The 144,179-nt window shown below is 36.8% G+C and overlaps 7 protein-coding genes and 1 long non-coding RNA gene across 12 annotated transcripts; 4 read left to right on the top strand and 4 right to left on the bottom strand.

The window, feature by feature from the left end:
* Window positions 1-45,627: 45,627 nt before the first annotated feature.
* On the top strand, window positions 45,628-57,089 carry LOC131941964 (putative inactive serine/threonine-protein kinase slob2). The gene is made up of 15 exons (XM_059301599.1): window positions 45,628-45,832; window positions 46,229-46,279; window positions 48,939-49,015; window positions 50,364-50,464; window positions 51,388-51,465; window positions 51,901-52,052; window positions 53,007-53,117; window positions 53,870-53,965; window positions 54,289-54,374; window positions 54,485-54,594; window positions 55,015-55,112; window positions 55,257-55,310; window positions 55,514-55,579; window positions 55,729-55,814; window positions 56,424-57,089. The coding sequence occupies exons 2-15, from the start codon at window positions 46,238-46,240 to the stop codon at window positions 56,722-56,724; spliced, it is 1,458 nt and encodes a 485-aa protein (XP_059157582.1). The 5' UTR covers window positions 45,628-45,832; window positions 46,229-46,237; the 3' UTR covers window positions 56,725-57,089.
* A 3,483-nt stretch (window positions 57,090-60,572) lies between these two features.
* LOC131941957 (trichohyalin) lies at window positions 60,573-77,034 on the top strand. Its single transcript, XM_059301592.1, has 22 exons — window positions 60,573-60,789; window positions 62,370-62,440; window positions 62,610-62,629; window positions 62,786-62,931; window positions 63,078-63,238; window positions 63,645-63,801; window positions 64,391-64,557; window positions 64,738-64,884; window positions 65,485-65,672; window positions 66,185-66,302; window positions 66,521-66,653; window positions 67,020-67,116; window positions 67,595-67,667; window positions 68,870-69,221; window positions 69,692-69,782; window positions 70,092-70,253; window positions 70,457-70,601; window positions 71,529-71,567; window positions 72,110-72,367; window positions 72,914-73,806; window positions 74,412-74,507; window positions 76,364-77,034. The coding sequence occupies exons 1-22, from the start codon at window positions 60,776-60,778 to the stop codon at window positions 76,436-76,438; spliced, it is 3,603 nt and encodes a 1,200-aa protein (XP_059157575.1). The 5' UTR covers window positions 60,573-60,775; the 3' UTR covers window positions 76,439-77,034.
* A 3,905-nt stretch (window positions 77,035-80,939) lies between these two features.
* Window positions 80,940-97,064, top strand: LOC131941933 (coadhesin-like). Of its 3 annotated transcripts, none has more exons than XM_059301560.1 (13): window positions 80,940-81,112; window positions 81,703-81,822; window positions 84,165-84,289; window positions 90,657-90,843; window positions 91,836-92,021; window positions 92,537-92,707; window positions 93,244-93,414; window positions 93,727-93,900; window positions 94,833-95,012; window positions 95,774-95,902; window positions 96,162-96,209; window positions 96,434-96,474; window positions 96,557-97,064. In XM_059301560.1, the coding sequence occupies exons 2-13, from the start codon at window positions 81,762-81,764 to the stop codon at window positions 96,635-96,637; spliced, it is 1,554 nt and encodes a 517-aa protein (XP_059157543.1). In that variant the 5' UTR covers window positions 80,940-81,112; window positions 81,703-81,761; the 3' UTR covers window positions 96,638-97,064. The 3 variants fall into 3 exon arrangements, with proteins under 3 accessions (XP_059157543.1, XP_059157542.1, XP_059157544.1); XM_059301559.1 differs by having other exon boundaries at window positions 81,700-81,822; XM_059301561.1 differs by lacking the exon at window positions 80,940-81,112 and adding an exon at window positions 81,370-81,509.
* A 516-nt stretch (window positions 97,065-97,580) lies between these two features.
* On the bottom strand, window positions 97,581-118,361 carry LOC131941932 (uncharacterized). Of its 3 annotated transcripts, none has more exons than XM_059301556.1 (13): window positions 118,315-118,361; window positions 106,880-107,094; window positions 106,584-106,732; window positions 105,964-106,059; window positions 105,659-105,731; window positions 104,905-104,993; window positions 104,571-104,708; window positions 104,249-104,370; window positions 103,870-104,064; window positions 103,331-103,529; window positions 102,863-102,935; window positions 102,556-102,636; window positions 97,581-101,935 (listed from the first exon to the last, which is right to left on the bottom strand). In XM_059301556.1, exons 2-13 carry the CDS (start codon window positions 107,013-107,015, stop codon window positions 100,026-100,028), a joined length of 3,261 nt encoding a protein of 1,086 aa, XP_059157539.1. In that variant the 5' UTR covers window positions 107,016-107,094; window positions 118,315-118,361; the 3' UTR covers window positions 97,581-100,025. The 3 variants fall into 3 exon arrangements, with proteins under 3 accessions (XP_059157539.1, XP_059157540.1, XP_059157538.1); XM_059301557.1 differs by lacking the exon at window positions 118,315-118,361 and adding an exon at window positions 118,169-118,206; XM_059301555.1 differs by lacking the exon at window positions 118,315-118,361 and adding an exon at window positions 118,008-118,155.
* LOC131941934 (uncharacterized) lies at window positions 114,021-115,218 on the bottom strand. The gene is made up of 2 exons (XM_059301562.1): window positions 115,088-115,218; window positions 114,021-115,001 (listed from the first exon to the last, which is right to left on the bottom strand). Exons 1-2 carry the CDS (start codon window positions 115,133-115,135, stop codon window positions 114,081-114,083), a joined length of 969 nt encoding a protein of 322 aa, XP_059157545.1. The 5' UTR covers window positions 115,136-115,218; the 3' UTR covers window positions 114,021-114,080.
* On the bottom strand, window positions 115,147-116,626 carry LOC131941956 (uncharacterized). The gene is made up of 3 exons (XM_059301591.1): window positions 115,497-116,626; window positions 115,278-115,415; window positions 115,147-115,180 (listed from the first exon to the last, which is right to left on the bottom strand). Exons 1-3 carry the CDS (start codon window positions 116,624-116,626, stop codon window positions 115,147-115,149), a joined length of 1,302 nt encoding a protein of 433 aa, XP_059157574.1.
* Window positions 118,362-119,754: 1,393 nt separating the features above from the next.
* LOC131941945 (prostaglandin reductase 1-like) lies at window positions 119,755-125,722 on the top strand. The gene is made up of 10 exons (XM_059301579.1): window positions 119,755-119,830; window positions 119,994-120,107; window positions 121,467-121,512; window positions 121,632-121,679; window positions 122,491-122,673; window positions 123,304-123,421; window positions 124,046-124,198; window positions 124,794-124,896; window positions 125,181-125,305; window positions 125,463-125,722. The coding sequence occupies exons 2-10, from the start codon at window positions 120,002-120,004 to the stop codon at window positions 125,571-125,573; spliced, it is 993 nt and encodes a 330-aa protein (XP_059157562.1). The 5' UTR covers window positions 119,755-119,830; window positions 119,994-120,001; the 3' UTR covers window positions 125,574-125,722.
* A 4,663-nt stretch (window positions 125,723-130,385) lies between these two features.
* On the bottom strand, window positions 130,386-133,538 carry LOC131941935 (uncharacterized). The gene is made up of 2 exons (XR_009386695.1): window positions 133,191-133,538; window positions 130,386-130,645 (listed from the first exon to the last, which is right to left on the bottom strand). It is a non-coding gene; the product is annotated as an uncharacterized LOC131941935 (long non-coding RNA).
* Between the last annotated feature and the right edge of the window lie 10,641 nt (window positions 133,539-144,179).

Below are 144,179 nucleotides of genomic sequence, written 5' to 3'. Positions count from 1 at the left end.
CACTGGTCCACAAAGTTGGTCAAGCTGTGGTCCCCCTGGTCCACATGAGTTGGTCAAGCTGTGGTCCCACTGGTCCACAAAGTTGGTCAAGCTGTGGTCCCACTGGTCCACAAAGTTGGTCAAGCTGTGGTCCCCCTGGTCCACATGAGTTGGTCAAGCTGTGGTCCCACTGGTCCACAAAGTTGGTCAAACTGTGGTCCCACTGGTCCACAAAGTTGGTCAAGCTGTGGTCCCCCTGGTCCACATGAGTTGGTCAAGCTGTGGTCCCACTGGTCCACAAAGTTGGTCAAGCTGTGGTCCCACTGGTCCACAAAGTTGGTCAAGCTGTGGTCCCACTGGTCCACAAAGTTGGTCAAGCTGTGGTCCCCCTGGTCCACATGAGTTGGTCAAGCTGTGGTCCCACTGGTCCACAAAGTTGGTCAAGCTGTGGTCCCATTGGTCCACAAAGTTGGTCAAGCTGTGGTCCCACTAGTCCAGGCATGACACAAGTGAAGCTCTGCCCTCTAGTGAAGACTCCTGTAGCGTCATTAGCGGTGTTTATCTCCACGCTACAGAATGTCGGGGAGTGCCAATTCTGATCAAGTCGAAATCCCTGTTTATCCCCCATCATTTGGTTCCACTGGGTATAGTAAGGATGTACTGTTATGTTATTTTTATGGAGCTTTCGATTCCCCGGGTAAGTCTCTTTCTGTTTTGTTGGAAAATGTGACGTCAATTAGATCGTCAAGAGCAATATTAAACACTTTTTTTTTTAGAAATTCTTGTTCAATGTCCTGTTGGTCCTATCTAATGGTCATTTTAGTCCTAGAACTAATTGTCCTGCTATTCCAATATTTAATATTTGTCACGTAATTCCTAGATTCATAAATCTGTTTGTTCTATAGTCCCAATTATGATCAGAACTTCGGCATCTGAAGTTGGAAATCTGATGCTGGTCATCTGATGCTTGTCTTCTTCTTCGTTCTTAATTTTTAGTACTGGAAGGGATCGAGCCTTATCTGCCAGAGGGTTTGAACTCGAGACTTTTTCGAATTTATCAACGATGAGCTTTTTGTCGACTCGACCACGTCGACCCCGCTGGTCTTCTGAAGCTGGCCACCTGCAGATGGCCTAAATAAAGGTGGCCCTACTATAATCACAAGCCGTACCACCAGCCTTGGCAAGCGGTAACACAATTTAATTTTACTTTCGAGTAGTTCATAAAACAACACGCCGCACAACATATTTACAACGTAAAAACTGAAAATCTGGCTATTAGCTAAAGTTCGCTTCCATTTGTCTCCCCTCCTTCGTAACTGCTGCCCCGGGGGACGTCTTTCGCGCTAGCCACAGACCAGCTGACCCAGAGTTCCAGTTAATCGGGATCATACATTCAAGACAAGAACAAGACCGGTAAAGCTTTCTCGGTTAAACCCTGGCCAAACAATAAACAGGGGACTTAACTCTGGAATTAAAGGGCGAGAAATCAAGAATTGCTAATGTTGAAATTTTTTTTTGTCAGGGAAATATCCCGCGGTATTTTGTTGATTTTGATGTTCTTATTTTTTTTTAAACAAACGCACGCACGCATGCACATGTGTACGCACAACTTCGGCGTGAGCAGAATTTTTCCTCCAAGAAATACAGGGCACACTAAACTTAGATAAATGCCATAGCAGCGTGACATTTCCACCTGTCACGTTACGTTGACGTGATCATCCCAAGTGACCATTGCCATACGTACGCATGGACTAAAGCCACTGGAACTTACATTACACTCCACCAGACGTGACCTAACGTGAACAACAACCCATCAGACGTGACCTAACGTGAACAACAACCCACCAGACAAGACCTAACGTGAACAACAACCCACCAGACGTGACCTAACGTGACGCCACGCACGTGTCAGCGTAAAAGAAAAGATAATAGCAGGCGATAATTGCACACGACGTAAAATGCGTCTGCTGCTCATGGAATGCACAGCGCTGCACCGTTTTGGCGCTTGTTGCTAGCTATTTATTTCTCGAGGGTAAATTCCTAATCCAAGTCACGTAGCAACTGAATGTTGATATCAGTTCTCAGATTCAAGTTGAAACATACATCAAGTCCAAAGCGAGTTTAAAGTTGTTAAAAAAAAAACTCCAATTAATACTCTGTCAAGTCTACACGTTTTATTCCGTCTGGAATAAAGTGTGCATTTTCGGACCTCTCTTTATATGCTGACAGAATCAAGCCAAAAACATATTGTTAATTATTTATGATTTTGTTACATACATCTAAGAAAATCATATTTTTTTAAACAAAGGTTATTCCCCTTCTTCCTCCTATTTTGAGTACACTTCAATTACACGAAAACCACTTCACCAGTTCATATTTTGTCCTGAACGATCCCTCTACTCTACTCCAAATCACTTCATCAATTTTTTTTTCTAATTACCACCAACCTAAGACCGGCTGCTCCTAAAGACAGTGGTCAAGACCGGCTACTCCTAAAGACAGTGGTCATTATTTAAAGACTTGGATTGGCCCCCCTTCATCACTCAGAGCCTTCCCTATGACGCAAGGCTGACACAGAAAGCTGTATCTGGGGTGAAATGAAGAGTTCTACAAGCCGCTAGAGTGACTTGCCCCTGGATTGAATTGTGAAGCTAAGGGGGCTCTTGCCAAAATTAAAAGGAATACATTTTATCCCACACAAAAAAAAAGTTTGCCTCAGATGTAAATTTTTTCATTGGGTGCCGCGTCTGTCATGTGGCACACTGTCCAATAGGGTTATGCCAGGCGGAGATGAAATTTAAAATTCTCGCCCAAAAAGAACGTGCCGGTCCTTTGATAATAAAAAAAAAAAAAAATGTTTGAAAAACTTCAGGGACATCTTTTAAAAAAAAAAATTGCCGGGTCGACTTTCATGAAGAAAACGTGTTTAAAATATTGTAACGATGGCTGATATTTTTTAATGTGTTATATATTACAATGTTTTATAAAATAAATGTAAAGTACATCAACGTGAGCTACTTGTTGCGTGTAAAACACATCTGTGCTAGTTTCTGGTGGTGTGTAGCCATATGTGTGTTTCTGGCAAATGACAACACAGTTGTGCTAGTTTCTAGTGGTGTGTAGCCATATGTGTGTTTCTGGCAAATGACAACACAGTTGTGCTAGTTTCTGGTGGGGTGTGTAGTTAGGTGTGCGGCATTATGTGTGTCACAGGCTAATGACAACGCTGTAAAGGCTAATTTCACTTGACAACATCGATAACTATATAGAACATTCGATTGACCAATAAATAACTAGAACATTCGATTGACCTATCAACATTATATTACCCTATCAACATCACATTATCCAATCAACATCACATTACTCTATCAACATGAAATTACCCAATCAACATCACATGACCCTATCAACATGACATTACCCTATCAACATGACATTACCCTATCAACATGACATTACCCTATCAACATCACATTACCCTATCAACATCACATTACACTATCAACATCACATGACCCTATCAACATCACATTACCCTATCAACATCACATTACCCTATCAACATCACATGACACTATCAACACATTACCCTATCAACACCACATTACCCTATCAACATCACATGACACTATCAACACATTACCCTATCAACATCACATGACACTATCAACACATTACCCTATCAACACCACATTACCCTATCAACACCACATTACCCTATCAACATCACAAAACCCTATCAACATCACACTACCCTATCAAAATCAGCTAACTAAACGACAACAAATTTACGACCGTTTGTCCTTAAAAGGTGATTACTGAGGGGGGGGGGGGGGGGCGGGGCGATTGGAAATCAATCCTTAAAACTGTCGTAAAAGTGGTAGCAGAGAGTACTTTTAGTTGGATGACGTCACTTCCCGTCGCGTGTTGGGTTCTACTAAAATTGCTGATCCTCGAGTTGAAAACAAAATAATTTAGACGGTTATCGTTTAAAAGCTTGCAGTGATCGATGTTATGTCAAACTGGTATCATTTAAGTTGCTGTTACTGTTGTTTTTTTTTTAATTATGGAAGCCCAACATAAATTTACTTGATGCATAGTATGGCCTTGTATCAGAAATTTTAAAGTCCAACTTGATATTGTAATTGAATGATTATCGGGGTAGCATGAATAGAATGCCACAAAAGTAGTTCAAAATGAAGAAAAAATTAAAAGAAGAAAATAGTTATAGCATAAACATAAGAAGAGATAATATGCATAGGTTTATGGGACTTAATAAAAAAATTAATTAAAAATAATTCGTGAAAGCAACCCTTGAAAACTAAGCACTGAAACATAATCCAACTTTTGGAACCAACACCAACATTTAGAATCAAACCACTAAACATAATCCAACTTTTGGAACCAACACCAACATTTAGAATCAAACCACTAAACATAATCCAACTTTTGGAACCAACACCAACATTTAGAATCAAACCACTAAACATAATCCAACTTTTGGAACCAACACCAACATTTAGAATCAAACCACTAAACATAATCCAACTTTTGGAACCAACACCAACATTTAGAATCAAACCACTAAACATAATCCAACTTTTGGAACCAAGACCTGGAAGCATGTCAATAAAAACAAGGTATGCCGTCACGTCTTGATGATTGGAGATACACCGTTGCCAAAAAAATCGAATGAACCTATTGATGAGATCTGTCAATTGGTATTGATTTCAGGGAACAGCGGTATTCATTGCTTACAGGGAACAGCGGTATTCATTGCTTACATGGAACAGCGGTATTCATTGCTTACATGGAACAGCGGTATTCATTACTTACAGGGAACAGCGGTATTCATTGCTTACACGGAACAGCGGTATTCATTGCTTACATGGAACAGCGGTATTCATTACTTACAGGGAACAGCGGTATTCATTGCTTACACGGAACAGCGGTATGCATTGCTTACACGGAACAGCGGTATTCATTACTTACAGGGAACAGCGGTATTCATTGCTTACACGCAACAGCGGTATTCATTGCTTACACGGAACAGCGGTATTCATTGCTTACACGGAACAGCGGTATTCATTGCTTACATGGAACAGCGGTATTCATTACTTACAGGGAACAGCGGTATTCATTACTTACATGAAAATAGCGGTATTCATTACTTACATGGAACAGTGGTATTCATTACTTACATGAAAATAGCGGTATTCATTACTTACATGGAACAGTGGTATTCATTACTTACATAAAAACAGCGGTATTCATTACTTACATGGAACATTGGTATTCATTACTTACATGGGAACAGCGGTATTCATTGCTTACAGGGAACAGCGGTATTCATTACTTACATGGGAACAGCGGTATTCATTACTTACATGGGAACAGCGGTATTCATTACTTACAAGGGAACAGCGGTATCCATTACTTACAGGGAACAGCGGTATCCATTACTTACAGGGAACAGCGGTATTCATTACTTGCATGGAAACAGAGATATTCATTGATTGCTGCGAGATTCCTTGTTCATTAGAATCAGATAATTTTAGTGTTCACGGCAATCGACGAAATCCATTGTTTGCGGTGTCAGAGAAATTCATTGGTAATCTTTAGACGTGTATCGCTTACAACAACAAGGTCTGTGCCTGGGAACACGGGGACTAGAGGTGGAGACAGCCAGGTGAGCTAACCCTCAGACAGCCAGGTGAGCTAACCCTCAGACAGTCACGTGAGCTAACCTTCAGACAGTCACGTGAGCTAACCCTCAGACAGTCACGTTAGCTAACCATCAGACAGTCACGTGAGCTAACCGTTAGACAGGCACGTGAGCTAACCTTCAGACAGTCACGTGAGCTAAGACAGTCAGGTGAGCTAACCCTCAGACAGTCACGTGAGCTTAACCTCAGACAGTCACGTGAGCGTAACCTCAGACAGTCACGTGAGCTTAGCCTCAGACATTCACGTGAGCTAACCCTCAGACAGTCAGGTGAGCTAAGACAGTCACGTGATCTAACCCTAACACTAACTGACCAAACGGAGATCGATCATCGATCGGTTGCTGCACTAAAACAACGGCCGCTGAGTCGGGTGGATTTATAATTCATGGACTGATGTTGTTCGAGACACGTACCGGTTATCACGTGATGGGCGGGTGATGGTGGAGGGCTGGGGGAGGCAGGACCGTCCTTATAGTACCTGTTGTTGTTTATAAAGGTGTTTCATCAAGGTGTGTGATAAAAGTGGGTACACAAGGTGTTTTGTCTAAGCGAATTACAATAGTAGGTGTAAAGTTTGGGCTATCAAGGTGTGTGACAAAGGTAAAAATAAAAGTTGTTGTAACAAGGTGAATTAGAAAATTAGAATTAAAGGTGTTCACCAAAGCGAGTTTAATAAGCACACAAAGGGTGTTAGGTGTAAATATCCACCAGAGAAGGTGTTACAGATTTGTAGTAAAATGGTGTCTGATACCTGAGCCTAATGAAAAGGTGTCTTGTAGGCAGCTGGAAGTGTTGTATAAAACGTGTTAAGGTGTTCTAGTGTGAAGGTGTTTTAGTGTGAAGGTGTTCTAGTGTTAAGGTGTTCTAGTGTGAAGGTGTTTTAGTGTGAAGGTGTGTATGTGAAGATGTTCTACATATGTGGAAAGAACAGATGTCAATGACAGAATTTAACTGGTATCATTTTTAGTTTCGCATCTTGCTCAACAGAATATGAATCAGTATGGTGGAAGCGAAAGGAGAGGGGAGAATGGGGTGGGGGGGGGGGGGGGGGGGGGGAAGGTTAGCCAACCTGTGTTATTAAATTGACTGTCACGAAATATGACACTTCAAATATACAAAAAATAAATCACCAGAGGAAATTGAGGAAAAATGAGAGAGAAAAAAAGCAGATAAATAAATAAAATGGAAAGATACAGAGGTAGTGTAAATCAACGAGAAAAAAATATAAGTTTCAGACAAGCATAATTTGTTGGCACATCAACACATATACGTGGACCATAATTTGTTGGAACATCAACACATATACGTAGACCATAATTTGTTGGCACATCAACACATATACGTGGACCAAAATTTATTGGCATATCAACACATATACGTGGATCATAATTTGTTGGCACATCAACCTTTATACATGGACCATAATATATTGGTACTACGAGCTGCTTATAGTGGCTATACGTGAGAACAACAGCAACATAAAAAACGAATGTGTAAACACCCAAAGACAAAACATTTCGTAACAATCCAACCTTCCGCACATCAAACAGAATCAGAGCATTAAGTCTGACAAAACACATAGGACAGCAAATCCTGATTTAACACCGCATTAAAAAAAATCTTACCTCCCTGTTTCTGTAGGAACAAGAGAAATGTCAACGTTGTTTTGATGGCAAATACAAAGCTATCACTTACTTCCCTTTAATGGGAAAAGTCTAAAACATATTTGTTATTTTTATGTGTGAACAATAGTGTATACTAGGTTAAATCTATGTTATTATTTTCAAGTGAGGACTGTGGTGTTTAATGGGTTAAATCTAAGTCATCCATGTTATTATTTTCAATGGTGTATAAGAGGTTAAAGATAAGTCACCTATGTTACTAATGTCAAATGTCAGCACTAGTGTATAATGGGTTAAGTCTAATTCATCTATTTTATTGTCAAGTAAGAACGTTGGTGTATAATGGGTTAAATCGGGTCTATAATGGGTTTAAATGGTGTATAAACAAAAGGTTAAATATGGTGTATAATGGGTTAAACCTGGTGATAGAGGGTTAAACCTGGTATATAATGGGTTAAATCTGAGTTATCTATGTTAACATTTTCAAGTGCGGACACTAATACATGGATGTATCCAAAGTGCCTATGGACATCACAAAAAACGGCTTGACCAGACATACGTTTTCAATTGTCTCTTCCAAGAAATGGTGAATAGTCAGATGCTTGACACAGACACAAAATAATAATTAATTTTCTCTTAATGGATCATCATTACTCAGAGATCTAGTTGAGTAGATTAAATATATTGGAAAAAATTAACAGGTAAATCTAATTAACTGTGAAATGCATATCAAACGATTTTTATCGCTTTTTGTTTTTACCTAAGAAACATCCCAATATTTTTGTTTTTGAAATCGTAATACTCCAACAAAATTATGTTCTGCAGCTGTCATTTGCTAAATAACATACGACACGTTTGTGAATATTTAAAAGAACTTTGAACCGTGGGTACGTGTTTTTAAAATAGGCAGAAATATCCCCTAAAACATAGCCTGTAAATATTTTATCTTTAAGGTGGCAGCTGTTACTCGCCTTTAATAGTCTATTTTTTTTTAAATTGTAGACATAATGGTAGATCTTTAAAACAGCAGATAAAAGAAATACTACAACGCTAGAGAAGAATATGTAATTTTGGTCATCAATGTTATTTTGTTCAATCGAGAGTGTAACACAGACGGCACTGTAATACCCATTAATGGAACAGCGTCACTTTGATGGAACAGCCAGACGGTAAGGCGTTAAAGAACTTACTCTCTACAAATGCAAAGTATTAGATTCAGCTGAAATAAAAGAAACAAGAATGTCAGTCTGACCTTTTGATGGCAGATGGTCATCAATGGACAGATGGTCAGCTGTGCTGTGAGGGTGGAGTCACACGGAAGGTGGGGGAGGTCAGTGGGTAGTTGCAGGTTGTGGGAGATCGGAGGTGGGGAAATCCAAGTGTGGGGAAAAAGGGGGGGGGGATGTGTGGGGAGGGAGGGTTGAGGTAGGGGAGAGACTTGGTGAGAAGAGGGTTGAGGATGAGGGAAGAAGTTTGGGGGAGGGGGGGGGGGTTAGGAGAGGGTTGCGTGAAAGGTTAGAAAATGGGGAGGGGGAGACGAAATGGTTCAGAAAAAACATAAAAAGGAGAGTAGTGTTGGGGGTGGGGTGGAGAGAATGGAGGCAGGGGAGGGGAGTAGTGGTTTGCTGGGGAATGGGGAGGGGGCAAGATAAAGAATATGTGCTATCCTAGTGTACTGCACCGTTTAAATATCTACCGCGGGGGAGGTAAGCGGTGAAATTGACCTTGACGTGGGTGGATGAGGTGTTAGCTGATAGCGACCGACATGTAATATTGGCATCAAAGGGAGGAAAAAATAGCAGCGTGAGTAAGAGATAAGGTAACTACAAGGTTAAGTATCGAGGGACGATGCTTAGTATCGATAGCCTTTGTTTCGAATCGAAAAATATAGACTCAGTGGCGAAATAACAATAGTGCTTGAAACTGAGTGCGATTACAGTGGTATCGACGTGGGGTGAGTACGATTACATAGGTATCGGCGTGAAGTGAGTACGATTACATTGTTATCGAGGTGATGTTTAGCCAGACTAAAAGAGAAATCTTGTGAATGAAGATCACTTTCAGTCAACTATAGCACGTAGGACATTCACGGACTCAATCAATGCATTTAGTTCACCTTAAGTTTGACTCAGTTGACCTGTACATTAACTCAGTGAGATGACCTGTACATTAACTCAGTGAGTTAAAATGTACATTAACTCAGTGAGTTGACCTGTACATTAACTCAGTGAGTTGACCGGTTAATTAACTCAGTGACCTGACCTGTACATTAACTCAGTGAGTTGACCTGTACATTAACTCAGTGAGCTGACCTGTACATTAACTCATTGAGCTGACCTGCACATTAACTCAGTGAGCTGACCTGTACATTAACTCGATGAGCTGACCTGTTCATTAACCCAGTAAGCTGACCTGTACATCACTATCAAGTTTCAAACAAAACACATATCTGCAAGACAAATTACTTGAAGCTGGGTGCATTAAAACGTCGCGCATGCGTATCAAAGAAAAACAAACAGGAAATTCGTTGTTCAGGATCTTTGAAGGAACAAGAGATTAGCATCTCAGAAGGGAAAAGAGACCCCCCCTTTTATAAGATAATTATTTATATACAAAGGTGAGTGGGAGGTGGGGGAGAGGTGATAAGAAAGTTTTCCATCAACGAGAACATTCTCTGATTACATTTTAGCTGACGTAACGATATATTAATGGCGTGGCTAATGTTGGAGGCTGGGGCGACCGACTCATGGAGAAAAAGTTGATATACACATATATATATATATATATATATATATATATATATATATATATATATATATATATATATATATATATATATATATATATATATATATACATTTATACATATATATAGATAGAATTGTTCCTGAAAGTGGTGTCAGGGGTCATATGACGCAGACCACTCCATCTATAAGACTGAACCACTAATCCCTCGGGTATAGACGATCAGAGAGCAAGCTATTTCACAAAACAATGGAGGATTCCATTCTGTGGGTGGTGGAGGGGACGGGGGTGGAGGGGACGGTGGTGGAGGGGACGGGGGACTTGGTCTCCGCTAGATGGAGAAACTAGCCAGTCATGTAATCTGCTCACGTTGGATACGCAATCAGATTTAAAGTGTTATTTACCTTCACTGTCAGGTCAGGCAGAGCCCAGGATTACCTACTGTAGCGTCACAGGTAAAATACGGTATTACCTACTGTGGTGGGGGGAGGGGGGTTGAATGGAAGATCTTCCGCCAGTTGTGAGGGGGGGGGGGCATGCAACACCACCAAATGTGAAAGTGGGGGTGGTAAAGATGATGAGAATCCAACACACAAGTTCAAGTCAAAATATAATGTTCTTTATTAAAAGTGTACACAATCAACTTCCTACCTAACTAGCCTATTTTATACGATCTACTACTACTAACTACGCACTCCGACGACCAATCCTAACACTCTGTCTGTCTTTAACTCTCTACATCTTTCTGTCCGTTCTCCTACCCTACCTAACTATCTACTGTCTACGTAGCTCTACATTTATCCGACCGTCTTTAACCGATACCTATCACCAACTCTGGCCTAACTGCATACCCACGCTTCAGTGGTCAGCTGACCGTCCCACGTGACCGGTCAGCTCCTGTATTTTCATTTGTCTCTCTAACCAACTAGCTATAGCCTGTTTCTATTAACTTCTTCTACTTTGCCTATCCGACCTAAACTAGCGTCATCACACCTACCCCATAAATACCAATACAAACATTCCCTACCGAAGCATCACAGGTAAAATAAGGAATTACCTACCCAATCAATACCAATCCAAAAAAAAAACATTCCATACTGAAGCATCACAGGTAAAATAAGGAATTACCTACCCATTCAATACCAATCCGAACATTCCCTACCCAAACATTAATTCCACAAGCACTATCAACCAAGGCTGTGTGTAGTCTCCCCTTTTCTCAGCCAGTGAAGGTCAAAATTAAATCCATTTTTTATCCCGGCAAGACTTGATCGAAATTTCTCCCCCTCACCCCCCCCCCCCTTTTTTTTCCCTCTTATATTTTTCACTCAACCTCGCCCGCCCAACCATTTTTATATTTCTATACACACGGACCAATCATTACCACCATTTTGCTAAAAAAAAGACTGACGAATCACCTCCTTTTTTTGTTCCAAGCAAATTGTGGAAGATTACCTTCCCCTTATCCCAAATATTAACTCCCATTAGTTCCAACGGAAGTGCCAGTCTTTACCTCCCTTTGCTACCGCGAGTCAAGGGGTGAAACAATTGGCTCCACAACAAGTCAAGTAATATTTGTCTCCCCTTTTTAATTACGACCAAGTCTGAGTGGGGCTCTTGGTTCTTAAGTCACAATGGGCAAACATCTCTTTTGGTGCTTATTAAAACACCGGCAATTTTACAATGGGCAAACATCTCTGTGCTTATTAAAAAAAAACATCAAGTTCACAATGGGCAAACATCTCTTTTGGTGCTTATTAATACGTCGGCAGGACATTTTGGTACTAGATAACAATGTAAAAATATTTTTTTTTTTAAAACGTCGAAAGGGCGCATTCGATACAGCTTTGTAGCGAGTATAATTAGCCTATCCCAAATCCTAACGCTAGCCGTGACGATAATCTTAACTCTTAACCTGATCAAAACAGCTGCCGTAACCTTAACAGCGATACAGAAAGAAACACCTACATACAATGGTGTATTTTATAAACAGATCGACCCATACACACATTTTTTTCCTGCCACAATAAGAAACTGTTCCGTATCCATACAAAAACTGGCATATCTTGCATGAACGTAAATCAGATCAGCCAAAAACTATTTCTTACAAGGAAGATAAACCCAATTCTACTCCTGCAGGAAAGTACTTACGTGAAAAAAAAATATTTAAAAATGCAACATTACATTTTAAACCATTTTTTTTAAACCCGGTGGGTTAAATTTCATTTATACTTTAAGATCAGGAAATATTTTTTTAAAGTTATTTTAAAAAAAAAAATTTGAAACACCAGAAAAAGAACTCTTGAAGCCGACATTCGTCCCAACTCGTTCACGTACTTTTGATGATCAGAAATGTGAAGACGCATTGATTTCACGTCCTAACATTGAGACTACTTAACAGGGAGCCTGGGGTAAGTGAACACCCCACACCTTCCCCGCCACTTTTGTCTGGCGTGTGGTCAGCAACAATCTAATTCTAGACCAGAATAAAACATACAGCTTTTAATGTCGGTTAAAGTTCGTTTGTTTGAGCGAGAGTACAGTTTTATTGCGGTCAGACAGGTGAGATCAAAATGTAATGGAGTCGGTAGGATTTTTAAAATATTGGCCAAGTTCATCTACACTTGGTGAAGGGTATATTTATTTCTTCAGGTTTGCTATGTGAAAAGATAAAAGCTTTGTGAAGTCGTTAAACTGACTGGACAGGACTTTGGACAGGTCAGTACAGTGGACAGCCGAAGATAAATGGACAGTACAGTGGGCAGGACAAGCTAACAGGACAGTATAGTGGACAGGACAAGTTAACTGGACAGTAAAGTGGACAGCAAAAGCTAACTGGTCAGTACAGTGGACAGCACAAGATAACTGGTCAGTAGAGTGGACAGCACAAGCTAACTGGACAATACAGTAGAGTGGACAGCAAAAGCTAACTGGACAGTAGAGTGGACAGGACAAGCTAACTGGACAGTAGAGTGGACAGCAAAAGATAACTGGACAGTAGGGTGGACAGGACAAGCTAACTGGAGAGTAGAGTGGACAGCAAAAGCTAACTGGACAGTAGAGTGGACAGCAAAAGCTAACTGGATAGGCCAAGCTAACTGGACAGTGTAGTGGACAGGCAAAGCTAACTGGACAGTAGAGTGGACAGCAAAAGCTAACAGGACAGTAGAGTGGACAGGACAAGCTAACAGGACAGTAGAGTGGGCAGGACAAGCTAACTGGAAAGTACAGTGGGCAGGACAAGCTAACAGGACAGTAGAGTGGACAGGACAAGCTAACTGGACAGTACAGTGGACAGCAAAAGCTAACTGGACAGTAGAGTGGACAGCACAAGCTAACTGGATAGGCCAAGCTAACTGGACAGTGTAGTGGACAGGACAAGCTAACTGGAAAGTACAGTGGGCAGGACAAGCTAACTGGAAAGTACAGTGGGCAGGACAAGCTAACTGGAAAGTACAGTGGGCAGGACAAGCTAACTGGTCAGTACAGTGCACAACGTAAGGTAGTTCAGGATCAAACAGTGCAGACATAAGACCTCCAAACTCCAAACGTCTATTATATCCAAACCCAGCTTACAAACCGGCTAACGGCTGCCCAAAAACGCAGACGATCTGTGACGTCAGGAAAATGTATTCACCAAGACAAGGCTCCAGGGACAGGAAGTGTGACGTGGCACGACAAGGGACGTAATCTCCGTGGATTTAAGAATACAACGCTTTGTTTTTCAATCATTTAAGCCAGGGCCTGTATTTTTTTCAACACATTTTTATGGCTTTAGTAAACAGCTTCCACGATACGAGGAGGGAATGAGAGATTGGCAGCAACAAATAGGGGAGGTAAACGGTAATGGGGTTATTGTTCAGACATGTTTTAATATCACAGGTATTTATTTGTGAAAAAAACAAAAACAAAAACTAAAAAACTTTTTAAAATATATTCTGTTCATCGCTGTACATGTTAAAACACCAATAATGACCTAACTAGTCTGCGTCGTAGAAAAGATTCAATCTTCATAAATCAAGTTTTACTTCCGGGGTGTGATGGAAGGGAAATAACTTGTATAGTTTGACATTTAAGGGGAACTCACAATTTAAAAACAAACTGAACTCAAGGCTGCGGAGTATCTTTATACTAACTACTCTTTACTAACGTACGAACCAATCGATTAAATCAATAACGTCCCATACGGCTCTTTGAAAAAAAAAAACCGCTAAATCCCTAATTATCAAAAGCTACTAGGAGTTTGTGGGGTTTAAAGGCGATTAAAAGCTTCTTAAGGCACCACTTAGTTTGTTCTGTATTAAATGAACTAGTAGGAGACGAGGTCTAAATATTTTTTTTAAAATAAGGTGTGACAAACTATAGCAAAATTAATTTGATTTAAAAACCCACACCTCTCAACAAAATACAACCCCCAGACATAATCATCAATAATAACAGCAAAAATCACCAATAATTATCAGCAGACATAATTACAAATAATAACCAGCAGACAAAATTACCAATAATGACCACCAGACCTCATCATCAATAATCATCAGCAAAAATCAACAATAATCATCAGCAGAACCAATCACGATCGCACACAAGACCTCATTACCTCAACCCAATCTTGCATTCCACGATCAACACCACACTGCGGACATACGAGAAGACAGGGGAGCGAAAAACGAGAAACTCTCGATGACAGTGATCCCTAGTTCAAACAACGCTGACTGGTGTTGGGAACCCGATCTCAATGAACTGCAAAACATGCAGTAATGGTCGCGCACAATGTCCTATAAATGTATTGTGTTGGTTGAGGTCGTTGGTTGCCAGAACAATTTTTATCGTTTCTCGGCCAAATTTAAATAATTTAATTCTCTTGGTGGTTGTGGTGAGTGTGAACTGCGTTTAGGATTGATGGAGTGTGTCGAGAGATTTTATGGAACAGCTCAATCAACTTTCATGCATATTTTGTGTGGGGGAGGGGGCGTGGTGAGGTAAGTGTGTGTGTGTGTGGTGTGGGGGGGGGGGTTAGTCAGGCACCCACATCGCATGTGAGAGGTAATTTAGTCCGGACTGAACAATAAATGTGTATGGTAAATAGGCGCAGTCCACGCGATAAAATGTGTTGGGATGTGGCACAGTCTGTAACATAAAATACGTGAGAAGATTTTGCCTTGTTCGCAAGATTACATTATGGTCTAGCTCAGACCACAAGATTACATTATAGTCTAGCTCAGACCACAATATTACATTATAGTCTAGCTCAGACCACAAGATTACATTATGGTCTAGCTCAGACCCCAAGATTACATTATGGTCTAGCTCAGACCACAAGATTACATTATAGTCTAGCTAAGACCCCAAGATTACACTATAGTCTAGCTCAGACCACAAGATTACATTATAGTCTAGCTCAGACCCCAAGATTACATTATAGTCTAGCTCAGACCCCAAGATTACATTATGGTCTAGCTCAGACCCCAAGATTACATTATAGTCTAGCTCAGACCCCAAGATTACATTATGGTCTAGCTCAGACCCCAAGATTACATTATGGTCTAGCTCAGACCCCAAGATTACATTATGGTCTAGCTCAGACCCCAAGATTACATTATGGTCTAGCTCAGACCCCAAGATTACATTATGGTCTAGCTCAGACCCCAAGATTACATTATGGTCTAGCTCAGACCCCAAGATTACATTATAGTATAGCTCAGACCCCAAGATTACATTATGGTCTAGCTTAGACCCCAAGATTACATTACAATAGATTGACTAGTTCACATTAGGCCCGCAAGATTACATTACAATACGTTATCTAGGCCCACAAGATTACATTACAATACGTTATCTAGGACCGTTATCTAGGCCCGCAAGATTACATTACAATACGTTATCTAGGACCGTTATCTAGGCCCGCAAGATTACATTACAATACGTTATCTAGGCCCACAAGATTACATTACAATACGTTATCTAGGACCGTTATCTAGGCCCGCAAGATTACATTACAATACGTTATCTAGGCCCACAAGATTACATTACAATACGTTATCTAGGACCGTTATCTAGGCCCGCAAGATTACATTACTATACGTTATCTAGGCCCACAATACAATTGACATCAGGCCCTCAAGATTTCATTACAATACGTTATCTAGGCCCGCAAGATTACATTACAATATGCTGTCTCGCTATGGATGGAAATTGAGAAAGAAAAGCGGGCTGAAGCCGAAGTCAACGGACCATAGATCTATATGGCGCATAACACTTGCTACACAATTGTGTTGGAAGTAATCCTCTTCAAAATTACAATAAAGAAAAATGTCTTGCTTTCGCGATTACAATATTTTTACTAATCTCCACGATTACTATACTTTGTCTAACGTCAACGATTACAATACTTTAACTCTATGATTAAGACACTCTAACCTCCACGATTACGATATTCTGTCTAGCCGATTACAATACGTTGTCTAACGTCCACGATTACAACACTTTATCTAACCTCCACGATTACAATACTCTGTCTAGCCTCCACGATTACGATATTCTGTCTAGCTTCCACGATTACGATACTGTCTAACGTCCACGATTACAATACTTTGTCTAACCTGCACGATTACGATACTGTGTCTAACCTCCACGATTATGATACTGTGTCTAGCCTCTACGATTACGATACTATGTCTAACCTCCACGATTACGATACTGTCTAACCTCCACGATTATCAGGAATGCGAGTCTCGACATTGAGATGGAATGTGTTTTATACGCGTGCACCCAACTCCGTCAAAGCCAGCCGGATTACAGACAGGTCTAAAAACGCCAAAAGTTCAACGTGCAAAAATAACTCTGGTGGCCTTCGTCGCTTGGTTAGTTTACAAAATCTGCATGTGGTAGTTACACAGGACAACCTCCACCCACATGTGGTAGAAGCACATCAACTACATTCACACGTACAAAATCATGAGCCTACACCCACATGTAGCAGTAACATGAATCTACACCCACATGTGGTAGTGGCAGATGAGAAAGAATAACAAAGACTCATGGGACGTCCTGCCCTAGTGGTAGAGCGCTGGACCGCTAACCCGAAAGTCTTGAGTTCGAATCCGGGTTCAACTCAGAAGAGTTCCTAACTCACGTTAGGAAAAGTAAAGGCGGCTAGTCATACTGCTGATCACATTATCCCTTCATATGCCGATGTCAAAAACATATGAAATCTACTTCATCTGCCCAATGAATCGCTAGGTCTAAAAAGGAATCTTTACTTTTTTATTTTATTACGACTCAAAACTCACGAGCAAATAGAAATCATGGTCTATGTTAATAAATAATGAGCTAATAAAATGGTATTAATGTTTACATTTGATCTACGGACTGCGATCGATATAAAAATGGGAACAACTTTGTTTTGAATGTTCTAATCAAATTAATTGAACTTTTCCAGTTAACAAAAACACCTTCAGAAGTTGCGTCATAGCTAGCTGGTTACGTTAGAGTTTATGGCTATTTCTGGACGGGCATCAAGGGTGATGACTTAATCAGACAGATTAATGGCCGAACCTGACAGGTTTTCTTGATTGAACTTGTTAATTACAAGCGACCCGCTCGCCGTGACACGCTAATTAGCGTTGGCATGTCAGTCTAGCACTGTGTGGGGTCAGAACGTCTTAAAATAGAACCTGGTTTAAGGGAACTGTCAACACATGACGTCACCAAATTTATGCACACCCCCACCCCCCGAACTTTAAAATCACTCCACCACTAAAATAACCTTAATCACAAACAAATCATTACTAGTTTATTTAAAAGAAGAAATCAGAAACGTAGCAAACCCATATATCTGCTAGATCCCCCCCCCCCTCCCCCCCCCCCCCTCCCCCCGAGCCGGTGAAATCATAGATAGACGGCCGAATAATTTGATTTTAGTTTTTCTCCTGTAAAGAAATACATAACGAATCCTCAACCAATTGAATCGTCAAGTCAGAATAACGTAATGCTGACGACGTGGAATTAAGTCAGTTTACGTAAGTGTAGCCACAAAAGCAAGACATTGATAAGACCTGAATTCCCTCCCCCCCCCCCCCCCACACACACACAGCCCCACACAAAAAAGTATTGTTTTGCCGTCACTTATGTAGGGAAAAAATCACGCCGTAATCAAGAAGTCCTGAGACGTTTGTCCTGCTGAATTAGGCTGACGTGGCATATATTTGGATTTTACTTAGGATAACTTTTGTGTGTCTTACTTAGGATAACTTGAGTGCATAACTTTACTGTGACTTACTTAAGATAAATTTACTGTGACTTAAGATAACTTGTGTGTGTGTCTTACGTAAGATAACTTTACTGTGACTTACTTAAGATAAATTTACTGTGACTTAAGATAACTTGTGTGTGTGTCTTACGTAAGATAACTTTACTGTGACTTACTTGAGATAACTTTACTGTGACTTACTTAAGATAACTTTTATGTCTTACTTTAGATAACTTTACTATCTTACTTTAGATAACTTTACTTGTCTTCCTTAAGATAACTTTTGTCTTACTTAAGATAACTTTTGTGTGGATTACTTAAGATAATATTTGTGTCTTACTTAAGATACCGTTTGTGTGTCTCACTTAAGTTATCTTTTGCGTGGAGTACTTAAGATAACATTGTGTATGTCTTACTTAAGAAAAATCTCGTGTCTTACTTAGGATAACTATTGTGTTTCTTACGATAACTTTTGTGTCTTACTAAAGATAACTTTACTGTGTCTTACAAAAGCCAGCAACACCAACAAAGTAAATTCACCATACGGTGCCCTCACCCTCATAACAAACACATCCATCCCCCGCCTATCCTTGTCTATTACCTCCCTGCTAGACAAGCCTCTAATCAACAAACTCAGCCAGCATTACCTCCCCTTTTTTTTTTTTTTTTTTTTGCTTATTGGCAAACCTGTTATATCATCGGAAATTCCCGGTCCAGGAAATATGTTTTCATCAAAAAGCTACTTATTGGATCGTCTAGTAACGTATGATTGACAGCCGGGCACACTGTCCCTTCAGCGGAGGGTGACACGGGAGCTAACTGATCACTCACTAACAGTTAAGGAGTGAGTTTCTAGGTCTCCATTTTCAGTTCTTCGTTTTCCCACGAGCGTCGGAAAATTGAATATCTGTTCTAGAATGCAGAGAAAAGCAGTCAGCTTTGACAGTTATAGGATAACGTGTGTATCCAACAAAACAAAGTGACTTGAAGCTGCCCCTTGGTTTGCTGATACAGCTAGGGGATGAGGGTGAGGATAGACTGACATTATGCAGCCAGGCCGCGGAGGGTAAACACATTATTCAAAGTGGGAAGATGGGACATCATTGAGCCAGGCTGGAGACGTTCCAAGAAGACTTGGCTGCAATGTTTTAAATGACAGGGCGTCAGGGGCGGGTTAGAGCAATATTTGACATGTGGGGGTGGGGCGAAGGGGGCGTGGTTTATCCAAATTTGGCATACGGGTGTGAATCGAAAGGGGCATGGTTAAAGCAAATCTGACTGGTGGGGGTGGGGGGGGGGAGTTTATCCAAATTTGGCATACGGGAGTGAATGGAAGGGGGTGTGGTTAAAGCAAATCTGACTGTTGGGAGTGGGGCGAAGGGGGCGGAGTTTATCCGATTCAGATTTGTGGGGTGGGGCGAAGGGGGCGTGGTTTAACCAAATCTGACTTCAAAGGGGGACGGGGCGGATAGAGACGGGTTCTGTACTTTTCCATGATTGCAAAGCCATACTTGTACCGATGTGGTGTTTCAATAGTAGTAGGCTGCTATGCTAACTTAGTGTGGGGAAACGGAACAAAATGATATTTTCTTCATTACATAGCCATGCCAGCCCTACAAGGGATGATAGCGTGCACAGGCTGGAACTCATTCCCTCCAAGAGGATGTTGTCAGAGACGGTTGAGTGGACACGGCAGCGGGCAACCGGACGCCGCCCCTGGGTGTACGGCATCTACAACCACCACAGTCAACAGCAACAAACTTCCATTTAATACTGCATCTACAACCACCACAGTCAACAGCAACAAACTTCCATTTAATACTGCATCTACAACCACCACAGTCAACAGCAACAAACTTCCATTTAATACGGCATCTACATCCACCACAGTCAACAGCAACAAACTTCCATTTAATACTGCATCTACAACCACCACAGTCAACAGCAACAAACTTCCATTTAATACGGCATCTACATCCACCACAGTCAACAGCAACAAACTTCCATTTAATACGGCATCTACATCCACCACAGTCAACAGCAACAAACTTCCATTTAATACTGCATCTACAACCACCACAGTCAACAGCAACAAACTTCCATTTAATACTGCATCTACAACCACCACAGTCAACAGCAACAAACTTCCATTTAATACTGCATCTACAACCACCACAGTCAACAGCAACAAACTTCCATTTAATACGGCATCTACATCCACCACAGTCAACAGCAACAAACTTCCATTTAATACGGCATCTACATCCACCACAGTCAACAGCAACAAACTTCCATTTAATACGGCATCTACATCCACCACAGTCAACAGCAACAAACTTCCATTTAATACTGCATCTACAACCACCACAGTCAACAGCAACAAACTTCCATTTAATACTGCATCTACAACCACCACAGTCAACAGCAACAAACTTCCATTTAATACTGCATCTACAACCACCACAGTCAACAGCAACAAACTTCCATTTAATACGGCATCTACATCCACCACAGTCAACAGCAACAAACTTCCATTTAATACGGCATCTACATCCACCACAGTCAACAGCAACAAACTTCCATTTAATACGGCATCTACATCCACCACAGTCAACAGCAACAAACTTCCATTTAATACTGCATCTACAACCACCACAGTCAACAGCAACAAACTTCCATTTAATACGGCATCTACATCCACCACTGTCAACACCAATCAAACTTCCATTTAATACGGCATCTACAACCACCACAGTCAACAGCAACAAACTTCCATTTAATACGGCATCTACATCCACCACAGTCAACAGCAACAAACTTCCATTTAATACGGCATCTACAACCACCACAGTCAACAGCAACAAACTTCCATTTAATACTGCATCTACAACCACCACAGTCAACAGCAACAAACTTCCATTTAATACGGCATCTACATCCACCACAGTCAACAGCAACAAACTTCCATTTAATACTGCATCTACAACCACCACAGTCAACAGCAACAAACTTCCATTTAATACGGCATCTACATCCACCACTGTCAACACCAATCAAACTTTCATTTATGTTTTCTTGGCAGAATCGACTATATAAGTACTAAGCACGATTCAGAATTCAGCAAGTCGTAAATAAATATCTACTAAATAAGCAGGGTATTTTATCAACAGGAAGTTGATTAAGTTGTCGACTATATAAGCAGAATTTTTGATCAACAAGAAGTTGATTGAGATTCGAAATAACGTCGACTATATAAGCAGGATATTTGATCAACAGGAAGTTGATTGGAGTCGGTAATAAACATCGATTATATAAGCAGAATACTTAATCATCATAAAGATGATTGACATTGACTATATAAGCAAGATTTTTAATGAACAGAAATTTGATTAGCGTCGGAAATAAACATTGACTATTTAAGCAAGGTACTTGTTAAGTGAAGAGTGTATTGGGGAATGGTGGAGCACTTCGACACGTTCTAAATAAAAATCGACTATATAAGCAGGATAGTTCATTGGTAATTGGTGGAATCGATATGCAGGCGACGCTCAAGCCAAAAACTTTCAACGTATATGGAATATAAAGCTTTCTAAAACGTCTTTAAAAAATAATAAAAAAAAACACGATTAGTTTTATAACGTTTTTTGATTGTTTTTTTTTAATGTTTTTTATTGATTATCTGACGAAGATCAAATGTGAAAACTTAATTCTCTTGAATTATTTTAAGAACGTGTATTTTTTGCCGTATATTTTAATCACACGAACAAAAATAATTAATGACGATGACGCTAGAGAGAATATAATCAACACTCCTCGCCCCTCCCACTTCTCCACAGCACTCGTGTTTTTATATATTAAGGAAGATGATTCATACTCCACTCCCACCTTCTATATACACACTCTCTCTTTCCTTCATCCCCACCGTCCCCACCACCCCATTGATTTAAATTTTGGCGATATTGAATTAACAAAATATAATTCAGAATAAGAAAAACTTCTGAGAAACTTATGTGGTTATAACCCACACCCCGTCATGTCCCTAAAGATTACCCAGACCCCTATATTTCATGTAAAGTTGGCCCAGACCCCGATATGTCCAATCCCTAAACATGAATCTGACCCGACATACAATCTCCCTACAGATGACCCAGACCCCAATACCCCTACAGATGACCCAGACCCCAATATCCCATGCCTTACAAATGACCCAGACCCCAATTCCCCCCCCCCCCTCAACAAATGACCCAGTCCCCAATATCCCATGACCCAGACCCCAATATCCCATGACCCAGTCCCCAATATCCCATGATCCAGACCCCAATATCCCATGATCCAGACCCCAATATCCCATGCCCCTATAAATAACCCAGACCCCAATATCCCATGCCCCTACAAATGACCCAGACCCCAATATCCCATGCCCCTACAAATGACCCAGACCCCAATATCCCATGCCCCTACAAATAACCCAGACCCCAATATCCCATGCCCCTACAAATGACCCAGACCCCAATATCCCATGCCCCTACAAATGACCCAGACCCCAATATCCCATGCCCCTACAAATGACCCAGACCCCAATATCCCATGCCCCTACAAATGACCCAGACCCCAATATCCCATGCCCCTACAAATGACCCAGACCCCAATATCCCGTGACCCAGACCCCAATATCCCATGACCCAGACCCCAATATCCCATGACCCAGACCCCAATATCCCTGCCCCTACAAATGACCGAGACCCCAATATCCCATGACCCAGACCCCAATATCCCATGACCCAGACCCCAATATCCCATGACCCTACAAATGACCCAGACCCCAATATCCCATGACCCAGACCCCAATATCCCTGCCCCTACAAATGACCCAGACCCCAATATCCCATGACCCAGACCCCAATATCCCATGACCCAGACCCCAATATCCCATGACCCAGACCCCAATATCCCATGACCCTACAAATGACCCAGACCCCAATATCCCATGACCCTACAAATGACCCAGACCCCAATATCCCATGACCCAGACCCCAATATCCCATGACCCAGACCCCAATATCCCATGACCCAGACCCCAATATCCCATGACCCAGACCCCAATATCCCATGACCCAGACCCCAATATCCCATGACCCAGACCCCAATATCCCATGACCCAGACCCCAATATCCCATGACCCAGACCCCAATATCCCATGACCCAGACCCCAATATCCCATGACCCAGACCCCAATATCCCATGACCCAGACCCCAATATCCCATGACCCAGACCCCAATATCCCTGCCCCTACAAATGGCCCAGACCCCAATATCCCATGACCCAGACCCCAATATCCCTGCCCCTACAAATGACCCAGACCCCAATATCCCATGATCCAGACCCCAATATCCCATGCCCCTACAAATAACCCAGACCCCAATATCCCATGCCCCTACAAATAACCCAGACCCCAATATCCCATGCCCCTATAAATAACCCAGACCCCAATATCCCATGACCCAGACCCCAATATCCCATGACCCAGACCCCAATATCCCTGTCCCTACAAATGACCCAGACCCCAATATCCCATATCCCTACAAATGACCCAGACCCCTATATCCCCCACACAAATGACCCAGACCCCCCCCCCCCCCATACCCCTGTAGATGTTCTCGTGTAACTGCTAATGATAGACCAACCAAGCGTGATACAAAAAAAACGGAAGCCTCAAACAAAGCAGAACAAGTTTAAGATTTACCTCTAGAGCTGAAGACGGTTATCCCAGGTGTGAGAAAAGTTCCAGACACATAACACAGGTAAAACGTACACCGGTGAGGGCAAAGGGGGACAGGCTAGGTTGGGCTACCCCAGGCCCGAAACACACGATGATGCGGTCCAAAAAAAAAACGAATTCAAAAAGTTGTGGGATAGTAATTAATGTTGATAATTATTCCTACACACAAACTCAACTTGAACCCAAATTTCTAAACACCCCCAATGTTTTGTCTCACAGCTAGTCAAATCTAAACACAACTGAAGATAATTAAACACAACTGAACATAATTAAACACAACTGAACATAATTAAACACAACTGTTTAAAACCAATTGTCTAACTTTGTAACAGCTTTTTTTACGTAAGCCTTACTAAACGAAGTGATATATTTAAAATTAAAATAATTACTTTATCATTCTAATTACCTGTTAATAGTTATAAATCCAAGATGTATCTCCCAATTTTAGTTTTGTATATTTAACAGGAACAATGTTATAAAGAAAGTCACTTTTATCATAAAAATAAAGTTACTTATTGTAACTTTTATAAACAGTTTTCACATCAGGCTGAATATTGTGTTGAAAACAAAAACACTATAAACACAAAGCAGTACTCCAATAGTTTTAAGTAAGTTTCGGCAGTTAGATGAACCGGCAAGAGTGGTGGGAAAAAAACAGCACCAGATTCAATGTGGATGTGCCGGCAGTTTAAGCGTGTCCATGTGTTGGGGATATCCTGCGCGTGAGTTGACTGGTCCAACAATTCAAGGCGCTCACGCTGAGCTAGCAGCCGACACAAAAAAAAAAAATATTCGCGGTCCCACCAGGCGCCGACTCAACAGGGGGAAAAACTCGGTTTCTATGGCAGCCCATTCAACTGTTGCAGAGTTTAGTTACCGGTGAAAAGTATGGAATCACAACTTGGTCAAAAAAGTCTGATTGGCGATGATGCTTTGCTGCTGTGTTTTGTCTTATATTTAAAATTAAAACATAATTTAAAAATGTGCACCGACGTAGAGATTCGCCATCTTATAGAAATGTTTAAAATAGTTTAATTTTACCATTTTGATCTTGAAAATATCTAACGTATGTACAGCAATTAACAATGTGGAACTATTTAAGATGAAATGTATGATACATTTATCGATATCGGATTATTTATAACAATGTAAAGATGTTTTCGCAGTAAACGGAGTCACTGTAAACAGAAACGTTAGACTTTTCACAGCTAAGTGCCAAACAGTAAATCAATTTTAAGCTTATCATTGAAGGTCCTATAGTTTATCCGCTAAACTTTTCCACAGCAAAATGACCAATAGTATATCAATTTTAAGCTTATCACTAAAGGTCCTATAGTTTATCCGTTAAACTTTTCACAGCTAAGTGCCAAATGGTATATCAGTTTTAAGCTTATTCTTGAAGGTCCGATAGTTTATCCGTTAAACTTCTCACAGCAAAATGCCAAATAGTAAAATAGTATATCAATTTTAAGCTTCTCCTCGTAGGTCTTATAGTTAATCCGTTAAAATTTTCATAGCAACATAACGAATGGTTATTTAATTTTAACTTTTTTCTTGAAGGTCTTGTAGTTAATCCATTAGACTTCATATCAAAGTGACAAATATTTATTCAATTTTAAGCTTTTAATAGAAGGCCTTATAGTTAATCTGCAAAATACCAATGGTCAATCCATTTTCAGCCTTCCCTTGATCAAGTGTAGACCTATGACAAAGAGTTGAGTGGTACCAATTGTTGGGGGCCTCAAGTTCCTGTGTTTATAGATTCTTTATCTCCCAGACTGCTTAGACATGTGGTCTCCGCTTCCGTGGTCTCTACACCACTGGTTGTGATGGGTTGGAGTTGTGTTTCTTTCAGACTTTTTTCTGGTAGAGAGGTTGTGGGGGGGGTGACTTGAAACATTCAGAGGGGGGGTAATTTTTTTCTATACCTATAGAAGAGAGATAGACGTGTTTCTGGGGGGGGGGGGGGATAGTTGGAGCTAAATCAAGGGAAGTTTTGGAGTTAATTTACAAGGAGCTAACAATGGTGTATGGTGGGAGCTAAATCAAGAGAAGTATCGGAGCCAAATATACTGGGGAGGGTTGTTGAGGCGTAGCGAGGGGTGGCAGGATATATTTTAGTAAAGGTTAATACAGAGGATGGTTGGAGCTTAGTACTTAAGTTATTTGGCGGTTAAGCTGTTTGAAGCTTAATGAGCTGTGCGAGTTAATTACATGGATGAGGAATAGGAACCAATAAGGGAACTGTTTAAACACTACCATTTCTGTACTCTATGTTTAACAGAGGTATAGCACGTACATGTGTAAGTTGTATATGAACTAGTACAAAGATGTAGACAAAGCCACCGGTTGTGCCAGGGGGGAGGGAGGAGGGGGGGCGCACGTGCGCACGGGACGGGTAGCTTTACAATGAGTTCACAAGTTCACACGTGTGACCTCATTAGTTGAATAGAGTTGGCTGGGAAACAAGGGAAAGAACTCTTCCCCGTTCAATGATTTAGTCAGAACGTAAATGCACCGGACACACGCCGAACGGGTGGGGGTGGGGGGAGGGAGGGGTGGAGCTGTTTGCACACTGGGTACATTTATAGCCGGTTTACACGATCCCGGCTGATCTCTAACAGTGGCGCCACGTAAAACTTGAATCGTTGCTGAAATCGAAATCCGTGTTTTTAATTTGCTTTACTGCGTAAACATTTTACCGAAAACCTTAAACATCCGGTTAGTCTGACGTGTTTTTGTTTTTTACTATTTAGTTTGAGAGAGTAGGTCAACTATTTATACTGGGTTAAACTCTCGTCTCGTTTATAAACCGGTAAATGAGTTTGATTTTATGCAGATTTGAGTATGCTCCGTGTCAAAAAAATTCACCGGAAGTAGAGGCGAGGTCATTGTTTGTGATTCCATTATTCCCTGAACTGGTTCACGCCTGCGCAATGGTCGTCATATCGCGTTACCCGCCGGCCGAGCCTCCCACATTTAGCAGCAGATTGTGACTTGGTAATCAGCTGAGTCACGTGACCGATGGTGCCAAGTTCAAGCCCTAGTTTTACATCCCAACGTTAAATATAGAAACACCACAGCAAGCCCTAGTTTTACATCCCAACGTTAAATATAGAAACACCACAGGAAGCCCTAGTTTTACATCCCAGTGTTAAATTTAGAAACGCCACAGCAAGCCCTAGTTTTACATCCCAACGTTAAATAAAGAAACACCACAGCAAGCCCTAGCTTTACATCCCGAAGTTAAATATAGAAACACCACAGCAAGCCCTAGTTTTACATCCCGACGTTAAATATAGAAACACCACAGCAAGCCCTAGTTTTACATCCCGACGTTAAATATAGAAACACCACAGCAAGCCTTAGTTTTACATCCCAACGTTAAATATAGAAACACCACAGCAAGCCCTAGTTTAACATCCCAACGTTAAATATAGAAACACCACAGCAAGCCCTAGTTTAACATCCCAACGTTAAAGATAGAAACACCACAGCAAGCCCTAGTTTAACATCCCAACGTTAAAGATAAAAACACCACAGCAAGCCCTAGTTTAACATCCCAACGTTAAAGATAGAAACACCACAGCAAGCCCTAGTTTAACATCCCAACGTTAAAGATAGAAACACCACAGCAAGCCCTAGTTTAACATCCCGAAGTTAAATATAGAAACACCACAGCAAGCCCTAGTTTAACATCCCAACGTTAAATATAGAAACATCACAGCAAGCCCTAGTTTTACATCCCAACGTTAAATATAGAAACACCACAGCAAGCCCTAGTTTAACATCCCAACGTTAAAGATAGAAACACCACAGCAAGCCCTAGTTTAACATCCCAACGTTAAAGATAGAAACACTACAGCAAGCCCTAGTTTAACATCCCAACGTTAAAGATAGAAACACCACTGCAAGCCCTAGTTTTACATCCCAACGTTAAATATAGAAACACCACAGCAAGCCCTAGTTTAACATCCCAACGTTAAATATAGAAACACCACAGCAAGCCCTAGTTTTGCATCCCAACGTAAAATATAGAAACACCACAGCAAGCCCTAGTTTAACATCCCAACGTTAAATATAGAAACACAACATCAAGCCCTAGTTTTACATCCCAACGTAAAATATAGAAACACCACAGCAAGCCCTAGTTTAACATCCCAACGTAAAATATAGAAACACCACAGCAAGCCCTAGTTTAACATCCCAACGTTTAATATAGAAACACCACATCAAGCCCTAGTTTTACAACCCAACGTAAAATATAGAAACACCACAGCAAGCCCTAGTTTTACATCCCAACGTAAAATATAGAAACACCACAGCAAGCCCTAGTTTAACATCCCAACGTTAAATATAGAAACACCACATCAAGCCCTAGTTTTACAACCCAACGTAAAATATAGAAACACCACAGCAAGCCCTAGTTTTACGTCCCAGCGTTAAATATAGAAACACCACAGCAAGCCCTAGTGTTACATCCCAGCGTTAAATATAGAAACACCACAGCAAGCCCTAGTTTTACATCCCAACGTTAAATATAGAAACACCACAGCATGCTAAAAACGCAAGGCCCAAAACTAATTATTAAAAAAAAGAACATTTTTTGTTAAATCTATAAAATACTGCATTTCAATTTTTTTTAAAATTATTTTTGTCGATGGTTGGGGGGCAGAATTTCTTCCAGGCATCTCTTCGGAGCCCACCCCCCCCCCTCCCCCGAAGAAAGTCTAACGCCCCACGAAATGGAATGTATAAAGAAAATATATACTTTTAGCAGTGTCCGCCACCCCGGAAATTTTAGCCCCCCCCCCCCCCTCCCCCCGTCGAAAAAAGTCTGGAAGAAACACTGGTTGGAGGTAGATCTAAAATGTGTATTAAAATTCAGAAAACAAACTGCTTACAAATTATGATTCATTATAATTGTAATTGTTTTTGTTTTTTTTTAATTCTTCTTTAACACTGACGGTAATTGATTTTTCCTAATTACAAAACCTTCCCAGCCCCACCACCCACCCACCTACACACACAAAATAAACAGGAATACACATCCTGGAAAAGTTTTATTCGAAACAAAAAGAAAATGCTGGTCTAAAAATTACTATTCTAGACCCGGGAACAGTGGCGGAACTAGAAATAAAGGGCCACCCCGCAAAATTTTTTTTAGCCCCCCCCCCCCCTATATATATATATATATGTATATATGTATATATATATGTATTTATGGTCGGCCGTTGGGCCCCTAAATGGCGTGGCCCCCCCCCCCCCCGCATTGCGGGGTCTGGCGGCACTGTAGTTCCGCCCCTGCCCGGGAACAAGAGTCGATCTCATACCGTACAAGTAGAGCCTCAATCGCCAGCCGCTAATGTAATCGCTGGCCAGAAACTATAAAAGAAAATGGAGGGTCGCCTGACCGCGAATTGATGGTTCGATCTCTCACCATAAAACTGCCCCTGCGAATCTAAATGGACATGATCGCATGGAGGCGGATAGGAGGGATTGCCCGGTACTGGATGTGTGAGGCGATTGACTCGAAATGGTCGAAAGCCGGCTAAAATATTCGAGATTTCTAGGGTAGAGTTCAATGGTTGGATGTTCTGCTATTTCGAAATCGAATTTAATTACACTGAATATGCTCAATATATAGGCCTATATATATATATATATATATATATATATATATATATATATATATATATATATATATATATATATATATATGTATATATATATATATATATATATATATATATATGTATATATATATATGTATATATATATATATATATATATATATATATATATATATATATATATATATATATATATATATATATATATATATATATATAAAGCAATGTATGTTTGTGTGTCTGTCTGTCTGTTTGTCCTTTATGCATTACTACACCTCTCATCACATCGCCGTGAAACTTTGGGAAGTTGTTGAGAATATTCCTGGGGAGGTTTCTGCGAAAAAAAAAAATTCAAATTCGCAGGGGTGGCGCCCCGACAGGGCGCGATTTGTTTTTTTCTATATACGGTATATACAAATAAAAGTCGATTTTGGTTTGGCATCGTTCATCCGATAGCCATGAGATTTTGGGGAGTTTATTATATCACTCTAGGGAAGGGTTCTGTAAAAAAATCATTTTTAATTTCGCAAGGGCGGCGCCACGGGAGGCTCCGATTTTTCTCTGTATACGGTATATAAAAATAATAAAAGTGAATTGCAGTGACACCGTTCATCCGATAGGCATGAAACTTTGGGGAGTTCATTATAAAACTCTAGGGAAGGGTTCTGTGAAAAATCATTTTTAATTACGCAAGGGCGGCGCCACGGGAGGGTGCGATTTTTCGCTATATACGGTATATATAAATAAATGTCGATTTTGGTGCGACACCGTTATCCGATAGCCATGAGACTTTGGGGGTGTTAATTAGAACAATTCAGGGAAGAGTTCTGTAAAAAAATCCCTTTTTAATTTCGCAAGGGCGGCGCCACGGAAGGCTGCGATTTTTCTCTATATACGGTTTATAAAATTTCGGTTTCACACCGTTCATCCGTGTACCATGAAACTTTGGGGAGATGATTAGATCACTCAATGGTAGGGTTTGCAAAAAAAATATTGTTTAATATTGCAAGGGCGGCGTCCCCGGGGTGGGGGGTGGGAGCGATTTTTTTTCTCTATACACGGTTTATAAAAAATAAAACTCGGATGCGGTTCATCCGAGTACCATGAAACTTTAGGGAGTAGATGAGAATACTCCCGAGAATATTTCTGCGAAAAAAAAAACTAAAGTTTCTTATGGGCGGCGCCATATAGGGTACAACTTTCGTCAATACACGGTTTGGCGCCCAGAGTTTTAGAGCGACTATGTTGGCACTTGGCATCCGTTAATCGAGCGTCCTGTATAGCGAGTAAGGAGTACTACTATATTCAGCGGTAAAACTACAACAGGCTTATAAAAATAACTTTGTAACGCGAGGAAATCCTTCTGTACAGTTTCGTCACCTTGCGAAAGATGAAAAAATAACTGTTTGAATATGAGGAGCCTACTGTAGAGTTTCGTCACTTTGCGAATGATGTAATAAGCATCTATTATTAGACAATCCAGGCCGAAATTGAGACCGAGCATCTAATAATAGACCATTAGTAACGCTAGCAAATTGCATCAGTCACACTGATATTTAAAACACGTCAAATAATTTTTTTACGTGTTAAAGAAAAAAATCCTGATCATTTGTGTCACATTAGCGAATGACGAAATCTGCATCATTATTAACAGGATGCTATTTGGCCGATGGCGCCTGTTAGTTTTAAGGAGCCAGGGGTAGTACGCCGCGCCTATGCGGTAGTGTCATCGGGGGGAGGGTGGGGGCCCTGAGAGCGCCCCTCTACGTTCTGACACAGAGGCGGTCACCGAAGTGTGTTCTACCATATTATTTCGGTGAGTGATTAATGTACACTCAATGTTTTCATGCGGTAGTGTAGGTAAACCCGTGTCCCGATATTTATGATAGAAGCGCAGGCATTGTTTTTTTTTAAATAACTCACTTTTAGAAAAAACGGCCACGCGTCTAAGAACATATGACTGGTAACGCGTTGGTGAAATCCTTCTAATACATTTCGTCAAACTTTCTTCTATCCCCGCGGCAACGCGCGGGGGACGGGTACGCTAGTATCTATATATATAAAAAGCAATGTATGTTTGTGTGTGTGTGTGTGTGTGTCTGTGTGTCCTTTATGCATTACAACACCTCTCATCACATCGCCGTGAAACTTTGGGAAGTTGTTGAGAATATTCCTGGGGAGGTTTCTGCGAAAAAAAATATTTCAAATTCGCAGGGGTGGCGCCCCCACAGGGCGCGCTTTGTATTTTTCTATATACGGAATATAAAAATAAAAGTCGATTTTGGTTTGGCATCGTTCATCCTATAGCCATGAGACTTTGGGGAGTTCATTATACCACTCTAGGGAAGGGTTCTGTAAAAAAAATAATTTTTAATTTCGCAAGGGCGGCGCCACGGGAGGGTCCGATTTTTCACAATATACGGTATATAAAAATAATAAAAGTGAATTGCAGTGACACTATTCGTCCTATAGGCATGAAACTTTGGGGGTGTTGATTGGGACACTCTGGGGAAGGGTTCTGTAAAAAAATCATATTTAATTTCGCAAGGGCGGCGCCACAGTAGGGTTCGATTTTTCTCTATATACATTATATAAAAAAAAGTGAATTGCGGTGACACCGTTCACATGATCGCCATGAAACTTTGGGAACATGTAGAGAATATTACTGGGGAGATTTCTGCGCTAAAAACATTTTCAAATTTGCAGGGGTGGTGCCCCGGCAGGGCGCGATTTGTTTTTTCTCTTTATGCGGTATATAAAAATAATAAAAGTGAATTGAGGTGACACCGTTCACACGATCGCCATGAAACTTTGGGGAGTTCATTATAAAACTCTAGGAAAGGGTTCTGTAAAAATCATTTTTAATTTTGCAAGGGCGGCGCCACGGCAGGGTGCGATTTTTCTCTATATACGGTGTATAAAAATAAAAGTCGATTTTGGTATGACACCGTTATCCGATAGCCATGAGACTTTGAGGGAGATGATTAGAACAATTCAGGGAAGGTTTCTGTAAAAGAATAATTTTTAATTTCGCAAGGGCGGCGCCAGGGGAGGGTCCAATTTCTCTCTTTTTACGGTATATAAAAAAATAAAAGTGAATTGCAGTGACACCGTTTATCCGATAGGCATGAAACTTTGGGGAGTTCGTTATAACCCTCTAGGAAAGGGTTATGTAAAAAAATAATTTTTAATTTCGCAAGGGCGGCGCCACGGGAGGGTGCGATTTTTCTCTATATACGGTATATAAAATTTCGTTTTCACACCGTTCATCCGTGTACCATGAAACTTTGGGGAGATGATTAGATCACTCAATGGTAGGGTTCTGCAAAAAATATTGTTTTATATTGCAAGGGCGGCGCACCACCGGGGGGGGGGCGATTTTTTTTCTCTATACACGGTATATAAAAAATAAAACTCGGATGCGGTACATCCGAGTGCCATGAAACTTTAGGGAGTAGATGAGAATACTCCCGAGAATATTTCTGCGAAAAAGAAAACTAAAATTTCTTACGGGCGGCGCCATATAGGGTACAACTTTCGTCAAAACACGGTTTGGCGCCGAGTTTTTGAGCGACTAAGTTGGCACTTGGCATCCGTTAATCGAGCGTCCTGCATAGCGAGTAAGGGGTACTACTATATTCAGCGGTAAAACTACAACAGGCTTCTAAAAATAACTTTGTAACGCGAGGAAATCCTGTACAGTTTCATCACCTTGCGAAAGATGAAAAAATAACGGTTTGAATATGAGGAACCTACTTTAGAGTTTCGTCACTTTGCGAATGATGCAATAAGCATCTATTCTAAAAATAACTTTGTAACGCGAGGAAATCCTGTACAGTTTCGTCACCTTGCGAAAGATGAAAAAATAACGGTTTGAATATGAGGAACCTACTTTAGAGTTTCGTCACTTTGCGAATGATGCAATAAGCATCTATTATTAGACGATCCAGGCCGAAATTGAGACCGAGCATCTAATAATAGACCATTAGTAACGCTAGCATATTGCATCAGTCAAACTGATGTTGAAAACACGTCAAATAATTTTTGTATGTGTTAAAGAAAAAAATCCTGTTCATTTGTGTCACTTAAGCGAATGACGAAATCGGCATCATTGTTTACAGGATGCTATTTGGCACGCTGGGTTATCCTATGAGCACGATGGCGCCTGTTAGTTTTAAGGAGCCAGGGGCCTTACGCTGCGTAATCGGGGGGTGGGGGGGTGGGGGGCTCCTGAGAGCGCCCCTCTACGTCCCTGACATATGGGTGGTCACTGAAGTGTGTTCTACCTAATTATTTCGGTGAGTGATTAATATACACTCAAGATTTTCATGCGGTAGTGTAGGAAAACCCGTGTCCCGATAATTATTATCCAAGCGCAGGCAATGTTGACATTTAAATAACACAGTTTTAGAAAACAAGGTGATGCGTCTAAGAACATATGATTGGTAATGCATTGGTGATATCCTTCTAAATTATTTCGTCAGACTTTATTCTATCCCCGCGGCAACGCGCGGGGGACGGGTACGCTAGTATATATATATAGTATTGATTTCCAAGATGATGGTTACAGTCTCCAAAAACGTACGCACATAAGGAACTACAGCGGGTAACAAATTAGAGCTTTATCTGTTGGCTGGTGAGCATGTTGTTTATGTGAGAAGGTTGAACTGAAACCTACGGGGTACACCTGCAGGGTGGGGGAGGGGGGGGAGGGGGGGCTGGTTTGGTAAGACGTGGGTTACCCACAATGTGATAGGAAGTAATAGAGTTGATGGTATACTGCTAGCACCCAGTACTACACGGTGCTTGATGTTGTGATGGGATGTGTTAAAGTTGATGGTGTATTGCTATCCCAATGATGATGTTCCTTGATGTTCAACACCGGACACACCAAACAATGTAAACCATGGAAAGTAAAATACGAACCTAACTGCACATGTACAATGCGAATCAAAGCATATTGGTTAAAGTGCGAACCTACCCTATACGTTAAAATGCGAACCTAAACTATCGGTTAAAATGCGAAACTAACCTGCCGGTGCACAGAGCGGGAAACGTGGAATAAAACCTATCATCTAGCGAAGAACCTAAAACCATTAAAAATTATGTACTATGGCAACGGAAAAATCAACTGCCAGCTGAAGAAGAGATCCTCCAGAGAAAATGAAAATGTATTGGCCACACACTCAGGAAGCCTGTATCCAGCATAACAAGACAGGCCAGGATGAGGAGAGGCAGACCAAGAAAGACCTGGAGACGTGACCTGGAAGAAGACACCAAGAAGATTGGATACACCTGGAGACAGTTGGAGAGACTAGCCCAGGACAGAGACGCATGGAAAGCTCTTGTCAGCGGCCTATGTCACAGGAGGGGCAACAGGCAAACCTAACCTAACCTAGCAAAGAACAGCAGGGCTAAGGACTTACATATAGAATAACAGATGCACAAAATATTCAAGCGAAAAAGAGATACTTTAGAAGACAAACAAAACCAATAATACACATTTTGAAATGCCAGGAATATTTTGAATTCGGATTAAAAAAAAGAAATAAGATTTGATATTTGACTCGCAAGGCGTCCGCAGAAATTGTAACCCAACGCCCCGGGTGGTAAAAAAACAAGCAACATAATTACAGCGGAGAAATATTATATGCTCTAAAAGTGCTTCACGAATAAATATTTCTTAAACATTCAACAGTCGAATTAGATTTTATATAGACGAAAAAGCATTTTAATATAAGCCACATCTTTAACCGGTAAAAATTAGAATTCGATTTTAAATTAAAACTGATTTATTTTTTAACATATGAAAATTTCTGTTAAAGAACATGCAGCCTTCTAATAAAACTGTCTATCACGTCGGACGCTGATTACTTTAATGTCACATGTCATAGATTACATACTTTAATGTCATATGTACTTTATTTATATCTAAAGGATGTCTGAACATATTTTGGATCAGTTTACCGTACCACCCTAGATATAATTGTCATCTTTCTCAAAGCTGTAGAACAAATTGACGAAGGGTTTTAATGTTTCAACACTGTACTCTTCAAGTAGATATAGGCATAATGTATCAATTTACTCAGTGTTTGCTTCACGCATCTCTGCCCCCCCCCCCCCCCCCCAATAGAAAATACATGTTTTAACACTTTAACCAGTAACCCCCTTCCCCTACATCGCTCCCTAACCAACCCCCTCCCGAGAGAAAATATATTTACTTTCCCTAATGTGACGCAGATACCCATCAGAGCTGGATAAACTCTGAGACGTCTTACAGATCCAACCTTGAGACTATGGATTAGCAGTCGAGTGTTCTATACATCGACCACGTCGTCCTAGTTGACAATAGTACCGAGATAAATCAGACAAACTTGACGAAGATATGTAATCAACAATGGAACAATGGTTACAGCAATGTTTCTTCCAGACTTTTTTTTCTCCGGAGAGGGAGGAGGGACGGACACTGGTAAAAGTAATTAAAGTATATCTTTAAATAAATTTTATTTAGTGCGGGGGGGGGGAGACAAACAGCCCCCCCCCCCCACCCAAAGAGATTCTGAAAGAAACTCTGGTACATTCTTGGACAAAAATGGGTACGCATCAAGTCATTGCGATTGTCATGGAATGAAAAGAATTTAAATTCCAATGCTATGTGATAATGATTGCATATTACCCCCCCCCCCCCCCCCCCCCCAATGTTCAAGTCTTTCAACAAAGACAAGCAACTGAACAATGTAGGCCTGAACTCATACCTACCCTCACGCAACATCAGATTTTTGGTCTGCCACCCTTCCCCCCACCCACACCCGCCCCCCTCCCCACACTCCCACCTCCCCCTCACACACCCACCTCCGTCACTCACACACACAACCTCACCCCTCACACACCCGCCTCCGTCACTCACACACACTCCCACCCCCCTCACACACCCGCTTCCCCCTACAACCATTTCCGCCTACCATTTCCAAATTTATGATTCAATGCGATTACCATTAGAAAAGAACGAAATTGATCCAAAAGTAATTTAACCTGATCAATAGACACAGACCGAAGCTCTCCCCCTTTCGCCAGCCGACTCAGACTGACCTATCCGGTGACCTTCCTGTTTCTTAGAAAAGATTTAAGTAGCTTGAAAATATTTTAGCTTGGGCGGTAGACGGAGCGGGTTCAATTTCCCCTGGCTGCGTCCCAGACAAATCAATTCTTTGAATTATCTCCCTTGACGAGAGGTTTTAAAATGACGACGTTATGTGTTTACTGATAGTGTAACTGAGACGATATCATTCATTTGTAGTAGTTAACAGAGCATTGGATAATAAGTAATGGCTTTTTTTTTTTACTTTGACATAACTTTTAGACCGCGAATCTGGCCACTCCAATACAAAAGCTTATTTGGCCGTGCTAGGGAAAAGTACTTTTAATTTATTTTCTTTCTTTCTTTCTTTCATATTTTTTTATGGGGGGGGGGGGGGCATTTTTTTAAAGACCGAAAAAAGAGTAGCAACAGGGTTAAGTGTCAGGGGCGTCTCAGACTGCTTAAAGTATGGGCCATTGAGTGATGGATAACGCTTCCGGGGCGCCCACCTCCACCCTCATCCAATGATGGAGAATGGACCAGGGGCTAATTTTAGAAGTGTTTGTGGTAAAAAGTTTAGTAAACTCATGGCTTGAATTGGTTGAGTACTTGGTACATGATTAATTCTAGATGGGATTTGTTTATGTTATGTTTTGTAAACTAGATTCGTGGATTGGTTGAATACATGATTTATAGATGGGATTTGTTTTGTAAAGTTCATGCGCTAATTGCGTAGATTTTGTAAGCTATTGCAGCTTTCGCAACACATTTAATTGTCCAGTTGACCTAAGACATTTTAATTACATGACATTAAATTAGATAACAAAATGTAAACGACATTAAATTTAATATCAAAATCGATATTTTTTTTTTTACTTTAGATTATCTTAAAGGCCATTGATATGGTAAATAACTCATAACACAGAGGTTGGAGATAGTGTGTAATGGGAAAGATTTTAAGGACTTTATTTTATGGGGGATAGGTTATTTGATATTTACACCAGATAAAAAATAAATAAAAGAATAACTTTTAATAAGCAAAAAAAAAACTAACTGGACATTTCCAGGTATCTTGCAGAACGTCAACAGCGCCTCCTTGCGGTCCTGCACGCCTTGATGTTCCATGTTTCAGCTCATGGTCGCTTCACTCCCCCGGAGAACTGGCAGAGATGATCAATCACCATTAGCCTTACAGAAAGGCGACATCTATCAGTGCTTTGTCAGCATTTTACTTACGGGAACACTGCAAAAAGTGATAAGATAAACGAGGTAAGAAGAAAATGTTAAAAACTGTCTTCTTCAGTACATGCAGTGGCGGGAACATTGCAAAAAGTAAAGGACGTGGTAAAAAACTGTCTTCTCAGTAAGTAGTAAAGTTTCCTTTTCAAACCTGACGGTCTATAGGGCAGGTGAAGTAGAGTGAATAAATAGTGTGGTCAGCACTATGCCCAGCCGCCTTTACTTTCTAGTGACTTGAACCCTGATTCGAACTCGAGACTTATGGGTTAGCAGTCCAGCTCTCTACCACTAGACCACTCCGTCCCACGTCTTCTCAGTGCATTCAATGAAATTACACGAATGACTTTCTGAACAGGAAGGGTTGGACGCTGACCAATGCTATCCAATGTCAACAAGAAGTGAACCATGAGTGGCTGTCATTCGCTGAAAACCACCTGCATGCAATAAAACTGTACTCGTTGAAATCCTTTAAAACCACGAGCAGTGATGTGGTTACTTGAATCAGCACATAAACCCAATTATAAACTCGCGGGTGTTGAAATGTTCGAGTTATATATAAACAGCATGTTTCGTCTTTTCTAAAACTTCCCAAAAAGATGTGCAACGACGTGTACGATTACAATTTCCCTGTCATGATCGCCCCGCCACCGCCGTACCAAGAATTCAGCTGGGAGTCAATCACATTTCTGAGACCACTCAGCTCTATTAAAAACCTAGCATCAGTTGGTGAAAATAAAGGTTGTAAAAAAGGATACCTCACAAATAAAGAGAGCGGGATCACAACCTTAACTCGTTAACTCCAAAAACTCAGTAACACGTAGTACTGTAATAGTATAAACTTTTGCTTCCTTTAGCTGATTTGACTTGCAAGAAACAAAACCTTTACAGGCATTGAAGGAAGTAAGAGTCATCCAAATTTCGAAAAATTAAAAAAAAATTGTAAAAGACATGAACAGCTTAAAATGACGTGTGGACATCTCTAGAGCCGCTGGCTATACTGACATTAACATATCACCTTTACTTCGGTGGTGCAGTTTCTGGCAAATACGGAAGGGGTTAACGTGTAAAAAAACAACTTAAGAGTGGTGATGTGTTAGGGGATAAGCAGGAAAATAAAAATAGGCATGACAATGGGGATACAGAATTTGTTTAGATAAATCTACTTTGGTGCAGCCACATTTCTATGCAGCAAAGGATGACTGACGAGCAGGGCCGGCGCTACCTATAAGGCGAACTACGCGGTCGCTTTTTAAATAGTAGTGTATAATTTATTTTCTACTTTTTATTGCATTAGTACATAAAAGCTTGTTATTAAAACGTTTTTTTATGAATTTTTTTTCAGTAGGCCTACTTTACATGTTTTATTTACAATAGTGTTACATGACTAAAAACCATTGCGTGTCTATTGAACGTGTTGGCGCAGCTATTGAACCTGATGGCGCAGCTATTGAACGTGATGACGCGTGTGGTGTGGTTGGATAGACATGCCAACTAATTCGGTCCAAATTTTAATTAATTCATAAAAAATTAATTAGGCATCCAATTAAGTCAAATTTAGTTTCAGATTGCATTGTCTTCATGTCTTGACCCACGTGCCAACTGTGAATCGTATCGGTCAAGTAGAACTGTCCAAATTCTCACTCCTGCGTTTCGATCTAGACCAGGGGTCGTCAACCTTTTGAGACGAAAGAGCCAAAAGTTCCAATTTACAACATTATCCGGTTTTTAAAGAGCCACTAACATTTTTATGTCAATAGTATATTTGTTTACGATTATATATATATATATATATATATATATATATATATATATATATATATATATATATATATATATATATATATATAATTTAAATATATATGAAATAATCTTATTTGAATTTGTGTTGAGAGGATCTACTATGTAAGTAGGTACATGTAAGCTTAACAGATGAGCAATTTTCTATTTTTCATTTTGTTTATATTAATGCTGAAGTGATTGAATAATAGCATTGGTTTCATAACGATATTTTTCTCAGTTTTTCGTAATTAAGTAATTTGCCGCTCATCATGTATTTAACAACAAAGTATTTATTTTTCGAAACAAACCACTTCTTCAAACAAGACATAGACTGGGTTTTTCTTTCAGTTTTACACTTATCTGGTTTAGTTTCTTTGTGATATCCAATATGAAGTTGAATGTTTCAATTCGGAATGGACAATGTAATAGGAAGTACATTGAGATAGGGAGTAACTAAATATTCTAATACAATAGTGAATGTTTATTGTTTATATCTATTGTTATATCGTTAATTACCAAATGTTGCAGACTAATATTTTTATGAGTTTTGAAAAATAAAATAAAATAAGTATTAATATTTGTGCATGGAGCTGAAGGGCCGCAACTGGACACCAAAAGAGCCGCATGCGGCTCGCGAGCCGCAGATTGCCGACCCCTGAGCTAGACTGACGACTGACGATACAGGAAGTTGAGGAAGTGAGTCAAATAAAAGCTTGAAAAAAAAAAAGATCTGTACTACTAATAAATGTATGTCATCAAAATTAAAAAGAATTATTTTATAATAAAGTTACCGTTTTTAGACTTTCAATCAAAATCTACAGTTAAGTATTCAATATGTAAAATATATTGTTTTCACAAGGTTACATAGCAAATATAAAAGATTTGTTATAATTATTATGTTATGAAATTTAGAGCGTTTTATTGTGTTTTTCAAACATGTCTTAGTTACATTTGGTTAAGTTAGCTATTCTTGTGGAAGTTATTTCCCTTGAACTTGAATAAAATTTTGTTTATTTGTATTTTCAAATGGGAGATAATTCGTCGCTTAACCTTACATTCATTTCAAATTTCTGCATCTTAGGTTGACCGCTTACATATAAATATAACTTTAAGTTATTATTTGCTATTGTAAAAATTATATAGAGCAGAAGTACTAAACAAAATAGTTTGGTAGGATTTTTAGCATTATCAAGTTGAAAAACAAATACATCAGTAGCCGCTGTAGATTGCAATACTTAATGTTAGTAGATATCCCTCTCCTATAGGATTCATATATAACAATTTTAGGTTGGAATCTATAACATTTATAACCTTTTATTTTTCAAAAAACAAAAAATTGTCTCATAATCACACAATATAGAAATTTTACCATTATAACTAAAGACACTCAAGCTTAAAACAGGTAAGTTCCGTTTTGGAACTCACCTTGGGAAGACTGCAGAGAGCGCAACACTACAGGAAATTTTGTTTTTCAGTGGGTTTTTTCCAGACTTTTTTCACCCGGGAAGGGGGGGGGGGAACACTTGTAGGCGGAGAGGGGGGGGGGGAATGTCGTAAAGTACAAAGTAGGTACGTGGACTTAGCAGAAATGTCAATAAAATGTGATTACGCTTGCAAACTGGAATTGAACTTTTGAGACGAAGGAGGCGATTAAAATTTGATTTTGATGTCTACTTATAACGTGTATGCAATTGATAATAAATTAATACGTCACTTTTAATTAATTGTTTTGTTATACATATGTTTTTCACACATTTGTGTGAAAGGGGGCGTTTTAATGAGTTTTGCCTCGGGCGCTAAATAACCTGGCGCCGGCACTGCTGACGAGTTAGCTGTCTCTATAAGATTTGAATACAAATCAGTCTTAATGTTCCTTGTAACATGCAGGCAATGTCCCCAGATACTACTCCTCTACTGTTTATACTGGGCAAAACGAGTGCTCAATAACAAAGCTTGGTGAGTCTTTTGCACATGAAGATCTTTTCGCACATGCAGATCAGAAATACTGGGTTGCTGTTTGGGAACGTGCACAAATTACATAACACAAAAATGGGAAACGTGTCCTCCACAATGAGTTGAATATACTAGTTTTAGGGGAGAGATTCAGGGATCTCGACAATATGTAACTCGAACAAAGCTGTAGTGAAATGGTAAGTTAATCGTGGACGCCTTTCTTTCTTACGATTTCCAAATTTTAATTCAACATCTAGGCTTCTCACAACGATCACCCTTCACTTTGTAGATTCTTACGACCCCAGACCAAGTTTGCTACTACTACACAAACCGAGTTTAAAAAAAAACACAATTGTCATTGACAGAAATGACGCCATGTAGGATGATTAGAAACAGAGTTTCTTCCAGGCATCTCTTCGGGGGGCGAAGTCGCCCCCCCCCCCCCCCGAAATTTTTTTACCGCACCCCCGAACGAAATGAAATTTATATAATTTATATAGAAAATATATACTTTTAACAGTGTCCGCCCCCCCCCCCCCCGAACCGAAGAAAGTCTACCGCCCCCCCCCCCCCCCCCGAAAATTTCAAGTGCCCCCCCGGAGAAAAAAGTCTGGAAGAAACACTGATTAGAAACCGGTCCTCTCCGTTATATGTTTGATGTGAGAAGTCTCGGGCCCGGTTACTTGCGTGGCGTTGCTTTAACACAACTCGTCTGGTGGGAGGTGTAGGGCCAAACTCCCCGGGCCCGAAGTAACAGGGGCAGAGATGAATAAAACCGTGACCCTCTTGGATAAGCACTACAATTACTTTTCTACCCATACATTCATGTAGTTAAAGATTACAGATATATTGTTGTTCGTTGTATTGACATGCCTGGGCAGGATGGTTAAGCCACAAGACTGGATGGAGACTCCTGTTCAGAAAATATCCATTCACTCGGTCTTCTTACTAGAAACGAGAAGCATTTCCGTGGTCCTAACACCCTCAGTATCTGACCACGAGTGGGTGACGTCACCTTGGTCCACAACACCCTCGGTATCTGACCACGGTATCTGACCACGAGTGGGTGACGTCACCTTGGTACACAACACCCTCGGTGTGTCACCGCGACTGGGTGACGTCACCTTGCTTTTAATACCCCGAAAAACAAACGAGTATCAAGTGGGTTAAATGGGCAATTGTTTGTATGTAACCCTAGATCTTTCTCACGTTGAAGTCTGGCCAGAGAGACAACAATGATCCTGATAGTGATAACTATATACCTTTACAAGATACCTTTCGGCATCAATCGTTAAATTGGTAGTTAGCTTTATGTACGCAAGGCAGTGTTACGTTATTTTTATTATATCACTAATATCGCCCTTTATAATCATACAGTCAAAGAACCATATGTTTTTGTATATACAAATTATACATAGTATGATATTTCAGATACTTTTACCATTTAAACTATTAGGCACAATCTTGGGCAATATTTTATAAATAGGAATTAAGGCTTAGTGACACAAATATGTAATTTCTTATAAGATAATTATTAGGCCCATCCAAGTTCATTATTATTACTAAAGGATATCACTGAAGTTGTTTTTTTTAATTTATATTGAGCTGCCAGAGGTGTAAACTGAAAATTAAATTAGTCATAATGAGAGGCGGTTACTTAACTACACACACACATATTCACATATATATGCCTTTGTATTAATATATACATTTATTTATTTATTATATATATATATATATATATATATATATATATATATATATATATATATATATATATATATATATATACATATATACTTATGCATGTGTGTACAGGTGATACCACATAGATTGAAGGCTAGTCCTGCTAGAAAAGGTTTAGGTTAATATAGCCTGTATTTGTTATTAAGTTTGCGCAATATTTTCAAACTCAGCAGAAGAAATAATACAAAAAATATCAACAGTACTTCTAATTGATGTTGCTTGTAATAAAAACCAAAAATTAAAAACAAGAGATCTAAACCAAAATAGAAAACATAGGGCCTATATAATGTAGGCCTACAAATAAAAAACCTACTTTAACAAGTGGTGTGTCTTCTCATTCCCCCCCCCCCCCCCCCAGGACAAAAATATCTACAAGAAACCATGTTAGATACTATTTAATTAGATTATATGTTCAATAGCACTAAGACCAGAGTTTCTTCCAGGCAGGGGGGAGGGACGACAAATATCAAAGAAAGTCTACCCCCCCCCCCCCCCAATATCAAGTGCCCCCACAGAGAAAAGTCTGGAAGAAACACGGACTAAGACTAGAGAATGTAGGCCTAATCAAGTAAAAAAAGTAATGGTTAAATGCAAGCCATTTCACTTATGGCATTACCTCAACCTAATAAATGTGTATTGTATCATCACAATACCAAAGTAAATTGAAATTTGTAGATCTATCTTTAGGGCTTCCTCAACTATAGTACTAATTAGTTAGGACTACTAGATTTTACATCTATTAATCAATTAATCATACGACTCTTTTCTACAGCCTGTAGTGCAATACTTAATATTTTAAACTACTATTTGTATTAGCCTAGGCCTAATATTAATATTATTAGCTACCTAAAGACTAAACTAGCAAGTTAAGAGTAAGAGACATAAGTATTAAAATTTAATTTATTAGTCTTTTACTTTGATTCCATTAAGCCACACTCTAAAATAGTTAAAAATAGCACTCACACAATCTCAATCAACAACCTAAGCACCAACGAGAATAGTAGAAATCAAGAGGGTGTTGCGGATCTAGTAGTAGATCTAGAAGTAGATAAACCGACGTTTTAGATCTAGAATCTAGATCTAGAGATCTAGATGTTGGTCTAGACTAGATCTAGATCTAGAATTCTAGATGTCTCTAGTCTCTAGAACTAGAGTCTAGAATAGTCTAGATCATCATCTGGCTCTGCAGTCGAGTGTCACTGACCGAGACTCGATGTAGAATGTAGATCAAGATCTAGAGATCTATGTAATGTAAGTCCAATCATTTTAATAAATTATAGGCCATATAATAGCGCAATAGTATAGCCTATTTCTATTAAATTATTAATATTATTTCATTTATTTGACCATGTGAACTTGTCATTTACACTACACTAAAACTTGTCTTGTGAGTCGAGCCTGAGGAGCAGTGCTGAGTGATCATGATGTAGATCTATGTGTTTTATAATTTTATTTAGGCCCTAACCTTTAAATTTTGAACCAGCAAAGAATTGGAGTTAATTCTATTAAAACTGAATAAAAGTACACAAAAAATAACGTAAATTTGCAAGGTAAAGTTGTCACATGCCTTTCAATTAATTAAATCTAGTTTTACTATGAGGATTCAAAATTAAATTATCCGCCACTCACCTGTCTTTGTTTACATGCCACACCTGAAAAAAAATAGGTCGCAGATTTTTCTAAATTCTCATTTGAAATCTGCACATGTGTATTATTGATTTCATATTTATTACTTTTCAATCTATTTTGAAGTATTGCTGTTTATGTACATCGACTCATAATTTAGACAAATATTTTAAAATGAAATGATTATTTATATTTTAATCTCCATTGTGACTTTAGAAAATATTTCCATTTCCAATAAAACCATGACGTCAAAAGCATAATTAAAATGCTAGTATCCATATATTATTCATAACTTTAATAAAATGTATAATATTAATAAATGCAAATATGTGTGTAGTATCCAGTATTGATTCAAATGTTTTATTTTAAAAATAGTTCTCTTTAAATGATAAAACGTAGGTCTTAACCTATGATTTTTATCAACAGTATTACTGGCCTATTTGATTTTATCACATGACCATCATGAGGTGTAATGTTTATAAAAATATATGTAATCCTTACTGAATAAAATAATAAATATAATAATATGGATATTGATATGGATAGTGTCGTTTTTACCAAATAAAACTAGAATCTAGATTAGATCTATAAATGAAGGAGTTTTTGTTCTAGCCGTATTTGGAATAAAAACACAGATCTACTGTTTTTACAAGTTATCCTACCGAGCCAAAGGTAACAACAAAACAAGGTTGTTTTACGTTTTATATTTTATTTGATTCTAATATTTTTATATTAAATATCTAATCTAGATTAGATCTAGATCTAGATCTAGCTATTTGCCTATAGAAATCTAGTAGTAATAAATATTAAATAAATAGGTCTAGGCCTATATTATAATTATTAGGCCTAGTAGGCATATATTAAATAAATATAGTTACAATATAGTATAGTATAGTTTATAGTTAAGTATAGAATAGGCCTACAGATCTAATAGTAATAGATTTAGTTGCAGTTGTGTTAGGCCTATTAATTAATACATTTAATTGTATGGAGTTAGTATTTCGTTTATTAACTGTCTATTTACTATTTAGTTTAGTATTTACTATTTTACTTTTAACTCTGGTGTAGGATCTAGCTATGGAAGACACCGCAGACGATTGGTTGAAGGACCACATTTACGTAAGAAAGATTTCTGAAAATATTTTAGATCTAGAGTCTAGAATATTCTAGAGATAGGCCTGTCTATATAGTATATTGTCCATACGTTCATTTTATAGAGTGCTATATTCTGTGGATATATATATAGTTATCACTAAATTGAATCAGGCAATGATTGTTCAAAATGGTGCACTGTGCTATGCTATGAGCTACGTTAGTTTTAAAGAGCACTCTACAATACTGATACGTGACGCTGGCACATGAAATTCGTTGATTAAATTGAGCCAAGGCCATATGTCGTGTCCCTGCAGTAGTGTAATCTAGGGAACCCGAGAGCACCCTGCTATGTCCTTGACACCTGGGTGGTTGCCGAAGTGTATTTTACCTCGCTATTACTGTGAGTGATTAACGTACACTCAAGGTTTTCATACATAGGCGGTAGTGGGGGCAAACCTTTGCCCAGACAAATATGATCCTAGGATTTTCCCGCAGGCATCATTTACATTTATTAAATAACTCAGTTTTAGAAAACAAGGTCAGTCTAAGAATATAGGATTGGTAATGCATTGATGAAACCTTCTTAAAATATTGTGTCAGACTATATTCTCAGACCGCGGCATCGCACTGGAACGGGGACACTAGTTATTAATATATTACTGTAGTAGTACACTAGTGACATAGTCAACAGTTTGTCATTTTAGCATATAGTTAATATAGATTTGCACAATACATATAGTCATGGTAATATACTGGTAGCAGTGGTCTAAACAGGTATGTCTAGGAACTATGTCTATGACCATTTTCAGGATAGTGGTGCCTTTTTCAGAAATCAATTCAAATAAAATTTATAACACTTAAAAAAAAATGTTTAGAGTCATTTAGCGATGACTGGGGTTAATTGCCCCTGGGTAATGTCCAGTTCCTGTTGAACAATGTGTAAAATTTGCACCATAGAACCCCAATTGGCTTCTCTTTGATAAGTCTGTGGAATGCTTGTAGAAAGTTTGTAGTTCTCTTGCTGGCCAGCGATCTAGAACCTCTTTCTTAGGCATTTATTTTGGATTTTCATAAAAAATATACTTTTACTATTCAGACATTCATTCAGGCATCATTTTTCATTCAGAAATAATACATCTGCCATCATAAGCATCCCATTTGTCATTTAAGCTGAATTAAATTATATATATATATATATATATATATATATATATATATATATATATATATATATATATATATATATATATATATATATATATATATATATATATATATATATATATATATATATATATATATATATATATATATATATATATATATATATATATATATATATATATATATATATATACATATATATATATATATATAATATGTATATAAAAGCAGATTAGTTAACTAGTAACATTGTAACAACTGAACACTCCTTTTTTAGTCAACACATTTACTAGGCCTATGTTTTTCTACATTGAATATTATAGACAATAATAATCCTCGCTTAGTAGGTAGGCTTATATATATATTATATAAAAAATTGAAAACAAGAAAATAAGATTTTAGCTCCCTCTAAACAATGACTAATGGTTTTAAAGTTAAATTGTCTTCTATTTATTTTCTCATTTTCATCATTTATTTTCATGTATTTAAAATCATAGAATATTATAGTGTCTCCCTCTAGCAGTGCAGTTTTGACTCGTAATAAAGGATCAATAGTCCTTGTAATGACAAATTGGATAGAAAACCTCAGATGAAAATTACAAGGAATAAGCCAGTTAATCAGTTCAAAATCTTAACAAAATCTGAATTGGGAAAGAGATATGAAAGAAATTTTAAAAATAATTAGAGGCTCTAAATTTTGATTCGTTTCTAAAGACTGCTACTTCAGTACAGCATAACAAGTTATTTGTAGAACTTTTGAAAAATGTGGGTGGCTCTTCTCATTTAATTGTCTATGCACTTTACCTTATCTCCAAAACCGTTTTAAAATTTAAAAGAACAGAACAGCAGTCTGTTATCTAGTTATAGTTGTTTTTTTCTTTGCTGTATCTAATGGTTTTATTACAATTTAAATTGAGTAAAAATATCTCAAATATTAGCATTTAGCATCACTTCACTTGATAACATTGATATCCCAGGGTGTGATATAAAAGTGTTAACATCATGAAAAAATATGTTTCTTAAATGACATCTGATGTTGTCTCTAACTGCTCTTTCAAACTGATAACCATACTTATTGAAGTATCCTATTATTAAAGTATCCTAGCAATCTAATGGACAGATGAAGTAAATTTTGTTTTTAACCTTGATTTACAAAAGGATGGTGTGTCAGCACTTTGCCCAGATGCCTTTACTTTTCCCAACGTAATTGAGGTGCCCATCACAGCTCGGTGAGGTGATGGACTTCTGACACTCCTGAGCTCAAACCTATGTATGAACTCTAGACCTTCGGCCTGGTAACCAGCCGCTACCATACATAAGGGTTAAACTATTCATACCTATAGTGCAGATGATTTGTGATATTTTTACAAGTACCCATTTATGAGCCATCTACTTTTCATTTAGTTAGAATGCCTTTCTTTTACAGAATAGCATTAAATGAGTAACATCATTTTGTGTACACAGTTTTGTAATATGATTTATATTATATGCTCATGTTTTCATTCCTGGCATTTTTCAGGTTCCAGTGATTAGTGGAATAGCAGTTTTAGTAGCCATAGTAATTATTGTATATTGCTGTTGCTTCAGAAAACGAAGGTGAGACCACTCTGGAATGTCCTTTTTCTAATGTAGGCCAATGTCTTACTACTTCAGTAATCATAATCAATAATTTGTATCATGACAAAGCATGCTGAACTAATATTGAATCATTTTGATAAAAGTTTAAAGGGAAATGTATTAACCATCTGTGATACAGTGACCCAGTTTTAAGTTATTTTTAACTTTTGGGATGGTTCTTTTTAAATAGATGTTTTACATGTTGTATTATCTAAGCTTGTTTTTTAATTAAAATCAATTCCTTTTTTTTTATAGTTGATGTCATCAGTAAAAAAAATGTTTTGTTAAAAGAATTATAAATCATTTAATAATTGGAGAGACAAAGGGTAAATCACAAAATTATAGATAACAATCTAGAGCTTGCTGATATAATAATTTAATCACCCATTTGGAATGTTAACAATAAAATTCATTGCATTTACTGCACAGTGTAAGTTAAAGCCAAATTTCAAAGAAAAATAGTGCCCCTCCCAAAAAGTTCAAAGAAATTTAATTTTGTTATATGTACAGATGCTAAAAAAATTAAGTAAGAACAACTTATTAACAAGTTACTGTCTTGTCCAAAAAATATAAAAAAATTGGAGTTTCCTGTGTCCTACATCTGTTTCCATTAATCAACTCAGTTTACTTATGGCCAACTGTCACATCTTCTACCCAATTGTAACTGGGTACTAATTATGGCTGAATGAGACCATGCAGACCCTTTAATTATTCTTTAAGTTGTGTCTTCATGTAATAACCATATTCACTGAGAAGACAATTATTTAAAACGAGCCGACCTGCGGTGTATCATACGCCGCTTTTTAGTTGTTTTTTTCTACTTTTCAGTAATTCATAATTTGTGAATTCGACAGTACCAATGCTGCCACTGAAAATATTTGCTTAAAAACACTAAACCCCCCCTCCCCCCCTCCCCCCCCCCCCACGTGAAAGCAGCCTCCTCTTAGTTACCTCCTCTAAGTTTAAAATCGTTTCAAACTAAATTATCTGCCCCTAATAGCCGTCACCAAACCCGTCTCTATGATTGTAAAATGTAAACAGCGTGACCACAGCTCACCAGACAATGTGGGGGTGGGGTGGGGATGGTAGTGATAGTGATAGAGAGAAAGAGAGGGGACTGCAAGGAGGCGCTTGCAGCTTGTTTTCTAACGGCTCCCAGAAGAGAATTATATATATAGATAAATTGATGTTGGTTCAAGTAGATATTTCACAGAACAATATATAGCATTGTCCGTCAGTCAGTTTTCAAAATATTTTGATTATATTGTACTTTAACCTCATTGTCACATCAGGGTTTAACCTTATGATTTCCTGTGTTTGTTGATAGAATAAATGGCAGCCATTATGTGTACAAAAGACTGCAGCATGAAGCGGAGCTGGCCGAACAGATGAACAGAGAGAGAGAAGTTGAGCAGACTAAGGTCAGAGGTTAGTGATCCTGCTGCCCTTGTTTTTATTTGAACATATAACTTATAAGTCTAGTTGTAAAAAACTTATCAGCAACTGTACTTTGACCTTTTTTTAGCAACTTAGCTAGGGGTCGGCGTGGTCGAGTTGGTAAAGCTCGTGGTTGCTTAGCCGAAAAGTCTCGAGTTCAGACCCTCAGGCAGATGAGGCTCAATAGCTGGGGACAGCAACTCTTCTAGGAGAAATAACTCCAAAATCAAACATCAAGGAAAATAACTAGAGCCCGTTTCAATGCCCATATAAAAAATGCTAATGTTTTTCCCCGAAGAAACCTTCTCAGGAGTATTCTCATCAACTCCCCAAAGTTTAATGGGTCTCTGATGGACGGTGTCAAGACATCCGAAAACAAAGCTATAGCCGAAAGCTAATAATGAATTTAACTCTAAAACCTAGAATCAAGTTTTTCCTACAGACCTTACAGACAGCTGAAGTCAAAGTCTATTAATTTCTCCATTTTTGAATTAGATAATTAATAATAGTTTTGGAACCTAATAGAAACAAACAGTTATATCATTATAGCTGTTGTGTTTTTATTGACCTCGATATTAAATTTAGAATCAAGTTTCTCCCACTGAGCAGCTTTCTTTATTTTAAAGCAAAGCCCTGACCCATAACCTAAGTTCAAAGTTCTATTTGGATTCTTACGTGCTGTTCTTAAATTAGTAGATATATTAATATGCAACCAGTGTGTTGTTTTTTTTGTTCTGATATCTACAAAAGTCTATTTTTTTTTGTCTAGTGAGAGTTTAACAATTTAATTATGTGGAGTTTTGTCAGGTTTTTGACACAAACCTAATTTTAATGTTATTATATTCCTTCTTAACAAGTCAGCATCTGGACTATAAATATTGTTGCTCAACTATAAAACATTGTATATTCCACAGATAATTTCTACATGAGCTGCCAGTATTACTTGCGGTCTCACCCCAGCTATGTTAACATGCAGCAGTGTCGCGAACTTGGTACACTTATTTCTAATCATTTATTTCTATTTTAAATCACAAAAATGTTATCATTTTATTGATCCCCAAAAAATCATTAAAAAACCCATTTTCCAATAAAAGGGTTAGGTTATCTCCCCTGCTGTTTCAATTTTTTTTTTTTTTTAATATTAACTTTAAAATATTTCACTATCTGAAAACAAATAATTGTGTCCCTTAACCTGGACTATATCTTGTCACATTAATGTAATATTTTTTTTAAAACAAGCAGTCTTAAAATGTGGTTAAAGGTTAAAGATTACTTGCTATATGAACAATTATTAATGTGGCATTGTTTAAAGGAAAAAACATTTTTTGCACAAAATGTCTGATAAAACAATTTTTATGTTTGAAATTCAAATCATAATTTAATGAAGCTGTTGAAATAAGATGATGACAAGTTTTTTGTTCCAACAGGAAGCAGAATAAATAAGCATTGGTTCATAGTGTCTGTTGCTGGGACCAACAAAGAGCTGATGCTGAGCTGTGTTCCTGCAGAGTTTGTCACTGCTGTCCCCTTTACAAAAGCCAGCAGTAAAACTATCAAGGACCTTTTCTCTTTGCTACAGGTACTTTATTTAGAGCTATCAGCTGATTAGTAAACATGTAGTTTTTTTTTTGGGACTAGAGTCAAGTAATTTTTTTAAAGACCAGGCATGGCATATAACTAATCAACAAAGCTCAAAAGTTTTGATATGGATGATAAAATTATCTTTTGGAATCTGGCAGCCATGGGGCAGTAGAGTTCATCTGTTTCTGTGACTTTGGCAAATGAAGGGATATTGCTGTCAGCACAAACCTTGGCTGCCTTCACTTGGCTCAATGTTAGCCAGGCATCCATTAGAGCTGGGTGCATTCAGAGACAACTTATGTACTCAAGCTCAGGATCTGAACACCAGAAATATGGGTTAACAGTTGAGCTCTCTACCACCTGGCCATGCTATCCCAGCGATGAGCTGTAGGCACCAAATATGACAGCCTGGATGAGGAAGTTACCAGAACAAACACATAAGAAATTGTTATCAAATTAATTTCATCTGGATGATGATAGTAGAATAAATATAGGATAGTAGAATAAATATAGTGCAAATAAAGTATTCTTTAGATGTGATCGGCAGATTAGTTAGTTCCCCTGACTGTCAATAGGGCAGATGAAGTAGAGCTGGCCTATTTCTGTGACCTCAAAGAATTGTGTGGTCAGCACTCTGCCTAGATATCTTTACTTTCCCAAATATGAGGCAGGCAACTATTAGAGCTGGGTTGACTCAAGGAGGTCTTTCAGACTCCAGCCCAATGTGATGATGCTAAAAAAAAAGATATATTTCAAAATAGGTCAAACATGAAGTAGTTAGGAGATGGCCCTCAGTCGAGCAGAACCAAGAAGATCAAAACTCGAGATGTTCTGACTTGCAATTATGCACTCTACCATCCAACCACACTGTTCCACGATGGATAGATTAAGTAGCACTTTTTGTGGTGATATTTGCTACTTTCTTTTTGCTAATTTTTTTTTTATGTTGCAGCATCCACACATCTTTCCCATGCATGATTTTGACTTTGCTGTGGAACAGAATCTTGTGTTTGTTGTCCAGCCTGTGTCAGCCCGTGGATCACTGAAAGACATGGTCTATCAGGTAAATCAAACATCTCAGTCTACAATAATGAAATAGATTTCTAAAACCTTATAGTAATGATAAACAATCAACAAGCACTCTGGTAAAGAAGAATAGGTCTATATAACAAAGGAATAAACATGTCCTTTCTTATCAGCAGATTCCAATTTAACTAGCTCATAGCACCTGTGAGTTTTAATCATGAGTCTAAATCTCATATAGCAGATTTTCATATAATGTTCATAAAAGTCTGTAATATTTTTTTTCTATGGTATTTTTATAAAAATTTCCATTCCTTTAACAATTAATTTATTAATCAAATGGTTTTCTTTTTAAAAGTTGATGATTTAATTTATCATACATCTACAGTTTTCACACCAGAAACTTATTTTTTGCTGAATACAATTTTTGTAAGCTTTCTAAAATAAAGCTAAAAATGTAGATCAGTAAAATCAATACATATCAATGTATATTTTCTTTATAATGGATGACAATTTAACATTTCAATTTTAAAATTACTATTGCAACTTTTATTTGTTTTGTTTTTTTATCCAATAATTGTTCCATAGCAAAATTGAATCAAAGTTCATATTTTTGTCTAATATAAAGTGATGTCTGCATTCTTAACATGGACAACACAAAACTTTCTAGGGTAATTTTTAATCCTGGCATGTTGAAGTGAAATATAAAACATTGCATTATTAACAATTACGGTAATTCTATTCCACTCTTCATTATTTTAATCTAAATATAACTTCACATTTTCTTTACAGTGTCCTTATTCTGAGAATTGGTTTGAAAAATACAGAAATAAAAGTAAAGGATTACCTCTAAACCTGATCAAGCTGTATGGGAAGCAGATTCTTAATGTAAGTTTATACTGCATTTAGGGTTGCATTCCTCCATATGGTTTTGTTTGAAAATTTCTTTAATAGACTACTTTGCCAAAGTAAAAAAAATTGTAGAAATATAAATAAAATAAAACATGGGTAATAAAGATAATTCTTGCACCTTCCACATTCACTAGGAAAATAGATTTTTTTTAATTGCCAATAATTTATGTATACACTTATATAATATTGATTTATATATCTTTGGTTTAACTTTATGTTAAATTTATTTTTTTAATCGCAATGTCAATGTCTATTTAAATATTTTTGATGTGTTAAATATTGTTACATTATATTTATAGGGCATGCTATATCTGGAAGAAAAGGGCTTTCCCACACATGGTAATCTACAGAGTGGAAATGTCATGCTTCAAGATGGTATTTGCAGGTAGGAAAGTTAATGTATAGCAATTTAATAGTCTTTCCTAGATTACTGTTTTGGTGAGTTATCCTGACCATTCATTGTATACATTTTAAATCTATTTTAACCGATTACAGAATCAGCGGCTATGAAAACAAATTTATAGGAAATACTTCTAGGGTGTACACATTGGTGAAAAAGAAGTTGAAAGATGAAAACAAAGATGCGCTGGACAGTCTTTGCTTCGGTTAGTTTGCTGAAGTTTGATTTCTTTTATTTTTACTTCAACCCTCGATACTCATACAGTGAAAAAGTATTAAAAAGCTTATAATAAAATAATTAATATCTATTTCATCCCATGTTTTAAAATGTAATGGTTTTTTTTAAAAAGTTCAATAGATTAAAAGATTAAACTATTTTATGATTTTGTAATGTCTACAATGTAGAATAATGGATTGACTCAGTGAGGCCAAGAAGATTAATTAATCTTTTGTAAAAGATAATTTGCATTCTATAAAGAGTAAATAAAAAGTTACACCTAAATTGTCCCACTAAAGTTTTAGAATAAATCCTGAAGGAATTTTAAAAGTTTGCTTCTTTGTGACACAAATTTTTTTGACAAAAAAACCTTATAAAATATATTGTGCCACTGTTTATAAAACAACAGGCCATCTTCTGTTTGAGATCTCATTTGGCTATGAGTTGTCCACATCCCACCCACAACCACAGCACCTGGTCACGCAGAAAGAACCTTCTGTTATTGAGGTAAATAAATCTAATTTTAAACATTCACAGTTTGTTCTAGTTACTGAAATAGTGTTTCAGTTGTAGTATAATATAAAATAAATAGGCCTTTATTTAATTTTGATTTCTTCATAATTTAGTTATTTTGAAATATTTTACTTTCAGATTTTGAATTTCATTTTTGAAAATGAGAGCAAAAAATACCCAACAATTAGGGAGGTGAGTTTTGATTAAACTTTTTTTTTTCAAACTAATTATTTAACAAATTTTTAAAAATATTAGAGCTATCAATTTGTCTATTAATACCTAAGTTAGCTGTTAGTTATTATTTTTATAATTTGTTTAAAATTTAAATGTCTGGTAACTAGATTAGATACTTTCCTTATGATGAATTTCAGGCCTTTTTTTTTATGTTGTTTCAGATTTTTAATCACAAATTTTTCGCTGATGTCAGCATGCCTGAAATGTCTACATATAATCCAGCACAAGTAAATAAAAAAATTTGTTTGCTTTAATCTTTAAATCTTTGGCTAAAATTTATCTTAGCATTATAATTCACGCCACAGATTATTTTACTGTTAGACCTGTATTGTCTAACTATATTGAGATTTGCGTATATTTTATTATTTTTTTTTAGATTCATCTGAGTGACTCCATGAAATCTGTTCTCAAGGCTGTGAAGAAAGGGAAACCTGCCAAGGCATCTAAGCAAGCATCAACTAGGTATGTCTAGAAATCTTCCAGTAGTTTTAGTGTGTAACCCTCAATGTTAAGGTTAGGCTGGTAATACTTGGCAAATGTAGCAATACATGGCAACTGTAGCAATACTTGGCAAATGTAGCAATACTTGGCAAATGTAGCAATACTTCGTAAATGTAGCTACATTTAAGTAAGTACCTAAAAATCTCAGGACGGAGTGGTCTAGCGGTAGAGAGCTGGACTGCTAACCCGTAAGTCTCGAGTTCGAATCCGGGTTTAAGTTAGTAAACCGTACCTGAGTCCACCCAACTCTGATGGGTACCTAACTCACGTTAGGAAAAGTAAAGGCGGCTGGGCATAGTGCTGACCACACTATCTCTTCATAAGCCGAGGTCACAGAAACAAGTGAACTCTACTTCACTTGCCCCATAGACCGTCAGGTTTGAAAGGGAAACTTACCTAAAAATTTCACAATAAAATGTTGTCTTTTTATTCTAAACATATGTTAGAATTTAGAAATGATTTTGATTACTTTAATTAATCACTTAATATTTTGTTGTAATATGATCTATTATCCTCAGTTTAAAAAAAAATTATTTGCATGAATGAAATATCCTTGATACATTTTCACAGAAGGAAGAAATCCAAGACTTCAGGTAGTGCCACAGTGTCTCCAACTCCAACAAAAGATGTTGTTCAATTTACAGGTGCTGGTCCATCATATACACCACAAACAGCTCCAGCATCACCCCCTCCCCCACCACCAGCAGGGCCACCTCCCCCACCTCCACCAGCAGGTCCGCCTCCCCCTCCACCCCCGTCAGCGCCTGCTCCTTCAGCATCGTCAGGCAGGATGGCATTGCTTGGTGATATACGCAAGGGGTCAAGGTTGAAAAAAACAGTGACCAATGACCGCAGTGCACCTAAAGTCTAAGTTCCGCAGACCAAATATCTGACTATCTGCCTTGGAAGGTGCAACGCATTTAGATACAGAAAACTGTTAAAGTTTAAGTAGTCTCCAAATTGTAGGCCTGCACTAATTGTTACTTTGTTGATGCACTTAGCTGCTTTATTGAGGCTTCTGTCTGTTAATTTTGCTATGATTTTTATTATACAAAATTTTAAAATATTTTACTTTTAAAAACTCAAGATGTGCCATTTTGAATTTGTTTCTGATAGTTAAACTGCATTTTAATATATAGATAGCATTGAATATTTATAGAATTCCTTCTACTGTTATTATAATATTTATTGTCAGATAAACCATGACACCTGATTGTCTGCTTGCATTTTATTTGGTACGATGTCAGTAGTTTATTTATTTTTTTGTCCTTTTTTTATAATTTTAATGGTCATGATCTTACAATACTTACATGAATTTTCACACTGATTCTCTAAATTCTGTGTCATGTTTAGTTTGTTAATTTAAAGTAAGTTTTGTTAGGTTAGGTTACTCTGCTCATTAGGTTACTTCTTAAGTTAATTTTCTGTGTTAGGTTAAGTTATTTTGTGTTTGGTTGTTATTCTGGATTAGTCTATGTTTTTCTGTGTTAGGTTAAGTAATTGCAAGTTTGATAAAGCTATCCTATCTGTTTCTGGTTTAGTTTTATTGGTTTAGGTTATTGTGTGTGTTAAAGTTTTGGTGTTAGGCTTTTTTCTGTGTCAAGTTAGTGCATGCTAGATAAATCCACCCAAGTTTAGCTGCATCAAGTAGAAATAGATTGGTTTCTTGTATTGAAATTGTGTTTTATTCCTTGTATTTGTTATTTGTTAGCTGGAATTACTGTGATTTCTAATTATTTGGAGCTACCTCCCTTATGCTGATTATGCCTCTGTCCATGTTTGTCCCATCCTTTCAAGACAGGTTTATTTTCCAGCTGACTTGTTGCAGTGTTTTTAGGGTCATTTCTTGTGAGGAATGGACCTCCCGTTTTCAGATTTTAGCTTGATGAGTGTTACTACCTGTATTTTCTGTATACAGATGATGTAATTAGCATGACTTTTAGTTATTTCCTCTACTTAAATCTATAGCAATAATATGTTGTTGTTTTCAGTGTATATATTCAATAATATTTCAATGTATATGTTCTACATATTAGTAGAATTGAAACAGACTTATATTAAAAATTTTAATAATTTTCAAACTTTTTAATAATAGTTTTTTTAATAACCCTATATATTTATACTATATTTTTTTTAATTTTTTAAACTACCGTTCATGCATTTGTGTGTTATGTATATTCTAAAATGTAAAAAAAAATTTAGTCGCTCGACATATCCAGTATTACCAGAAAAGTCATTGTGCTCTAATTATGCAACAAAATGTTTACAATCTTTGAGTGATTGTTCCTAATACTAACTTAGATATTTGCTGTAATATTTCTGATCCACAATAAAAGTGCCATAACAGCATTAAATTATCACATCAGCAGATGAAAACAATATACTGTAAGACATCTTGTAATCAGTAGATAAACTTTAAAAAACTATGAAAACAAAGCAAAATCCCAGCGAAAGTATTACATTTTTCTATTCATTCAGTCTTTTAATCAACATTTTATTGTCACATTTTTCTTGTTAATTGTTTAATTAATGTATGCATACCTAGTCATCAGACATTAGAATTTTTATCTTGCTTTGAGATAATATACATGTGTTTAGATAGGATTTTGGGCAATTATTGTGTTTAAGTGCTTTAAATCAAAATAATTTCTTGAATATTGTAATTGTTTATAAAAATATGTTTTTAATCAATAGGATTTGGTGATGTTGCCTGTATAATTTATACTTAGAAATTATTTTCCTGTCAATCCTAAAATCAGAGTATTCTCTTTACACATGTTAATGTTTATTCTATTGATGTGTTTATAAATTTACATTTGAGTTGAGAAGTAAAACTTTTTTATATGCTATCCTATTAATACTTTACACTTCATAGTTGGTGAAAATTGCTAGGTGTATTCTAGCATTGCATTGGCTTTCTGCTATTTTGATTTTGTTTGTTCTTGTTTGTTTGATTTTGTTTCTTAAAAACAAAATGACAAAATCTCTTTATTTATACTCAAATACTCTATCCCTGTGATAAGGAGGAACCTGTAACAGTGACAATTGTAATAGAACAAATTTTGTTCTACAAACAATGAAGCAATTTTACTGTTTCTTGTGATGACTAATGACATATTTCTATACTTTAACACATTTAATTTTTTTACTTTACCTTCTTGAGTAAGTTTTTTAGGATTTTGAATTTTTTTCATCTGTAGGCTTTCATGACTTACATGTTTTGTAGTAATACACAGCAGACATATATGTGTATATAATTTTCAAAAATATAAATTTCTTTTATAAAAAATAAAATAATTAATTACAATTATGTTACAATTTCACCATGGGCAAATATATTTTACTGCAATAGTAGGCCTACGTATTGGCCATATCCTAATAATCCATGTTTTATTTTTAGAACATTTAATATTTTTTTTACTGACAGAAATATATTTTTATATGGAAGTTTAACTTTCAGTGAAAGCACAATTTGTTGTTGCTTCATCATGTGACATATGTATGCCTCATATCTACTATGTGAATATTACTCTTTTTTTTTCTTCTTGTCTCTTGAAAAATATTTTATACAAAAATCTCCTACAGCTGTTGCAATATCGTTAATTAAACTTGTGAATGTTACAAATGTTATTTTTTACTATTTCACCACTTTACCAATGTGAAACAAATGTTTGTTTTTAATAATTGTTATAATTCTTCAAAAGTTGATTTATTAAATCCATTTGTAGATCAGTCCCATAATTTTTTGTATAACTTGTCTTTATTAAAAGTTGAACTACTAACTCTAATATGACTTATTGTGATAATTCTCTAAGAGATGAGTCGTTGCTCTTTGTTGCTGCCTGTGGTGAATAATTTCATTTGATATTTTGTATTGCTTTAAAAGAATAAAACTTATATTCTATATATAATTTAAAAAAAAAAGATAATTCATTAGTAAGGGTTTGAGAAAACTGCAGTGAAAATAACAAAATCATGAAATAGTAGGAGTGAATGGGTTCTTTTCTAACAATTTAAATAGCCCTAGTTAAGTTATGTATGCAACTCTTTTTTAATAAAGGTAGTTAACTTGGATAAGAAATCCAACCAGTTTCAGTAGCAGTTGTCTCCCCAATATGTTTAGGAACAGATGTTTCATTTTAGGCCTACTAGAGAACTAATGGATATGCAAATCACCAACTGGGCACAAACTTAGAGAACTCAACAGTATTTAAAAGGAACGGTGTTTTTATAATGTTAGGTATAATGGCAAAAAATAATCTATCACACCTTCAATTTGTATTGAATTCAATAGTCTACCTAAAAAAATAGGTCGTCCTAAAATGACGGTCACGCTTTTTGACGTTTTCGACTATACACCCTCAAAATGAGATCACAGTTCAGATAGACCTACTCCACCCCCACGTCTCATGTTAGACACATTTGAGCTGATATAAATAAACAATTATAGATTTAGTTATGTACGAAATAGCGGCTTGAGTTTCAAAGATAACATCACAGTTTCTGATCACCCTCTCCCTCCGTCAAAAAAAGTCCTATTTATATAAGTTGTCTACATTTTGATTGAGTAAAATTAGTCATTTTAGTCTTTAGCCTAAATATTAGTAAATATCTAGGCCTAACCTAGACATGGATTCGAGCTTACTTTATATAGATGACGTCATCAATTTATGTTGGGATTTTCAATTTTGAAGAGTAACTATATTAGACAGGAAGTTCTTGTTGACCAGCCAAACAAATACCTTGTTGGGACTTGAGATTTTTTAATATTAGATTCTAGATCTTTATAAAAGTTTACTTTACCCTGATCTAGATCTAGACTTGATCTGTCTTTTGTTCCAAAGTAACCACTTAGAAACGCGTAAAAGTCAGTTTTAAAAGATTATGATATTATAACATAAAAATAACTAAAATTTCATACAATGAGTAAAGTCAGGTAGAGTATTTTTTTGTTTTTTTATTAGGCCTACAAAATCAGTACAATCGTTTTAGGTAGGCCTACGTAAAATCACCCGCGACTAGACTTAGTAATGTGAAAAACTGGTGACTCCTTAAATTTTAATAATTATTTCACATTTTGAGGAGGATTTATGTTTTGAAAAATACAAAAATGTTTCCTTGTTGTTTCAATTTATGACTTCAGTTCAGTCAGACAGACTATGTACTTTCCTGCTTTTAAACAATTGAATTAGGCCTACCTAAAACCTTTCAGTAATAAATGAAGACTAGCGATGTTTTCATCAGATACAACCATGCTCATTTACTATAGCAGACATCTTGTTTAAGTTTTATTTTGTTCAACTTATAGCGGAAGATACAGGGGAAGCCACTATTTTACTAATGGCTGCTGTTTATATAGCAAATCTTGCTCTCAAACACTGCTGTTTATAGTTGATTTCTGGCCAATATTGATATATATTTATCTATTGATTTTGGTTTATTATTCAGTTATCTATAAAATTTGACACAAATATTTCAAAATATACATTTCATTTATTAAAGCCTTGACAATGAGGTAACTTTTTCGTACATTACTAGCCGCGGCAGATTTTACGTACCTAAAGCGATAGATTACCCCAAAAATTAGTCTTAAACTAAGCTGATTTTTTTAGTAAGCCTATTTTTTAATTTTTATGCTTAGTGAATATTGTTGGGTTGGTGGTAGTTCTATATTTAAATTATTAAATTTTTTAGAGCTAGATCTAGTCTTACTATTAAATCTAAAATCTGAAATTACTTAGGCCTATTTAATAGCTTTAGCAAGAGAAAGTGCTTCTTGTAGATAGAGTGGGGGTTCCTAACTATCTAGTTACTAGTATTAGTATGAATTAAAATTTTCATTGAAAAACGCTGCTCTTGAGTCTACACATTAAAATGCGAGACTGTAAATTTGTAAAGAAAAATAGAAATTATTGATCGTCTATTTTGTGCCAGAAAAGTTCTTGACTTTTTTACTTTAGTTTTAATCAAGAAATACAGGATTTTATAGACTAGTAATCACAGAAGTATCTTTCTGAGAAAAATTGACACAAAGAAGTTTTAGAAGGCCCACAGATAAGAAAATCTATTTTAGCTTGAAAACAATATTTATTAGACCTATTTATCATTTAATATCTTTGTACTTAATGAAATTAAAAACATGAATGCTTAACACCAATTTAAAAAATTAACACATTTCTAAGTTTATTCTCCAATAACTTGCTGTTCTGGTCTCCTGGTTGTCTTGCAATTATCAACAACACTTACCCACTCTCCACATAAACACCACAACCTGCAGGGAGGGTGTGGTGTGCTACTTGTATACTTGTGACACAATAAATTATGGTTGCATAATTTATCATAATTTATGCACCAAAACTCAAAACAGTGATTTGAAAAGTTTAAAAACTAGACCAGTAGGCCTACCAAGTTCCCTTCAAATAGGTAGTGGGCCCACAACTTTTTCAACACAGAAACCTTGTTCTGCTAAATACTCTTTATTTCATAAATATTTTCCCAATCTTTTAAATATTTCAGTAAACCCACAGCCCTTCATTTATCAATGAATAAAAATGCAGAAACTCATGGAGTGTTCTGGAACACAAAAGGTAGGGCCTACCACAGTAAATTTTTGTTGTTAAGTTTTCATGTACTTACTGATTTGCAAACTAATTATATTAAAAACAAATTATTTTTATGCATTATTCTTTAAATCATTAGAATTCTTTATGTATGTCATTTTATTTACAAATATCTTCATTTTTGCTCCAAATATAGCAAAAAACGAGCCAAAAAAGGTAATGCATTTAATTCCTAAATTTGAAATGTTATGGTTTTTAAATGGGTCAAGATTTGTGCTCTAGTCTTAACAAGTTAAGCACTTAACACAGTTTTTCACAATTTTTTGCACACTATTTGTAAGTGAAGTTATCCTTCATCTACAAATTTTTCAGTTTGGTTATAAAACAAGAAAGATGAAACACCCTATACGGCAGCCCGATGAAGATGAAATCTATGCTAAACTTGAGGAAGAAAAGGAGGAAGAGAAAAAGAAATTCAATAAGAACAACATAGACTTCATCAGAAAAAACAAAGAAAGGTAGTCAGCTAACTCATCCCACAAGTCATTATTTTTTAAAATTATATTTTAGCTCATCATTTATCATGCATTTGATTGGATTTTTGCTGTTTTTTTTTGTTAAATTATCAGTACTTATAAGGAGCTTTCTGTTTGGATCCAAGCAGGTTAAAGGCTAAAGGTCAAGACCAGCAAGTACCACCTGGTACCACTCATATAAAGCCAGGCACCGTGACCTTGACCCAGGATCAACTGGCTGCTCTGCTAGCATCCCTAGGGAAAACAGAAGTTAAAGATGGGAAAGATAACCCATTCAAGATCAGCATTGGTAACTCACTTGCATATGGTACTGGTTTAGTAATAGTAGGCTTATAGCAATCACTGTTGATACAGAAACAGACCCTTCAATGGAAGCTATTGTACCCTTTTAAAAAATATTTAATGACAAAATTAATTTAAAATCACTTTAATATAATATTATTTTTGCCCTTATATTGCATAAAATACAACACATTTTTATACATCAAATTATTTTATTTGATACTGCTTTTTTCACTATTTCCTTTAAAACAATAAGTGATACATTTCAACATGTATAAATCTGAAAACAATTTCCAAACAATATAATAAGTCCCATTTTTTTAAGACTGTTAAAGCTTCTTAACTCTTACTTCTACTTGAGAGGGTTTGAACAGAAATTTCCATTGTGTGATCAGTTGCTTTTCTTCAACCAGATGTTTCCAAAAACAAAATTGAGGTAGAAAGACTAGCTGGTGGTAATGGTAGAGAACCAGTGCGCAATCAGGTGACAGAGAGTGATGATGAGGCTGATGTTGGAATAAATGCCCTGATTAATAGGCCTGGATCTAGAAAAATGGAAAGGAATAAAAGGTATTGTTTTTGTTTGCATGCATGCTTCAACAACTATGTTAATACTCATATTTCTTTCCACTGTTATTTAGGGAAATCAAATTTTTAATTCAAAATTTAAATAGTTTAGAATATGAACTGTTTTTTCCACTTCTTTTATTTGTGGAAATCAATTTTCTTGTTTTACAATTTAAATATTTTGTAATATTTAACCCTAAATTATTTATGAAGACTTGACAAACAAGAGCTTAGAAACATTTGTAAATCATTACTGACAAAAGGAATATGTCATAATTTTATCCTTACAGATAGAAGAAACAACTTCTGAAAACTTCAAGCATAAAATTTAGAAATGATTTAATTTTGCCATTACTTATGTAATATATTACAATTCATGGCATTCTTGAGACTGTAAGTTGTAAATAAGTCTCCTAGCTCTGAATGTAATACCAGACTCTAGTTAGGGAAAGCAAAGACAGCAAGGGATAGTGCTGACCACACCATTCTTTTATAGATTGAGCTCAAGAAACATACAAACTCTACTTCCTCTGCCTATCGATCATTAAGTCTGAAAGGGAAACTTAACTTTAAAGATTCTGTTTCTTTGCAGTGATAAGGAAAACAAGTCAATGTCTGAAGGAGCCAGACCATACCAGGCTCCAACTTACTCCCCTAGAGAGGCACCTAAGAAAGATGCTGAAGACATGCCTGAAACCATTCACTGGAAACACATGACTGTTGGGGAGAGAAAACGGCTACAGTGGGCTCGGGAGAGAGGTGTGTGTGTTTTATTTGCAGTGGATTTGTTACTTTATATATCATATCTAGCTGGCTTAAATTCATTTACACAAGTAGATTTGTCAGGATTTGTTAGTTTATGTATCACAACTCGCTAGCTTTGATTCATTTACACTTGCTGTGAAATATAAAATGTTACTTTAAAATCAATATTTTTAGCGGAGGCTGCAGAAGATTTTAGCCCCTGGGGGAGACCTGGGGGTGGGGCACCCCCTAAAAAACAAGAGGAGGTAACTTACATTAAGGACACAGGTAGAAGAATTGAAAGTCCAAATGTTGATGCCAATACCAAGCTTAAGCAGGCAAGTGCTGTTTTTATCCACAAATTTAGGGTACAATATTAAGTTTTATTGATGAATTTATTACTCAATCTCTTAGAGAAGTTTTGGAATATCCATTTAGTTTAAATGTTTGATAAACACAGTTTTTGTTTGGATTTAAACCCTTGTCTATTTTTAAATATATACTGTCTAAAACAAATAAGTTTGTTGAAGTTAATGAAACTAATTGCTTGTCTAGAAAAGTAAAACAAAAATAAAAGACTTGCAGGTATAGTCGTTTGCATCTTTTCTGCATTTGAATTATTTCCTAGACATTATTGCTCATGCTGTTTGCTGAGTGAAAAACTTTTTTTTTAATGATTTTGGATTGGAGTTGTTTTAGCTTAAATTGTTTTTATTCTAGATTGGAATGTTTTAGTTTGAATTGCTTTTATTTTGGATTTGAATGTTTTTTCTTAACGTGGTATGTTTTGGATTGGAATGTTTTTATTTGAATTATTTTTATTTTGGATTGGAATAGTATTACCTTAAATTGTTTTTATTTTGGATTGGAATAGTATTACCTTAAATTGTTTTTATTTTGGATTGGAATGTTTTTTTGCATGTTGATCACCACTGTAGGCAGCTCTTGCTGAAGAAATTGAAAAACTTCAGAAAGACATATTGGAAGCAGAGAAAAGAAAAAAAGCCAAAGAGGAAAAGATAAGAAAAGAGCTGTCTGATAAACAGAAAGAAAAGGGGGAGTTTAATGGACACACTAGTAATGTTAAGGGCAGCCAAGAGAGGGCTGATGAAAAAATTGATAGTATAAAGGCAGGTTGTTTTTTTTTCAATTAAAACTTCAAAGTCAAACTTGTAGGGGAAATAGGTTGAGATTTAAGTGTTAAACTTAAACAGCAAAGGTGATTAAGTAAATCTTTAACCAGTTATGTTGCTCAACTAATCTAAAGCATAATTTAATAATCATTAATAGTAGTCTAAAGGAATAACCAATAAACTGTGTTAACTAATCTAAAGTGTTAATGAGTAAAGTGGATTAATTAGTTAAAATGGATTAATTAATCTAAAGCATGAACCATTTTATTATCTAGTCTAAAGCATTAACCATTTTATTAGATAGCCTAAAGCATTAACCAATGAAAAGGATTTACTAATCTAAAGGGTTATGTTAATTGGATGAACTAGTTTAAAGCATTAACCAGTGGATTAACTAGTTTAATGCACTAACCTTTGGATGAACTAGTTTATAGCATTAACCAATAGATTTACTATTTGAATGCACTAACCACTATAAAATGGATAAAATGGGTTAAAACCCTATCTAGTGTGAGCACCTCTACCTTGAAGTAAACAAAGATGTTTGTTTATCTCAGCAGACTGAGAGACAAGATGATGTTTTAAGCAAGAAGGAATTGGAGAGAAGGAGATGGTTAGCTGAACTTGGTATGTTAGAAATTTCTTGTGGAAACTTTTTCTTTCTGTTAAATTTAGCTGGTTTTAGTTCAAATGTATGCACTATTGTAGTATTTTTTGTAGTTTTCTATTTTTTCACACAGCAAATGAAAGGTCCTTTATTTTAGTTGGGTAACCACAACATATACATTTTCTCCAGCATTTGTTCTAAGTTTGTTCTATAAAAGCTTTTTGTATTACTGCAACAGACAAACAAAGAGAAGAACAGCGCATGAAGAAACAGATGGAGAAAGAGCAAGACAGAACTGGGTTACATGACCAGTGGGCTGACCGCTTCATTTACCACAAAACATTTGAACAAATTTCTCCAAGATATGCCCAGTAAGCCTCATGTTGAATTTTATTTTTTTTAGAAAAAAGTTAAGTTTAGCAAAGAGTTAAGTCAGTGAACACAGTATACATAGTCAGTACTCCTGCAAAAGTGGAATATTTAGCTCTTTAAAATTTGCCTTGTCAGCAATATTCCCTGTAACCAATACCCAGCTTTGTTTGTCAAACAATGTTTACCCTGTTGAAGTGGCTTCAGGGCACCACCCTTACAAAATACAACACATTACCTTGTTGCTATGACACAATACTGCCAGCCTGTCAAAAATAAACCAAACCTGTTAAATACAAGCACAGCAATTTTAGGCTTGGGGTAATGATGTGCGGGTAGCTAATGGAAGAATGACTTGTTCACAACAGGGTTAGCCAGAAGCCTAAAGACCCAGAGCCTGGACCAGTTGTGTCTGTGGAAACTAGTGCGCCACCTGCAGCAATGAGGAGTTCAATGGTTGTTGGGGTAGGTTGAGGGGTTGGGGTAGGTTGGGGGTAGGTTGAAAGGTTGTGGTGGGTTGGGGGGTAGTTTGAGGGGTTGTGATAGGTTGGGGGTAGGTTGAAAGGTTGTGGTGGGTTGGGGGTAGTTTGAGGGGTTGTGGTGGTTTGGGGGTAGGTTGTGGAGTTGGGGTATTTTGAGGGGTTGGAGGTAGATTGTGGGGTTGTGATGGGTTGGGGGTAGTTTGAGGGGTTGTGGTAGGCTGAGGGGTTATGGTGGGTTGAGGGGTTGTAGTAGCTTCATGGTTTCTCTGGTTGTTTTGGTAGATTAAGGGTTCAGGGGTTCTATGGTTTTGAAGTAGGTTCATGGTTAGTATTGGTAATACAACCGTATTTGTATTGACCTATGTGTAAGCTATTGAATGTATTTGTATTGACCTATGTGTAAGGTATTGAATGTATTTGTATTGACCTATGTGTAAGCTATTGAATGTATTTGACCACAGACTGGGGCTCTCAATGACAAAAGGTACGACAAAACAAAAGCAGAGGAGAAGCGCAAGTGGCTGGAGGATTTAGGTAACATTTTATCTTTGGTTTACCTGTAGAGGATTTAGGTAACATTTTATCTTTTTACCTGTAGAGGATTTAGGTAATATTTTATGTTCAGTTTACCTGTAGAGGATTTAGGTAACATTTTATGTTTGGTTTACCTGTAGAGGATTTAGGTAACATTTTTTGTTCAGTTTGCCTGTAGAGGATTTAGGTAACATTTTATCTTTTTACCTGTAGAGGATTTAGGTAATATTTTATGTTCAGTTTACCTGTAGAGGATTTAGGTAACATTTTATGTTTGGTTTACCTGTAGAGGATTTAGTTAACATTTTATCTTTGGTTTACCTTTAGAGGATTTAGGTAACATTTTATCTTTGGTTTACCTGTAGAGGATTTAGGTAATATTTTATGTTCGGTTTACCTGTAGATGATTTAGGTATCATTTTATGTTCAGTTTACCTGTAGAGGATTTAGGTAACATTTTATGTTCAGTTTACATGTAGAGGATTTAGGTAACATTTTATGTTCAGTTTACCTGTAGAGGATTTAGGTAACATTTTATGTTCAGTTTACCTGTAGAGGATTTAGGTAATATTTTATCTTTGGTTTACCTGTAGAGGATTTAGGTAATATTTTATCTTCAGTTTACCTGTAGAGGATTTAGGTAATATTTTATGTTCAGTTTACCTGTAGAGGATTTAGGTAATATTTTATGTTCAGTTTACCTGTAGAGGATTTAGGTAATATTTTATGTTCAGTTTACCTGTAGAGGATTTAGGTAATATTTTATGTTCAGTTTACCTGTAGAGGATTTAGGTAATATTTTATGTTTGGTTTACCTGTAGAGGATTTAGGTAACATTTTATCTTTGGTTTACCTGTAGAGGATTTAGGTAACATTTTATCTTTGTTTTACCTGTTGAGGATTTAGGTAACATTTTATCTTCAGTTTACCTGTAGAGGATTTAGGTAACTTTTTTATCTTACCTGTACATGCTTAAACATTTGCCAGTAACACAGGCTTTAGAAAGTAAAATATGAGTGGGTCTAATTATGTGGTCTAGGTCTAGCAGCAAGACAGTCTAATACAATACTTACCACTACAATTTCTTGTGTATACTTGTGTGTTGTATACACCATTATTTATTTAAGCATTAGCAAGGTGTTAACCCAGGAATGGAATAACATGTATAACTATTAAATTATATCCATTTGTTCTGGGTGTAGAGAAACAAAGAGAGGAACAACGTCTAGCCAAGCAGGCCCAGAAAGAGAGGGAGAGACACCAAGATGATGGGGCATGGGCAGATCACTACCAGTCAGATCACAAGAAGTTGCTGCCCACACAGGAGGCCAACTCAAACCATCCTCATCCCACGAAAGGCTATGAAGCAGAGTCTAAGCTAAACGATGGGTTATGGGCTGACCCCTATCCCTCTGATCACAAAAAACTGCATCAAGCTAGGGAGGTAAATCAGACTCATCTTGGTTCACCACGAGGTGTAGAGTTGTCTCCCCAGCGAACCAGCAGTGCACCCCACACTACTAACCCAGACACCAACACTGGGAATGATGAACCGTAAGTTTCATATTTTAATAGCTAAGCTAAAAACTCTCTAAAATATGCATTTCTCAAGTCAATCTTAGCTTTTTTAAATACAGTGAAAGTTTAATGTTTTATAACTAAGCTAAAAGCTCTCTAACATGCATTTCTCAAGTCAATCTAAACTTTTTTAAAATTGTCATGTTTTATGACTAAATTTAAAATTCTCTAAAATATGCTTTTTTAAGTCAATCTGATCTTTTCAAATAAACAGTTTATTATTTCTATAGTAAAACTAACTTCTCTCCAATAAATAAATTGCCATTTGCTTTACATTTTTTAGCCAAACTTAACTTTTCTAATGAAGAGCATGAGCTTCATATGTGTTTATTTATATAATATATTTTAAAAGAATAACAAATCTGATATTAAAATAGATTATAATTTGAATCCCACAAGCTCTCCTTTGCTGAATATTGTAGATGAATATATTTAATATTCCACAGGAAATCATTTTTACGGGGTCAGAGGGCATTTTTTGACCCTGCAACTCAGAAGGAACAGGAAGAAAAGAGAAAGGCTCAGCTGGATTATCAAGTAGGTTTCAAACAATTACTGTAAAGCATTTATTGCTTGCACAAAACAGGTGGACATAAATTAGTTGTATGTTCCATGTGCCAACAGTCCAATAAACTCAGTGTATACTAATTGGTTGTGTGATTTTAAACAATTCTGTCCATAAATTAATCATTATTTAAAAAAACAATCTGGTTTGAGATTAAATATTATTGGCTATTTAATCCTCAGTAAGTATTCTAATCCACCATTTGTTAATTCTGAGTTTTTTTTGTTACAATACATGCTGGAAGTAATCTAATCCACAAATTGGGTTTTTTTTTTCTATAGGCGCAAGTTAAAGCCCAGATTGAAGAAAAAGAAAGAAAAAAGAAAGAAGAGAGAGAAAGGAAAATTCGTGAAGATATTGAAGAAGAGAGGAAACTACAGATGGAGAGGGACAAGATGAACATGCAGTCAGAATATGAGCAAAGGAAGGTCAAAGAAAGGGAGGTAAGTGGTCTTCAGGAACATCAACTCTTGTTGTCTGAAGAGTAGATTTGATTTTGATTTAGTGGTTAAACAATTGTTTAACCTGGTATCTAATGAATTATTTTAATTTAAACACTGATGAGCTTTCAAGAAGTTGTAAAAAGGATTTATTTATTTTTATCATGTTTATAGCAGGTTGATTGAACTTTTTATTGATTTATTAGGAGTTGCGACAAAAGCAAATGGCTGTGCTGAAAACAGCTATGGACGAAGCTGAAGAAAGGGCAAAAGAAGAAAAAAATACCAAGAGGATTCATCATCTCCAGCAGCAGGGCCATGACGTGTCACAGCTAAAGGCTACTTATGGAGGTATGGTGGGGGCTCCCTGTGTTGGTGGGCTCCCTGTGTGTGGGGGCTCCCTGTGTGTGTGGGCTCCCTGTGTGTGTGGGCTCCCTGTGTGTGTGGGCTCCCTGTGTGTGTGGGCTCCCTGTGTGTGTGGGCTCCCTGTGTTGGTGGGCTCCCTGTGTGTGTGGGCTCCCTGTGTTGGTGGTAGACTCCCTGTGTGTGTGGGCTCCCTGTGTGTGTGGGCTCCCTATGGTGGGAGCTCCCTGTGTGGTGGGCTCCCTGTGTGTGTGGGCTCCCTGTGTGTGTGGGCTCCCTGTGTGTGTGGGCTCCCTATGGTGGGAGCTCCCTGTGTGGTGGGCTCCCTGTGTGTGTGGGCTCCCTGTGTGTGTGGGCTCCCTATGGTGGGAGCTCCCTGTGTGGTGGGCTCCCTGTGTGTGGGCTCCCTGTGTGTGTGGGCTCCCTATGGTGGGAGCTCCCTGTGTGGTGGGCTCCCTGTGTGTGTGGGCTCCCTGTGTGTGTGGGCTCCCTATGGTGGGAGCTCCCTGTGTGTGGGCTCCCTGTGTGTGTGGGCTCCCTGTGTGTGTGGGCTCCCCGTGTGTGTGGGCTCCCTGTGTGTGTGGGCTCCCTGTGTGTGTGGGCTCCCTATGGTGGGAGCTCACTGTGTGGTGGGCTCCCTGTGTGTGTGGGCTCCCTGTGTGTGTGGGCTCCCTGTGTGATAACCTCCCCTGTGCTAACTTGGCCTATGATTAGTGTCGCAGTACTACCAGAAGTGCCACTTTATCCACTTGAGCAACAATACTGGACTGAGATTAAAAAATCTGCTTCCCTCAATACAAACTTCAAAACACACTTCCACTGGGCTACCTCATCTTAAATCAGTTCTTCAGTTCATCAAATTTTTATTGTTAAAACAACTTTTTAAGCTCTGTCAATTATGTTTTCCCCTCCTAGACTGGGACAACTCTGCTATATCAAACAATGAAGTAGCAGGTACCTCACAAGCTGGTTTCATGTTTGTTACAAATTTTATTGGTTGACACGTTTCTTTGTTGTTTTCTTTGCCATTATTTTCTTATTAAGCATTATTATCATTTTTGTTAAAATATTCTCTCATTATTCTGTAAAACCATGCAGTTTTAAGGAATTGATGTAGATGATAACTAATTTTACAGTGCTTATATATATTGATCTAGTTTGTATACATTATTAAAAAGGAAAATAAAAATAAAATTCTTGTTGTTATTACTGGTTCATGGTTATTACAAAGTAGACTTCATTGAGATATAAAAGTAATTCATTTGCATCTTAGCCCCTTATTAGTATTATATTATATTAGTCTCCTCTGTCCTGCTTGTAGGTCACTATCATGTCATATACTTGTGTATCATGTCATGTTCCATTTCCCACGGTCATGTCATATGGCTTACTGTGTCACTTGTTACTCTGTCATGACACATGTTTTACTGCCATGCCACACTTTCATGTCATTTATCACATTGTCATGTCTAAGTGTCATGTCATATTGTCACCAGTTTCCCCAAGAAAATATGACACGACCACCATCCCAGGGATGGAAGATTTGCTGACTGAACGCTTTTCTCAAAAGACGCGCCCGGCATCGCCCCCTGCATCATACAGACACCAGGAATATGAGCACAACCAAAGTTCAAGGCCATACAACAACGAGCCCTACATAGAAGACAGGGTGTTGACTCCCAGTAGGTTTAGGAGCCCCAGCAAGCCCCAGGATATCCCAGACTCACCACGGAGGGAATTTGGCACACAGACATGTGAGTTAAGATTTGAACATGAAGTTTGTTTTTTTTTAGTTTTTTTTTTAAATTAACTTTTGAAAAATAACCAGTTCGATAATAGGTTAGTACTTATATATATGAGGGACGTAGTGGTCTAGCGGTAGAGAGCTGGACTGCTAACCCGTAAGTCTCGAGTTCGAATCCGGGTTCAAGTCAGTAGACCGTCCCTGAGTCCACCCAACGCTGATGGGTACCTAACTCACGTTAGTGAGAGTAAAGGCGGTCGGGCATAGTGCTGACCACACTATCTCTTCATATGCCGAGGTCACAGAAACAAGTGAACTCTACTTCACTTTTTTTACTTTTATATATATATATATATATATATATATATATATATATATATATATATATATATATATATATATATATATATATATATATATATATATATATATATATATATATATATTCAGCCTGATACATAAATAAATGGAGAACTGGTCATCAGAAATTCAACTCTATAACACTGACATAAAGAAATATTTTATCATGATTTTCTTTTTAAACTAAAAATTTCAGTGGAGCTGAAAGATCTGAAGAAGATTCTTCAAAGTCTGCCGGATGATGTTCAGATCGAGTACAAAATGAAAGTGGAGGAGGCTCTAAAGGAGAAGATTAAAAAAGATCCAAAACGTAAAGTCCATGTTAAGAGTGCAGATGACAGCCAGAGAATGTCCAAGAAAGCAGAACCAGTCGCCAAAGCCCCGGGCAAGGAGAAAACTCTGACGCTGGGTGAACGACCTCTGTGGAACCAGAAGTCCAGGAAAACTGCTGTGAAGAAGAATTCCGAAAAAGATCCGTTCTACGCCCAAAAACGACAGGAAGCGGAGGAAAGGAGGACTAAAAGGGAAAGACAACTCCTGTACCTTCAGGAACTCAACATGACCAGAATTCCCTCCCATTCGAGGAGCCCGGGCAGGAATCAGAGGGATGCGTCGCCGGATGATGTACCGCAGGTGGAGGAGCGAGGGAGGAAACCCGCTCCGACCCGCAAACCCAAAAGTGAGAAAGCATCTGACCCCAACCGAGACACATCCCCAAACGTCTTGTCCCTGCTGAACGACAGAAGCAAATCTGCTCTCAGCAACTCTCCGCCAGTCCCGTCTGTCAAGCATCGCACCAACAGGACCGTCGACGCAGACCCCTACGCCTACACCAACAACTACCTCAGCAGCAGCCAGACTGAAAGGTACGCGGATGCCGCCATAGAGCCCAACAAAGACGATTTCCTTCCCTTCATGCGGACCACAGAAATACTCGACCCATCAAAAGCTGAAGAACCTGTAGCCATCTCACGTGAGAACTCCCGCATGGAAAGGGCCAGAAAAGCTTATTATGAAATACACCACCCAGCTAACAAGGGGAGGAAACTAGACATATACCAGGACAGAGAAAGGGAGGCAATTCTAAAGGTAAATGCATATTAAATAATTACTATTTACTTAGATGTTTTACCTGACCCTACTTATCAATGATTTCTACCTGTCTACTTATTATATTCAAGCCTTGAGTGCACACCTGGTTTGAATGTAAATATTTACCTATTTGAACTGTTCTAAATCACCATCTTTTACACCTGCATAACCACCTTTGATGTATCCTCTTTCATTGACATTAATCTTTACTTGCACTTTTATTTAAAACGTGTTACATTTCACCTAAGTATCCTATCCTGCATATAAATTTGTGGCCATGTTTAGTATGGCACATATTTGCTTAGAACAAATATTCATGTAGGTCTTGTATGTTTTTACCAACATTTTGTATAAGCAAGATACAACAAACCCCAGCCTTTTATATTTTATTATGTTCATTTTCTTTGTTTCTTAAACACTAGTCTATATTTTATATCTGATATTATATCTTATTACTGTAAGAATGTATTTCTAAGTTAGTAATTAGTATTTAGCCACAGATAATTACTGTATTACTGCCAAAGTTTATTCCTTATATGTCAGTTTTGAATCTTTATATTTTGACCAGAAATCATCATCTACTGTAAATGTTTATTTTTTAGGGGCCACAAAACCAGTTAACAAACCCAGGGTTAGTGCTAGATCATCCCACAGCAAGACAGGACATGATTCTACAACAGCTGTCATCTCTCAAGAAGGTTAGTGTCATTTGTATGGTCTATAGAAATGTCATTTGTATGGTCTATAGAAATATCATTTGCATGGTCTATAGAAATGACATTTGCATGGTCTATAGAAATGTCATTTGTATGGTCTATAGAAATGTCATTTGTATGGTCTATAGAAAGGTCATTTGTATGGTCTATAGAAATGTCATTTGTATGGTCTATTTGAAAAGTCATTTGTATGGTCTGTAGAAATGTCATTTGTATGGTCTATAGAAATGTCATTTGTATGGTCTATAGAAATGTCATTTGTATGGTCTATAGAAATGACATTTGCATGGTCTATAGAAATGTCATTTGTATGGTCTATTTGAAAGGTCATTTGTATGGTCTATAGAAATGTCATTTGTATGGTCTATAGAAAGGTCATTTGTATGGTCTATAGAAATGTCATTTGTATGGTCTATAGAAATATCATTTGCATGGTCTATAGAAATGTCATTTGTATGGTCTATAGAAATGTCATTTGTATGGTCTATAGAAATGTCATTTGTATGGTCTATAGAAATGACATTTGCATGGTCTATAGAAATGTCATTTGTATGGTCTATTTGAAAGGTCATTTGTATGGTCTATAGAAATGTCATTTGTATGGTCTATAGAAAGGTCATTTGTATGGTCTATAGAAATGTCATTTGTATGGTCTATAGAAATATCATTTGCATGGTCTATAGAAATGTCATTTGTATGGTCTATAGAAATGTCATTTGTATGGTCTATAGAAATGTCATTTGTATGGTCTATAGAAAGGTCATTTGTATGGTCTATAGAAATGTCATTTGTATGGTCTATAGAAAGGTCATTTGTATGGTCTATAGAAATGTCATTTGTATGGTCTATAGAAATGTCATTTGTATGGTCTATAGAAATGGCATTTGTATGGTCCATAGAGAGGTCATTTGTATGGTCTATAGAAATGTCATTTGTATGGTCTGTAGAAATGTCATTTGTATGGTCTATAGAAATGACATTTGTATGGTCTATAGAAATGTCATTTGTATGGTCTATAGAAATGTCATTTGTATGGTCTATAGAAATGGCATTTGTATGGTCTATAGAAATGGCATTTGTATGGTCCATAGAGAGGTCATTTGTATGGTCTATAGAAATGTCATTTGTATGGTCTGTAGAAATGTCATTTGTATGGTCTATAGAAATGACATTTGTATGGTCTATAGAAATGTCATTTGTATGGTCTATAGAAATGGCATCTGTATGGTCCATAGAGAGGTCATTTGTATGATCTGTGGAAATGTCCCGTAGAAAGGTTATTCATATATTGTATTTAAATGTCATGTGGCCTATTGAAATGTCATCAGAATAAGTAAGTACCCTTTTCAACCTTACATTCCGTGGGGCAGATTAGGTAGAGTTAACCTATTTAATTGACCTCAGCCTATGAAGGGATAGTGTGGTCAGCACTGTGCCCAACCACCTTTTCTTTCCCTAACGTGAGTCAGGTACCCATCAGAGCTGGGTGGACTCAGGGATATCCTGGAGACTTTAGTTAACATTTCTGTAGAAATTACTTTTGTATTGTCTGTACAAACATCTTGTTGTAATGTCATGTGTAATAATGTCATTTTTAAATGTCCACATCTTGTTGTAATGTCATGTGTAATAATGTCATTTTTAAATGTCCACATCTTGTTGAAATGTCATGTGTAGTAATGTCATTTTTAAAATGTCTTAATTATTTTCTGGAAAAATGTCATGTGGTTATTGTTGATTGAAATGCCATGTTTGCTGTCATATTAAAATGTCAAACAGAATCTCATGCATAAGATGTGTTAAAAACAAAATCTGATATTTTTTTACTTTATCGTTAGACGTTGATGCAGCGGCAGAAAGAACTAGAAGACTACATGATGCCAGACTACGACCAGGAAACAGCCAGGGGGTAAAGCAGTGGTGTACAGCGGACTCTACACAAACTCAACTGAATACCAGGCCAAAATACCACATAAAACTTGTGTGCATTGTGTTATACTCATGTATGGAATTATACTGAAAACATAACTATAAAAAAATTAAATTATTGAAAAATGTAAATTAAAACACTGAGGTAATTGTTATTATTGAACATTAATATTTTTAGCTGTACATATATTTATATATATATATATATATATTTTTCTATATTATTTTTATTAAATTATACCCCAAAACAGAAACCGCTCTTGATTTAAAGTCTTTTCCTTGGATCAATCAATGTATGAACACAGTTGTTGTGAGCCCCTCGAAATGTCACACTTCATTATTTTGATGATTCAGAGATTATGTTATTGTATATGTTCTTCTTCCGTACAGTTATACCATTGCCAAACATAGAAGATCTGATGATACTATTGATGTATTGTATACCGTAAATTTTAATGTTGAACAAAGTTGCGTTACATTTGAATGAATAGGCCTACCTTACTATGTTAAGTTTTGTTACCTCCCAAAAATTGTAGTTGAATAGAAATACATTTTCTCATTTTTTATAACTTACCTTCTTAATTAGATGGAAAATAACTAAGCGTTAAAATGGTCTATTTTTAGATTTCTCTTAACTGCTACTGATGAAGAACTGACCAATATAAAAAAAAAGTGGTAATAGAATTTTTACAGAATATATTTTTACAGTTTACCAACCTATCTTTATATTTCTCAGGTGACCACATTAAAAAATTAAATTCTAAACACAGAGTCAAAAACTAAATGATACATAAGGAAACAAACAAGACCTGATAGCAGCCATGTTTTGTTTCTTTACTTACTTTTATATACTGTTATGATAACTGGGGATTGGCCAAACAGGCAGTTTGTAAAACTGTTAATCTTCGCTTACCTGGCAAAGTGGAGCAGCTTCTAGGGCAGTAATAGATGCCCTTTATTCAAGGGGAATAAAAAGGCATCCATTACAGGGGAGCTAATCATGCCTCTACTGCATGAGGTCTACAGATTACCTGCCCTAACTTTTGGCAGATATTTTCTAGCTCTGATTTAAAAACTGTATACCCTTTAATAAAATGTGTAAAATAAACTGGAGACAAGAGATGTGTTAGCCTAAAGAAATTTTTTACTGTGATATTTTTGACATTTTTGTATATGCTGTGCCTTCTGGTACAATTTTATTAGCATACAGGTATAAACTCATTAAATATCAAAAGGTGTTTGTGAGGTGTATTTTTTAATCTCAAGAGATTTTATTATTTTAAGTTTTATCGTAATGATTGAAATACATGGCTGGTAACCTCATATTACTTAAATAGTATTTGGTGCCCAATGAATACGTGTCATTGACCCCAGTGTGGCCCTTGCCCACTGACATTACATTGGTGTCTCTAGTGCTATGGCACAAATCCCAGAGGCGCAAGAGATTAGGCAAAGAGATGGGTTGGTCATATGTTGAGAAAACTGGCGGGATCAACAAGGATCAAGAAAAAGTGAGAGACCCTAAAAGACCTGGTATAGAGAAATTTAAAAGGATTAAAAATTATTAGAGAAAAATTGGGAAAATAGAAACGACTGAAAAGTGTTGAATAAGAAATGCTATAGCAATTTTAAATATTTTTGTTTTGAGCATTTTTTATTCACCCTAAATGATGTATCAGGAATCTGAAAAATAAATCAAGGCATTAGAAATAATATGATTGTTAAATCATTTCTTGGATTGACCATGGGTGTATGAGGTTGTCAAATAGTGCATTTAAAAAAAAATTAAAATTCATTTAGTGTTAGTACTTTTAGTCATTACTTTGAAATATAGGACATTTTGACCATAAATAATCAATTGTGACGTTTTCGTTAAGATCAATCGAGTAAAAATAGTAATGTAGATTATTTTTTTTAATTATGTCCCCTTAATTAAGGGAAACAACTCGATAATTTAGAAAGAATCAATTTGAATGAGGAGGCTTAAGTGTAACGTTAAGCGAGCTTGAGAAAACTGGGGGGGGGGGGGGGGGAGCACCTCTGCCGATAACGGCTGCATGCAGAAACATCAAGCAAGCCAAAACTGGCCTTGGTCTAGAAAAGTCTAGACAAGATTGACTCATGATCTAGATTCAAATGGCAACATTGTGTACTTTAATGAAGGCCTTCGTGTTGAGTACAAAATATTGGTCTAAAACCACCTTCAAAGTGGATACTTAACAAATGTTACACATGCACAGAAAATGTCGCTCACTCTCATGCACATAATAACACGTTTAGCCCTGAAGACGCCAAACAGATCTGGTAGTCATGGCAACAATCTGGGCAATTTGCATTTCTATGAATAAATCATTTTCGTTACCCTAATTTTTTGAGATCTCAGAAAAAAAACTATTCAACATAACAGCCACCGAGCCTCTCGCTAACCATTTTATACCAGCTCTACAAGATCCAAGTGACAGGAAATTGATGATGGGGACTACACACGCAGATAGTACGAAGTGAGTTTTTTAACATTACTGCAAAGAACGCTGACAATTGTGGCCAGAGCGGTTTAACAACACAAAGCCAAACGTAATTTATTTTTTTGACTCAAATAAACTGGACTTATGGTAAAATCGAAATTGTTGATATTTGACTCAAAATATCATTTACTTTAGCTGTTTTTGCTTATTTATTTTACGTACAAAAAAGTTTGAACTTAATTATAGCGGGTTTTTTTTTAAAGATTACATCGAACTTTTTATCTAAGTAACTAAAATGCGCAATTAACAGAAAAAGGCCTAGACTATATAGCTAATGAAAAATTATAAAATATAACCTTATCGCTTAAGCATATTTTACAAATTTCCAGTATTTATATGGCTGTATTTAAATTTTAGCCTACACATAGACCTAGTAGTTTTCAAATTTAAACAAAACAAGTATAAAAAACTATACTACTGCAACTTCTAAATTTACTATATTTAAGAAAATAATAATATGTACGATAGACTGATATATAATGACCTAATATTTTCTTTAAATAAACACTCTATGTAGTGATGACCACACTATCGCCCTCTGTGCCGAGGTCATTGAAGTAGATCAACACTACTTCATCTGCCCCATATGTATTGGGCACGAACGGGAAATATTATGACATCCCTTTACAAGAGTATCCGCTCCTTATTAACTTATGTCTGGTCTCTAGAATTTGCAAACGATATTCTTGAATTGCGGCTCACCAAACTAATCGAGTTATCTACCTAGTTTTTGTTAGATAATATAGTATTTATTTAGATTTAAATTTAATAATTACTTTAAATTAAGCCTACTTGATGCTCCCTGACAACATACTTCTCCCTGCCTTCTCCAATAGTTACATCCCCTCTCCACAGTCCATAAATAGCTGTTTTGTTGTCAGAGTCCTAACAACTTTCCTGGTGCATCTTTCAGAGGCGTAGCGACTTATTCCGGCGCCTGGGGGGAATATATGATTTGTGCCACATAGAAGAAAAAAAGCCCCCCCCCCCCCCCACCTTCCCCCGTTTCACTTTTCACTATCACTTAACAGCTGTTATTATGCTGTCACAAAATTGAACGCAGTTAAGTTAGTCAGTAAAGCCAAGCAGTAGTCTATATGTATCATTCAGTAATGCAGCCCAGAATGTTTTTTTTTTCAATTATTCTTTTTACCTCGTTTGGCAACCCCCCTCCCCCCTTTAGAGTCGGCACACGGGGCGGTCGCCCCACCCGCCCTCCTCTAGCTACGCCTCTGGCATCTAGTACCCACAACCCACGGTCCCCTCCCATCTCTCCCACCTCCATTCTTGGTGTGGGTCTATGCAAATATGGACTGCGGTTTGTTCCACAAAGCAACACATAGCAGTTTGTCGTGTAGACGCACACAACATGGCCACTCAGTGGGTAGCCAGGAATTGATCATGGGAGGGGTTCGAAAATACGTATATAATCATATATATATATATATATATAGGGGTCCATGGGAGGGGTTATAACCCCCCTAACACCCCCCCCCCCCTTCTTGCATACGCCACTGTGGCCAGTTTGCAGACCCACACAATTTTTTACAACCCAAAATCAGAACACGCTGTCGACGCCCAATGTTAACTCGGTACATATTATAGAAAAAAATATTCAGTTTTTTTTTTTTTGCCTGAAATATTAAAGATTTACAAAAGTAAAAAAAAATTGTTTGAAAAATAATGTGTAAAATGTGTAAATGTGTTATGTATGTTTGTGTGTGTGTGTTTTGTGACCAAAAGAGAAACTGGTTAAAAAAAACTAGTCTTTACGTTGGACATCAAAAAATGATTTGTAGACTAGAATCTAGTTCAAAGATATAAATTTCTCAAGGGTGAGAAAGCGTTCGCCTCGCTCAGTTTTCCCGTCCAAGTTTTGTATTCTATCTGGGACGAATCAAACCAATTTTTTTTTTTATTCCCGTCTGAGAGCACTAAGGGGGTTTATTCAAAGGGGGACATAACCCATGAATGTCAAGATCGTTTGGCTTTTATTTTTCTTATTGCAAAAATGCTACGACGGGCGGCGGTGTGGCAGACTGGAGTACCGAGAAATTTTCCAAATAAAAATAACATCCAGAACTTTCTTTAAAATACCTGTGTTGTGTTGTGTCTACACTCGGGCTCATTAAGGTATTTAATATTTTTTTTCAATCACCATTTTTTTATATTAATTCAAAGCTTCAAACGCAATTTTGACAAACCTGTTAACTAAAGTCAAGAATTAAAAAAAAAAACAAGAATAAAAAAATGTCAAGCAAATATTTTCCACCACATTTTAAAACAAGTTTCACGTAAGTTTAAATTAGCCCTAGCGGCATACCACGTCTTCCCCCACAGCGGAAACCGGTAATAGAAATCAGGCCGAGCAGTGAAAGGCTATTGTCTAGGTGGCCAGATTTTTGTCATGTAGCTGCCGAAATTCTAAGGCCGAGCTAATCCTAGAGATTTTTGTAACGTGGGAACCACGATGAGACTTTTACTTTCGTGTAGTACAATGATTAGAACACAGCGAATACACATTTCAACAGTTATGTACCTTAAATCAAATTTTGCTTGGAATTTTGTAAACAAAAATTAAATTAAAACCTTTATGTTTAAAAGGTAGTCTCCCCTGTAATGTGATTACCTCCCATGTTGATAATTCCCTAGTTTAATCATGAGATGAAAACGGTATCACCGTGTCATTTCTGCTAACTCTAACGACTGAATTCCCCCAGCAGATAGCCGCCACAGCGGTCGTGGACAAATGATTAGTTCCGGCTAATTAAGTAATGACAAGATGAAACCCAAGGTGCAATTCGTTCTGTTGGTACTTCTGCTGGAATTAACTCACGTGGAAGGTAAACACATTTTTCTTTCATACTTTGGTACTTCATACTAACCTATACACTAACACACACACACACACACACACACACACACCTTAAATCATTACTTTAAGACAAGCACTGAACACACACAACTATGCCTTCAGTCTAACAAGAGCAGTAAACACACACACACACTCACACACGTACATCTATACCTTTAGTTTAAAACAAGCAATAAATACACACACATCTATACCTTTAGTTTAAAACAAGCAATAAATACACACACATCTATACCTTTAGTTTAAAACAAGCAATAAATACACACACATCTATACCTTTAGTTTAAAACAAGCAATAAATACACACACATCTATACCTTTAGTTTAAAACAAGCAATAAATACACACACATCTATACCTTTAGTTTAAAACAAGCAATAAATACACACACATCTATACCTTTAGTTTAAAACAAGCAATAAATACACACAGACCTAAGAAATGCACTATTCATCACAAAAACTCTCATGCCTAGAGGTACATCGTTGCCGCTCTTCGGGTCTGTTTTTTATATTTCATCCCAAATCAAATCTGTACACACTACAACAGCAACATTTATTGTACAACAAATATGCTGAGAAAAAAATAATTAAAATACACCGTGAGACTTTGACAGACACACATAAAGTCAGGCTTACAAATACACTCAGACACATAAAGTCAGGCTTACAAATACACTCAGCCACACATAAAGTCAGGCTTACAAATACACTCAGCCACACATAAAGTCAGACTGACAAATACATTCAGACACACATAAAGTCACACTGACAAATACACTCAGACACACATAAAGTCAGACAAATAGCCTACACTCAGACACACATAAAACGAAACTTGGACATACACAGACACACATAAAGTGAAACTTTGACACATATACTAAGACACGCATACAGTGAGACTTTAGCACACAGTGTTGTATAAGACAACATACTCCAACACATATAAAGTGAGCCTTTGACTTCCACCTAGCATAGAAAGTGGTGTGAAGGGGCGTCGATCCCTTCACAAAGCACGCTGACGCTAATGTTGACAAAAGAGCATTTTGTACCTTTTAAAACTCGATCGCTTTCACACGGCGTCAAGATGGTGTTTGCACACCTCGGGGTGGTTCCGCTTGGTCGAGTTCGGTGGATGATCGAAGACGCTAGTGGTGGAGTTGTTGTGGAGGGTTTCTTGGTGGATTATTGGTGGAATTTTCGCGGGTGGTGGGTCTGGTTGTTTACATATTGGTGGAGCACTGGTTGCGTGCTTTAGTGTGAAGGATTGGTGGGTAACTTTTCGGTGGAATATTGGTGGAATATTGGTTGGTGGTATTGGGGGGGGGTCTATTTCATATTGTTGAAGCATTTTTCATAATATGTGAAGCATTTATGGATACCTTTTTGTTGGATGCAAAGATTATTTGATTTTTATCAAGGGTTTATTTGCGAAGGTCAGGCGGGAGATATTTCTGTGTGAAGTAGCTTCGGAGGGCTAATTAGTGTATTGTGAATTAACAGCTAATTAGTGCTGTAGAGATAAAGTGATAATTGTTTTAGTGCTGGGCAGTTAGTGATGGGAGAGTTGATGCTGTACGACCGGACTTGTTTTGATAGATAAATGTTGAGAAAGTTAAAATAATTTTGACAAATAAAATGTTATGACAGATGACTTGTTTTGATGATAACACGTTTTGGCAGAGAAAATGTTTTGAAAGATCAAGAATGCATACAGACTTTTAAGATTTACCCCCCCCCCCCCTTATGTACATCGTATTTTGTCTGACGGCCTGGAGTCAGTTCATTTATTTACTGTTGTTTTTAATGTTTGTCTTTGTGGAGCTAACATGTGGAAGATTAGTGGAGGAATTTTTGGTGGATTGTTGGTGGAGGTTTTGTTGGTGTCAGGTGTCTTCTTGTGGGTATGAATGTGTACAGTGGATGCAGTCCGTGTCTTAGTGCCACGGCTAGTTAAAGGGTGGGGGCACACTTTATGACAGTGGAGAGGGTGCCGGGTAAGGTATTTTTTAAAGAACAAAACTGATGAAAATTATGTTAATTTTAGTTTAAAGTTGTGGTTAGTTTAGGTTAGGATTATGGTTAATATAGAAGTGGGAATTGTGAAGGGAATGTGTTGTGTCGTTTTGGCATTTTGTGACGTAGTCTGATTGCGATGATATGGTTCGGTGTGAAGTGGTTGGGTTGGTGTGGGGGGGGGGGGGGAGGGTTGTTGTTGGGTTTGTGACTGGGTTGGTGACTGGCTAAAAAATCGGGTGAGTAATTAAATATATTTTTTTTACTTTCCTCCCCCCCCCCCCCCCAACAGTGAAACTCTTCTGTTTTCGGAAATTGAAAAAACGTAACACCTGCGGTGGTTTTGTCAAGAGAGCAGACTACACCGACCTCGAGTCGTGTTGTACTGGTAAAGGTCAAGGATTCGCTGAAAGGAAGGTTCGTATTGCCCCAGTTCAAACTGCCAGTTTACATAATAAGTTATTTATACTGCACGTTTCCCAGCTGTTGTCGAAACCTTTATACAAAGCCCTAATGTGTTTAGATGTTCATAAACTTTATACATAACCCTAATGTGTTTAGATGTTCATAAACTTTATACACAGCCCTAATGTGTTTGCAATTTTCCCCCTATTTATTCGGCTAAGGAACAACATTAGATTAATGTCCAAACGCGGAATTTAATTCACTGTTTAGCAAGGCCAGGCATGAGTTGTTTTAGACTCTAGCCCCAGTCCGTTCACCCACCCACCCCCACCGTCACCTCCACCCCCACCCTCATCATCACCTCCATCTCCACCCCCACCACCACACTATTTTGATTTGTCCGCTTTCCCCTGTCATAACACTGACCAAACCGGTCCGTCCAATCCACAAAACAAGCATACGACAAGAATGGTCGGGAATTAATGAGATAATTAATCAAGGAGCTCAAAATAACAAATGAAATACATGTTATGAATTGACAATTTTTTAAAAATATGTGCCGGTGTCATGAATATTTAACTTTTAATAACTTTTATTACTGGCGTTTAATTTTTAATCGTTTCTTTTTCTGTAGACTTAAAGTATAAATTTTAATTTTTTTAAAACAATTTTTTAACTTAATGTGCAGATCACACGATAAAATAACGAGATTGTGGAGAGAGGGGCGGGGCATGTATAAATATGGTCACTTGTCTAGTGAGGAATTGTGACAGTCATACACTCAGCACACTTTGTTACAAAAACCCGAGTTACCTGACTTTGGTGGTGCTGACTTTGGTGGTGCTGACTTTGGTGGTGCTGACTTTGGTGGTGCTGACGTTGGTGGTGCTGACTTTGATCGTGCTGACTTTGATCGTGCTGACTTTGATCGTGCTGACTTTGATCGTGCTGACTTTGGTGGTGCTGACTTTGGTGGTGCTGACTTTGGTGGTGCTGACTTTGGTGGTGCTGACGTTGGTGGTGCTGACTTTGGTGGTGCTGTCTTTAGTCGTGCTGACTTTGGTCGTGCTGACTTTGGTGGTGCTGACTTTGGTGGTGCTGACGTTGGTGGTGCTGACTTTGGTGGTGCTGTCTTTAGTCGTGCTGACTTTGTTGGTGCTGACTTTGGACTTAGACATCCCGAGTGTTTTCTATCAGAATATTTTTTTTAAATGTGCCGTCATTAACGAATGGCCTCCTCGGTACCACCATAGCTACGTCATAGGCTACTATTAATATCAACCAATCAACCAATCAATCGAACATACAAGTAAATCAATCGAACATATATAACCACACATCCCCTTCTTATTTTTTGGCCATCCCACTCGGTCTTCTGCTGAAAATTGAAAGGACAGCCCTGTCCATTCCTTGATGTCCTCCATTAAATTATGTCTTAGCCTACTCCCCCCCCCCCCCCTACCCTCCCCTTCTCCCCCAGAATGAACTGCATGATTGGCTTTGGTGGCAGTTGGCTTGTATCACGTCCACACAATCTGAGTTTCTGACGATACTTAGCTGATTTTCAAGCACCAATCACATTAGCGATTCTTTCACTGACTCTTCATCTGTTACATGATCTGTTGTGAGATCTATATTTGTCTGCATAAACATCTTATTTTAGGACCTCGATCTCTGGAAGTCTTCATAGCTTCGTCAATAGTTTTTGTAGTGTCAATTAGGGCCCAGTTAATTACATTTTTTTGCAGTAGCAAGAGTCGGACAAGATACATCATCACTACATCTACTTCAAACTTTAAAATAAAATTTTGCATTTTGATTTGAAATCTTGGGGGAGCTACCATCTCCTACCGAGCGCGTCCCCAGGTGGCGGATAGGGGAGAGGCCCTTAGATATGAGGGTTAGCTGTGAATACCAAATAAACAGCCGTGGACCAACTGGTTTGTGGTCATGGAGGATGAGGTGGGATATCCATTGGTTAGGATATCCAATAAAAAGCATCTCATAAATCCAAGGAAATGACTTCAACGGCGAGCATGGGGCGCTATAACTCCAAACCCGGGCAGATGGGGCTCGTTAGCTGGGGACAGCAACCCATCTAGGAGAGACAACTCCAAAATCAAACAGCTACTGCCTTGTAGTTTGTTCTTGGGTGATCAAAGGCTATGGAAGCAAATCCAGAAAGAAAAGCAGGCTGAAGTCGGAGTCAACGGGCCATCTAGTATGGCGCATAACATGCTGGCACGCACTGCTTAATTTTATGATGGAGGAAAGAAATAGGACTAACAGAAGTGGCGTCCTGCCTGTGGAATCCCGCCGCGCAGGTAGGGGGCCGGGCTCTCCGCCTCGAAGGAGCCCACAAAAGCGAGCTGGTGGTTCCTCTATTCTTGCCTGGCCAGCCAGGGGCAAGGATCAGAAGGTAAATTCTACTGGCCAAAATAGTGAGGAAAACAACAAATTACTTGTTATCCTGCAGTGGAATGCAGAGGGAGTTCATAAAAAAAAGGAAGCCTTAAAAATATTCCTACATGAAAATAAAGTAGACGTTGCTTGTATTCAAGAAACTCACCTCAACAAAAATCTTCGCTTCTCTATTAGAGGATACACCTGCATAAGGCAGGACAGGGAAAACAGACCTAAAGGAGGTATCCTCATTCTCATAAAAAATGACATACCAACAACAGATATCGTTATACCAAACTCAACAGCATCTGAGACAATGGGCACCAAACTCATACTTGCAGAAGGTAACCTAAATATCTTCAATTGCTACTGTCCTCCTGATAAGGACCTAGAACTAGACCGCATCTCCCTGCCAAACAGCGAAGAGTGCCTGGTTGTGGGAGACATGAACAGCCACTCCCAGAGCTGGGGTTACCCTGACCTCAATGCTAAAGGAGAGGAGATTGAAGAATGGCAAGCAGAAAATAGGCTCATCCTTCTAAATAAACCTGATGACAAACCAACTTTTTACTCAAGGTCTTGGTTAACCACGACTACCCCCGACCTAGCTTTTGCTACTAATGGCATATCCAAAAAATGCAAAAGAGAAGTTGCAGATCAACTAGCCACTAGCGACCACCGACCAATCCTGATCCAGATAGAAACATCAAACAGGTCAATTGAAGCCTACCCCCGCCCTAGATGGAACTACAAAAAAGCTAATTGGGAGCTCTTCTCTTCCCTCACAGACTCCTACACAAGACCAATCAACTGTAAAACCAAACAGGTGAACAAGTCATACACAGCCTTCTCAAAAGCAGTTCTGTTAGCAGCCAAAAAATCAATTCCAAGGGGAGCAAGGAAAAATTATATCCCAAACTGGACTCCAGACCTCCAGATACTCCATGACGAGACAATTGATGCTAGAAACATTGTTGAAGAAAATCCCACTGTAGAAAATAACATAAAATTAAAATCAGCAAACGCAGTCTTTAGAAAAAAGTATCTAACTGCATTGAGGAAAAGCTGGCAAGAAAAAACAGAACACCTCAATGTAGATAGAGATGGTCATAAACTATGGAGTATTGCAAAAAGGCTAAACCAAGAAGAAAACAGAGCTACTCCCATAGTCATCGACATTGAAAACACGATCAAAACAGAAAAGGATGCAGCAAAAGAATTTATAACCCACTTCAGCAAAGTGGGACAAATAAATATCAGCCACCAAAGAGTAGAAGAGGTTAAAAATCAAACTGAAGTTAAAGAAAAACTACAGAAAGTCTCTCCCCCCTCCTCCACTGGAATGGTAGCTCGAATTAGCAAGAAGGAGCTCGGAGAAGCAATGAAGCTCCTCAAACTTAAGCAAGCTCCAGGCCCTGACAAAATCTCAAATGATATGCTCATGCACTTGGGCCCCAATGCTAAGAAAAAACTGCTCCAAATATTTAATGCAAGCTGGAAATCTGGGAAAATCCCAAATATTTGGAAAAAAGCAATCATGATACCTGTTCTAAAAATAGGAAAACCCAGGAACAAAGTCGATAGCTATCGCCCAATAAGTTTAACAAGCTGCGTTTGTAAACTGATGGAAAGAGTAGTAAACAACAGACTGACCTGGTTTCTAGAATCGAACAATCTACTAGCAGACGAACAGGCAGGCTTCAGGAAGTGCAGATCTACTGAAGACCAAATCACCTTCATTTCTCAGGAAATAGAAGATGGCTTTCAAGAAAAAAAACCAACCTCAATAGTGTGGGTCGACTTTGAAAAAGCCTTTGACAAGGTTTGGGAGCAAGGCTTAATTCTAAAGCTAATAAACCATCAAGTATCTCATAACATGCTAAACTGGATAAAAGGTTACCTAAGCAACCGAAAAGCATCAGTCTCCATGCAAGGAAAAAGAAGTCACACAGTAACTATAAAAAATGGAGTCCCTCAAGGAGGAGTCTTGTCTCCTACTCTCTTCCTCATTTATATAAATGACTTAAATGAAAACATCCCAAGGAGAGTAAAAAGAAGCATGTTTGCAGACGACCTTTCACTAATCAGCACAGAGGAATATATTGGTACCTCAAAATTTCGTCTTCAAGAAACACTTGACAAGCTCGGCAAATGGACCAAAAACTGGGGCTTATCCATCAATACCAAGAAAACAACTTATTCAATCTTCACCTTATCAACTAAACATCAAAAAATGAAACTTACCCTAGAAAACCAAGAGCTAGAAAAAAATGACCACCCCAAATACCTAGGAGTCACTTTTGACACTCGACTTACCTGGAGAAAACAAATAGAAAACACACAAAGTAATGGGATCAAAAGACTTAATCTAATGAGGAAACTGGCAGGAACAGACTGGGGAGCAAATCACCACATCCTGAAAAAAACCTACACCAGCTATGTGAGACCTACGTTAGAATATGGTGCTTCGGCTTGGGGCTCAGCAGCAAAAACAAATATTAGCAAAATTGACAAAGTTCAGAACATTGGTTTGAGAATAATGACAGGAGCCATGAAAACAACACCCATAAATGCTATGGAGGAAATAGCCGCTCTTAGCTCAATAGAAGAAAGAAGAGAATCAAAAATCCTCACTCATTACACAAAGCTAGAGGCACTGGAAAACCATAACCTAAAACAAAAACTCCAGAAACCCAGTCCATCAACCAGACTACAAAGAACAAGTTTCATCAAAGAAGCAAAGAACCTGAAAAAGAAATATGAAATCGAAAATATCATTCCTGAAGCAATAAAAACTCAAAACCTCTCCCCGCCTTGGATCTCCCACTGTCACTTAACCATTATTGACTCAATAGACACCATAGGAAAAAAATCTGACTATGATCTAGAAGAACTTAAGAAAATAACAAATAAACACATTAAGGATCAGTACCCCAGCAATACCTGGATTAGAGTTTTCACAGATGGCTCAGCTGAAGATGCCACAAAAAACGGCGGGGCTGGCATCCTTATTGAATGGCCAAGCGGAAAAAGCCTGGAAAAGGCAATAGCCACAGGCAGCCTATCCGACAATTTTAGGGCAGAAAAAGAAGCTTTAGAACACGCAGCAAACCTCCTGTCAGAACACCCTGAATCACCGAATAGTCAGATTGTATTTCTTACAGATGCCAAATCAGTCCTGCAATCCCTACAAAATCCGGAGGCCTATATTCAAACACTCATGACAGCACTAGAGAGGCTAAAAAATACCTGCAGCAGAATTGTGCTGCAGTGGATCCCGGGCCACTGCCAGATCCAGGGTAACGAGATCGCAGACCAGCTGGCAAAAATTGGGGGAAAGAAACCACAACCGGAAATTTCGCTACACCCAAAAGAAATAAAAAGAATAATTAAACACAAACAAACGCAAATGTGGTCTGTCACACACCCTCACTACATTAAAGACGACGGCTATTACAATTTAACACGAAAACAACAATACATAATCTTTCGACTTAGAACAGGCCACAACAGACTAAATCAACACATGCACAAAAAACTGAAGGTTGGGTGTAGCGAAATGTGCCCTTGTGGCAAGGCCCCGGAAAACACGGAGCACGTACTCCAGGATTGTACTCTGTATAGCCAGGCAAGAGGCAGACACTGGCCCCAGCCCACCCCACTCAGGGAAAAATTATATGGGACACCTGACAAACTGGAAACCACAGTCCGGTTTGTCCACGAAGTTGGACTTGTTGTCTAATTCCTCCACCATAATCAAAAATTAAGAACGAAGAAGAAGAAGAAGAAGATTTGAAATTACTTTTCTTGTTTTATTTTACAACATCTCAGCATACAAACTGTTTCCAAGCGACATGACTACTTTACAATTCATAGAGCCTAATTAGGATGTTTTATTTCATTCGTACATTTTGAAATCTATTTTAAAAACCGTAGATAAGACTGTATTCCACATTTTATTTCCCTTTATCCTCAGATAAAATTAGGAAGGAACCGTTTTCAGTGTTCACCGTGTGGACCGAGAACTTCCGACAACAACCCGAGAACTTCCGACAATAAACCGTATTCCGGAAGTGAGTTCCCGCCAATCGCAGCAGACGTCACTCCCCTTATACCAGCCGCCCCAAGCACTGAGTTTATCTGGCCCGTGCCGTCAAAACAAGGTGAGTAGAGTTAACCCTTTTGTACCTGGGGACATATAAGGTAGCAAGGTAACATTTAGGACATAAATTCCACTGTGATCGTCTCCACGACTAACGAGGTCTAAAAGCTAAACAGGAATTTTTTTTTTTTTAAAAAAAGGTTTTTGCAAGTAAAATTTTTATACGAGCTGACCCGCGACGTAGCATACGCCGCTATCGAGTTGTTTTATTTTCTACTTATCAACAATTCATAATTTGTGAATTCGACACTACCCCACCCCCCTGCCTCCCCCACCCCACCCCGCCCCAACCCGCCCCAACCCGCCCAGTGAAAGCAGCCATTTACAATGAAAATATCAAGCAGAAATTATTATCTCCTCTTAGTTTCAAATCGTTTAAAAACTGAATTATCTGCCCCTAATAGCCGTCACGTATTCGAACCGGCTCTACTATTGTAAACATTCGAGGTGAACCACAGCTCACCTGACAGGTAGAGGTGGGGGTGGTGGCTAAGCTGCATTGTGTTTTCTATGGTATCCATGAAGAGAATTATATATATAGATTTCATGACGTCTTCGAAGCATGCAATTTAGCGTAAGTCGTAGCTAGGGCGGGCTGGAGAGCCGCCCGGGCGCCGACTTTTTGCGGGCGCCAAATAAGGTAAAAAGTAAAATAAAAATTCATCCTTTACAGATGTGCGTTTAAATTAGTAGTCACAATAAAGCGCGAATGTGCTGAGACCCCATGTATGTTTGGTTAAGTAGATTTAATTGCTGCTATAAATGTTCTGGTATTTTCTTTATCGATTGGCACCCACACCACAGTATTCAGCTAAAGCTCGAGCTTAGCAGAGGGGCCCTAACCTAAATTACAATCAATGACTATACTTAGGCATTCGTTTTATATAATATTTAAATGAACATCTTTGAATTTAATCTAAAAAGATTTACATAAAAACACCACATTTCTATGCAGGTGTGTTTTTAATCTCTCGTTTACATGTACCTATTCAGAAATTGTGGAGACACCTGACTTTCCTGATGAACCCGTGACCTTGATTGTGTGGGAACCCTGGTCCCCCTGCTCCAAGACATGTGGGGCGGGGTGGAGGTCAAGGGCACAGGTCTGTGACGACTGTGACAGGAATGATTACAACAAGGTCCAGTCCCAGCCGTGTATGGTCAACTTTTACTGTCCTGGTAGGTTTAAATGTGTGGTCAACTTTTACTGTCCTGGTAAGTTTAAATGTGTGGTCAACTTTTACTGTCCTGGTAAGTTTAAATGTGTGGTCAACTTTTATTGTCCTGGTAAGTTTTAATGTGTGGTCAACTTTTACTGTCCTGGTAAGTTTAAATAGTTCCAGCCATGTATAGTCAACTTTAAAGTAAATGACAAACCAATCGTTGTTAAAGAAACTTGGACGTTTTAGACGATGAGTGACAAAACTAGAGAGAGGAGACAACATAAACTTTTTTTTTAATTCAATGGGTGACACTGTGGGAGGTTGGATGGGGAGGTGGGGAGTGGGGAATGAAGTGATCTCAGGAGAGGGTTCTGATTTTTGTCATGATGATGATTAACGATTAAAACCGTCATAGACAGCAGCACATCATTTTTAGTCGACCACATACATTACAAGCCATCAATCTTAGTTTCCGCAGAACTACATTTGCACGCCATACAAAAATAATCATCTGTGTGTCTATTCCTGTAGTTGACGGCAACTGGGGTCCCTGGTTTCCGTGGGAATCCTGCTCTGTCTCGTGTGATGCCGGGGTCAGGATCAGGCAGCGGAGGTGTAACTACCCCCCACCTGGGTTCGGTGGCAAGACGTGTGAGGGGGACGGGATAGCAGAACAGCACTGTCACACCAAAGCTTGTCCAGGTTCTGCACAATTATTCTAGCATTCAAGTTTTTAAAATATGAATGTTTTTGCTTATACTGTATAAACCATGGTATTTTCTCCTTCTGATCTGACGGTCAATAAGGCAGATGAAGTAGTTTTTACCTGTTTCTGTGACCACTGTAAAGGGGATAATGTGGTCATTTTTACTTTTTCAAACGTGAGTCAGGTACTCACGAGAGCTGGGTGGACTCAAGGAAGCTCTATGGAAAATGGTCCGGGATAAGAACTCAAGACTTGCTATTTGCAGTCGTGCGTTCTACCCCTCTACAACACTAACCACTTCGTATAAACTATAAGCCATAACTTCTATTCTAACTTTAATTTACAATAAACAAGATTATTAAAAATATTGGCCTAATTATCATATCTAAAGCTATGGGAATACATTTTAGCCCTTTTTAAAACATGCGATGTTAAAAAAAACCGCATAGAGATTACAGAAACAGGATTTAAGTTAAATACCTTAGTTTAAAAGGCGAGACTTTAAAAAGAAAACAAAAACTGTTTTATCCAGTGGATGGTAGTTGGGGTGAGTGGTCAGACTTCTCAGCATGCAGCACCACTTGTGGTAGCGGCATCACAAGACGCACGAGAAAATGTGACTCGCCCGAGCCGCTCAATGGTGGCAAAGATTGTATTGGACCACCAGTAAACACCAAGAAATGCGAGCTCGTTAAATGTCCGGGTAAGTTCTCTCCCCTTATAGGGCTTATAGGCCTTTGTGGTGTAGGCTACAACATTTCTCTGAATCGAGTCTGTATGCTACACCATTTATTTGAATCTAGTCACATTAGGTTCAAGAGTTTATAATATAAAAGAATTCAATAAAGTGGATTTATGTAGAAACTACAGATATCTAAATTTAGGCTGTTTATTTCTTGACTTCTATAAATAGTCTTTAGTTTATTTAGCTGCAACACTATTAACACCTCTTACAATAATCCCACTCTTGGCCTAAATATAATCTTTAATCTTTGATTATTCCCCACCCGCTTAGTGGACGGAGGCTGGTCATCCTGGGGCTCGTGGAACTGGTGCTCTGCCACGTGTGGAACTGGCGTCAAAGAACGGACGAGGACGTGCGACAGCCCTAGACCACAACACGGGGGCAATGACTGTACAGGCCCCGAGATGGATCAGCAGCAATGCTACGCTGCCCACCCCTGTCCCAGTTAGTCTCGACCTGTAGATTATTTGAAGCAACTTGCAAAATAATATAGGGGGCTATTTCTTTTTTAACTCTAATGCCTGGTCTAATGATCTAAAATACACTAACTTAAAAAATATATTATATTTTAAAATATGTAGATCTAGATTATAAACCTGGTGTAGTGTGTTTGAGTTTTTATGATGAAGTTAAGTAAAAATAAACGATTTCTATGTAGAACTAGCGATCCATTAAGCAGATGAAGTAGCCTACATGTTCCTTTATCTCCGCATATCAAAGGATTGTGTGATAAGCACTATGCCCAGCCACCTTTACTTTCCCCATCCTAAATCAGAGCTGGGTTTACTAGGATGTCCTACAGTACAAGCCGAGATCTGTACTCTAGACCTTCGGGCTAGCAGCCAAACGCTCTACCATTCGACCATGCCGTCCCATAATGCCCATACGTTACATTGTGTAATATTGTAGTGTAGTTTCCAACCAACCCATCTGTAAACATGTTCTGACACTGACAATGGACGTAGTGGTAATACATCAAGACAGTGGCGTCACGAGGACGTGTGTCACCCGGTGCAAAAACTGAGGGTGTCACCCCCCCCCCCCACACCCCATTCCACCTTCCAAAAATTTCGCTCATTATTTTATTATTTTAACTCGATAAAACATTGTTTTAACGGTAAATTGAACCACTTTCCTAGTTGGTGTCACCTTGTGCGGACCCCACTTCCTCTCCCCCCCCCCGCCTTGAAGCACTACTTCATCATTGTAGGGTGTTAAGCTTAATGTTAGATTGACGTTAATGCCGAAATTAGCAACTCATATCAATTAATAGAAAACTACTACCAGCTTCACACTTTACAATTTTAAGCTACCATTAAAAAGACGTTTTATAGTATCTTGTGATAGGACAAAAAAAATTAACTAAACTCCCACAGCTGACGGGGGGTGGAGCGAGTGGTCAAAGTTTGGCAACTGCTGGGCCCCCATCTGTGGGCGGGGCTACAAGTCACGGCTACGAACCTGCTCCAACCCTCACCCAGCCCACGGGGGCAAAGATTGCGTAGGTGAGCAGTATGAAAAGACGCAGTGTTTCAAAGACTCCGGCGACTGTCACAGTGAGTACATTGTATCTGTTGTTCTGAAGGAGTTAATTGTATATGGTTGTACTGTCCCAACAATAGAGAGAGAATGGCATGTCTAAATCTATTTGTAACTTAAAATAGTTTTATATTCTTTATATTTAAACTTACAGTTCACAGCTACATGCATCTATTGAATTGTCTAAAGAAAATGGCTCATGATGCTCTAACTTTATCATTGAATTGTCTAAAGAAAATGGCTTCTGATGCTTGTAACTTAATCATTGAATTGTCTAAAAAAATTGGCTCCTGATGCTTCTAATTTTATCATTGAATTGTCTAAAGAAAATGGCTCCTGATGCGTCTAACTTAATCATTGAATTGTCTAAAGAAAAAGGCTCCTGATGCTTCTAACTTTATCATTGAATTGTCTAAAGAAAAAGGCTCCTGATGCTTCTAACTTTATCATTGAATTGTCTAAAAAAATTGGCTCCTGATGCTTCTAATTTTATCATTGAATTGTCTAAAGAAAATGGCTCCTGATGCGTCTAACTTAATCATTGAATTGTCTAAAGAAAAAGGCTCCTGATGCTTCTAACTTTATCATTGAATTGTCTAAAGAAAAAGGCTCCTGATGCTTCTAACTTTATCATTGAATTGTCTAAAGAAAAAGGCTCCTGATGCTTCTAACTTTATCATTGAATTGTCTAAAGAAAAAGGCTCCTGATGCTTCTAATTTTATCATTGAATTGTCTAAAGAATTTAGCTCCTGATGCTACTAATTTTGTAATCTAAAGGAAACGGTTCCTGGTGTGCCTGGTCTGAATGGACACCCTGTTCATCAACGTGTAAAACTGACAGTGTGAAAACAAGATACAGAAAATGTGAATGCCCACAGCCCAGGAATAACGGTTTGGAATGCCAAGGTTAGCTCTCTTTAAAAAGTCCCTTTGAATTTTATGTTAATTCTCAACTCAAATTTTTCTGTTTCAATTTTTAATTCCATTTTTACATTAAGGGATGTAACCAAGCTACGTTTAATTTGACGAAAATATTGAGTTGTTTCCCTTAGCACGGAAAATCTCGGGTTCGAATTAACTAAACTGCCAGTTAGGCTGACTTAGTCTAAAACATCGCTAATCACGGGTTCAATTTTGAAAATATCGTTTTGATACCTTATTACAGGAGACGCAAGACAGGTAGAGAAATGTTTGGAGCTTCCAAATTGTCCAGGTAATTGGTCTTTAGTGTGGAGTTGTGTTAACTATACATACTTAACATAATGGAAAAGTTATTTTCTAATAACTTTAAAAAGTTTAACAAGTTTACCACCATTAGCACATAATACTTTTTAGCAATAGTTCACTAATTTCTCTAGTAAGTTCTTGTAAACAAGGTCACTACCAATATTTTCGGCTTGGTTTTATGGTCTTAAAAATAACTTTTTTTTTTTCCAGAACCGACTGAACTTTCTGGAGATGGTTTTGCTTATGACGAGGTAAACTTGTTTACAAATTGTTTACAACTACAGTCTAACTAATGCTACAGATTCTGACCAGTTTTTCTCTTATTTAAAAAAGGAAACAGATACAAACATAGGCAGCATAGAGGTCACTACAGCCACACCTATTCACCAAAACATTACACAGCCAACTCCCTGATGGTTGGTGATGGGAATTCCCGATGGTGTAAAAATAGCTCATGGAAAATATGAAGCAAGATGGTGAAGAATTTAATGAGTCAAAACTTCATTATAAAAAGGACTGAATATTCAAATTATTATGAATTAAAATCATGAATCAATTGCTTAGGTAAAATAAGGGGCCAGTGTGATAGTTCTAGTGGTTTAAACTTAAAAATAACATCAACTTAAGTGCAATAAAAAATAATGCACTATTGTTTTTTTTTTAATATATTGATATTTTAAATATTATTTATATTAACAAAAATTTATGAATTTACCTGTGACATTAAATGATTTTGTTGAAAGAAAATAACAAGCAAATGAAAGAACATCAGTAGACCTTTTGTTAAAAATAAAAAGGTCATTACATTATGTGCTGGTGGACTTCAAATAATTAAATGCCATGTTTTAAAGATATGAGGACTAACATTATTTTTAAGAAAATCCCATTTCTCTGTATGTATATTTTCTTAAGTGTGAATGTGCAAGTGGCTCACATAGAAGATAAAGTTTTATTTTAAATAAATGAATTACAAAGTGTTTTATGTGGAACTATTGAATCATTTCCATCACAGTAAACTAACCAGTCAGTATGCAATTTATGATTGAAATGTGTCAAACTTTAAACAAATGTTAAGGTAGTGACTGACACAGGATAGTAATTGTTACAGCTTACTAGATCTACATTTTGCATTCTTTATCAAAGAATTTTGAAAAATTTATTTGAAAAGTATTTTTTTTTCATCATTATATATTATATAGGCCTACAGATAAATAGAAGATACATTTTAGAATAGAATGATGATTTTACAAATAAAAAGACATACATATGGTCTGAAGGTTTTCAAGTTGCTAAGAAGCATTAAAGCAATTTATAAGGGTAGAAAAAAAAACTAAGTACACAAGAATAGCGGAATTTTATTAACAAGAAACCAAGTTTCACATTTTCTCTAGGATAAAGCAACACATTATTTACTGATACATGTTTCAATAACAATATATCAGACTCATTTGTATGGATGTCAGACTTATGGATCTAGTTGTATGTCAGGGTCTGTCAGACTCATGGATCTAGTTGGATGTCACTGTCAGGGTCTAGATGGAGGCTGTGGTTTTACTGTGGTTCAATCATGACTTTCACCCCTCTACGTTATTTAATTCATTAATTTCTTTGCATATCTTCACAACTCCCACTGAAATAAGTGTAAACCAGCTAAATAACTGAGCTAATCCTGAATAAGTAAGTAATGCCAAAGAATTACAAGTCTAGTACTTTGAACTACAGATGAAACTTAAGTGACAAAACATGCATGGTTTGTGTGTAGACTTCTGGTAAAATGTAGTAATTTAAAATGACAAACTTCAGTAGAAGTCATATAGTTTTGGCTAAAACCACCCTTTATTTCATACTCAAACTGGCTTGGTAGTCCATTCTCACAGAGATAAATATAGATGCCACTCCACATCTAGTGTTACACTAGAGGCTGGGCATCATTACATGTATCATAACAAACCTGGCCATGGCTGATATAGAATAAAAATGTAGACAAATATGCTCCCATTCACTGAAAGGTAGCCATCACATTATCTTCATTACAATATTATGCTCTTGATCATTAATTAATGATAAACTTTAAATCCTATGATTAAAGCTTAAGGGGATGAGATAATCCACTACAGTTAAGAAGAAACTAACACACAATGTCAGTATTGTCAGTTAATGTGATCAAGTTTCCCCAATGGGCTCTGTTTACTTGTTGTACAGCACATATCTGAATGTGTTCATATTTCTTTTAATTTAAAAAACTCTGAGGTTATAACAATTTTACTTGTGTATTATTACTATATTATTATGTATCACTTAGCATGCCCAACATCAATGAATTTGATGTTAAGCAATATTTTTTTTCTCTTTCTTCACAAAACATACATTTTGATATTTCTTTTTTTTATATTTATGGCAATCACAGACTAAAATTTGATTACACAAATGAAAGACAATAATAAAAAGCTAAAATCTTTACCAGATGTGTATTATACAAAATTCATTCACTGCTCCATTCAAGAGATGTACACAGATGTGATTGCCATAGGTCTAAAAAACATATAAATAAATGCAACTTCTAATTGTATTTTAAAATGTATCTTATTTGAATTGTTTGATTAGCACATTTTTAAATTCAAGAATTTGAATGTCTTTTTCATTTCATTCCTACCCAAAAGATAAAATGGACATAATATTTTGAAGATAACATAACAAACTGCCAAGCTAGAAGAGAGCACTAATAACACAAGTAGTTCTCACTACTAACTTAACTGGCATGAAAACAAAACAAAGCACTTCAATACCCTCCACACCACAGTTCTTAGAGTCATTTATAGAGAGTATCAAGTCAAATATATTTAAATTTGTATACCTGGGACCTATATAGCTCCATCCCTTATCACTAGCCTTTACAAAACAGCTTGTCAAATTTATTAAAATTCTAATAATTTCATACAAAGAACTAGTAAAACAAAACAGCAAAGAAATGTAAATCCATCCAATTAAAAACCTCAGTGCTATCAAAATTTAATTAGGAGCTCACAACTATCATGTAGAGTCAAATATTGGAGCCCACACCTATCATGTAGAGTCAAATATTGGAGCCCACCCTTATCATGTAGAGTCAAATATAATATAGGAGCCCACACCTATCATGTAAAATCAAATATATTTGCTTTATGACAAAAAAATGAGGTAGAGATTAGAGGCATTTTTTTTCATTTTGAGTTAATCAAGCCTGTTCATCCCCCAAGAACTACAAGGTTTCAAACAATGCATTATTAAGGCAATTAGAACTTTGTAGCTCTAAAGGGGTGTTAAGTTCTCAGCTGGCCAGAGCATCACAACCCTCATTTATTTCAAGTGTCAGACCTCCATATTTGTACAGGGTTAACTGTAGGTACCGTATCCTTAAAGTAATAACCACTGCATGTATCTGACTCCTATAAGTGAATAAATGCCCAATTCATAACAACATGAAACAACATTGCTTTGATAGAAACTATTGCAGGTTGTATCAAAGCAAGGTTAGCTAGTGTCTCTACCCTCATCCAAAACCTTGTCGCAAACATAACCTGACAGTAGCAAAACTTTAATATACTGTGATACCTATTGCCCTGCTAAAATTTTTATAGGAATCATACAATCTTTTTTAGTCATGGATAGGCCAGAGCAAGGAACCTATGATTAGAATCTTTCAGCCTGAAAGAATATAAAACTACCCCAACCTCAGCACATTCATTCACTCCCAACAGAATCACATCTCACTTTACATTGGTCACTGACATTTTTTCCCCCACACATTTTGTTGAATTGTCCGCTATCTTTCATCCTCGTAAGAACTATCCAAGTCAGAATCAAAACCAGAGTTGAGGAAATCTTTCATCTCATCAGCGTTATCAATACCTTCTCTAGAAATGTTCCGACTTAGATGGGCTGTGTACATGAACCTGACCTCTGGCGATTCATTGTGGTGAATACGTGATGTTGGAATGGCTATGGGGGATGACCTGAACTGGTCGTACACTGTCTGCGGAGGGGAGGCTGGGGATTCTAGGTCCAGTCCAGGTGTGGATGGTGGGGATGAAGGGGAATCTATTGGTGGGGAGGGAGGGGATTCACTTGGAGGTGACATGGGGGTAGAAGGCGATGGTGTCTGTAACACTGAAGAAACACAAGTCTGTGCGTCAGGGGGAGCGAGCCAGGAGCCGTAGGAGAAATTCGGAGAGAGCTGTTTCGGTGGCTCAGGAGACAAGGGCTGCAGCGTTGATGGGTGTTTAGCTGATAGAAACACCGGATGCAGGGTGACTGGGAGATTGCTGGAGATTCTCATATCCACGTCACCAAAGTCTTCGGTGAGTGGTGGAGGCGGAACAGGTTCAGGCATCACTGGGTGGATCCCTGCAGGTTCACATGTCACTGCGACCCCTGCAGATTCACATGTCTTTGGGACCCCTGCAGGTTCACATATAACTGGGACCACTGGTAAGGGTTTGCTTTTTTTAAGGATAGAATGAAGGGGTTTGACTGTAGCAGGGACAGGTTCTGTAGGTATTATTTTAGGTTGTACTTGAGGGGGGAGGGGAATGACATCAGGCTCCTCAGGACTAGAGTTTGGTTTTAATGAAGTGAAAGGTTCCTTGGAAAGTATTTTAGGTTCCTTGGGAAGTATTTTAGGTTCCTTGGAAAGAATTTTAGGTTCCTTGTGAAGTATTTTAGGTTCCTTGTGAAGAATTTTAGGTTCCTTGGAAATAATTTTAGGTTCCTTGGGAAGTATTTTAGGTTCCACTGGAATTTTAGGTTCTTTATGAATTATTTTAGGCTCCACTGAAATTTGCTTCGATTCCTTGTGACGTGATTTAGGTTCAACAGGGACTGTTTTGGGTTCCTCTGTAGGTTCCACTGGAATAATTTTAGGTTCAACAGGAATTATCTTAGGTTCCATGGGAATTATTTTGGGTTTAGTTTTTGATTTCAGAATAGATTTTAAGGGAGGTTCCAATGGCTCTGTAGGAATTATTTTAGGTTTGGAATTCAGCAGAGGTTCCTGGTGAGATTTCCTGAGCTCAGGGAGAGAATGAGAGCTCTTCAGTAACGGCGCTGATGATCTGCCTGGTTTGTGTCTGTGAGACGGAGCTGAAGACTTCAACGAGGCGACTGAAGTGAGGGCAGGTTTCCTTAAGAAGATGATGTCATCCATCTGCTCTTTCGTTAACTCTTCCTCGCTCAGTTCTTCCTCAACAGTTTTCGTGCTGTCCAAAATGGAAAACCTGCCAGATTTGCCTTTGCCGTGATCCGAGTCAGAATCCGAAGAGCCATGGGGGCTGAACGAAGGCATGGCCCGGATGTGTTTGGACACTTTCTGTTTTGGCTTGTGATCTGAGCTGGGGGGAAAATGTGACACACTGGCTTTTTTGCTGGTCATGGTAGCCGTGTGCACAGCATTCCATATTCTGTTGACATCGTCGTCACGGCGACGCTGTTGATGGGATTTGGATGTGGATAGCTTCCTACAGGAACAATGGGAGAAGTTCATGTCAGCCTCCGCCAACGACATGGCAGAAAACTTGTTCTGGATAGTTCTCTGATCACGGAATATTGAGCCGATGTTTTTTGCCAGGCTCACCACTTGATCCTCTTCATCTGAAAAGTCAGAATCGTCAAACAGGCTCTCCCAGTTGGTTGCGCCGCCGTAGTTTTTGAAAAGACATTTTTTTTCTACTAGCTTCTCTGCATGAAAGAAAACAGAAGAAATTTGAACTAGTTTTTAAAATAAACATACAAAGTGTGTACTGAACATTTTTTTAATTGCAAGATGATTGTGAAAGTGGAAAATAATGATTTATTTATTCTGTTTTCTCATAACACTAGCAATTAATTTTCTACTGGTATTTGAGTTAATATTTTTTTGTTTAGCATTACTGGCAATATAATTGGTCAAATAAAAAAGAAATCATACCAATAACCAGAATGACGATAGCACAAAATTAAAAAAAAAGTGTATTTACGTTTTTCTTATTGTTTTATCAATAGGGGTTAAATTTTTAAAAGTAATTAATTAAAATACCTCAGAAAATGAATTTGATTTCAGTTATAATGTAAATAATATAGTGGTATGGAATAAGATAGGGGTTCCAGCAACAATGTTGAATTTTTTAATCATTTACTTATCTGTTGACTGAAAGTTATGGTGGGCTATTTATAAATCATTCAACTAGACTCAAACAATAAACTATGAAAGTTTTCCTTCATATAGCTTTTTGTTTTCATTTTTTAATGTACATAGATATATTTAAAAACATTGATATATTTAAAAATAAAATATTAAACATTGTGATTAATCAACTTACTTTTCTGAGCTTGTGTTGTTGAGTAGTTAGACATGAGCACACAATGTAAAACTGGAGAGTTATCTTCTCTTCTAACTAAACCTGATCAAATGTTTTTTTATAAATGAGCTTGGTTACAATGTAAATTAGAGTTGACGTCTAACTAAATCTGATAGACATTTTAAAATCTCACACTATTCTAAACAGTTAAACCATTATATAAACACTGCAGACCAAATGTTACCAAATGTTAGACATACAAAGATAAGAAAACAAAACTAACAATTTTTAGCTAGAAATTTAACCATTATCTGAAAGAGAAGCTTACCCAATTGAGAGGCTAGCAGGCAGTTTGGCATAAGAAACAAGAAAACATCATTGGACAGCTTGACAGTTGGCATCTGAAAATATAAACATATATAAAATAGTGTTTTGATTTGAATCTCATGCACATTTCTAGACATCTGATTATAAACTTGATCCAAATAACAGGTTTGGTAATGATTAGAAGCTTCCCAGATGCACGATAATACAACAAGAGTATATGCTGCATTAAAAAACTTCTAGTAGCTTACTTTCTCAGTTAATAGAGTTGAAGGGTAATGTAATTTTCCATTACTTCAAATTTTAAAAATTATCTTCCAAATTTTCAATCAATAAAGCTAATGTTTCCTTAGACCAGTGCTTTTAAAAATGCACCTAAAAGAGGTGTGAGCAACTGAATCTATTTTCTGCCATTACACAAGCAGATCTATGGTACAGTCATGTATAGAGATTATAGCAAAAAAAAACCAACCTCTCTCTTTGCACTGATGTGTTTTATCAAGGCTTTAAAATGCTCCTCATTGTTGGTCCTGGGTCGCATGGTGAAAGATTTAAAGTAGTGGGCCCTCCATTCAACCTCCATCTTGTTGGCAATGTTGGAGAGGCCAGAGAAAAATGTGAACTGGGCGTTGTGCTCAGGGTACAAGCAGTTGATCATGATAGGGGAGATCCTGAAACACAATTCATCATAAGATAGGGAGTACAAGTTGTTAGCATGGGGTGTTATCAAGTTTCTTTCAACTAAAAGAGAAACAGTTTTATTTGGTTTTTTGAGGCAATGTCGTCATCTAAATATAATAAAATTTTAACAACTGTACAGTTAAGTTTCAATACTAATAATGTTAGCATGCGGTGTTATCAAGTTTCTTTGAACTTAAAGAGAAACAAGTTTATTTAGTCTGTACACGGAACAAACGTGTTCATCTAAATATAATAAAATGTTAACAACTATACAGTTAAGTTTCAACACTTCAAAAGAATATAATTCTACAAGTGTTCTATCCAACTTACAAGCTGACCGTGAGTGGCACAAAGTATGAGAGCATGGACACATCAATGTAAATCTGTCCACCCGAGGCCAGACGCACATGCAGCCTACCCCGCCACACCTCGTTGCTTGGTCCTAGATCTTGACTGGGAGTTGCAGGCTGGGTTGGGGCTGTTATTGCTGTGGTTGACGACACTGTTTGAGCCTGCACTGGTATACTAAAAACACATGCAGAAAATTCTAAGGGCTATACGCAGAAGTCTATGCAAAGCAAAACATTTCTGACTAAAAATTGTTTTTGCAACACCAAAAGAAAAAATATCCAGGTCCAGTACATAAAAGGGAGACAACAATATATTACAACAGCAAAGTTAAGGGTTTTCAAGAGTTTGGTTTGTTTACCTGACTACAGCTTTAGGAAGGACAATCTGTGGTTCTGTGAATGTATAGTACACAACAGCATAGGGTAGAATCTGTCTAGGGAACTCTTCAATTTCAAACTCTCCGTACTCATACAAGTACAGCTGTCAACAGAATGCCAATATATTCAGAGTATAGAAAGTATGTGTACATCATACACAATATTTATTTATAAAAATATAATAAACATAAAATTAGTTTAAATTGATCTGTGAGATTTACTATAGAATACTCCACACAACACCAGTGAATGTGTTTATCAATGTAAAGTAAAACTCCACCAGAATGACCCTATGAGACTGACCTGTGTGGAGTACAGGAGCATGTGTGGGGGGAGGCTAGCAGGCTGGTCAACAGTGGGCTTGGCAATATGACAGTCATAGTTAGGTGTTGGCTCTAGTTGGGCCCCCACATTTTTGCACATCACTGATTTGACTTTACCCTGAAACAAACAAATGTATCTATACATTTGTCTACAACAAATCATATAAAATTAGAGTTTAGTAATGTGATAACAAACTGAGATTTAAATACCACATTATTTATTATTAAATCTCAGCTTAGCAATGCAATAGTATATTATTTGAATACAACACATTATAATAGTTGCCATCACAACAAAAACTGCTGTGTCTTACCTTGTAAATTTTGACAAGAAGAAGAATTTTCTCCCCATATTTAGGTCTCATGGGTGTCACAATATCAGCGTGTTTACAGACATGCACAGCTAAAAAAAAATGTTCATAAATTTATACGGTGAAATATAGTTTTGTGGTGTAATGCTAATTTATAAAAATTATGCTAATTTTTTTTTGTAATTTTCAATAGTCTAATTGCAACATCAATACAATTTAACAACAGAAGGATTGGAGATAGCTGCTGGTTGATTCGATGGCAAGACCTAAACTTATTGTAAACATGGCATGGAAATGATATCCAGAAAGTAAACAGAACTATACACCTATATACCATTCTAACTCACAACTATTAAGATATGCAAGCACATTGGACTAATCAAATATTAAACAAGTCTAAACATCATTGGCTGTATTCATTTCAGGGAGCTGTCAATAATACTCTTTGAAACTCTAATTAAGGAAGAAATTACTAAAAATTTGTTATTCTAATAAAGATAAACCTATCTAAATGTGATACAGATAGACCTACCTAAATGTGATACAGATAGACCTACCTAAATGTGATACAGATATACCTACCTAAATGTGATACAGATAGACCTACCTAAATGTGATACAGATATACCTACCTAAATGTGATACAGATAGACCTACCTAAATGTGACATGGATAGACCTACCTAAATGTGATACAGATAGACCTACCTAAATGTGATACAGATAGACCTACCTAAATGTGACACAGATAGACCTACCTAAATGTGATACTCCTAGACCTGAGAACTGTTGGTTACCACACTTGACACCAGTACGACACATCTTCTCAACCTGAAATTATATTTGTGTTCACTCAATGTGCTGCACAAATAATACTGAGATTTTATATAGACTATACTCCTTTATCATATTTAAACTGACCACAAAAACCCTTTTCATACAATGACTACAGAACAAGATAACTGAAGGGAATTAGACTTTATCCTACATATAAGTAAAGTAAATCGCAAAATGTTTTCTAAATCAAGTCTTAGAGTGATTAAATTTGAAGTTTAAAACTCACAGTAGAAGGGTTGTCCACTGGTATAAAAGCAAAACTGTCTGCCAACAATGCATCGGAGTAGCCACTACTTTTCAGTTCTTTTCGTCTTTCTAAATACTAAGAGTGAAGATAAAACATTTTAATTAGACATTTAAGACATGTTAGGAATAGGCACACAACTAAAAATTCAAATATTCAACAAGCATTCAAATAAAATAATTGTTTCACAATCTTAATGGGATCTGTCTGGTTGAACAGAGGTTAACTGACCACCTTTTTAAACAAAAAAGGAAATTTGTTGGAAATTGAATGTTGTCAAGTTTCTGACAACAATCAGAGTATCTACACCACATTTTTTTTCAGGAGAAAAACTTTGAGTAATTATGTTAAAAACTTGAAAAAAAATTTTTTGAGTTTTTTCTTCACATTTTTTTCAAAGGGAAAAAAATTATAAAAAAAAAAGTTGGAAGTTAGATGGGTTATTAAAAAATTGCTATTAAATTTCTTAAAATGGAACATTCATTGTGAATAAAAAATAAAAATTGGAAACAGGTTAGATAGCCAGAAACATTGCGCTGGCTAATATAAAAACATCTGATAAAAGAACAAAAAGATCCACTAATTTTTTTAAACAAGCTCACCTTGGAAACCAAATCAGGATTGTAGACTGACTGCACTCTGGTGAACTTGTGAGAAGTATTAGAAAAAGGAAAATGGAAACTTTTTCTAATTTGAGATAAAATTTCCTGCTGACATTCATGGGAATCAAGGGTTAAATCAGTCAGGAGATCTGAAAACAAGGTTCACGAGTTAATAAACTAGAATTTTATATAAGAAACTTTGGAAGATAGCGTAACACTTTAAAAAGTTTATTCAACAAGTGAGCATAGCTTTCAAATTAAGCATTTGCATCCCAAGAAAATAACAGCGTACCAACCTCGCTTAATTTTCTTTAGCCTAGGAATTGTAAACTGTGGGCCATTGGGCTTGGTCAATGTCTTCCTTTTGGCAGTGCTACTTTCATGCTTTCCAAAAGCTTGTTCTTGCTGACCATTTAGCTCCAGAACATCCATGATGCCTTCATCAGAGTCACCAACTGCTGTAAAACTGTAATGGGCTGGTGTCACTAATTAACTGGTCCATTTCTTGCATCTAAAATAAAAATATAAAAATTGAAGAGACAGAAAACAAGCTTAAAAATACACTGCATTTTGAGTTGAGCCACAACCCCTGGGAAAAAAATTATGGAAAAGGTCCTACTGGTGTCCATAAGTAATAGCAGACTATAAATGCATATCTACTCAAGCATACATTACTTGTTAATTATTAGGCCCTCTCATGTGTATCATGTAGGGTATAGAACTCTTTAAACATTAAAATACTTAATTGTCACAATCCTTCCACCCCTTTCCATCATGAAGTGAAATACAAATAGCTTAAGCTTAAACAAATAATGAGGCATATAATTCACTTGACAACCTCTGTTTTCTTGTGTTGAATGTAGTTTATTGTATTTGAATAGTCTATATAGATTAGATTTTACCGAATAAAGAGGCCTGGAATTAATTTAGAACCAATGGATATCGAACTAGTAAAATTTATCATCTAATATTTTGTCTTCAAGGGAAGTAACACTTCATTTCATAACTAAACCATTTCCCTTTAGAGCTTTTAACTAAGATACCATACACACAACTGGGTATGTGCTTTTTCAAAACACTATCTATCTAGCTCAGAATTAGATTTTATTGGTTAAGGTTAAAATAAGTACAGCATCATTTATAAAAGGTAAATATTAAATCTTGTAAGTAAGCAAAACCAGTGACAAATAAAACAAATACTAAACATTTCTCCTTCGCCATATTAAAACAAATATAAAATTTTGGGCATGTCGAGGATTCAGATTTTTCAAGCTCTATTTTAACTAGAACTGTTCTGGAACTTCTTAATCCATACCTGATAACTCTTTTAATTAACAGATCATTTCTGCTAAATTAAAAAATTGTGTTGTGTGTATATAAAGTATATATTATCTGTTTTCCAATTTAAAAATGTATACTCTAATGCAAACAATCATAAGCTTTAAGATACGCATTTATATTTTGTTACCGTAAATGTTACTTAGCTGAATGACAATAGGATGTTTGTGTGTGCACGTGTTGACATGGAAGTTAATATAGGAGGCTCTCCTATCAAGCGTTTTAGCTAATACAGTGCAATTTATTTTAGAAGCCTGCATTGCATAGTAATATGGAGCACTGGAGTCAAATTGTTTATCAAATTAAATTAAAACTGTTACCAAAGATTGCAGTAGAACGGTCATCACTAATTCCTCGCTGATGCTGAGTTTAAAACTGAACATTTGTTGTGTTGTTTTTTACACTTTAAGTATTAGGCCTGGTATAACTAGACTAATTTAATCTCATCCCTCACTCGACTTCCCTACATTAACAAGGTCTCACCAGGGCTAAATGCTTAAAGAAAAGTTCAATATTATTAAATAATTTACCAATTCAAATACAAAATGTGAAACCTCACTGACTATAGACGGTTTAAGCAACACACAGTCATGTTTTTTTATCAATGCTCTAAAAATGTTGATCATATTGGAGTAGGCAGGATTTTATCTGATGGGTGAAGCCTGTGCAGGAGAATTAAAACTTTCCCCAATATGTATTGTATCTTTATATAAATTCAGTACTTATTTTAAGATTATAAAACAGTGGTTACATGACATTTTCAATTTTCAAACACCAAGCAAAGAAGACGCAAATACACTATCACAAATAGCAGTAATTTAACATGAGACATCCCTTGCCTTCAACACTGGTAATACCACTTCCAGAAAGTTATTTTGATTGGTCTATTTGTTAATTGTTCTGGATTTGTATTTTTATACTAGGGAGTCTGCTAAGTAATCCTTTAATATTATATTGAATACCGGTAGTAAATGGAATCTTTGTTTTACTCCAGGTTTTCAACTAATTATTGAAGTAAATTTAACTAAATTGTGTACATACTGTTTACCACTTAACTGATCATATCAAGGACTGAGATTGTAGATAAAAATTACAGCGCTAAAGGAATATTATAATCAATTATGGTATTAAGAAAAATTTGATTTGTGAATAACATTATAACAACAGAAGAGAGTAGGTAGGGATACTTTCTTTCTTGATGTAAAATAAAGGATGACATAAATGTTTTCATCAAGCTTAACAACAATAATTGATGAATGAAATATTTAAACATAAGCTTCAAGTTCTACAACCACAAATTAAAACGCCTCAACTAGCTGTTGGCGACCAGACTATACCCAGATCGTCTTCTAACTATAATTATTAGGTGGGTGGCAAGACGTTGGTTTAGTTAATACTTAAGTTTAGGTCATTGTTCAAAACATGAGTTATGTTGACAACTGTCTTTTAAAAAAAAATTAATACTAATAGTTTCGCTGTCTGTCTATCTGACAAGAACGCTCTGTCTGACAAGAACGCTCTAGAGAAAACATAAGCAAAAATTCTATCTGACAAGAACGCTCTAGAGAAAACACAAGCAAAATAAAAACATGCACAGTAATTCGAAAAACGAAGTATGACGCGGTCACATTTAGCATAGAGTAGAAAATAATCTCAAGCACACAGTGTGCACACAGTAATATGACGTCATTGATTCTCGAGTAAACATTGAATTAAAAAGGAAATTTTGTCTAATCTAAATGGTTTGCGTGAAGAGTTTCTTGCATACAATTCTTCGGGTAGGGGCGAAGCCCCACCCCCGCGTAAGAACGTCTGAGCCCCCCCCCCTCCCCAACTCAAAAGAAATTTCTTCATCGATACTCTATAATAAATTACCGCCTAATTAATGTGTCTAATCTAAAAAGTGGTTTTCTTGCAATTTCTTTAATGCAATTCTTCGGGTAGTGGCTAAGCGCGACACCAGTGTTTCTTTCAGACGTTTTCCTCCCCGGAGAGGGGTGGGGGAACTTGAAATTTTCGGGGGCGGGTGTAGAATTTTCGGGGAGGGGGCGGACACTGGAAAAAGTATATAATTATATTTCGTTGAATGGGACGGTAGACATGTTTTTTTAGAGTTGGGGGTGGGTGGGGGGGGGGGGGGGTGGGGGGTGGTTTTAATTTAGACTTTTTCCTCCCCGGAGAGGTGTGGGGGTACTTGAAATTTTCGGGGGCGGGTGTAGAATTTTCGGGGAGGGGGCGGACACTGGAAAAAGTATATAATTATATTTTGTTGAATGGGACGGTAGACATGTTTTTTTTTAGGGGGGTGGGGGGTGGTGTGTGTGGGGGGTTTAATTTAGACTTTTTCCTCCCCGGAGAGGGGTGGGGGGTACTTGAAATTTTCGGGGGCGGGTGTAGAATTTTCTGGGAGGGGGCGGACACTGGAAAAAGTATATAATTATATTTCGTTGAATGGGACTGTAGACATGTTTTTTTTTTTGGGGGGGGGGGGGTGTGGGGGGGGGGGTGGGTTGGTTTTAGTTTAGAGAAAAGAGACAGCACTATCAGCCTAGCGCCCGTTGTACCCTTCCTCAACGGGCCATTTTTCTAGTGTATATATATTTATGAATTTTATGATGACGCCTTTAGAAACATTGCTATAGCCAAAAATGCTAATGCTCATTTAGGCCTACTTGTTGAGCTGGACAGCAGTGTTGGGTAATTGAAAACCATCCTGATTATATTCATTAGTGTAAGATTTGTAACAAAATCTTAAATAAATTACAGCATTGCATTTTACAGCATCTTATTTCATTATCATACATAGAGAACACAAGTACCTTAATATATCACACACCGGAGGATAAGAATTATGAATATTATTTTTTTTCATCTGATTAGAATACTGTACTGCCAGTTTCCTTGCTGTGCATTCAATAAAATGGCCTGAATAGGCAATGTAAAACTAGTCATTTATTTCATACTGCCAATTTCAGGCCTTGCTGATTTTACATGTATGTATTTATGCAAAGGTGTGTGTATGTATATGTATATATATATATATATATAATAGCTTATACATGTGCTATGCTATGGTAACCAAATTGGCACAATGGTCTACAGTATGTCCGCCCAGACCCCCCCCCCCACTTCTCCGTGGTGTATTGTGCACTGCCAGCGATCATGTTACCCCAGGCATACACACCCAAGGAGAACCTGTCACCCTTTCCATGCATGACCACATTCTCCAGCTTAGAATCTTGATGAAGACAAAGTTGCTTTTCCAATGACGTAAAGGATGTAATGACACACTACTTTAAATTATATATGTATGTACATATATCAATATCTATCTATGTGTGTGTATACATATGTGTGTGGTTGTAAAAATAGGTTTGCCCCATTAGTCTTGTGTTTCCATATTAAGTGATCTATAAAAGGAGAATTAAAGAGAAGCTTACTGTTTAGGCAAATCATACAGCTTTCCTATTTAGGGCCAAGAGATGGGAGCTTACACTACTTACAGTTGTGCCTTTTAATTAATTCTATAAATAACATATGTCTCATATGTACACCCTTTGATTAAAATTTAAAAGAAAATTAAAATAGGTATCAATATTAAATATTCTCAACAGAGTAAAAACCTGTCAAAAATGTGAATGGTAGAAGTGATGTTTATTTTTAGTCAAGAAATCTATTAATAGGTTTTTGCAAATGACCCAACTTTTGTAAACCCAAAGCCCATAATTATTTTACACTATTTCCCTTGATCTAACAACTGATTTGGTATGGTAAGGTAAGCGCATGGTTGCTAACCTAAAAAGTCTAGAGTTCAAACCCCCCACCGGCAGATGAGGTTCAATAGCTGGGGACTGCTACTCATCTAGGAGAGATAACTTCAATAACAAACAACTGCTGCCTTGTAGTTTAATCTTGTTTGAACACAGGCTATGGAAGCAAATCCAAAAAGAAAAGTAGGCTGAAATCAGAGTCAAGTGCCTATATAGAAAATAACAAGTTGACTTGTAATAATTAATTGTGTTGGAGGTAATCACTTCCACAACTAGAATTTAGAATGAAGAAGAAGAAACAACTCATGCCTTGAACGTATTCTTGGGTAAACAAAGACAATGGAAGCACATCCAGAAAGACAAGTTAGTTTGAGTCAACAGGATATTATATATCACACAACACGTTGGCACATAATATTTACTACAAGCCTACCCACGGCGTAGCATATGCCGCTATTTAGTGACAGGTGAAGACTTCCTGAAAGACACAGTTGTCCAAGTAAGGTGGGTGGGTACACACTGTTGTGCATGCCTGGAGAGTGAGGGAGGGGTGGGTGGGGGAAAGGTGGGTTTGAGAGTTGGTGTGCGTGCGTGGTGTCCCGCATGGTTGGTCGACACACAGAATTATATATAGATTTTGGAGGAAATTCCCTCCAATAGCAAAAGTAAGAAAAAAATTTAAAAAAAAAAGCTTGCATATTTTATCATTTTATGACTTCAACCTCAGGCTACACTACGTAGGTTATCTGTTCATATCCAATCAGCCTATGAGTAATTTATAATGATCCACCCCACCAAATTCACTTGAAAAAATACTAAACGATATTAATAAATTTAATAGGCCTAATATAATATATAAACTTTTGTGACTGCTGTCTGATACTGCTGTATTTTATAGCCCAGCTGAACACATACAAAGCTTTTGCACTCACTCGATATCATTCATCTAACCCCGCCCAGTGTTTCTTCCAGACTTTTTTCTCCGAGGGGGGCACTTGAAATCTTCGGGGGGGGGGGGGGTAAACTTTCTTCGGGGGGGGGGGGGGGGGGACACTGTTAAAAGTATATATTTTCTATATAAATAATATAAATTTCATTTCGTTCGGGGGGGGGGGGGCGGTAAAAATTTTTCGGGGGGCTTCGTCCCCCCGAAGATATGCCTGGAAGAAACTCTGCCCCCACCTCCCCCACTGAACACCATGACTGTTCTGCTACTGCTAGCCTTCTCTGGTATGCATCTCTTTACTTGGATACGGATATTGCTGCATTTTAAAATATCCAAAATTGCCTCACTGTTATTTTATTAGTTTAGTTTTTAACCACACTGTTGTGAGCTGAAGAAAGGCCTTGTGTAGAAATGTTCACTATAATAATCTCAGCCTGCTTTGTCAATCAATGAAGGTGTGGGGGAGGGGTGTGGTATTATAAAGTAAGAAAGATCATGGTAGCCAATAATATGATATGAAATTTTTATGAAATAAGCTATGTAAGACTGACCAGGAAATGCAAAAATGTAAGTTATTGTACCACAAAACTACAAAGTTACTTTAATGTAGAGTTTGATTTTAACAGATGGCAAAACAATAACCCAATCATAATAATGATAATATAACTAGTGTTTATAAGCGTTATGAAAAATAATGAAGTTTAACCAGCACAGCCCTGGGTCCTTTTTCTTTTGCTGTTTAACTACAACTTCGGTACACAGTTACTCATCCCCAACAGTAGGGACTTTGAGATAAATTTCAAAATGATTTATTTAAGTAAAAAAACATATCATCACATAGAACTACATACAATTAAGACAAAACAGTTTACTTTTTCAAAATAGGACATTCCATTCAAAAGTTATGATTTTTTTACTGAATAAAAAGTTACTATAGGATTTAACGGTAATTTTTGCGGGCAAATTTTGTGTGTAATGTGTATAAATCAATGCCAAATCTTTATTACATGGAATTTTGTATTCAAATTTTCAGAGTTTCAAGATAAATGTGTTTTGAAGTACTTAAACCTAACATTTTTTTAAAATGTAAAGGGTGTGATGAAATATGTGTCTAGAGGGGATACCACCCCCTAATTCTAAAAAAAAATTTTTTTTTTTTTTTTAAAGTATATGGTGGTTCTAAATATTATATTATTATCATGTCCAAATTCTAACATCTGCTAGGTGTAATAGTATGGAACCTCACACCTTTGAGCTTAATATACAATTTAATCTAAATCCCCCACCCCAGCGCAAAGGTTCTTTTATCACACAAAAAATCCAGATTACACAAATAAAATACTAGTTAAATGGAATTGGTGTAAATAAAATACCAGACAGGTAAACACTGTTGATAAAAATTAAATTTAATATAAATAATATAATTACATAGTAATTACAAGACTAGCAAAATAACAAGTCACCTAAAACAACATCAGCTAAAATACTGTCAAACGAGACGCACACATCTTCAGCATCATCCTCTGTTTCATTTTCTTTCCAATAAGCTACTCTAAATGAATCTACAGCTGATTTTTTCTTTAACTTTAAAATAAACCTACCACTAAAAATAACATCCTCTCCATTCACATTCCACTTATGCTCAATCCTCGCCCCCTCTACCCTATCTGACAAAAAAATTGACAATTTTTTTCTTTGAAAACTACTAACATTGGCAAATACAGGGTCATTAATAACAGTGAAAAGCTCCTTCTCGATCAATAGCTGTTTAATAGCTTTAGCAATTTTGTTTCGGTTTCCCATGTCTCTTTTCTGGCTTTTTTCCATCAGCCGTCGCTGCAGCTCCCTTTCTTTCTCTATCCTCCTATCCTTTCCTAACTTTCTACAAACTGCACCCCTCTTAATACAAAATTGGATTATTTGTTGTTGAACTGCTGCAGGCTTGGATGACAGCCAGTCCAACGATTTGTTCAGCTTTACTTTAGTTTTTGCATCTAAAAAAGTTATCTCTGAATTTGGGGCCCTGCGCGACAATGAATCAACAACACCAAGGGCCCTCTCAGCCCAGATGTTGTGTACGGGGGCACTGGCTGCTGCAGCTAACATGGCCTCAGTAGGTGCAGCTAAATCACCCTCCAGGTAGCGGGAAAGCTGACGGCTGAGGACAGTTTGGGTGGCTGTGGCCATGGCTTTAGTGGCAGTACTAAAGGCTTCGAGGTTGGTGTCATCTACAATCAGCAGAGATGACAAAGTTTCATCCGCAATTAAGGGGCGTCCAAAGGCATCCTCACATCCAATCAAAAGGTATTCTGGCTCAGCAATTACTCTAGCAATGAATTTCATCGCCACCTTTTGATATTCAACCTGAAAGAAAAAATATACATTTGAACAAAGTATAACTCATTACAAGAAGTCACCAGTATTTATTTTTAAAAACTCAAAATTATTACCATGTCAAAATGATTCCGTTTTGATTCTTTGGCATAGAAGACTGACATCCAAGCCCCGGTTAGGTATTTCCCCCAAAGTCCAAGTGCCTGCAACTGGGAAATAATAATGTCATTTTTTAAGTCCTTTAGTAGTGCAGCTCTTAATGATATGTTGCTGCAATATTTTTCTAAATATAGCACCAGAAGATGCCTGTGTCTGTATACAATACCAGCCAGGCAGAACATCACGTGCAACCTATTACCAACATATCTAGGGAAAATACCACATGCCAAGGAATGCTGCCTGAGAAAAGCCTTGAATCCTGTAGGATCTCCCTTTGCTTTGTACCTAATAGGAAAGACAAGAGCTATTGAAAAGTCATACCAATGCAAAATAAAAATCAAACAACAGCGATGGAAAAAAACTTACCTCAGCTTAGATATTCCATACAGCAAGTTAGCAGCTCGACAGTCTGAACCAAATGTGTCACTGGGAATAAGGGAATTAAATTTTTGAAAAGTCTTCCTTACTTCATTGGCTATGCCATCAAGAGGGTGTAAGTGACAATTCAGTTCAAGTAAGTTTGTCTGAAGTTTTTCATTCAGCAGTAGTACTGCAGCGTGGTTGGCTGAGGCCCTATCTGTCAACGTGGATGAAACCTTTCCACACATTTGAAGTTTTGTTTCCTCCTTATCAACTTCACAAAAGGAAGAGTACGTTGTTGCCAAGTCCTCAATTGTGTTAAGTACATGACCAGCATAGTCCTCAGCTCTGCCTCCTGCCAGTTCCGTAATGTTTGCGGTGAAAACATTTTCAGGCGTTCCAAAATGAACTTCATTTATGTGTTTACCGGATATAGTTGTTGCATCAAACGCTATGGTTACAACATCCGAATCAACAATGGCCTCAGAAACTTGAAGCTCAGCCAAAACTGCCATTTCACGACACATCTGTGCAATTGTAGACACTGATGGCAGGTCAACTTGTGCATTGCAGAGATCAGTGCAGAACGCAATTACCTTTGATATCGCCTCAACAGGCACATTTAGTTCAAGGCAGCGGTAAATTACCATTCTGATTGAAGAATTGAATTGCTTTTTATTGACTTTGGTGACAATAGTTTGAGCATCATAATTTTCAACATGTGGTATGTCATGTAGCAAGGCAGCATCGTTAGAAATTAACTTCTTTTCCAGCTCAGTTACTTTCAACTGTAGAGCATTTAGCTGGCTGTGGCACTTTTTCTTTTGTTTTGAAAGTATGCTGCACTTAAGATGTGCCCTTTTTAGAGAGTTGGACAACGAAGCAATTTTGTCCTGCAGTGTCTTTACTTTGGACTGAAATTTGCCAATTCGCAGTCCTTTTCTTTCCAGCTGCTGCTTAACCCGATTTACTTGATACGTTTTTTTTATCTGGAACTTCTCTTTCTTTTCAGCACTATAGGACAGTCTTAACTTCAGGTTCTCCTTAAACAATTCTCTGTTGCACTGCTGCTTTTGGTCACAAGAAAAACATTCCTTACTTGTCCTCGTTTTTAAAGGTGAAATGGGAGGTGGCATCTTTGGCTGTACAGTGCTAAGTGGCTGCTTTACAGGGAAGTGGAAATCAGTATTCAGCAAGCATTCAATATTTGCCCAGTTCCTAGTAATATGGATCTTCAGCGAAGTAACTCTGGCATTCAAACGACTTAAAACAAGTTGTAAAGATGAAGCTTTACAATCTGGATGACCACCTAATTCCAGAAGATATGTTGCTGTCTTCTTTACATTTTTTTTGTTATTCACAAAAATGTGGTACACAAATCCATTAGTAAACTTGTTGTTCTTGTGCGAATTAACAAGAAGCTCCAAATCATGAAGGGTTTTGGAAGGCCTCTCCATTTGCATTACTGATGAAAGAAAATAAAAAGCTTTCATTCATATTATATTTTCAACTTCTACAAACCAAGATTATTTTCTATTGTTTTAATTAAGAAAACGATTTCTATTTCAGTGCTAGTCCAGCTATTACTATTGCTTAGACTTAGTACATTTTCTAAAATAACACAGTAGTAAGAAATAAAATAATGTCTTTTTAATAAAATATAATGATTAAATAATCTTAAAATATAAATATCAGATGCAGATGCTTTAAATAGGTTAAGATTGGTTAAGATTTCAACAGATACATAAAAAGTATCTCTTATTCACAGCCGAGTCGGCCATTATCGATAATAGGTAACTACCGACATTGCCGAGTGTCGGCTGAAATTTTAACACCATCGGCACTTCGTGAGGCATTATCTAATTCAAGGGATGGTTCAAATTTAAAAAACAAGACTTCAGAATAAACTTAAATGATAAATCTAGGTGTATCTTTAAAAAAAAAATGACTATCAAGCTTAGTTATTTAATAAATTAAATATTTCTACATACCTGTCCAAGAACTGTAGATTACTCAAAGATACGTCGATGGCGACGAGAAAAAGCTTGCTCAATAGAAAACTTAATTATTCCTTCATCAGTATTTATGACAAATGGAATGAATTAAAGGATTTTGAAATGAGAATCTGGCTTTATATAGTGAGCTATGTTTTGGCGGACGGAAACCAGAATCAAGTTTAGTATGGCGGCGGTCGCGCAGTTTCCGGGCCGAAATTTGACGGATATCGTAGTCCCTAGCCAACAGAGTTAATTTCAGGCACTTTTTCAGGGGAAAAAAAGGGGGGGGGGACCCCTGAAGCAAGTCAACAGAATATATACAATATATACTTTAAACCCCCCCCCCCCCACCCCCCCCCCAATTAAACAAAACAAAAACATTTGACTTTCTGTGCAAAACTGAGTTTGATAAAAAAAAAAATTTAAAGGCCTAATCTTTACTTTCTTTAGTTAAAATGTATAAGCTCTCTAAATCTAAATAAGACTAATAGATAGTTACAAATTAGTCCTATTTATTTACTTGTCATAAACATGAGGAGCCAGAGAGCATACTGCTGAACTCGTGAACTCAAGAATGAGTAGAATGAGCTCATGGTTCATAACAATTTAACAACAACTCGAATACTTTTTTTTTACTTAGGCCGTACATAACAAAAGCAGAATAATCGGAAATATTTGTACCACTAGTAGATCTTAATTTAGTTCCTAAATCAAATATACTAAACTAGATCCTAGTTCTAACTAGAACTCGAGAAATATATCTATGATAATCTACTAATCTACGACTAGAGTCTAGATCTAGAAGAGAGAACTAATATTTTCAATACCAGTGTTAATAAAGTAAACGAAAATAGGTATATTACGCTGCGCATGTACAGGAAGTAGTTTTGAATAACTTTAGGCAGCGGATGATTTGCCAAATTGGCTATCCATATGCTAAAACAGAGATTTAAAATCACAAAGTAATTTTATAATTTACATGTAAGCAACGTATAAAGTGTAAACACTTAGAAAAAAACTATTAATAACTAATAATACTCCACTCAAAAAAAATATTTATTTTAGTTAGTTATAGAATTTTGATTCAGAAATAAAAGTGCTAACATATTATAAAACGCCATTAGATTAATGTTTTAATCTCTGTTTTTCTCAAATACTCCTCTTACCATGGAAACTCGCAACTCTTGCAGTCTTGGTCAAAAAATTTAAATATAAAAAAATAATGCATTTTTTTTAAAAAAAGTACTAACACGAGAACAAATAAAATTGCCCCCCCCCCCCCCCCCCCCCCCCGCGCAACAAGTCAAAAAACAAGGGATGTAATAAATGTTTTCTGATAATGTTGTATTTCCATGGTTACTTCTCATTTAGCACATTTCCTCGTGAGCGGTAATAGCAGATTACCACAGAGACTTACATATATATAAAGTCTATATTTATACTTTGAAATGAAGCTGATCACAACTAGACCGTGACGCCCAAACTAGTGCCGCCATTGATAGCTAAGAAAACATTTCTAGAACAGAGCCTTACTCTCTAGAGCAGGGGTCTCCAAACTTTTCAGCCCGAGGGCCGCATTAACTATCAAATATCAGTTCGGGGGCCAGAGTTTCTTTAAGGCATCTCTTCAGGGTCGTGGCGCCCTCCCCCCTCCCCCGAAGAACGTCTACCCCCTCCACCCCACCCCCCCACCCCCAACGAAATATAATTTATATAAAAATATATACAAATTTCAAGTTGAGAGGTGGAACAGCTGTCCAGCGAATCATCTGATGCAATTGAAAAAATGGCGAAACTTGCTTGAATTGTTCGCTATTTGAGTCGCAATATTTTCACCAATGTCTGCAATACGGCGAGTAATTGTATTTGCACACAAAGCTACATTTTCAAATTGTTTTGAATTTTCTGTGCAAAGCTCCTCAGCCACCTCCAACAAACATTTATTTAGTGGACAAAAAGATCGTCGCGGGCCGGATAAAAATAACCTCGCAGGCCGCATCCGGCCCGCGGGCCGTAGTTTGGAGACCCCTGCTCTAGAGTCTAGTGTCTAATGCCAGGCACCGCTGTCACAGGCGCGGTAACACAAATTACACACACTGTCGCACACGCACTGTCGCACACGCACTTAGATTAGCTAGGTCTGGTAGATGGCTGGCTGGGTGTGTGTGTGTGGGGGGGGGGGGGGGGGTCGAACAATCGGGCTGTCTCGGCAAGTGAAGTCAAGCGTGAACATTCACCGACACGGCAGATTGGAGAACACGACGCCGCTGGCATTCCTACGCGGTCAACAAAGTCATCTTCACAGTCTTCTCTCGAGGCTATGTCACTATACTTCACAACCCAGTAAATATAAGATATTAAAAAACAATTTTTGTAATGTGTTTTGTCTTGGCTTATCGATATAAATATAAAAACCAATGTTTAAAATGTAGCAGTATTAAATTTGATTGATTCATTAGCTACATGCTAACTTTTATATATCTGGTTTAATTTATTAAATAATTAGATTAAACCATGACGGTAGCTCAAGTTTGGTCGCTGAAAAATTCTTTTAATGGAACCCCGAAAATTGACGATTTTCATTTAACAGAGGAAACCTTACCAGAGCTAAAGGATAATGGTATGTAAAATGTAGTTCAAACATCATTAAAAATAGATCTAGTCTAGGTAAGTTACTTACAAACATTTCATTTTTAGAGGTACTTAGTATGTACCAATTAGCCTACTTTTATTAGCCTACTTTTTAATTAGTTAGTAGGTGATGTGAACTATATTATTAACTTCAGTGCTCTAGTGGACTACATATAACTTCAAAGCAATGCTATAGGCCTGTTAATTATTATTTATTAATTTATAGAAAGTGTTTCTTCCAGACTTTTTTTCTCCAGTTGGGGGGGGGGGGGAGGGGGGGGTCGGTAGACATTATTCAGGGGGAAGGGCAACCCCCCCCCCCCCCCCAAGAAAGACTATTTATAGATGAGCGTGTGGGTAGTGTTGTCCATTATGGAAGCAGTGGCCGCTGCACTAGGTCGTGTTTCACCCGGTGCGGTACTAGGAGTGTAGCCCCCACCCCCTCCAACATTTTTTTCATTTAGAGTTATCCCTCTCCCCTATTATTTTATTATTTTAACTGGATAAAGCTTTGTTTTAACAGTAAATTTAACGATTTATAGAAATTGCGAGTCACCCTGTGCGGATTGCACCATCCGCCGCGCTTTTCTACACTACTTCGTGTAATACAATATCGGCGTAGATACATTAATTCTAAAATGTAAATACGGTACACTGATCTAGCTTCACAACTCTGCAGTGGCGTAGCCAGGATCGTCTCAAGGGGGGGGGGGGGGTTCCAATTTTTACCCGAGGACAAACTTTTGATTTGCACACCCTCATACTTTTTATATATATATACCGAGGGGTCTATTGGGGGGGGGGGTTTATAACCCACCCTAACCCCCCCCCCATGCCTACGAAACTGCAACTCTGTCAAATATTTTTGGTTTGTTTTAGAATTTAGACACCATGCAAGATTGAGTTCATGTTGAATATATATAGATGGTTAATATGATTTATAAGATTTTTTTACCACAGTCTAATAATGGACATTACCAAAAAATAGGGATGTGATTTATTGTTATTAATAAATTATTATAAAATCAGTTGAAATGAGCGTCGTTTGGGCCTAGGCTTGGGATAAGATGTTGGGGCATGTGGTGGTAGGCTATTAAAAAGTGATATTAATAAATAGATTATTAGTTCATTAAGAAAATAAAAGTCCTTAATGTTTTGATAGTTTATTTTAAGCATAAACTTAGACTATAGTACCTTGCAGGATCTAACAATTTATTATGTTATAGAACTTTTAACTTTATATATATATATATATATATATATATATATATATATATATATATATATATATATATATATATATATATATATATAACAGCCTGATAATGACTGTTTAACTTTTTGTTAGAAATTTTGGCTGAGGCACTGTATTTAAGCATCGACCCATACTTCAGGCAAGTTATTTTTCTTTAATATATAGACATAAATTTAGAAATATTAAAAAAAAAAAAAAACTAGTTTAATCCACCAAAAATATTTTAGCCAATTTTCTATTTGACCTATTTTTTTTCAGGTTGCTGGCGTCAAGTAGTCAACCATTACCCGGTGAGCAGGTGGCCAGGTAAATATTTTAAATTTGTCTGTTTTTTGTTGATCAAAAATAATTTTTTGTTTTTGCTTTTAATCATAGGCGTATCATTTTTTTTAATAATATTGTTAGCGCTATTTCCATTCTGGAGAATTGCGTTTATTAACTCGTCATTTCTGGGAATGGATGGATGAATGAATGTATGGATGAATGTGTGTCCGGGCTTTAAGTCGTATCCCCTCCTCTCAACGAAGCAATATCGATGACTAGTTCCAAAAGCAATTATGTTAAGCAAGTTACGAGAATGAGCATAGGCCATAAAAATTCCGGGTTTCTTTCATGTATTTCCCGGAAAAGCCAAAAAACCTCGAAAAAATTCAGTTTTTGGCCCATATATCGGCAACCAGACCACTTAGCGACTTGAAACATGTACCAATCGATTCCTGCCATAATTTAGAACAATATTGCCGAAGAAAGTTTTCAAAAATATCCTTTCGTTCGGTCACAAATTTTAAAATTACATAAACACCTACAAACCGATCGTTCTTCTAGCTTGAACGCACCCCAGCATTGTACGTCAGAGCTATTTTTAGATAACATAAGGAAATTGCGCATAAATGTCACTAGACTTTTCTAATTAACTTGTCTATACTTAAACATCTATCTTTGTTGTTAACACTTAATTTTTAAAAATCTACTGGATGAAATATTAATGTATGTTTTATCTTGAAATGTTATTTAAATTCTGCTCTCTTTCTGAGCATGTATTAAATTAAAATATGTTACCCTGTGCTCAACTTAAATAACAAAACAAAAGGAATGTTAAAGAGCTAACTTTTCACAGGGTTCTAGCATCAAAGAGTCCAAACTTTCCTGTTGGCTCTCTAGTGTGTGTCCATGCAGGGTGGCGCTCACATACGGTACTTAATGTGTCTGAATGCAGAAGTTTTGACACCAAAGTGGAGGTGATAGAAGAGGTTCAGGGTCTGTCCCCGTCTCTTTGGCTTGGCACTGTTGGAATGACGGGGTAGGTAAACTCTGTGTAGCAGTTTTCAGTCTGCTTTAAATGTTAACAACTGCTCAGTTTTTTGTGAAATACTATTAGGTACAATATCATGTAAAACTTTATACCATTACATCTAACAACATATAGATTATAATATTTAAAAAAAAAATAACCAACCAAGAATGTCATCTTGATTTTATATTTGAAAACTTATTTCAGTAAGAAACCTAATTTATAAATTGTTATATTTTTACACATATTGGCTAACAAACAAGTTTGAATTATGATTCTTACAGATTTGTTTATTAGAGTTACATGATGTAAGATATAAAAAATATATGTCAAAATGTTTCAATTATGTATTTTAGGGTTACATGATGTATGATATAAAAATATGTCAAAAAGATTCAATATGTTTCAAAGTTACATGTTGTGTGATATAAAAATATATGTAGAAAAGTTTGAATATATTTCAGAGTTACATGATGTAAGTTATAAAAAAAAAATATTTCCCAAAGTTTCAATGATATATTTCAGAGTTACTTGACATATGATAAATGATATATATGTAAAAAAAAGTTTGAATACATTTCAGAGTTATGTGACATATGATATAAAAATATATGTAAAAAAAGTTTGAATATATTTCAGAGTTACGGCTTATTTGGGATTTGTCGAGAGATGTGAACCCAAATCAGGGGAGACAATTGTTATTACTGCAGCTGCTGGAGCAGTGGGGTCAGTTGTTGGTCAGCTGGCCAAACTGCAAGTAAAATATTATTTGATACCAATAGCTTTCACCTTTTTTATAAATGTTCATGTAGCAGACAAATCCACAAAAGTCTGGCATACATAATTATTCATCGCATATTTATAGTATGCCCTACAATAAAATATATACAGTTAACTTGTTAGGGATGGTGTGGTTAAATGGTAGAGCGTTCATCTACTATCCTGAAGGTCATGAGTTCAGATCTCTGTTCAGATTGTACTGTAGGACATCCTTGAGTCCACCCAGCTGTGATGTGTATCTTACTCATGTGGGGAAAGCAAAGGGTGCTGGGACTAGTGATGACCACACCATCCCGACATGAACTTGATTGGCAGATATTTTCTTTACCATAGACCATGTCCCATCTCCTTCTTGACCAATTTTTTCCATTTTTTCCTTCCTTCTCTCTAAATACCTTTCCCTGTGAATTCCATTCCAACACTAGTCTAGTAATTGTGCCTATCCACTCCCTTTCTCAATTCTAAATTACCCCACCCCCATGTAAATCAGTATGTTAAAATATTTAATAAGTGACTAAGAAATTTAAAAATATAAAAATTTATAATAAATTTTAAACTGTAGATTATACAAAGGTGCATAACTTTATGTTTTATAATTCAGGGTTTGAGAGTTATTGGCCTTGCTGGCTCCAGGGAGAAGTGTGAGTACCTCAGGAGCCTGGGCTTTGATCATGCCATCAACTACAAGGTGGAGGACATCTCACAGGCGCTTGACACAGCTGCACCAGATGGTGTGGACATCTATTTTGACAATGTGAGCTGCCAGATAGATATGAACAAAATATACCTAATTATTGCTGAAAAAAGTTTGTTGTTTAATTATAAAATAACAAGGATTATTAAACACACATAAGCGATTATAAAAAATATACATTAACTATTAATGAAAAAAGTTTGTGGTCTAATTATAAAACAATGAAGATTATTAAACACACATTAGCGATTATAAAAAATATACATTAACTATTAATGAAAAAAGTTTGTGGTCTAATTATAAAACAATGAAGATTATTAAACACACATTAGCGATTCTAAAAAATATACATTAATTATTGCTGAAAAAAGTTTGTGGTCTAATTATAAAACAATGAGGATTAATAAACACATATAAGCAATTTTAGTTTAGGTTTCTATTTCACTGTTCAGTAAGTTTGAAACTAAATTAAAATTAAGAATATTATTTCTTTTTTAAGATATACTTACTATATAACTTACTTATTTTTTAACCCACTGCTCCAGTTCATAGGCAATGTTATAAAGTTTAATAATTTAAATTAGTTTTACATTGATTTTTAAAAAAAATGAAAATGTAAAACTTTTAAAATTTATTCTTTCAAATTTCTTTTCAGGTAGGAGGGAACATTTCAGATATTGTTTACAGTAAACTACGCAGCCACGGACGTGTTTTAATCTGTGGCCTCATCTCCACTTACAATACAGGGGCAGAGAAAGGTAGGGCATTTGAGACAGGTAGGGCATTTGAGAAAGGATTAATTTTCTCAAAAAAAAAAAAAAAAAAAAAAAAGCAAAAAAAACCAGCAGATTTTAAAAGTGAGTTATTTTTTTTAGTATAGTTGCAAAGGAACATGATTATATGTAATGTTAAATTAGTTTTATTGTTGTTGCAATTGATTTTTTTATAGTCATTGTCCAGGTTCTGTTACTATCATGATTGTGTTTGCTTTTATGGATAGATTTATAAAAAAGTATGACCTTAACTGGCTGAAATATTTCAGGTAAACTTTGGTACAATGACATCCTGTTTAAACAGCTCAAAGTTCAAGGTTTTTTTATATTCACCCCTGAGAACCTGGCCCAGTTCCCTAGAGTGAGGAAAGAGCTAATATCCCTAATTACACAGGTTTGATTAAATTACAATTAAATTCAACATATTAGTAAATTTGCCACTAATTATAATAATAATTTTTATATTTGATATAATTTTACTTATTTTAGACCAATCATATTTTGTCATATTATTTGTTCCTTTTAAATACTGTATGGTTTCTATTTTTTAGGGAAAGATCAAAACAAAAGAACATGTACGAGAGGGATTCAAGAACATGCCTGCAGCCTTTCTAGAACTATTTACAGGGGAAAATGTTGGCAAAATTATTGTGAAAGTATAGCATGGGATAATAAAGCATGACATTTTTGTAAAAGTATAATGTAATAAAGCATAGAACTACTGTTAAAGTATAGTGATATATAGCATGACATTATTGTAAAATTACAGTGCATTAAAACATAAAATTGTTGTTAAATATAGCAGAGGTGTAGCGACCCTTCTCAGCGCCCGGGGACAAACTTTTTATTTGGTGCCCCCCTGGGAGCAACCTTTCAATTTTCAATTTGCACCCCCCTCCCCTTCAAACTTTCGATTTGCACCCTCCCCTCTATATATTTTTAAATATTTATAATAAAAAAAATGCAGCTAAAATGAGATTATTTTCCAACCCATTTTGGCGCCCCCTAAGGTCGGCGCCCAGGGACATATGTACCACACCCTCGCTACGCGTCTATAGTGAGTTAGATAATGTTATTTGAAATCATTTCTAAATCTGGATTACCTTGTTCCATTGATGCATTTAATGAAACTGAAAACTGGGAAATGTGTGTGTGTGTGGGGGGGGGGGGGGGAAGATAAAAACACTACTAGTAGGCTACAGTAATCATTTGAATAGTACATCACAAATCTGCAGGAACAAGTTTCTAGAAAGGTAAGATTAAAGTGATTTTATTTTAAACTCTATCTGATAAGGAAATACAATCTTTTTTAAAAGGTCTGTTAACATTTGTATATAAAAAGTGTTTGCTGCAAATCTTAGATTAGGTCAACATTTAATATTATCATGAAGAAAGTAGACCTCAGCCAGACATACTTTACACTTAAAGAAAGTAGACCGAGTAGACCTCAGTTAGACATACTTTACACTTAAAGAAAGTAGACCTTAGCTAGACTTACTTTACACTAAAGAAAGTAGACCTCAACTATACATACTTTACACTTGAAGAAAGTAGACCTTAGCTAGACATACTTTACACTTGAAGAAAGTAGACCTTAGCTAGACATACTTTACACTTGAAGAAAGTAGACCTTAGCTAGACATACCTTACACTTGAAGAAAGTAGACCTTAGCTAGACATACTTTACACTTAAAGAAAGTAGACCTCAGCTAGACATACTTTACACTTAAAGAAAGTAGACAGAGTAGACCTCAGTTAGACATACTTTACACTTAAAGAAAGTAGACCTTAGCTAGACATACTTTACACTCAAAGAAAGTAGACCTTAGCTAGACATACCTTACACTTGAAGAAAGTAGACCTTAGCTAGACATACTTTACACTTAAAGAAAGTAGACCTCAGCTAGACATACTTTACACTTAAAGAAAGTAGACAGAGTAGACCTCAGTTAGACATACTTTACACTTAAAGAAAGTAGACCTTAGCTAGACATACTTTACACTTAAAGAAAGTAGACCTTAGCTAGACATACTTTACACTCGAAGAAAGTAGACCTCAGCTAGATATACTTTACAATTGAATGACATTACCACACACCATTTTGTAGTTAAACAAAAAGTAAAATACTCAAACCATGACATGAAAAAACTCAAATCATCCATATTACACTATATTAACATTGCATTTTATATATTTTAAAGTCATCTGTGTAAAACTTTTAATGTACAACAGTATTTGTTTAAAAATAGAACAAGTTATTGGTTCAATTATATTAAATCTTCAAGCCTATATCATGCACAAGGAAAAAAATTCAAGAACATCGATTCCTGGATCCAATGCAATTGATACCACATACAGATTACTCATTTTCATTCTCCATCCAATCCATTTTTAATCTATTTTTGCTAGTGTGTCATTACAGTCATAAGGTCAGGCATGAGACGTGAGGAAATCTGAAATCTGAAGGAAAGATTCATTTTGTAGATCTTGATTAATTTATTTCGCGAGAATTAAAATTGTGTTAAAGTGTTAAGAGATTGGAAGGGAGGGGGGGGGGGGGGGAGAGCGGAGAACATAAACGTGACTTCAAACGTTTATTTTAAAATAGTAAAACTGAGGAAGTTATGTAAAGGTTTTACTTTATAGTCATAAAAATTTTGGTACTTTAACTGCAGCATTATATATATATATATATATATATATATATATATATATATATATATATATATATATATATATATATATATATATATATATATATATATATATATATATATATATATATATATATATATATGGCATTGTGGTGTGGGCGGTGTTGAGTTTTATTTTTATTTTCCATACAATTAAAATACAAATAAAGAGGAATATTTCCCACCTACACTGTACATGCACTAGGTTTTAATATAATTCCAAGACTGCCGTGTAGGCAAAATACCTGCGTCATAGCCCTCACAACAGATCGTCACAGTGCTGCTATACGACGCTATTAGAATTTGGTGAGCTGTTGCTATGACAACCACAATAGCGTAAGATAAATATGGCTGCATCTCTATTTATAGTGAACTTGTTCAAGAGAGGAAAAAAAAATGAAACATAAGACAAGTGTAATCCGGTATTGAACAAGTCAACAATAATTCCTAAATAGATTCAGTTCAAAGACGTGTTTGTTAATTGAAGTTACTTAACCACTTACACCCATGAGAGTGGTAGAGTGGTAAAAGTACGTACGTTTACAATACGATACTCTTATAAACTGAGTTCAGTAACTGATATCAACCATCAAGATTAGGTAAATCCGCTTATACTTTAAGTTATACTTAAAGATCTTGAGAATGAACATACTAAAAGTTAATGTGTACTTAAACACTTAAAAGTATTTATAGGTATATTAAAGTGTTCTTGGAATAGGTAGGAAAAGTGGTTCCAAAAGTGGTTCCACTTTGTGTTGCCAGAAAGCATATTTTTGAACCAAAATTGAATATTTTATAACATTTGTGAAATAAGTAAAAATCACTTCCGGTTTTTACTAAGGCTAGAATTTTAAACACAAAATTACTAATAATATAATAGTAATTTACCAAACATTTTTATTTTAATTTGGATTAGTATAGTCAGGGTGTTGTGGTGAAAGGGGATGTTATATTATTTAACATAATTAAACTACTAGGCTATATTCCATTGTAATAATAAGTAAAGCGTAATTAATATCAATATTTTAATATAGGCCTAAGCAATCTAGATCGACCTCTGACTATGGGGTCATCTATTAACGATGTCACAACGATGCCAGACCTCCCCCTTCCCCAAAGAAGTAAACCTAAGCCAACATTCCCCCCCCCCCCCCCCCCCCCTAGTTTGTTTTTAAAGCAGCGATTTTCATAAAATATTTAGACCTATGGGCAGTGTTTCTTCCAGACTTTTTTCTCCGGGGGGGGGGCACTTGAAATTTTCGGGGGGGCGGTAAATTTTCTTCGGGGGGGCGGACACTGTTAAAAGTATATATTTTCTATATAAATTATATAAATTTCATTTCGTTCGGGGGGGCGGTAAAAAATTTTCGGGGGGGCTTCGCCCCCCCCCCCCCCCGAAGAGATGCCTGGAAGAAACTCTGCCTATGGGCTTTTCCAGCATTCAATGTAGGCCTATTGATGAATTATTTACAACAATTTATAAACCAACTTTTAATAATGCAATAAAGGCTTAAATTCAGTTTCTTAACATGAGTGTTTGTTGAACATGGAAAAGTGTCATCTTACTTTCTGAACCCCCTCCCCTTTGACACAAAGGTCCAAATCTCCACCACCACCTCAAAGTCGTTTATAGACGACCACCTCAGCATTTTATATTTATTTATAGGATATTCATTAATTAGTCATACAAACCCAATTACATTTGTTGCTGTGATGGTATCTCTGTCATTACAATTATTAAATAGTTTATCTTAACTCAACATTTCCCCATACCTCATTTGCTATAGCTGCCTATCCTTATAGAAAACATCTTTTCCTCAAATATCTGGAATGCATCTGATCAGCTACAGTCTTTTTCTTTTGTAATGTATAAACAATTACAAAATGTTTATAAACTTGCACAGCCAATAACAACACATTACCAGGAAACAAGCAGTTATTATAGTTTGCTGTATTTGTGGTTTATGGTTAGTTATCAGCCATATTTCTATAAGCTTGGTCTACATTTATATGCTGGTATGGCTAGAATTGACAAAAACCCATATTCTTGATTCTTCCCTTATCATGTTTTACAGCTATGATAGATATAGTAGTTTTATTTTTAACATTGTAGAAAATTTAAGTAATAGTTACAAAATACTAAAGTTGAAGCTTAAACCATAACATAAGATATTTTAATAATTGTTCGTTTTGAACGAGATATAATACAAAGTAGAAAATTCTAAATAAAAAATTAAAGTATAATTGTTTGCAGACATTGCCCTTTTATTATTATTTGTATTATTATAAGCAAGCTGTCTTATGGGAAATTTTCATTCCTTATTTTCTTCTTGTAATACAATGGGTTTCATATCAGCATGTTGTTTGGACTAGGAATAATATTAACAAATGATAGATTATATATTGATATAAACTTATATGTAAATAATATTCAAATGAAAGACTTATAGTGGGACTACATATTTGTGAACACATTTGCTAAAGCAAAAGTTCTTGAGTTTAAATTTTAATCCTTTAGGTTGTCTCTGATTCAAATTCAAAGCAGTTAACTGGTACCTGACTGGTTATGGACAGTAAAAGCTGTTTGATATTTTCCTGACCATACAATTTATTAATATGGAAGGGCAACAAAACTAGGTGAAATCTACTTCAGCACCATATTCTTAAAAACTATTTATAGTTCGCCAGTTTAAGTCAATTATTAAATTAAGGTAACAATAATTAGTTTCCGCATACACCATCACACACAACCAGTGCTGAAAAAAATAAACATAACAAACTTTATAAATTTCTTTTTTAATTACATTCAGAACTAATATATTAAAAAAAAAGTTGTTCAATATGAACAAGTTTTCTTGGGTCCAACATGTATCCTTGGACTAGTTGGATCTAATAGGTATGTGTAGGCCATTTTCAGTCAAGCCTGACCACTGTTGAAGAATACTGTATATTAAGTCTTCAGAACTGGTCAACTGGAGGATTCAGTGATAAGAGTTTTTAAAAGGAACTTCATCTGACTTATCTTCTCTGTATGTAGTATCTAAAAAAAAAACATAAATAAATTTCACAAACTGTTATATTAAACTCATTACATTTATATACTTTAACATTTTATGGTATAATTAAAAATATTTGTCTGTCTTATAAAAATCATAAAGCAATGATGGGACTATTTATGCATGGGATTGTATGGGCTATCTAATTATTACCATTCATTAAATATATAGATCTAAGATTTTCTTTTAATATTTTAATGTAAGGAGTTTGTCATTAAATACAATAGGTCTTCAAAAGTGTCAAAAGTCATGTATATATCATAAAAAAAACAAAATTAAAAATGTATCAATAAAGGTCTACTACTTATGTTTAGCCACCTCAAGAATTAGTTGAAAATTTATATTCAAACTAGGCTACTAAAACTATCATCAATTCATACACCTACTAGAATAAATAAGTATAATTATATTGATTTGAATAGTAAGTTAATCCATCTATGACAATTGACACCTTTTGGCTTAATTAACTATTCTGCATTTTTTAATAAGTTCAAAAGATAACTACAGGAGACTAAGAGTAGACTAAGTCATATATTAATTAAGTAGAACTAAAATAAGACAGCTCTTCACAAGTAAGCCTACTGTTCTATTCAGTAATTTTTACAATTATTAAACTAATGTAGATTAAACTTAAATTTTGGATATTATTTAATGCACTAGTCTGTAACCTTTTATTTAGGCTGCATGTAATTTTTAGTTTAAAATTGTAGCCTTATTAAGCTTAGTTATAGTAGTTAACTGTGTTTAACTTACATACTAATACTAACTACCTGCGCTATCACAGGCCTACTACTACCTACTAAAACTAAAATTAATATGACAACTGTAAAAAATTAAGCATACTTTATTTTTTTACAATACTATTCTATACCTACAGACCTACTGCTATTAAATATGAATCTATTAGTTATTAGACCAACATAAGTTATCATACGTCTAATTAGTAATTTAATAATTACCTCTAAATAGGCCCTAATTCATAATACTAATGTAACTGAAGTATTCAGCAGTATCATAGCCTAAATTATCTAAAATAAAATGTATTCATTTGTACAAATCTAGTAATTTAAGAAGTATTAACTATTAAAATTATATTAATATAGAACTTATTGGCCTACTAAATAACTTGAGTCACTAATGTCATGATTTTGCGATTATGAGGTTGTGTATTATACCTAATAACTATACTTTGAATAGAGTAACTATACTTTATTAATACTACTAAATAGTAAATATATTTAAACAAGTAGGCTCTAACTAATTAGACTAATCATTAATTAGACTACATGTATATACTGCCCTACTAATTACTATTTACTATACGACAAGTCTAAAACTATCTATACCAGCGACACTTTGTAATAATATAAAATATGGGCCTAATTTAATTTATCTATTATTATAATTAACTGAAATATAGAGTATAAGATAGACGCTAGTATAGCAATACTAAAACTTAAAACTATATCTAGATCTAGTCTAAATCCAACACACTAGTCAGACGGTCTACTTTATTTCTATTGGGCCTACTATTAGTAAATTAAATTAGTATCACTACTATACTTAGATTCAGATACTAGATCTAGATTCTAGATACAATACTATCTATTACAGTTCTAGATTCTACTATTTATTAGTACAATCATTAGGCCTATAGAATATTTATACTAAATACTTATTGATTTTATTGAATAGCCTAAAAATAGATCTATCTAGATATATTTTTTTAACAGATAATCTTTCTAGTCAATCTAGTCTGGATCTAGGTCTAGATCAACTTAATAAATTTAATACTTAGGCCTAGGGCCTCCCCTATAATATAGTATTAAGTAGTATTTAGTATTATTTAATATATTTAAGTTCCTTACGCTAAGGCTAAGGCTTAGCTAACTATAACTAACTACTAATAATCTATCTATTATCTAGGTATTATTAATAATAATATTAGAATAGATCTAGACTTACTAGATCTAGATCTAGTAGACTCTCTAGTCTAGACTAGTATTTTTATATTTAATAATTTATTAAACATATTAAAAAGCCGTAGCATACTATAGATAGATCTAGATCTCTAGATCTACTAGAATCTAATAGTATCATGGCGTAGAAGAGCAGGCCTAACAAAAATTATGAAACTTGCGTTAAAAACCGTCTAATATCTAATCTATCTAATAATAATATTATAATAGATCTAGACTTACTAGATCTAGTAGACTCTCTAGTCTAGACTCTAGACTAGTATTTTTATATTTAATAATTTATTAAACATATTAAAAAGCCGTAGCATACTATAGAATAGATAGATCTAGATCTAGATCTAGATCTAGAGATCTAGATCTAGAATCTTAGTATCAATCATGGCGTAGAAGAGCAGGCCTAACAAAAATTATGAAACTTGCGTTAAAAACACTTTTAAAAAAAAGGTAGATTAACAATTAATAAGAATAATGTTAATAATGTTAGATCTTAATAATCTGAGCATAACAGTCATAAAAAAATAAGCCAACTGTAATGAAAGGGGATACAAACGAATTTTTAAAGCTTGAATCGAACTGAAAATCTTCCCTTGTTCGCCATTTTGTTTATTTTGATTACCTTGTCCGTATTTATCATGGATAACAAATGTTATGACTTGCATCGTTTACCTCTCCCTGGCCACTTAAGTTCAGTTCAAGGTGGGGTTGAGGGCGGTTTTATAAAATATGTAAATTAGTACAATTATTCAAAATTATTTTTAACGGCTTCTGTTCAACACAAAAATATGAAAATGAGTGTAATCGATGGTTCCTAATCGACTTTAATTTTTAAAATTGTAGCTATAATTTTATCGCTTGCCATATTTTTTAAAATAATTTTTTAAAAATTTAGTATGATTACATAGACTTTTCCTACCTATTATCTACTGCCAGGGGACGCAACCATGAAAGCTAAAACAAAATATTGTTACTTCCCTTATTTAAAGTAAACCAGCAGTTTAATATATAGTCTGTCTCGGAAGGTTAATAATATAAAAAGAAGCAGTGTGTTTCACGACGTAAACTTGTAAACTTAGGTGTAAGCTTATTACTATTAGCCTAAACTCTTTAGCTACGTTAGTGCTTGATATGTCTTAAAAAAGCTACCATTACCTACGCCTCCCCCCCCCCCCCCCCCCTCCGCTACAAGCTGTCTTTAAAAATGAAGGATTTAATTCTTAGTTTATTTATTATTAAGAATATAATAATTATCATGCAGAATGAATTTTTAATATTTATTATAATAAGCATAATTAAATGTAGGCCTACTGCATTTATAAAAATAAACATTATGATAAATAAATCCGTAACTTTCTGCTAAAGTGATTCGGCTTTTAAATTGACTAATGTTTAACCAAAACTACCCCGGAAGTGATGTCGTAAAAGTTTGAATGGACGCCAAGTATAAACATTCGAAACATAGGTGTCACGGACATCCGCTCTTCGTGTTAAACCTAGACAGCGTAATTTATTTATTTATGTCTTAAATAAGGGACCGCATAGCTTGAAACGTGAGATGACACATTTTTTTTGTTTAATATAGTCCCGATATAGTTTACTTATTCAGTAGTGAGATTGTATGTGGTACATGGCGAATCATGTAAGCTCTCTTCTTGGTTTCTACAGGGGATATTGGCATTCATCTGTAGCGAGCATTAAGGGTAGATAAGTGGTCATCGCCCTGTCTACCACCGACACTGACTACATGATTTGTTAAACAAAACACTAAAATTATTATTATCTCGACAGCGTGAAGTAAAGCTCTTTGTGTTATTTGAGACTAGGGATTACTATTGAGGCCAGTGAAAGAAAACTGTGTTTGACTGCTTTGATAGGACGAGGGCAGGATCAATGCCATGATTTGATGATTGTGGCATTTTTCTTATTCAAGTTCTGACCAATCCACGAGACACAGGCTTTAACTAACGACCTCAAGAGTCTGATATGACGGTTATCCCGCTGTTTGAGCGACTCGTCAAGAATCAACGAGTAGAGAACCTAAGTGTTGGACTTTCTTGAATTAGTGGTGTGTATTACTGTAAGGTTTTCGCTACACAGTGTTCAATGGGTAACGCCAAAAGCTCATTGAACCTTGTAGAGTGGGGGCTGAGCACTCTTACCCTCCCCTCCTCTCAAGCCTTGAAAAACACTCGAACGTTTGAACTCTAAACTCTGGTGTGCTTTAGGACTACAGCTCGAGCAGGATCTGGAAATAGTCTAGCTAAAAATAACTAGTCTGATAATTTCGCCTAGATCAACCTTCAATGGCATCTAGCCGGTCCCAAGCCCGGAGAAAGATAGAGGGTCAGGCATTAACAGAGCATCTTCCAGGCATCTCTTTGGGGGGGGGGGGGGGGGGGTGGGGGTGGGGGGGTGTGGGTTAAGTACCCCCCCCCCCCCCCCCCGAACGAAATGGAGTTTATTTAGAAACATACACTTTTATCAGTGTCCGCCATCCCCGGAAAATATTGTCCGCCCCCCCCCCCGAAAATATCTAGTGCCCCCCCCCCCCCCGCCCCTCCCCCCTCCCCGGACAAAAAAAATCTTAAAAGAACACTGGGCATCAAGCTAACACTAAAAAGCACTGCCCAAAAAAAAGAAGTTTTGTATTTGTAAAGACTCAAGTGAAAAAAAAAGTGATTTTCGTTAAACATATAATAATGAAACACGATTTAAATAGCTAAAATGAAAAGGTCGCTTATGAAATGTAAGGATCTCACTATTATTTAATTATTTAAAGAAAATCGTTTTTTTTTTTCTCTTCCTTTAGCGCAATATAAAAGCTTGTCATTATATATTGTTTACATTAATTTTTAGTGCTTTTTAAACTTTATTAGAACTTAGCTTAAAAATAACAGCAATAAACAGCGGAAAGGAGACTTAATATATTTAAAACATTAAATAAACATTTAATTAAGTCCAATATTGTGCCACATCGAATAGTCGTCGGCACTTGACCTACGTGTAAAGTTCGAAAGTATTTTGTCCGAAAAAAGTGGTCGAAATTCGCTCGCATATGTCGGAAAACAAAAGCACCAGTAATATGTTAAATTCTGAGGTTTTTACTTTCTCGTATACAGAGTATGGAGAAAGTATTGTAATTGTGCACAAAAATCACATGAAATTATGATAGTTTTCATTGTTTTACACCCCAGCACTTCATCATATACGGAGTATAGGGGACTTATTTTAATCGGGCAAAAATTCTGAATCCAGGTCCAGGTGTATCAAAATTTCGGCGTAATCGAGTCGGAAAAAGACAGGGCTTTGCAATTCTGTCCGTTTATGTGTATACGTGTCTGTGAACACGGTAACTTGAGTACCGTTACAGCTAGGTTGATGAAATTTAAATGTATAAACTATAAACAAAATTTTATTTAAAGAAGGAAAATAAAAATTAGGCACATATCCACAAAAAAAAACAAACAATGACGTCAATTTTAAACAACGGAAGTACACAAAACTAATGGCGTCATCTTCCAATTTAGAATATAAAGAAATGAACTATTTCATTCCAATTTGATTTAGATCTATAGATCTAGATCTACTTATCAAGGCGTACGCTATGAAATGTATACAATTTTCTCAGCCAAAAGTAATACAAATTACTTTTAAAAAAGTATTTTAAAAAGGTATTGGTAGCCTTTGTTGTTTTAAATGTGTCGGATTTGTTAGCTATTCAATTATTTCTCTGTTTTGACACTAACATCTTTCAACGTGTAGTAAAGCAAATTGCGTTTTGATCAAACAAGTATAACATTAAAATATATAGGCCTGTATTTCACGTGTAATGGGTACCGACGGCTAGTATAAGAATATTCGAGAAAGTTCCGGGGAGATCACTTCCGCTTTATTGTTACTTTAATATTTGAAATGTGAAAAAAAATCCACAAATATCTATTCGTGCATTAAAATATTTACATTAATCAACAAATCAGAAATTTATCTAGAGGATCAAACTCTATCTTGTACCTTTTTTCCCCAAATATTAGAAATAATTTTGTAATCCAAAATCAAAATCCAGACTATCATTTAATTAAAAGTCTCATCTTTTCAATGATTCTAAAATCCGACGCCATTACTAATCTCCATTCTATTTCCGGTTTACCGTGGTTGTTCTCTTGGCTGAAAATATCATCCCTTATCTGTAGAGTAGACCAGTCCGACTGAAAATATCATCCGTATCAGTGAAGTTGTCCACGTGCGTGGTTCGTTCAATGGCTGCCAGTGACGTTAACGGTCAGTGTCCCTATCTCGTCGTAAACAAGGCCAGGAAGTTAACAACCTCGACCGTTAGAGAGTTAACCTCGACCGTTAGAGAGTCAACAACCTCAACCGTTAGAGAGTTAACTCGACCGTTAGAGAGTTAACAAACTCAACCGTTAGAGAGTTAACAACCTTGACCGTTAGAGAGTTAACAACCTCAACCGTTAGAGAGTTAACAACCTCGACCGTCATAGAGTTAACAGTCTCGACCGTTCGAGTTTTAACAGCATTGACCGTTAGAGAGTTAACAACCTCGACCGTTAGAGAGTTAACAACCTCAACCGTTACAGAGTTAACAACTTCGACCGTTAAAGAGTTAACAGCCTCGACCGTTAGAGAGTTAACAACCTCGACCAACAGCCTCGACCGTTAGAGTTGACAGCCTCGACCGTTAGAGAGTTAACAGCCTCGACCGTTAGAGTTAACAACCTCGACCAACAGCCTCGACCGTTAGAGAGTTAACAACCTCGACCGTTAGATAGTTCAACTATAGGCCTATCTATCCAACTATTTTTTTTACCGAATTTCATCAAAAACAACAATCAACTGATACATGTTATTTATTTACCTGCTGAATATTTTAAAACATTGATTTCATTGCAAACACTGTGCAGGCACGTAGGTATTTCTGTTCACTATTTTCCATTTGAAACATCTGGCATTTAAAAAAAAATCGGCACATCTCAACGGAGTGGTCTAGCGGTAGGGAGCTCGACTGTTAACCCGTAAGTATCGGGTTCGAACTCGGGTTCAAGCCAGTAGACCGTCCCTGAGTCCACCCAGCTGGGCATGGTGCTGAACACATTATCCCTTCATATTCCGATTTTACAGAAACGGGTGAACTCTACTTCACTTGCCCCGTAGACCGTCAGGTTTAAAAGGGAACTTTACTTTTACTTTTAGTTGCCAGATTTTTTAAAGGGTAGCTCCTCAAAGGTGGCCGGAAAGAACCGCAACGGAAAAAAGCGCAACGGAAAAAAGCGCAAAACAAAAAGCGCAACGGAAATAAGCGCACACGGAAAAAAGCGCAAAGAGAAAAAAGCGCACACGGAAAAAAGCGCAAAGAGAAAAAAGCGCAAAGAGAAAAAAGCGCAAAAAGAAAAAAGCGCACACAGAAAAAAGCGCAAACAGAAAAAAGCGCACACGGAAAAAAGCGCAAAGAGAAAAAAGCGCACACGGAAAAAAGCGCAAAGAGAAAAAAGCGCAAAGAGAAAAAAGCGCAAAAAGAAAAAAGCGCACACAGAAAAAAGCGCAAACAGAAAAAAGCGCAAACGGAAAAAAGCGCAAACAGAAAAAAGCGCAAACGGAAAAAAGCGCAAACAGAAAAAAGCGCACACAGAAAAAAGCGCAAACGGAAAAAAGCGCAAACGGAAAAAAGCGCAAACAGAAAAAAGCGCAAACGGAAAAAAGCGCAAACAGAAAAAAGCGCACACAGAAAAAAGCGCAAACAGAAAAAAGCGCAAACGGAAAAAAGCGCAAACAGAAAAAAGCGCACACAGAAAAAAGCGCAAACGGAAAAAAGCGCAAACAGAAAAATGCGCAACCAGAAAAAACAACGAAAAATGTGCAAAAGAGAAATTTAGCACAAATACCTATATCGACTAGATGACACATTTATACATGACTGTTAGGGCTGCTGTGAGAGTGTCGTGTTTGATCACGTGATTTACTACCATTTAAAGCGTACCACTACCATGTTCATTCCCCTCACCACGATATAGGCGATAATCGCTTTACACAATGCCTATTACTTTCTTGGTCAATAATTATTCAACTACTATTCTCGTATAAATAAACATAAAACTATCCTTGATATCGACATTACACGAAGTATCTCTCACATTCTCCCTAGTCCGAACTACCTAGCTTGCATACCATAACTACCCGTTCCTATGGCAAAACTTCACTCTCTTTCATCCGCGTCATCTAACATGCATTCGTCATATCTCTCATATCTCTCGCAACAACATTCATTCGAACCAAAATAACAATTATGTATTTAATATTATTTCACATCATGACGCACTTACCTACCTACCTACTACCTACTACCTACCCACCTACCCACCTACCCACTTACCCACCTACCCGCTTACCCACCTACACGCCTACCCACTTACCCACCTACCCACCGAAAAAGGATCGGCGAAGTTCGTTAGTTTCGTAAACTGTACTTTTTTTAATGCAAATTCATTGACATCATTGACATATGTTAAATATATGTTACATTTTGCGACTATCTTAATTAGTGCGTAGGGCTTGTATGAAAACTCACTTCAAACTAACTCAATTACATGCTATTTATTTTAACATTACACGGTAAGCGTAACCCAGCTGTTGTGATGTGAGGTGAGGACAGGTTCGACAATAAACCAACACGAAAGTACGAAGGAGACATAGACTGCCTGTTAGAGAATGGACCCCCTAACTTTCCTAACCCCACCATTTATTATACCCTACATAACCTCTAAATTTCTTGCGCTATATGTCACTTCCCTCCAAATCGTTCCTATTCTACAGAATTGTGTGTACTATATATTTACATTCTTTAATCTCAATATAACTAAAATAGACTATTGTTTGAAGGGTAATGAAAACATGTAAACATACACTTTTACTAGTGTCCGCCCCCCCCCCCCCCCCCCGAAAAATGTTGACCCCCCCCCCCCCCGAAAATCCCATTCACAAAAATGTCGCAAAATGTAACATATATGTAACGTATGTCAATGATGTCAATGAATTTTCATTAAAAAAAAAAGATGTCTAGTACAGTTTACGAAACTTACGAACTTCGACGATACTTTTTTGGTGGGTAGTTTGGTAAGTATGTAGGCGGGTAGGTGGGTAGGTGGGTAAGTGGGTAGGTGGGTAGTTAGGTAGGTAGGTAGGTAGGTGGGTAGGTGGGTAGTAGGTAGGTAGGTAGGTGCGTCATGATGTGAAAAAAATATTAAATACAAAATTGTTATTTTGGTGCGAATGAATGTTGTTACGAGAGATATGACGAATGCATGTTTGATGACGCGGATGAAAGAGAGTGAAGTTTTGCCATAGGAACGGGTTGTTATAGTATGCAAGCTAGGTAGTTCGGACTAGGGAGAATGTGAAAGATACTTCGTGTAATGTCGATAGTTTTATGTTTATACGAGAATAGTAGTTGAATAATTATTGCCCAAGAAAATAATAGGCATTGTGTAAAGTGATTATCGCCTGTATCGTGGTGATGGGAATGCAGATGGTAGTGGTACGCTTTAAATGGTAGTAGATCACGTGATCAAACACGACACTCTCACAGCAGCCCTAACAGTCATGTATAAATGTGTCATCTAGTCCATATGGTCTTTGTGCTAAATTTCTCTTTTGCACATTTTTCGTTGTGTTTTTTCTGGTTGCGCATTTTTCTGTTTCTGTTTGCGCTTTTTTCCGTTTGCGCTTTTTTCTGTGTGCGCTTTTTTCTGTTTGCGCTTTTTTCCGTTTGCGCTTTTTTCTGTTTGCGCTTTTTTCTGTGTGCGCTTTTTTCTGTTTGCGCTTTTTTCCGTTTGCGCTTTTTTCTGTTTGCGCTTTTTTCCGTTTGCGCTTTTTTCGCTTTGCGCTTTTTTCCGTGTGCGCTTTTTTCTGTTTGCGCTTTTTTCCGTTTGCGCTTTTTTCTCTTTGCGCTTTTTTCCGTTTGCGCTTTTTTCTGTTTGCGCTTTTTTCTGTGTGCGCTTTTTTCTCTTTGCGCTTTTTTCTGTTTGCGCTTTTTTCTCTTTGCGCTTTTTTCCGTGTGCGCTTTTTTCTCTTTGCGCTTTTTTCCGTTTGCGCTTTTTTCCGTTTGCGCTTTTTTCTGTGTGCGCTTTTTTCTCTTTGCGCTTTTTTCCGTTTGCGCTTTTTTCTCTTTGCGTTTTTTTCTGTGTGCGCTTTTTTCTCTTTGCGCTTTTTTCCGTGTGCGCTTATTTCCGTTGCGCTTTTTGATTTGCGCTTTTTTCCGTTGCGCTTTTTTCCGTTGCGGTTCTTTCTGGGAACCCTCCTCAAAACATATTTTGTAGATAGACGCACTTTGCGTCAGCCAATACTACCATCTTTTTTTTATTTATCTGGGATGTCATCATTTCGCCAGTTCAATTTTTAAATGTACAAACAAGCATAACATTGAAATAGTTTTTTAAAGTAATTTAATTTAAAAGCCAGGTTTAGCTATCACCAGTTGTGAGAATTGCAATAACCTATTACAGCTATAATCAGCTATAATCAGCCATAATCAGCCATAATCAGCCATAATCAGTTTCCCCGACTTCTCCCCCTATCCCCCAAGGTTAGACTTAGAGTTCCTCGAATGCCAAATAGTGACCTTTAGCTAAGGTCAGCTCACGACGGGGAAGTCTGCTAAGTGCTTCTCTGTGCACCAAACCGGAAACAGGTCCAAGCACGAACCCGTGGAGCACATCGAATGCGATCTGCCGCCCCACCCCTCCACACTGACAGTGTCCGACCGACGCTTGCGGTTTAGCCCAAGTAAGAACGCAACGCATTCCGCTGAGGTGGAAGTGTTGCTTTTAAGGATAACTCCGTAGCATCCTGGCCAGTTTCCTGTGACCAGCTCGTGTGACCATGGACCCGATAAGGGGAAGTAACTTGTCAGTTAGTCACTGGTCTGTGATGCGCCGCATTACTGACTAGTGAGTTGCCTCCCTTACTACTACGGTTCAGGAAGGGGAGAGAAGAAAAAAAAAAAAAACTTGAAGAAAAACAACGATAAAAACAGCCATCATCGTAATCTCATGTCAGTCAATGAGCTTTGAAATAGCATGAAAGTTTGTCAATAAAAGTGCAGGAGTAGAAGACGAGGGATGTTGTGATTTCATCACTAGGCGAAGGACGAATATATTTGTTCTGTCACCACATTCTGATTAGTAGGGTCAGTTTGAAGCTGTCCATTTTCCAACCCTAAACCTTTGTCTATTCCAATACCTACTTAGAAGAACACTTTAAGATAAACACATGTATATGTATGTGCGTATATATATATATATATATATATATATATATATATATATATATATATATATATATATATATATATTCAAACAGCTGAGGGTATTTAAAGATCAAATAACAGTTGTAGATACATATCACATTTTAAATTCTTACTTTACTGAACTTTAGATTATTGTTTAAAACACAAATTAAGAGTTAGCGCCGTTTTTCCTGCAATTTTGCTTGAACTTCTACTTGATTGCAGAACTACAATTTTGCTTGAACTACTATTTTAATGTTGAACTACAATTTTGCTTGAACTACTATTTTAATGGTGAACTACAATTTTGCTTGAACTATTTTAATACTGAACTACAATTTTGCTTGAACTACTATTTTAATACTGAACTACAATTTTGCTTGAACTACTATTTTAATGCTGAACTACAATTTTGCTTGAACTGTTTTAATACTGAATTACAATTTCGATTGAAATTTTTTAATGCTGAACTACAATTAGATCTAAGCTTAAACAATTATAATGCGCAGCTACAATTTTCCAAAAGAGGAACGCGATATTACAATGTTTTATAGTTTGTTTAATTCCCAAAACTTGATGGTACACGGGAGGGGGAGAAAGTATTGAACGAAATTTTAAAAATAAAAATAAAAAATAATTTAGCAAAACGGGAGTCATTAGGGTGTAGCGATCATTCGATCTATATTCCACAACTAGAGACTTAAGGGAGGATGATAAAACGACTCGTGAAAAGTGATTTCTATATAAAGGGATGTCATCTACATTACGTCGGTGGTACTTGTTGAGGCCACTTTTGTTTTTGTCAAACTGGGTGTCATTCTGAAGGACGATCGGCTTGGAAAAATTTAATACAGTAGCATTTGTTTTTTAAAAACTGAAGTAATGGAAAGCCTACTCTGTTATCTTCACGATATTTAAATGCTAAAACAGAAAATAAAACGATGGTCGTTTTATAAATGTTTAAAATATAAATGTTTACAATTCATTTTTCGACCAACTCTTATATTTGCACTATTTTTAAAAATATAAACATAAAAATATGAATGAAAGTTGGCCTACTTGTTTGAAATAAGTATTACTAATGCAAATCTGTATCAGTCCTCACGAGCCGATGATGAAAACTTTAATACCGAAAGGGAAAATGGCAAAGGGAACTGACACTATAAATTACATGTCTGAGGCCAAAAAAAAAAAAAGAAAAAAATTGTTTGTACTTTTTATAACGCAGACATTCGAAGTTTATTACCTTAATGATATCTTGTTACATAGCATTTGACAGTCATCCAAGCTGTATTTTATACTTTATTTTACTTTCTTTGTAAGTACATCTTTTATTGCCAGCAGTACCCATAGTACTTTAATGTCGACTGACCTGATCCGATTGTATTCTTGGTGTTGTCGCTATCGCTAAGTGGGTTCCTAATTTGTGCTGATGGGACGATACACACACATCACAACCAGGAAGGAACACGTAAACAGTGGGGAGGTTTATCTGGCCAATCAAACAGACTCTATGTTGGTAGGCGATATTCAGTTGGTCAGTAAGTTAGTTAGTCAATATTTATGTTATAATATAGTAGCAGAAATTACCAATTTGTCAGTGTTCAATATTAAGTTGTGTAAAAAATTAATATTAAAAGATGTAAAATATCTGACATATAAATTGAACTTGCTAAAAAGAACGGTGATTTGTACTTATTGTTAACTGTTAATCTAGACAAGCGTTAACTGAGTGAAAGCCACATTTTCTTCAGTGGTCAGCCGGTGACCTGTTAAAAAACATATCAAATTAATTTCCCTCTTCAGTCATTGATTCATGCTTTAATGGCGCCAAGTTCTGGGGCAACACCTGACTATGTCAGCAAGTTCTGGGGCAACACCTGACTATGTCAACAAGTTCTGGGGCAACACCTGACTATGTCAACAAGTTCTGGGGCAACACCTGACTATGTCAGCAAGTTCTGGGGCAACACCTGACTATGTCAACAAGTTCTGGGGCAACACCTGAATATGTCAGCAAGTTCTGGGGCAACACCTGACTATGTCAACAAGTTCTGGGGCAACACCTGACTATGTCAACACAAGTTCTGGGGCAACACCTGACTATGTCAACAAGTTCTGGGGCAACACCTGACTATGTCAACAAGTTCTGGGGCAACACCTGACTATGTCAGCAAGTTCTGGGGCAACACCTGACTATGTCAACAAGTTCTGGGGCAACACCTGACTATGTCAGCAAGTTCTGGG

Source organism: Physella acuta, unplaced genomic scaffold (assembly GCF_028476545.2).
Source record: "Physella acuta isolate Inbredline_101_S28 unplaced genomic scaffold, ASM2847654v3 ptg000378l, whole genome shotgun sequence".
Taxonomy (NCBI): Eukaryota; Metazoa; Mollusca; class Gastropoda; family Physidae; genus Physella; species Physella acuta.
This window is presented reverse-complemented; position numbering and strand designations above follow the sequence as displayed.

Bases quoted from the DNA above. Each gene is read 5' to 3' on its own strand.
- LOC131941964 (XM_059301599.1), top strand. From the start codon at position 46,238: ATGGAAGACACCGCAGACGATTGGTTGAAGGACCACATTTAC. The intron at 50,465-51,387 runs GTTAGTGATCCT...TATATTCCACAG, and splicing joins TGAGCAGACTAAGGTCAGAG to ATAATTTCTACATGAGCTGC. The intron at 55,815-56,423 runs GTATGTCTAGAA...ACATTTTCACAG, and splicing joins TCTAAGCAAGCATCAACTAG to AAGGAAGAAATCCAAGACTT.
- LOC131941957 (XM_059301592.1), top strand. The intron at 64,558-64,737 runs GTGTGTGTGTTT...CAATATTTTTAG, and splicing joins ACAGTGGGCTCGGGAGAGAG to CGGAGGCTGCAGAAGATTTT. The intron at 64,885-65,484 runs GTGCTGTTTTTA...CACTGTAGGCAG, and splicing joins TACCAAGCTTAAGCAGGCAA to CTCTTGCTGAAGAAATTGAA.
- LOC131941933 (XM_059301560.1), top strand. From the start codon at position 81,762: ATGAAACCCAAGGTGCAATTCGTTCTGTTGGTACTTCTGCTGGAATTA. The intron at 90,844-91,835 runs GTGAGTAGAGTT...GTACCTATTCAG, and splicing joins GCCCGTGCCGTCAAAACAAG to AAATTGTGGAGACACCTGAC. The intron at 95,013-95,773 runs GTGAGTACATTG...TGTAATCTAAAG, and splicing joins AGACTCCGGCGACTGTCACA to GAAACGGTTCCTGGTGTGCC.
- LOC131941932 (XM_059301556.1), bottom strand. From the start codon at position 107,015: ATGGATGTTCTGGAGCTAAATGGTCAGCAAGAACAAGCTTTTGGAAAG. The intron at 106,060-106,583 runs GTGAGCTTGTTT...CTTCACTCTTAG, and splicing joins ATCCTGATTTGGTTTCCAAG to TATTTAGAAAGACGAAAAGA. The intron at 102,637-102,862 runs GTAAGCTTCTCT...ACATTTGATCAG, and splicing joins CCTGCTAGCCTCTCAATTGG to GTTTAGTTAGAAGAGAAGAT.
- LOC131941934 (XM_059301562.1), bottom strand. From the start codon at position 115,135: ATGTCAGTCTTCTATGCCAAAGAATCAAAACGGAATCATTTTGACATG. The intron at 115,002-115,087 runs GTAATAATTTTG...TTTTTCTTTCAG, and splicing joins AACGGAATCATTTTGACATG to GTTGAATATCAAAAGGTGGC.
- LOC131941956 (XM_059301591.1), bottom strand. From the start codon at position 116,626: ATGCCACCTCCCATTTCACCTTTAAAAACGAGGACAAGTAAGGAATGT. The intron at 115,416-115,496 runs GTAAGTTTTTTT...CTTTCCTATTAG, and splicing joins TATGGAATATCTAAGCTGAG to GTACAAAGCAAAGGGAGATC. The intron at 115,181-115,277 runs GCATCTTCTGGT...ATTATTTCCCAG, and splicing joins GGTATTGTATACAGACACAG to TTGCAGGCACTTGGACTTTG.
- LOC131941945 (XM_059301579.1), top strand. From the start codon at position 120,002: ATGACGGTAGCTCAAGTTTGGTCGCTGAAAAATTCTTTTAATGGAACC. The intron at 120,108-121,466 runs GTATGTAAAATG...ACTTTTTGTTAG, and splicing joins ACCAGAGCTAAAGGATAATG to AAATTTTGGCTGAGGCACTG. The intron at 125,306-125,462 runs GTTTGATTAAAT...TCTATTTTTTAG, and splicing joins TAATATCCCTAATTACACAG to GGAAAGATCAAAACAAAAGA.